Below are 144,179 nucleotides of genomic sequence, written 5' to 3' on the forward strand. Positions count from 1 at the left end.
GACTCTGTGCAAACTATATCTCATCTTGATATGGGATATACAGAGCCAGCTTCCTACAGTGCCAAATGCCATCATCTGCTTGCGTCTGACTAGGCCAAGGGTAAGTTTTAAGTTCTACCATGATAAAGCAGGGGTTGGATATAAAGACCAGGAAGTCCACAAAGATAGTATGCCTGTCTTTCTCCTCATCACAGCTGTGATCTGAGACACTTGGTAGGATTATTCCAAGGAAATTCCATACAGATATGAAGACAGTACTTATGCATTACTACAGAGATCTGCTGAATGTGTGAATATGCGCTGGTAAGATCAGTGTCAAAGATTTCCATTTGGGTACGAATTGGTGCAGAAGATGTTAACATTCTGTTGTAGACCACGGACTGGACTTCCGATGTTGCCCACAGAATCTCTTGGAACACTGGAAGCATGTTCCTGGCATCTTGTGCCTGCAAGCAGTTGGAGCAGCACTCGAGGTGTCTTACGGAGTGTAAGAAACTGGGGTATTAGTTGAGAGAGGTGAGTGCCCACCTCAAATATTAACAGCAATCCTTGCAAGAGTAATCCCTTAAAGTCACAAAGTTAACCCGAGCTCAACCCTCTGGTAGCAATGGCACAGAGCAGACAAGATTAACTTAAACGTAATAAGTAAAGTATTTATTCAGTACTCAAACAGTCATAAAGTCAAAACACAACACAAGAACATTCCCGGACCAATTTAGAAAAATAGAGACTATTTAAATAAATAAGATGACACAAAAATGACAAAACTCTAATAAGCAAAACCTGAATTATGATTTTTAATTTTTTTAATATAGAAATAGAGACAAAAAAGAGTAAGTGCCAAATACAGTCATCTGCTTGCATCTGACTGGGACAAGTCCATAATGGTGCACGGTTTGGGTAAAAAAGACCACCTTCTCCCGCTCAAAACGTTACCTTTACACTTTGAACTTTTAGAAAGTAAAAAATCTTTAGTGGGCAGGGCAGCAGGCTGTGGCCGAAGCTGGGATTGATGATAATGAACCGAAGTCTGAGGTTTGGTGAAATCGCCGATGAAGGTGAAGAAAGTTCAGAGTGGGGAAAATTCAAGTTTCATGCTGAAACAGCCCTCTATGTTGAACCAATACAGGCTGTGGATTGGTCCAATGAAGCTTTGAACATTCGATTTGGAAACTTTTCTGGAGCTGGGATTTACTCAGCAGGCCAAGACTGCAGGCTCTGGCCTAAGAGGGCTAGACATCATTGGATGCTTGTGGACGATGATCCTGCTGAATCAGATTTGCTGCTTTGGAGAATACTGTAGCGGGAGTTTCGGTGAACTCAATCCCAGTGGTGATGCACCCTTAGTGGACCTGCTTGACAGGGTTGCTCCACGCCAGTTTTCAGGGCAAAAGTTTAGCAAAACGTTTCTAAGTCCCAGGTTTCAGTAAACTTTAGAAGGGGTACACTTTGATACCAGGCAAGGGTTAGAGACCTTGGTAACAGCACTTGGGGTCAAGACTCACTCCAGCAGAGGCCAGAAGCAGGGTCCAGGAAAGATTCAGTTGCTACCAGTAAGCTAGGATTGCAGGAAAATGGCTCTGTGTCCCTGTAGCCCAAACAGAAACAGGAGGTCAGCCTTATAACCCATGGAGTCCAATTGCTAGTCTAGTTTGCTTCTGTTCTTCCACAGGTCCAGAAGTGATCAGAGGAGAGAACTGTGGGGCTACATTTATTCCTGGTACCAGCCTAAGGAGGTGATGTGGTAACCCCTGGCCATTCTGTAACCAATGAGGTATTAGATCCTAGGGGTGACCCTCCCCACTTTTGCAGCACTTTCTGTGTGCCCTACTGCAAACAATTCCACAGTGTCCCCCTCTCTCTAAATTCAACATGGCAGAACATATCTTCTCCTAGTTAGTGGCAATGGAAATGGTCAACCCCGTCCCCTGTGGTCACTCTAAACCGGTTGTGGGACAGTTCCTGAATAGATGGACAATAGAGGGGGCAGACCTAGGTGTAAACTACATCTGCCTGTGAAAGGATATGCCTCCTTTGAAGCCCACCAAATGGCTTGGAACAGGCCCTAGGCCATCATGTCAAAGGAAGGACAACACTTCCCCACAACCAAGGCCCCTCGTTCATCTCCTGGGAGCAACAGCTGCCGTATGACAGTTAGAATACTTACAGAGAGGCCTTATGGGCTTTAGGAAGGGAATGGTGATTTTTTTCTAAATTATCTTTTGCCCAATATTTAGATAAATCTCGACTATAAAATTGCATTGGATTCTGTCTACTAATAAAAAGAGTCCTTGAACTATTTTTCTCGCTGTTGACAAACCAAAATTAGCATGATAAGGTATTATAATGCAATATAGTGTTTTGCTATGGAAGCAGCCACTCTTGCCACAGTAAAAATAGCTTTTAGGAGTTTTCACTGTAAGGACATGTGAAACTTTAATCCTTTACATGTCCTACTTTTGAATACCATGATATTTGCCTTTATTGGCACTAGGCCTACTTTAGGGATGAATTATTCTAATTATTGAAAAGAAGGTTTAGGCTAGTCAACTATCTTAATTGGCACTTTTAAAACTGCTTTGCCAGGTTACTGTGGTTGGCCTTAAGTCTGCTTTGCTGTGTTACTGCAATGGGAGGGAAAATGTGTGTCACAGCCAACTGGCGACATTTAAGTTACAGGCCATTGGTACACTTTATACCATATAAGAGGGACTTATAGGTAAGTTACAGGTGCCAATCAGGTATTTACCAGTTTAATCATGTTTAAAGGAGGAGTACAGCACTTTACCACTAGTTGTCAGGGGTAAAGTGTACAGAAGTATGTGTCCAACAAAAACAATCAAGTCACAAAATCTGGGGGAATACCACACAAAGGATGGTCTTTTCCGACACAGGGATGTGTAAAAACACAAGAGCTAACCAAGCATCACAGCACAACAGCGTTTGTCCCACCTGACTGTAATTCAGTGTGGTACCGTCAGCTGAAGGAGGGCAGTCGAAAGCACATCTCATACACAAGGTTCTCTCCATATTTTGCATGGTCTGGTGACTGCTTGTGGTACTCATCACCAAACTGTGGTAAATGAACATGTAGACAGCAAAGCAGATTAAGAGGGTTTCATTTGCACAGGCCACAAAGGTGGAGGTTTGCCCAGCCAGCAGATAGTCAAATGACTAGGGGACCATAGAGGCAAAGGAAAATTGATGTTTGCCATCACATTCTAAGGTGAGAAGAACTACAACACAATGTGTATAAATACTAATACCATAACTGTCTCAGATGCTACAAAATTACTTTGCAAAGGATGGGGAAGGCATTGCAACACTGAAAGGAAGGGTGACTATAAAAAACAGAATTGGAAAAGCCACTAGTGTGCCAACTCACTTAAAAACAGGCATTCACAAATGCTGGTTATCAAATGAAGGCCTTCTATGTTGGCTTTGTCAATTCCTTGGGAAAAATGTAGTAAAGAATGATTGCTTTAGGTATACAACCCTTAGGGCCCGATTATGAGTGGTCCAGTTAATTCTGAACCATTCATAAATCCCTGTTTATGCACAGGTCAGAATTATGAGTTTGGTTTTATTTAACGCATCCAATAATTATCAGGTGCATTAAATAATTCAACATTTGTTATATTTTGGCAAGTCAAACCTGCCAAAATTTAACGAAGGAAAATCGTACAGTACTTACTAAATCATGCACATTTTGGTGCATTAAACACATAAAATCTGCATGTTATTCCCCACAATCTAGGAATAGGTTTCATTTATCACACCCGATAATTAACTTACCCCATGTTACCATTATTTATCAGGTGCATTAAATAACACCTAAACTAGTAATCAGGTCCATAGAAGAGAAAGAATAAAAAAAATTCTAGCTTACACGTCCAGAATTTTCAATTCTATTAAGGACACAGAGGCGAGGATTATGCCTGTCTCTCTTTACTGCAAGAAAAACAGCAGGCAATCAAAACTTCAATAACCAAAAAACTACATTTCCCATGAAACCAGGAAGTCCAATGTCCACCAATCACAGGGCTGACCCCTGTATATCAGTCTCCGATAACACAGTCCTTCCTCTTTCTTTGCAATAAAACCAAACAAGTACTTGACTCCTTGGAACTGGAATCTCCTCGAACGAACCGAAAACTCTGAAGATGTCATCGACTATTCTCCTGATGAATACCCATCCTCAACTCGACTTTCGTCTCCGTAACACCACTCAGGCACCTTTGTTTTCCGTACCTAGGAATAAAGAAATATGCAACTAATAGCCGTCTCTTGAAATAATATAACGGGTGGGTGCGTAAACATTTAATCATAATGCATAGCATAAATTCAACCAGATAATTAATACAAAACAATCTTTTTTCCCCGGGTGGGATAATCCTCGCCTCCGTGTCCTTAATAGAATTGAAAATTCTTGATGCGTAAGTTAGAAATTATTTTATTCTATGTCAGGACCGGAGGCTTTGGATTATGCTAGTTCAAAGCTGATCCACAACTGTTGTACCCACATCTGCAATCGGTTTATGATAGAATATTTTAAATGTGGAATCTGATGACCAATCAGCCGCTCTCATAATGTTCTCTAAACGAGAACCAACAGAGAACCCCTTAGAGGCCGTAGCTCTAAACATAGAAACATCTACGCCAGCTTCCTCTAAGATCCATTGAACCCAACGTGCCAAAGTAGCAACAGAGACAGGGCCAAAAGGTTTCTGTAGAGAAATTAACAATTTGTCCTTGCAATTCTCTACGAACCTCATGAGTACATTACTCATAGGCTTTTAAACATTTCACAATACACAATTTTTGATGGTGAGGAAAAGCTGGATTAGAAACATGTCTGGAAGCTGTCTTTGTACGATTAGAAATAGTAAAAGAAACTCCCGAAGTGGGAAATACTCTACCTGCTACATACAGTGCCCGCACATCTGACACTCTCCGACAGGACAAAAGACACAGTAAAATAGTTAATTTCGCTTAAAGCTGTTTGCGAGAAAGATCCTCATTGCACGGCAATTATTTCAAAAACCTTTAAACTATATCCACATCCCAAAGAGAAGAATACTTAGGTTGAGGTGGCTTAACCATTCGGCTCCCACGCAGGAGTTTAGAAACTAAGGGATGTTCCCCCACCGGTTTCCCTTCTATATGGGGGTGACCCGCCGAGATCGACGATCTGAAATTGCTGATGGTTTTGTAGGCTAAACCCTGAGCAGCTAAATCAGAAAGAAAATTGACAATCATAGTAAAGGAGGTCCCCATGGGATCAACACTTTGTTCACCACACCAACACTCCCATCTTTTCCAGTAAGACTGATATCGTTTGTGAGTGGAAGGAGTCCAAGATTGGGACAAGAAAAAACATTGCTTTGTCCGAAACTCCAGGCACTTGCCAAAGTCTCTGGAAATTCTCCATGCCATGAGGGACAACTGCCCCATCCATATCAGAGGATGTGGAGACCCCACTGGGTCCAATAGTAGTCGAGGGTTTGGCGGACTTGCAATTGGATAAGCACATGACATTGACATCGCCACTGGCAAACATGGTTGCACTTTCCAAATAGGAGTCACCAAAATTAATTCCGCTTTCTGTCTCCTCACCTGAGAGAGTACTCTCTGAATCATGACAAAGGGAGGGAACGCATAAAGCATCCCCTCTCCCAAGACTGCAGAAAATCGTCCGTCCCCGACGCCAAAGGATCTGGTCTCCAACTGAAAAACCAAGTCAATCGAGCATTGAGCCTCGAGGCAAAAAGGTCTATCACACAAGGATCCCACTGAAGGTTCAACTTGTTAAAGATGTGAGGATTCAGTTTCCAATTGCTGCCATCCCTGAGAAAACGGGGATTCCAGTCTCCAATCAGATTGGCTCAACCCGGATTATATTCTGCAGTCATTGAAATATGATGTTGTGGGCAAAATTGCCAAAACTCTTTCGCGATTTCCACTAGAACTCGGGACCTGGTCCCTCCCAGCCGGTTGATATATCGCACAGCTGGAATGTTGCCCATCCGAAGAAGGATGCAACATTTCGCTTGACGAGGTGATAGGGTGCGAATTGCAAATGCTCCCGCCAATAATTCCAGGCCGTTAATATGAATAATCAATGCCTCTTGAGACCAACGGCCACCTGTCTGGACTGGGCCACAACGAGCACCCCAACCCCAACGGCTGGCGTCCGACTCTATAATCACTTCCGGGCTTGATGCAAAGATGGCTCTGCTGCTCCATGCATCCATGTGTGCTAACCACCAATCGATCTCTGCTCTGGCTTTGTTCGACAGAACAATCTGTTCTGCTTAAGATAAGCCTTTGCAAAGATGCAAAATCTTTAGCCGTTGTAAGGCTCAATAATGAAGAGGTCCTGGAAAAATCGCTTGGATGGATGAAACCAAAAGACCCACTAAGCGCGCAAGGGTCCTCAATGATATATTCTGAGAGGCAAGGGCTCTCCTCAACTCTTTCTTTATGGAACTCCTCTTTGTCAGAGGCAACAACAATTGGGCTTTAATGGAATCTACCTGAAAGCCTAAGAATTCTATGACTCTGGTTGGAGTCATCACCGACGTGTCTGAATTGATAAGGAACCCTAGGTCCTGAAGAAGTTGAACTGCCCAAGAGAGATGAAGAAGGACCGACTCCTCCGATTGAGCCGTGATCAGGATATTGTCCAGATAAATAATGAGACGGACCCCTCTTTCTCTGAGAAGTTGAACCACTGGTCTTAAGAGTTTGGTAAAACACCATGGGGTAGATGAAAGACCGAAAGGAAGAATGGCAAATTCATACCAATGCTCTCGGCAACAGAATTGAAGATACCAGCAGTGTGGTTTGAATATAGGAACTGTCAGATAAGCATCCTTGAGATCTAATGGCACAAAGAAGTCCCCTTCTTGAAGAAGATCTCTCAAGAGATGGACGCCTTCCATCTTGAAATGACGGTAAACCACCCACAAATTGAAATCTCTGAGATTGAGAACAAGGCGAGCTCCACCTCCTTTTTTCTGAACCAGAAAAACAGAGCTGTCGAACCCTGTAGGATGTTGGCTCGAACGGAAGTTATCGCGTTTCTGCAGAAGAAGCGCTATCTCGTTGTCCATGAAAGAGCTCTCTGTTTGGGACAAAAAAAATGGGACGCGGACAAGACCTCTGATGAGGAGGGGCATAAAACTCTATTCTGTATCCCCACACTGTTTGGAGAACCCAAGGGTCCTGAGAGATACGTTCCCAGGCTACTACATGGTCTTTCAACCTTCCCTCCAGAAACACTTCAGAAAAAGGAATAATTCTCACCTGTGGAAGTTCCGTCGGAGTAGTTAAAGCCACCTCTGTTGTTGCAGAAACCATGACCTCTACCTCTACGGGCCCTCGTTGGGTAGAACCCCGATCTGGAGTAGTAATCTTGGCCCTGTTGGTTGTAGCCTGTGGAGGTCTGGTTGTATCCGCGGCCTGACACTCGACCTCTGTAGCGTCCGGCCCTGAGAAAAAGGCCTCTGTTAAACATCTTCCTCATTGAGGATTGAGCCTAGTCTAACGCAGAGAAAGTGGCAACATACTTCCATAAATCCTTGACAAATTTGTTGCCAAAAAGTAGACCATTCGCTAAGGAACCAGCATCATTGGGAGCCAATTCCGCTGGCTTAGGATCAATCCGCATCAAAAAAGAACGTCTGCATTCTGTAGACATAGCATAGTTTGCTTTGCCCAATAAACGTATAGCTCGTTGAGCCCATTCCAGAACTGTCTGAGGATCCAACGGAGAATTAGATTCTTTGGCTTGCACAGTCAATTCCAGGATCTTCGTGATTGGACCCGAGATATCCAATCATTTATCCTGCCAACCTTTCCATGCTCGGTCCAACCCTTTCTTAGGGTATTTGGAAAATCTCTTTATAAACGTCGCCATGTTTGGGTCTAAATCAGGAGTATCTGCCACTTTGCCTAGTAACGAAGGACAGGGACACTCCGAGTGTAAGGTGTTTCGCACATCCCGGTCAAAACCCTTTCTGATGTGATCTTGCACATAAAGTGTTACCTCTGCACATGGAATCCAGTTCGTGGAACGGGGGTGGATTATGCTCTCAGGATCAAAGGAAAGAGAGCGAGAAGAAGAACCACTCTCTTGAACATTATGCGATTTGCGTCTGCGTTTCCCGGTTGGGTTAGGTTCATCTTGCTCTTGTTCCGAACCAGAGAAATGAGAGGCAGAGAAAGGAAGAGCTTCCGTCAGGGTGGACGAATCCATACCCGTCTCAGGTATCTCCAAACTAGGAAAGGACCCATACCCATGATCTTTTATCACGCAACCATGTGTGCCAAAATATCCACAGAGGACGTGGGTCTGTGAGAAAGTAGCCTCTTTCTAGCCTTGTTACCCCCACTTTGGCCTGTTTGTGAGTATATGTCAGGGTGTTTTCACTGTCTCACTGGGATCCTGCTAGCCAGGGCCCAGTGCTCATAGTGAAAACCCTATGTTTTCAGTATGTTTGTTATGTGTCACTGGGACCCTGCTAGCCAGGACCCCAGTGCTCATAAGTTTGTGGCCTATATGTATGTGTTCCTTGTGTGATGCCTAACTGTCTCACTGAGGCTCTGCTAACCAGAACCTCAGTTGTTATGCTCTCTCTGCTTTCCAAATTGTCACTAACAGGCTAGTGACCAATTTCAACAATTCACATTGGCATACTGGAACACCCTTATAATTCCCTAGTATATGATACTAAGGTACCCAGGGTATTGGGGTTCCAGGAGATCCCTATGGGCTTCAGCATTTCTTTTGCCACCCATAGGGAGCTCTGACAATTCTTACACAGGCCTGCCACTGCAGCCTGAGTGAATTAACGTCCACGTTATTTCACAGCCATTTACCACTGCACTCAAGTAACTTATAAGTCACCTATATGTCTAACCTTCACCTGGAGAAGGTTGGGTGCTAAGTTACTTAGTGTGTGGGCACCCTGGCACTAGCCAAGGTGCCCTCACATCATTCAGGGCAAATTCCCCAGACTTTGTAAGTGCGGGGACACCATTTCACGCGTGCACTATACATAGGTCACTACCTATGTATAGCGTCACAATGGTAACTCCGAACATGGCCATGTAACATGTCTAAGATCATGGAATTGTCACCCCAATGCCATTCTGGCAATGGGGAGACAATTCCATGATCCCCTGAGTCTCTAGCACAGACCCGGGTACTGCCAAACTGCCTTTCCCGGGGTTTCACTGCAGCTGCTGCTGCTGCCAACCCCTCAGACATGTTTCTGCCCTCCTGGGATCCAGCCAGGCTTGGCCCAGGAAGGCAGAACAAAGGACTTCCTCAGAGAGAGGGTGTTACACCCTCTCCCTTTGGAAAAAGGTGTCAGGGCTGGGGAGGAGTAGCCTCCCCCAGCCTCTGGAAATGCTTTGATGGGCACAGATGCTTTGATTCTGCCAAAGGATCGACCGCTGACTGCTCAGGACGCCTGCAAAACCGCAACAAAGTAGCCAAAGACGACTACTGCAACCTTGTATCGCTTCTCCTACCGCTTTCTCGCCTGTTTCCTGGTGGTGCATGCTCTGGGGGTAGCCTGCCTCCTTCTAGCACCAGGAGCTCTGAAGAAATCTCCCGTGGGATGACGGAATCTTCCCCCTGCAACCGCAGGCAACAAAAGACTGCATCACCGGTCCTCTGGGTCCCCTCTCAGCACGACGAGCGTGGCCCCTGGAACTCAGCAACTCTGTCCAAGTGACTCCCACAGTCCAGTGACTCTTCAGTCCAAGTTTGATGGAGGTAAGTCCTTGCCTCCCCAAGCTAGACTGCATTGCTGGGTACCGCGTGATTTGCAGCTGCTCCGGCTCCTGTGCACTCTTCCAGGATTTCCTTTGTGCACAGCCAAGCATGGGTCCCCGACACTCTAACCTGCAGTGCACAACCTTCTGAATTGTCCTCCGGCGTCGTGGGATTCCCTTTTGTGTCTTTGGGTGAGCTCCGGTTCACTCCTCTTCCAAGTGCCTGTTCCAGTACTTCTGTGGGTGCTGCCTGCTTCTGTGAGGGCTCCCTGACTTGCTGGGCGCCCCCTCTGTCTTCTCATCCAAATGGCGACATCCAGGTCCCTCCTGGGCCGCAGCAGCATCCAAAAACCCTAACCGCGACCCTTGCACCTAGCAAGGCTTGTTTGCGGTCTTTCTGCGTGGGAACACATCTGCAACCTTCTTCACGACGTGGGACATCCATCCTCCAAAGGGGAAGTTCCTAGCCCTCTTCGTTCTTGCAGAATCCACAGCTTCTACCATCCAGTGGCAGCTTCTTTGCACCGTCAGCTGGCATTTCCTGGGCATCTGCCCAATCTCGACTTTGTCGCGACTCTTGGACTTGGTCCCCTTGTTCCACAGGTACTCTCGTCCGGAAATCCACTTTGGTTGCATTGCTGGTGTTGGCCTTCCTTGCAGAATTCCCCTATCACGACTTCTGTGCTCTCCGGGGAATATAGGTGCACTTTACACCTACTTTTCAGGGTCTTGGGGTGGGCTATTTTTCTAACCCTCACTGGTTCCTTACAGTCCCAGCGACCCTCTACAAGCTCACATAGGTTTGGGGTCCATTCGTGGTTCGCATTCCACTTTTGGAGTATATGGTTTGTGTTGCCCCTATACCTATGTGCTCCTATTGCAATCTACTGTAACTTTACATTGCTTGCATTACTTCCTTTTGCTATTACTGCATATTTTTGGTATTGTGTACATATATCTTGTGTATAATTGTCATCCTCATACTGAGGGTACTCACTGAGATACTTTTGGCATATTGTCATAAAAATAAAGTACCTTTATTTTTAGTATATCTGTGTATTGTGTTTTCTTATGATATTGTGCATATGACACCAGTGGTATAGTAGGAGCTTTGCATGTCTCCTAGTTCAGCCTAAGCTGCTCTGCTATAGCTACCTTCTATCAGCCTAAGCTGCTAGAAACACCTCTTCTACACTAATAAGGGATAACTGGACCTGGTACAGAGTGTAAGTACCCCTTGGTACCCACTACAAGCCAGGCCAGCCTCCTACAGGGTCTCTTTGAGGCTCCTCGGGCAAAGCCCGTTTCCGAAGGCTGCTCTTGCTGAGAATCAGGATCAATAAGAGAGCAACCTCTCCATTCACGCTGACCAAAACGCATAAGGGGCTGAGTAAGGGGTTTTAATGCATTAATAAGAGCCTGATTCATGGAGTCCTGTTCATGAAAGCCCAGTGCTTCCACTAATCTTTCCTCCATATGATGTTCATCATTTGCTTCAGGTTGATCCTGATAGTATTCATCCTTCTCAGCGTAGTACGCCATGATAAGTAGGGCATGTATGAAGGAGTTCAAATGGGGGGGTGAAGGCCCCAGCAGGGAGATTTTATACAAAATTTTATATAAATATCACAGCCAGCATTAAATGTGGAGGGAGCCCCTGCAAATTCCCTAAAGCAAAGCCTTGAAACGTTTAAGCGCCCAGTCGGGCGTTTGAGGGCTCAAGAAATCACTGAAGCGTGTGGAAAACGCTAAAAATAGACTTGTTTCTGCTGAGCGCACGCTGTGTTCACCTCGCTCCTAACAGAGAACGGGAGACCAAGGAGAGCGCGTGCGCCATGATCATAAAAAGAGGACTAGTTCTCTTGACATGGTTGTGGTCTAGGAGTCCGCTTGACTTCTAAACTGTAATGAGGGCAACGCCCGCCGTCTGTGGATAGAAAAAGGAACCGCCCAGGTTACAAGGGGTACAGTAAATAAAGGCCATGAAGACATGATCGCGAAGAAGCAATTGCGAACGCAGCTAATAAGAAAAGGAGCACTGCGACGCCTGTAGAACCCGTTCCCGCTCCACGCTTTGAATTGAAAGCATAGACTTTACAAATAGTGTTATTTAAGATCAGTAGAATTAAAATGACATCTGTGGGATGCAGCAGCAAAGAAAGAGGAAGGACTGTGTTATGGAGACTGATATACAGGGGCCAGCCCTGTGATTGGTCGACATTGGACTTCCTGGTTTCATGGGAAATGTAGTTTTTTGTTATTGAAGTTTTGATTGGCTGTTGTTTTTATTGCAGTAGAGAGAAGCATAATCCGAAGCCTCCGGTCCTGATGTAGAATAGAAAATGACACCCCATGATGAGTGGGTACACTTTTCAGATGTAAAATACATCTTAGTTGGTTCCAAGGGAGCAGATCATGGAAGGCAGAATGGCACTCCAAACAACCCATATCCTGAAGTGAGTGGGCAATACACCTCTGGATGTTGTCAATGCCCAATCTATGTACTTTGTATATAATTGATAACAATACGTCCAGAGATAGCTGTGATTTCACGCCGGACCTAAGAACAGACCAGATGGCATGCCAGTGCTTATTTTAATTACTATGAGTATGCCATCCAGGTGATTCTATCTAAAAGGAAATACACAGAAAAAGCAAGAGATGCGCCAGAATGAAAAAAGACAAAAATACATTCATCACTGAGAACAGGCATGAAAAAAGTGCTTTAGGTTGAAATAAATAAACTCCAAAAACGTCCTCGCACAGTATTTAAGAGTCAGCCACTCCCATTGTGTGTCTACTTATTAGAAAACAAAGGAGTCACCTTGCCTGGGAATGGGCGTGTTCTCATAAATTGCATGTTGGGATTGATTCATACTAAACCAGGCTGCTACAAAAGAGGAAGGTGGAATTCCTCAGTTCTGTGCATCTCTTGATCATCTTGACGTGTAACCCGGAGCGCGGGCTCATAACACAGACCACCGCCAACGGTAAGGAGCGCGCGCTCGCTATTTTGGCACACTCCTAATTCAATTTGCTTCTGTTTCGTTGCCTTTGTATGCAGCGGCTTGCACATCCGCTCCTACTTCCTTCAGGTAGCCGAGTTATGAATTGTGCAACTCAAGTTGTATGTATAAATGTGCTTTAGTTTAAGGTCACCGAGAACGCGATTTCAACCACATCGGATACCATCTTTTCCTTTTGAGGGTAAATGTCTTCTCTTCTGTCGCCATGGTGAAGCATGATGTGAACGTTCTGCGTATAATATTTTTCATTCCCGTGTGTTTATTTTTACTGTGAAATTTTCGATAACTCATTTTTCTTGAGAGAGAATTTGTATACTTGCATGCTAAGCAGATTAGTTTAGATTGCTAAACAAAAAAGACCACCTTAACTTCAGGCACATGTCTGGTCTTTCGACGCCTCGTCAGGGGTAGTAAGCGCTATATAAATACGATACGATTACATGTCTGGTCTCCAATTAAAAGTAACTAAATCAATTTGCATCATTCGTTTTTCTTATTTAGTACCTAAATCTTTAAGATAACACTACTTCTAGATAAAAGCACATGCACTTCATATACAAATATCACAGATACGGTGACCACCCGTCCGTAAATTTCACGGACTGGCCGTAATTTCGCCCTGCCGTTCGTTGTCCGTGATGAAAGGCTTAACAGACGGCATTTGTCCATAATTTTAGCCTTTCATAAAAGGACAACGGATGGCAGGGCGATATTACGGGCAGATTAGTTTCCCCAGCAGGTTTCAAAGGCAGGGAGTCTCCTGTGCTCTGAGGGAGGGAGGGCAGACAGATAAGAAACAGACCTTTTTGCCAGGGTGTCTCCTTCCCTAAAGAAATGCAAATGTGTGCAACTAGTAAATCTGCAAATGCCAAGGGGCTTGAAAACCTGCATTGACTTTAATCAAAGGAGTCACTTGAAGCTTTTGATGGCAAAGTTTTTTTCTTTTAGAGAGGTACTATGATGGTTGTTCCAAGGTGAGCTGTGGAGTGTGTGGTTTTAATGGAGTGTTATAAAAGTGGGAAGTACTAGGTATAAACTGTATATTATTCAAATCTCTATTTGAGAAGCACTTTTTTTATTTAACCAAAATGTATTTGCGCATTTTGTAGCAGCATATATTATGATGAAATTGTATTTATATAGCGCTTACTACCCCTGACAAGGCGTTGAATGCATGTTTAAATTAAGGACATATTCACAGTTCTTTCAAGGACCTCAGTACCTCATAGTACTAACAAACATTGGCAAAGCCAATAGGTCTCGTCTACGCAAGAGTTATTGGCTTTGCCAATGTGTTTTAGCCATGTTATACACCAGAGTGGCTGCTGTTCAGCATGGCTAAAAGTTAGTGGCATAGTGGTGTGGAGTAGAGTGGCATGGGAGCAGTGATGTAGAGCCCAGTGGTGCAAAGTACAGTGCAGTGGGGTACAGTGCAGTTGTTTAGAGTGCATTGGCGTAGAGTACAGTGGTTTAGAGTGGAGTGGCATGGGACAGAGTAGAGTGGCATAGAGTGCAGTGGAGTAGAGTGGCATACAATAGAGTGGAAGAGAGTGCAGTAGTGTAGATTGGTGCAGTGGCATAGAGTGCAGAGTAGTCTTGCATGGCAGAAAGTGCAGTGGCGTAGTGTAGAGTGGTGCAGTGCAGAATAGAGTAGAGTGCAGTCGCGTAGAGTGCAGTGATGCAGAGTAGAGTGGCATAGAGTGCAGTGGCGTATAATGCAGTAGTACACAGTAGATTGGTCTACAGTATAGTGGCGGAGAGTGCAGTGTTGCAGAGTAGAGTGTCAGTGCAGTGATGTAGAGTGGCACAGAGAGCAGTGGCGTAGAGTACCGTGGTGAAGAGTAGAGGGCAGTGGCGTACAGTGCAGTTGTTTAGAGTGCATTGGTGCGGAGTACAGTGGCATGGGGTAGAGTAGCATAGAGTGCAGTGGAGTAGAGCGGCATACAATAGAATGGCAGAGAGTGCAATAATGCAGAGTGGTGCAGTGTCATAGAGTGCAGAGTAAACTCATGTGGCATAGGGTGCAGTGGTGTAGAGTGGTGAAGAGTAGAGTATTGTAGAGTGGTGCAGTGCAGAATAGAGTAAAGTGCCTAGAGTGCAGTGGCATAAAGTGCAGTGATGCACAGTGCAGTGGCATAGAATGCAGTAGTACAGAATAGAGTGGTGTAGAGTGCAGTGTTGCAGAGTAGAGTGTCATTGCAGTGGTGTAGAGTGGTACAGAGAACAGTGGCATAGAGTACAGTGGTGCAGAGTAAAGGGCAGTGGCATACAGTGCAGTTGTTTAGAGTGCACTGGTGTAGAGTGCAGTGGCATGGAGTGCAGTGGAATAGTGTGTACTGGTGCAGAATGTTGTAGTACAGAGTATAGTGGTGTAGAGTATAGTGGCGGCCAGTGCAGTGTTGCAGAGTAGAGTGTCAGCGTGCAGTGGTGTAGAATGCTTTGAACTAGAGTGCAGTGATCCGAGTGGCCTAGAGTGCAGTGGCGTAGAATAGTTTGTTTCAGAGTAGAGTGCAGTTGCATAGAGTGGAGAGGTGCAGGGTAGAGTGCAGTGGCATAGAATGCAGTGGCACAGAGTGCAGTGGCATAAAGTAGATTGTTTCACAGTAGAGTGAAGTGGCTTAGAGTGGAGAGGTGCAGGGTAGAGTGGAGTTGCATAGAGTGGCATATAGAGTGTGATGGCATAGAATAAAGTGGTGTAGAGTGCCGTGGCACAGAGTGCAGAGTAGATTAGAGTGACGTACAGCGTATTGATGTAGAGTGCAGGGACATAGAGTTGAGTGTTACAGAGTAAAGTGCACCAGCATAGAGTGTATCAGCTTAGAGTGCAGTGGCATACAGTGCAGCGTTGCAGAGTGGATTAGAGTGGACTTGTGTGGACTAGATTGGTGTTGCCTAGACTGGAGTGGTATAGCGAGCAGAGGAGCAGAGAGCAGAGGTGTAGAGAGGTGTAAAGTGCATTGGCATAGAGTAGAGTGGTACAGAGTACAGTAGAGAGGCGTAGCGTGAAGTAGCATAGAGTGCATTGGCATAATGTGGAGTGGTTCAGAATGGAGAAGAATGCAGTGCAGTGGAATGGAGTGGCGTAAAGTGGAGTGATACAGAGTAGGGTGCAGTGGTGTGGAGTGGTGCAGAGTGGAGTATGCATGGTGTGGTAAAACACTGCCATTACAGACAACACATTAGTGATTGAAATTACCATTAGATTTGCACAGATATACAGTTTTTCAAATCAAACTATAATGTGCACACACGATGATGTGTGGAAATTGCATCACCTAATGAAATGATTTGTTTTAATCATATAAAGGTATTTGTTTCCAGCACAGTTCAGAACTTACAACAATGTCCTTCATTTGTACTCCTAATTCTGATATATTCTGAAGTGTATTTAAATGTTGTCATGTGATAGAAAAAAGTATTTCCTAACCCCAGTATCCAGCAAGATTGTCCCATAAATCCTCTCACTTTGAAGTCAGAGAAAGAAAAGACAGAGCCTGACATTTGACTTTGTTCTTTTAATGCACAGCAAATGTGATGAGACAAGAACAAGATTTACAGGCCTATTTACAGAAAGGGAGCACTCGGAAGGATACTGTAAATAAGCTTTTGGCAAGGGAAGTGATGAACTCAAGCTGCATTGCCTAAAACAAATAAAGCCTGCAAATTGAAAGCAACAAAATGTGAGTTACAAATCACAAGACCAATGGCAAGCAACGGGTGGAATGCATTCACAAGGAAGCATTATGAATGCACTTAAAGTGACATCCGTGGGACACTTTGTGGGAAAGGTCCAGTATTTTAGTCCAGTCCATATCTTGCAGAGGCTTGGCTGCATCAATCACCCAGGTAGTATGACGAGAAGACCTCAAGTGGTTTCCATGTTGCAGGAAAGGTCTGTACACCCATTCTATCAGTTTGCCACCAGTTCCTATGGTGTAGAGCTTCTGGCACACCTCTTGTAGGGTTAGTGCTAGGTGGCAGACATGAAATAGGGCATTTAATGATTATTTGAGGTGGTTGTAAATAAGGAGTTGACCGGGTTGAAGATGGTAGTCTGCCACAAGGGTTTGGAAATTTAGTAGCTCGCCGTCCAGAAAAAAATCCCCCAATTTTAAGATACCTGCAGCATGCCACTGATGGAGTTGCTCTGAGAACAGCCGTCCTGTGCGAGTGGGAAGACTTAGCAAAGGTTATGCAGGTGGATAGGGTTTCTTTGTGTCAGTGAGTTTACAGGTTCTAGCAAGGCAAGAGAAAGCTGTGCATGATAACCCCGGATGGTGATCCATAGAATGGTCAGTAGGAAACAATGAGCAGTGCATTAAGCCTTCCTTAAAAGTCTTTACTAGTAAACCCCATGTCATGCAGGGAGGTGGGCAGAAAGCCAGCGAGCCACCCATTGGACCTGTGCACCTGAATAATAGTATTCTAAGTCCAGAAGACCTAATCCACCCGCAGTCATGGATAGCTTTAGAGTGGAAAGAGCTACACGACGTCGCCGCAGCGACCACATCAGATATGTGGCATGCCTGAAGAAGAAATGAAGGATCAGCAGGGGATGGTTTGGAAAATAATACTATCATTGGAGTAGAACACCATCTTCACTAGTGTCATGTGGCCCACTACAGAAAGCAGAAGAGAAGACCAAAAAGCAAACTGGGCTTGGAGGGACAGTGACGCTCTGCAAGATTTCCATCCTGCAAATCAGTGGGAGAATGGTAGATATTAATCACTAGGTATCAAAAGGTAACTGGTTCCCAGTTCAATCTGAGATCTAATGTATATAAAGGGGAAAACAGTGCCATATGTTATTGAAACACTAATTACATTTTAAAATTCTTACATTTTGTACGTGCAATTTACATCCCAAATATTTTGAAGATTCTGTGTACTTGACACTTAGGGATAACCCAGATCACCAGTTTGGCTTTCGCTCAGTTTCAAAACCATTTAAAGACATGGACAGAGCAGGCAATTGCCTTGCACAACCTTGCAAGGGGTCTGGCCCCTGCTCACCCTTCACAAGCACGAACAGTGGACCATTGCACCAGAAGAGTTTGCCAAGGTGGATGGGTGTTGCTTGTTCAACCACTTGACAGTGCCTCTCCTGTGTGCAGAGACAACTCCCCAGGTACCCAATACCTTCCGTTAGTCTTGGTGGACCCATATTGTCTGATTTTAGGAATTGTCCCACCTTGTTCTTCTCTTCCTTGTTTATCCAGTTCTTAGCAACAAGCCTTTGAATCACTTGCCGTGGATCTCCCATTTGATCTCAATTTCATCCTCCTCCTTTATTATCTTTGATTGGTAGTCCGGGCTCCCATTTTGAGATAAATGTAGAGTCCCAGACATACACTCTAGTGCTGTGAGACTACAGACAAGTTGTCGGTACCTCACATTCTGACATTAGGTGTGAGACTGTCGCCCACACCATCTGCCCTGCCTCTTTAATTGTTTTTTAGGGTGAAAGTCCATGGGTGATTGGGGTAAGCCAGATGTTGTTTTTGTTCAATTTGTTTAAACTAGCATTAGGTTAATTACCTTAGGGTTTCCCAAACTGTTTGCCAGGTTTTTTAAAATGTTCAGAAACATAATCAAAATGTTGCTGTTATTTTCTCTTCCTGAAAGATTGGGTAGATTTGGGTAGGGGTGATGGCCTTGTCGCAGTACTGAAGAGCATTAATTTACAACTGAACAAGGACGTAATGTGACAGCTGAATGTAGCATACCAGGAGGCAATCACAAAAAGACTACAATGAATAAATAGTGCTATGTTAAAAAAGAGTAATGACAACATAGTGAGGCATGGCCTCTCTTGCGTGCGTCTGTAGAACTGATGTTTGTTCTTAAATTTTTGACCTGAATTTAGACCCTTTGTCCTGAATTTTTGACTTGAGTTTTGACCCTTTATCCTGAATTTTTTACAGTCCTGTCCAGAATTTGCCTCAATGCCAGGTGGTCACCCTACTTTAAGGTGTTCAGTTTATGTATGAAGAACAGGATGACCACTTGACATGGGGTGCATTCTGGGCAGACTGTAAAAATTAAGGACAAAGCATCAGATGCAGCACAACAATTTAGGAAATAAGCAGAGCTGCCATTCTAAGGGGAGTAAAGAGAAACGGTAGGGAGAGAAAGATCACAGTAATAAGTCGTGTGGATAAACACGGGGGTGAAACTCCCAGTAAAGAGGGAAAAAGTTGTTAGTGAGGTAGCTTAGAGTAAAAAAAACACCAGAATCGCGCAAAATGTGATACTAATATGACACTTGGCACAGTGTTAGGTAGTTCTATGAACATTGATTTTTTATATAAACCCCAAAAATCTGACTCCCCCATTTTAGGCATGTGATGTCATAATACAAAATGGCCTGTGCAAGGGTGGTAAATTATAAAAAATGTAATATTAGTACTCCGGCACATAATGGTAATGTTTTTTTTTTTTTATCCAAGGATTTCAAAAATGTACTCAAAGTACACTATGATAAGTATGTAGCTATATGGTGGATATACAGGGTGTTCCACATAACTTGCTCATCCCTCCTTAACTGTGGTACGGCTAAAGATAGAAATTTCAAACAAAAATCATGATTCATCAAAAAAATGTCTAGTTTGTTGTTACTATTTTAGGTGCCCCAGATACAGGGTTTACCAAAAGTCTATTGCACATTTTTTAATGACATCCTGCATATTTTTGCTATATTTTTTGTTATAATATACAAAATGGATCTTGTAACATATAAACATGAAAACATATTTTTTTTAAATTGAAGATACTGTTAATAATTTTTATTGTTATTTTAGTCAACAGTTTTTTTAAAGGTTACAGTTTGGCCAGTCATCTAAAAGATGTACTCCTTATCGCATTGTCCATCACAAATACAAAGACTAGTACAAGGAAGAAATAATTGTTTACATTTACAAGCATGGGTACACAATGTTTTACATCCACACTAAACAAGTTCTTTGCAGTAGTTTGAAGCATCAGGAAAAAGTGACCACAGAGGTTCATATCCAGAATCTTCCCTCTCCCATCCCCACTAAGCTGGTTCAGGTATATCAGAAACACATTCCACCACTGAGACAACACATAACCTGCTTGGAAAATAGCTCTCTTGCGGTGCTGTTTAAGAGCAGCCTCACTTGGTGGCACATTTTAGAGTGATTAAGTTTGGTCACCATCATGCTTCAAAACTTGTTAACAGAATCTGTTTTAATGTTCTTATTGTATAATCTAATTACAAATTGCTGAACCTGACTCAAACTGTTATTTGAAATATCTGGTGGGTAATGGGAGAGCTCAATAAATGTTTCTGTGACAGCCTGAAAAATGTGCTCAGTTTCCCAACCTGTTTTCTTGCCACAACCTGCAAATACAGATACAGTGTGGCAACCTGTGAATGCATGGAAAAATAAAATACCATCACAAACACTTTTGCTAAGTTTATTAGCATACTCGTGGATAGGCAGTAGCCTTTGATGTTTCCCAATACCAAAATCAATCCACAAATTTGAAAGATTTAAGCTTCTAAATGCACAAAGAGCAGTAGCGGCTACATCAAAATCAACAGTTCGTGTAGCATGTTTTGCATGTAATAGTATTCTGGTATCAGATTCTTCTTGATAACTTGGTCTGAGTTCAGATACATTCATATTTTTGAGAATATTCACCACATCATCATCTTTTTTGTCAGTACTAAGCTTTTACCCTCTGGTATCGCAAGACTCAAAAAGTTAGCAGCCAAAAATTGGAACAGATCATTTTTGTTATCTTTAAGGTTGCCTAGGTTTTTGGTATCTTTGTTTAACCTTTTACACAATAGCGTGGACCAAAATCTTGCCTTTTTCTTTCTTCCTTTTTCTGAGAACCCTCCATGTAACAGTCAAATACTACATCTACTCGTTTGGATTCGTTAAGTATGTTCATTCCATAAGGCTGAAATATATAGGTGCTGTAGTCTTTAAAAATTGGGTACATTGTCGGCTTATAAGAAATGGATTATTGCCGCTCCATCCATACTAACACAACTTGCAGTGTCTGGAATGTTATTCATTTTATCTACAGCACCATTAACCTTTTCCAAACAAGAGATGAATTCAGACTTTGTACCTTTTCTTAGCAATTCTCTCTCAGAAAGTGATGGGGATAATCAAGATTCTCATGGGCAAAAAAATCCTTTACATCTCCTTCTTTATCTTGGCAAGCAATATACAGTCTAGTGAAAAGTGAGCAGCTGCTTTTTAAGATGGATATTTTGTGGTTCACTGATTTTGGGACTACCTTATGAAATAAACATAGCTTGTTTCTAGGAATAGGTTCAAAAATAGATTTGTTCGCAGCGTACCAGGCATTCTTGAAATATTGTTCCATATTGAGTTCTACCTGCGTTGTCAGCAAAGCACACAGATTTATTTGCATTATCACTCATGATTAAGTTGGATGTAATATCATAAGATTTTTCCAATACCACAGGCACAAGGATTTCTGTTATCATGAGAAAAACCTTGTGCATGTTCCTTAGCATCATTTACAAGTCGAGCGTTGGAAGAGACATTGGTGGTCATTACAACCCTGGCGAACGGTGTTAAAGCGGTGGTAAAACCGCCAACAGGCCGGCGGTAAAAAAAATTGCAATTACGACCGTGACGGAAACCGCCAACAAAGACAGCCACTTTAACACTCCGACTGCCACAGCGGTACAAACAAACAGCGCGGCGGTCACCGCCAACAGACAGGCGGGAGACAATGTACCGCCCACACTATTATGACAGGCCAATCTGCCACCTTTTCCAGGGTGGATTCACTGCGGATAAAAACACGGTGGAAACAGGAATTTCGAAGGGAAAACGCTCACCTCTACACACCCCACGAGGACACCATGGACCCGGAACTCCAAATTCTCCCTGCGATAGTCTTCCTGCTCCTCTACCAGGAGCACGAACGCCGGCGGCGAAGACCACGGTGACTACTGCACCTACGACACAGGGGAGGGGGAAAAAACAGGGACAGGCCACACGCAACACCCCCACCCTCACCCACTACAACACACACAAATGCATATCAATACATCACAGTTACAACCCCCAAACCCCCTGGAAGAATGCAAAGACAATAGAAAATTAGTGTAACCATTGTAATATATTAAAAACAAGTAGGCAGAAATATATATATATATACACCATGTACAAAATAAATACCAAGCATAGTAGTCCAGGTAGTGCACTAAGATAGTCTGTGGAACACTGGGACCACACGGTATGGGCGAGGCCCACACAAGATCCCCGACCATGACGGAGAGAACACTGCAGGGGCATCAGATACCAAGAAAACAGGCACCTCAGGGGGAGGGAAGGGGGGGCACCTCAGCCGCTTGAGTGCACAACACCAAATCCACGAGGGGGCCACATGCCCACTGTTCCATCCTGGGGAGTGCAAAGCCACAGTCTCACAAGTCTCTACAGTGGGGGTGTCTGCCCACTGTTCAATCCTGGGAAGTGCAAAGCCACAGTCTCTCAAGTCTCTACAGTCGGTGGGTTGCCTACTGCTATATCCTGGGGAGTGCAAAGCCACAGTCTCACAAGTCTATACAGTGGGTGGTCTGCCCACTGTTCAAACCTGGGGAGTGCAAAGCCACAGTCTCACAAGTCTCTACAGTGGGTGGTCTGCCCACTGTTCAATCCTGGGGAGTGCAAAGCCACAGTCTCTCAAGTATATACAGTGGGTGGTCTGCCCACTGTTCAATCCTGGGGAGTGCAAAGCCACAGTCTCACAAGTGGATGACAGTCTCCACTGGTTCTGGAGGGGGCATGGTGCCCAGAGTGCTTCATCCTGTTAAGGACAGAGGTAATGGATGACAGTCTCCATTGGTTCTGGAGGGGGCATGGTGCCCAGAGTGCATCATTCACCCCGTGACGGACTCAGTTGCGTCAGTGCCCCTGCCACTGATGGGCTAGCGGTGCTTGAGATGGCGGTGCCCTGTTCAGCGGTGCTTGAGATGGCGGTGCCCTGTTCAAGCGGTGCTTGAGATGGCGGTCTCCATTGCAGGGTCTCCACAGCTGGCGGTCCTTCATGGCCCAGCGGGGCTGGCGCTGGCGGTTCTTCATGGCCCAACGGCCTTTTTGCTGGCGGTCCTTCATGGCCCAGCGGGCCTTTTGCTGGCGGTCCTTCATGGCCCAGCTGGGCTGGTGCTGGCGGTGGCTTCCTGAGCAGCTGTGCTGGTGCTGGCGGTGGCCTCCTGGGCAGCTGGGCTGGTACTGGCGGTGGCTGCTGGGCTCTTCCCAGACATGCCGGGTTTCTTGTGGCCCTTCCCCACCTTGGAAGGTGTCACAGCTGACTCCACACTCCCAACGGGACCCCTGGGAGCGGCTTTGGTGGCTGGAGTCTTCCCCCTCTCCCGTCGGGCACTGGCCAACTTCTGACGCTTCACAGGTGGGGGACTGTCTGTGATGTGGCTCCGTGCCACACTGGCGGCCCTGGTGGCCGGTGCACTCCACATTCCGGTAACTACAGGTACCACTGGTCCCGGAGATGTTGTGGCTGAGGTGCTAGTTCAGGACCTATGAGACGGACGGGGTGGGGAAGGTGTGGGAAAGAGGTCAAGGTTGGACAGGAAAAGTTTTTTGGACACACTGGGACGGGTAGCTGGAGGGGGTTTGGGAGTGGAGGAAGAGGTGGTGGCTGTAGGAGGTGTACGTTTGGTGACTTTGGGTGAAGGTGCATGCGCTGGAGGGTGTCGTGAGGTGGATGACTGTTGGGTGGGTGTGAGCCTGCATTTGTGTATCTTGGGAGGGGGCGTCACAGACACAGTGGGAGAGGACACAGGGGACGTGTGAATGGTAGTGGGGGTGGTGACTGCACGTGAGCGGGGTGTTGTGGTGGGTGTGCTGGAGAGGGACGTAGTGGCTGTAGAGGTAGTGCATGCAGGTATGAGTGTAGACAATACTGGGAGGGAGGAGGGAGACGAGGAGGAGGGGGACACAGTGGAGGCAGTGGATGTTGGTGTGTCTGCATGTGTGTGATGCTTGCGTGAGTGCCTGTGGGATGTGTGGTGCTTATGTTTGCCTCAGCTTCCCTTGGGTGTTGACGTGTGTGCATGTTGGTCTGTAGGTGTGCTTGGGATAGGGTGAGGTACATGGGATTGGGTCGGCGTTGAGGAAGTTGGAGGGGGGAGGCTAGAGACAGGGACAATGGCTGCCATCAGTGCTGAGGCCAGAGTCTGAAAAGCTCGGTGAAGGGCCGCCTGACCACAATGAATGCCCTCCAGGAATGCATTGGTTTGTTGCAACTGCCTCTCTACACCCTGGATGGCATTCAAAATGGTAGACTGCCCAACAGTGAGGGACCTGAGGAGGTCAATGGCCTCCTCACTGAGGGCAGCAGGGGTGACTGGGGCAGGGCCTGAGGTGCCTGGAGCGAAGGTAATGCCCACCCTCCTGGGTGAGCGGTCACGGGGCAAAGGCTGAGGGGCTGCTGGGAGGGCGGTGCTGGTAGGGGGGGTGGCGGCTGTACCTGTAGATGCGGGGGGCACAGATGTTGCCGCCACCACAAGGGAGCTCCCATCAGAGGACGAGTCCGTGTCGCTGGTGTCAGCTCCTGTCCCTGCCGTGGAGCTCCCCTCGCCCTCCGTCCCACTGGTGAATTCAGACTCCGTAGTGTCGCCCTCCAGGGCCATGTGGGATGCAGCTCCCTCGTGCTCCTGTGCCACTGCTCCTCTGCCTGATGATGCTAATGCACACAAGAACAGGGAGACCACAAAAAGAGGGGGACGACAGAAGGAAGACATGTTGAGTGCATGCATTATCGCTACCGTTGGCGGACACGGCAGACACAGAAGCCCCCTGCACTATGCCGCGCTCTTGGGCTCCACTGTTCAATTTCTGGGAAATGGCCTACAAGGCTATGGACGACATCTGCACACATAGATGACACAGGGGCATGACTAGCTGTACTTGGCACTCTACAGAGGTGGGCTGGGGTGCCACATGGCCTGCCTTACGGAGGGGCCTTGCCTACCGAACTCGCCCTGGCCTAGGGAAACCCACAGCCCACCTCCCCCACCCAGAAACCTCCACGGTGCGCAAAGTCAGAAGAATGAGAGTGTACTCACCCCCTTGTGGCTGCTGTGATGCCTTCAAGCGCCCATCCAACTCCGGGTAGGCCACCGCCAGGATCCTGAACATCAGGCGGGTCATGGTGCGACAGGCACCCCTCCCACATTGGGAGGCCATCCCCAGCTGAGCCTCCGCCGGCTTCTTGCTCCAGCGGCGAATGTCCTCCCATCTTTTCCGGCAGTGGGTGCTCCGTCTGTGGTAGACCCCCAGGGTCCGGACGTCCTTGGCGATGGCACGCCAAATATCTTTCTTCTGCTGGGCGCTGACCTACATGAAATTTACAGGGCAAAAAGAGAAGTTATTACCAACTGCACCGTCGAAGTGATTGGCCCCCATCCCTACCCTTGCCATGTGGCACATGCATTCACCGTCTTTCATGCACGCAGCATTCTCCCCCCTTCCTTCTTACATCCAGCCCCCTCCACACAGGCATAGCCCATACAACATGCTCCCTGTGTACTTACCTGTTTGTCTGGAGGACCGTAGAGTAGCGTGTACTGGGGAGGACCCCATCCACGAGTTTCTCCAACTCCTCCGATGCGAAGGCAGGGGCCCTTTCCCCAGACACTCGAGCCATTGTCTCTTCCAGACAGAGGTCACAGCAGCACTTGCAGTGTAGGTCCTCTCCTGTCGAAGATCAGGTATCGAGTGATTGAAGTGATAGAAAATGGCGGTCACATCCACGGCGGTGCATACCGTCACCGCCGGCGTACATCGCCCACACCATCTGCCCTGCCTCTTTAGTTGTTTGACTCTGTGCTCGCTGTTGTCCTTCATAGGCACCGTCCGCTGGGACATGTGAGGAGATGGCGGCATCCTCCGGTATACCGACCGTTGGTGGACCTGTCGACAATGGAGGAGCAACATTTGATTATCACATACAGACTTGACCGTGCCACAATCCAGGAATTGTGTACCCAGTTGGAGCCAGACCTGATGTCACCAATCCGCCATCCCACAGGAATCCCCCCCTCAAGTGCAGGTGCTGTCAGTGCTCCATTTCTTTGCAAGTGGGTCATTTCAAACAACAGTGGCCATGGCATCAGGGATGTCCCAGTCTATGTTTTCCAACGTATTGTCCAGAGTGTTGCCTGCCCTTCTGAAACACATGTGGAGCTACATCGTTTTCCCTCAGGTGGAGGATTTGCCTACAGTGAAAGGGGATTTCTATGCCCTGGGACACATCCCCAACGTCATAGGTGCCATTGATGGGACACAAGTGGCTTTGGTACCCCCCCACAGGAGTGAACAGGTGTACAGAAACCGGAAGAGTTATCATTCGATGAATGTACAGATGGTATGTTTGGCAGACCAGTACATCTCCCATGTGAATGCTAAGTTCCCTGGCTCAGTGCATGACGCCTACATCCTGCGGAATAGCAGCATCCCTTATGTGATGGGTCAACTCCAGAGGCACCGTGTGTGGCTATTAGGTGAGCTCCTGGAAGCAAGTCAGTGGGAATGGTTGTCTGGGGATATCCCTCCAGGTTAGTGCGTGTCTAACAGTTGTCCCTCACCATTTGCAGGTGACTCTGGTTACCCCAACCTGTCATGGCTACTGACCCCAGTGAGGAATCCCAGGACAAGGGCAGAGGAAGGCTACAATGAGGCCCATGGGCGAACTAGGAGGGTGATCAAGCGGACCTTCGGCCTCCTGAAGGCCAGGTTCAGGTGCCTCCATATGACAGGTGGATCCCTATTCTACTCACCAAAGAAGGTGTGCCAGATCATCGTGGCCTGCTGTATGCTTCATAACTTAGCTTTGCGACGACAGGTGCCTTTTCTGCAGGAGGATGGTCCAGATGGCGGTGTTGTTGCAGCTGTGGAGCCTGTGGACAGTGAAGACAAGGAAGCAGGGGAAGAAGACATGAACAACAGGGACTCAGTGATCCAGCAATATTTCCAGTGAGACACGGGAAAGAATACAAACCAGCCTACTACATGTACTTTAACACTACTACCTCTCTACTGTGTGTCGTTTTCACCCAGTGTATGGTCACAGAGTTGTCACTTTCCCTTACGATTTCACAGATGTGAGTCCCACTGTGTGACATCTGCTTAGATTCCTCATGGACTAGAGCTGTGTGACATAGGTATGTTGACATTAAACTTGAAAGAGCATTTTGTCACTGTAATTGCCAATACACTATTTCGAAATCAAAGACAGACTCCATATTTTTTTGTGCTTTAAGGGTGTTTATTTAAGTGCTCAATATTGGAGGGGGTAGTGAAATGGTGAGGGGTGATGGCGGAGAAATGTCCATGGCAGAGTCCAGTCTATTAGTCTCACAGGTGCATTGCCCATATGGGCATAGGAAGTGGAGCTGGGGCAGTTTCAGTATGGACAGGGTGACAAAGTGGGACAGTAGGATGACAATCAGGGTGGACTCATTTCTTGGCGGGGGTCTTGGCATCGTGCTCTGTCTTTGTCCTGGATCTCAGGGACCATTTGCAGGGTGGTTCTCCCTCTGCAGGGAGTGGGGTGCTGGTGTGGTGGTCCTGTGGCGGGGCATCCTGTCCACTAGCACCGGCGGAGGTGGTGACCAGTTCATCATCCATGCTAGTGTCAGGGGCCCTTGTAGTGCCACAGTGTCCCTCCTGGTGTTCACAAGTTCCTTCAGCACCCCTACGATGGTGCCCAGGGTGTAGCTGATGGTTCTGAGTTCCTCCCTGAAGCCCATATACTGTTCCTCCTGCAGGCGCTGGGTCTCCTGAAACTTGGCCAGTACTGTTGCCATCGTCTCCTGGGAGTGGTGGTATGCTCCCATGATGGAGGAGAAGTCCTCGTGGAGAGTGGGTTCCCTTGGCCTGTCCACCCCCTGTCGCACAGCAGCCCTCCCAGTTCCCCTGTGTTCCTGGGCCTCCGTCCCCTGGACCGTGTGCCCACTACCACTGCCCCAAGGTCCCTGTTGTTGTTGGGGTGGTGGGTTATCCTGGGTTCCCTGTAGTGGTGGACACATTCTGATTGACGTGTCCTGGGGATGGAGGTATGGGCCCGCTGGGTGGGTGCTGTGCTTGTGTTTGCAGAGGGTGGAAGGTCGGTAGTGGCCTGTGACTGTGTGATGGGAACCGACTGTCCCGAGGTCCCCGATGGGCCGGGCTAGTCATCTAGATCCAGTTGGACAGAGGTGCTGTCATCTCTGTGGGCCTCTTCTGTTGGTGGTGTGGACATGTGTGGACCCTCCTGTCCGGTGACGTTGGGTAGGGGTCCTGTAGGGGTATAAAAGGATGGTTATTACATCTGTGTGTGTCATGGTGTGCAATGGGTGGGTGACCGTGTACCCCAGTGTTTGCATTCCTGTGTGAGACCTTGTGTGAGGATGGTTTAGGGGGTTGAATGGGTATGTGCAGTGGGCATGCTTTAGTGATGGGTGTCCATGCTTTGTTGTTGCATGCAGGGCTTGGTGTTGGGATGGGTGGTTTGTGATGTTGGGACATATGTGAGGAGTTGGGGTGCTGGGGGTGAGGGTGGGGGTATGTGATTACATGCAGGTAGGGTGGGGGTTGTAATAGTTAAGATTTGACTTAGAGTCCATTCCTCCACCTACTCCTGCGAGGCCCTCAGGATGCATAATCTCCAAGATCTGCTCCTCCCATGTTGTTAGTTGTGGGGGAGGAGGTGGGGGTCCGCCGCCAGTCCGCTGAACCGCCAGGTAGTGTCTTGAGACAACGGAACGCACCTTCCCCCGTAGGTCGTTCCACCGCTTCCTTATGTCCTCCTGATTTCTTGGGTGCTGTCCCACTGCATTGACCCTGTCCACTATTCTTCGCCATAGCTCCATCTTCCTTGCAATGGAGGTGTGCTGCACCTGTGCTCCGAATAGCTGTGGCTCTACCCGGACGATTTCCTCCTCCATGACCCTGAGCTCCTCCTCCGAGAACCTGGGGTGTCTTTGCCGTGCCATGGGGTGGTGTAGGTGATGTGTGGGGTGGAGTGTATGGTGATATGTGTGCTGATATGTAGTGGTGTGTTGTGTGAGGTGCGTGGAAGTTCTGTGGGTGATGGTGTTGTGTGCCTGTGGATGCTGTTGTTCTTGCTGGTGCTCTCTCTCTGGCCACCTTTCGGATTTTTTTGTCGTGGGGGTTTGTGGGTGATGTGGGTGTGTGTTTTATATTGTATTGGGTGTGTGGGAGTGGTGTGTGTATGTGTATCAGGTGTGTGTATTTTGAATTGTCCAATGTGGTAGTGTTTTGTAAATGTGTGTGTATTTTGAGCGCGGCGGTGTGTACCGCCAATGGAATACAGCGGTTGAAAGACCGCCACGTGGATTCATGGGTCGTGATAGTGTGGGCGTATTTCTGTTGGCGTGACGGTGGAGATTTTGTTTTCGCCAGTTTATCACTGACCTTTGGTGTGGCGGACTTGTGTGGGTGTCTGAATTTTGGCGGATTACGAAATATGGGTCATAATAGCTGTGGCGGAATTCCGCGGCCACGTCGGTGTGTTGGCGGTCTTCTGCACGGCGGTAAGCGGCTTTTACCGCCAATGTTGTAATGACCGCCATTATCTTCATGGTGAACAGTTATTTTCGTTTTCACTGAATCCCATTTCTTCATGAAATTGTCCCAGTAAGTTGGCAATTATAGGTCCAGACACCATTCATTTCATCAATGCACATCGTTTATCAAGAATACCAACTGCCCCACCGTCTGATTTTATATAGTTTTTACACTGCTCATGCATCTGATCATGAGATATGCAGGAATACGTTCTACCACTTTTACAAGCAATAAAATATCAGTTTGAAATTTTTTCATAGACATCTGGAATTCTTGTTTTCAGCTTGACTAGCGTTTTAAAGAACACTGGCATCCACCTGGCGTAGTGGGTGTGGTCCATAGCAAACATCCAAGGACAGATCACTTGCAGGGTTACACTAAACTTCTCAAAATTTGCTGATCAAATGATATAAAGAAATTGGAATAGCAGTAATTCGAGCCCAGCCACTACCTTTAAGCCACACTCCTAAAACTGCAAAGAATAGCATTTCAATGTGTATTGCTCCCATCATGACTACCATTTTGTCTTTCCCTTACAATTCTGATAGTAACCACTGTAATTGCTTAGCTGTTGCATAAATTGGTTGATCACATGTCACCACAGAAGTCTGATTAGGATTAATTGTGGCCAGTGGACGCTTTAATATATCAAAGCATGGGTGTACCATAGAAGGAGAATTTATTGATTCCTTTAATAAAGGTAGCAATACACAATGGCTTTTTGTGGCCGAACCACTTCTGTTGGAGTGGAAAACAGCCCAACTGGTGTGGCTTATATTGGTTACATTATGGAGATAAAGAGTTTGAATTATCTGCAGCCATTCGTCTGACTAAGGTTCATTATGAGTAGGAGGAGCCTGGAAGGCATTGATATTGCTTACAGGTACATTTGGCTGTTTTTGTGTTGTTGTACATGGTTACGGCAAATACCACTCTGGTAGGGATGAAGTACATTTCTTGGTCCACTAATTTTCTTCAGTTTTTAAGAAGGATTATGTACCTTGTGCATCTGATTTTCTCTGTATCAGAGATATGGCTTTTCTGTGGAATGACTGAGTGGATGAAGATTACGAGCGATTGTGATCAATATTGTCTATTGCAGCACAAGTGAAAGTGGAGAGTTGAAGGCCTATTGAACACACAGCCTGTCATTGCACAATTGCTTACGTTGTTTGTTAGTTAGTGTTGTTGACACTTCTCGAACATGCTCATATGACACGCATAAGCCCAATTTGTGCCGTTTGTCAACGATTCCTGTTTTCGAGTTTTAGCATGCACCATTAAGCCAATATAAAGAGGCGGTGGAATTTTATCATCTATTTTTCTGGCGGACGTTTCCTTTAGTATTTGCCTTCTTACACTTACTTGAATGCTGTGAGACTGACAAAGTTGCACTCCTCTTATCATTTACTGTGCTTTCATTTGAAATGTTCCATAATCATTCATATTAGATTTAGCGAAGCAGTCCCTACTGATTTTTCTTGGCAATTTTGCTCAAACTGGCCACTAAATCCATTTACTTCAGGCTGAAACATTTCTTTTCAAATAATAGCAGCTGTATTGGCCAGGTGGGCACCATCCTGAAGAGCATTTTGTTTACAGATACTGAATATATTTTCTCGTATATAATTTTTGCGTCTTAGAAGAGCATCTCTACTCTTTAGTTCAGCTGTAAATTCTAGTATGAATGCAAGACTCTTCTTTTAATCGTGTGCTATGTACATATTTGTCTTCATTTTCTACACCTAATTCTGTCATACGACGAACTACGAGTGATTTGATGTTAGATACATTAATTAAATACTGGTGATAATTCTGAATTTTGAAGTGTATCTTCGAGATAGTTTACAATTTCACCTTACCCCATGCCATAGATTAATGTCTATTTGTTGTCTTCGCTTTTTTCTTTATTCTGTATTTGCCGAAGCCGGTGATAAAAACTAGCAAGTCACTTTTTGTGGTAATTCACTTCGGTCTCAACCATATCACCACCACTGAACTTGACGAGTACTTTTGAGTCACTTAATGCAACTGCAGCATCTCAATTTTGATTACTCAATTCAAGTGTACGCACATTTATAAGCTCTGCTTCTGACCCTTTGTCACAGAAGAAACGTGTATCTTTCAATTCACCAACTATAAACGAAGCATGTGTACACCTTAAAGTACTCTCCTGAATACTGTCTTGAACTAGTTTAGTTCTTTTTGATAACCGTGTAAGTTTGTGTTCGTCAAATTAGTTTCTACACGTTTTATGGCATTTTTCATAGTTTTCATTTAACATTTGTTGAACTAACTATGATTTTTTAACAATTTTGTCTTGATTGATGGAAGACCTTTTACTTCGTCAAAAGTTAGCAGAGCGTCAAGCAAACTGTTGTACCCAATTCTTTTTTCAGAACGTTTACCATTAGTTGGACACACCAAAACTTCTGGTAATTCTTGTTGACACAATACACAGATCAGTCACTAAGTTCCAACATTTTGTGTACTAGATATAAACTCTTTTTTAATATTTATAAATTCACATCTTCTTTCGGTAGACATTTTTACTCACTGACCGCGGATAATCTTTTCACAGTTTCAGAAACCTGCTAAAAAATAATTTGTTAGTTTACAAGGGCAGTACCACATACTTTTTTAATTACATCATAAGGTATTTACTTACTGAATCTGTTAAAAAATGTTCATACTTCATCAGGGGTCAACTAAAATGCAGAATTTGTAGCAGGTTTGGCATTCCCGACCATGTACATAATTCCCTCCAAGAATTTCTCTTATTGGTAATATCTTTACTGTATTATCAGTCTGCTGCACATTAGCATTTGAATTTGGAGACTCCCTTTTCTTCTGATCTCTTTTCTTTACCCATATGCCTTCCCATTTGTCTAATGCTCCCCATGTTTGAATATTCTGAATCAATTCCTTTAATATGATTTTTCATTCCCGGTATTCTCAAGTTCTCAATATCTTTTAAATCAAATTCTAATCTGTAACTTCTTCTCAATGGCTTTGATTTCTCAATTTCTATTTTCATATTTCTCTGCAAGATCTGCTAACTTCTGATGTAGCACTCGTGCTCTGTGTTAGAAATGGGGTCTTTGGTTGGCAGTCAGGTTACCCCCTGTCCAAGCAAGGACCCTTACTCTAGGCAGGGTAAAAGAGAATCGCCCTCAGCTAACCCCAGCTTACCCTCTTGGTAGCCTGGCACAAGCAGTAGGCTTAACTTCAGAGTGCTAGGTGTAAAGTATTTGTACCAACACATACAGTAACCTAATGAAAACACTACAAAATGACACAACCCAGGTTTAGGAAAATAGAGAATATTTATCTAAACATAACAAGACCAAAATGACAAACATCCACAATACACAAGTCAAGTTATCAATAAAAAAAGCAAAAAGAGTCTTTATGTAGTTTAACACACAGACTAACACTGTTAGCGTGAAAATGTACCTTGGGTGCATCAAAAATAACCCTGCACGGACGAGGGAGCGCCAAAAAGGGCTTGCGATGTGTCGATTTCACTCATGAGCAAGACCTTGCGTTGTTTCTCCTTTCGTCAGGTTGGGGCGCATCGTTTCTTCTCTCCACAGGAGAGCAATGCGTCGATCCGGTCGGCACTCTCAGGTCCAGGCAGGCCTTGCACTATTTTTACACGCCCAGCGGTGCTTGCGTTGGAAATCCAGCGTCACGATGATCCTAAAACCACGCAGCAGGGGTTGCGATCTCCTAGCCTCCGTCATCAATGCTGCACTTTGTTTCGCCAGCTCCTTGCGTCTCTTCTTCTGTCAGGTATCCAGCAAACGTCGATTTTCAGCCGCGGAGCCGGCGGCGCATCGTTTCTTCAGCTGCAGATCGGAGTTGCGTTGATCTTTTCCTCGCACAGCTCTCTGGATTTCTTGCTCTTAGGCGGCCAGCTTCTCCTTTCAGGGTCCCAGGAACTGGATGGGCACCACAGGGCAGAGTAGGAGTCTCTCCAGAGACTCCCGGTGCTGGCAGAGAGAAGTCTTTGCTGTCCCTGTGACTTCAAACAACAGGAGGCAAGCTCTAAATCAAGCCCTTGGAGATTTCTTCTCAGGATGGAAGGCACACAAAGTCCAGTCTTTGCCCTCTTACTCTGGCAGAAGCAGCAATTGCAGGATAGCTCCACAAAGCACAGTCACAGGCAGGGCAGCTCTTCTTCCTCAGCTCTTCAGCTCTTCTCCAGGCAGAGGTTCCTCTTGGTTTCCAGAGTGTTCTAAAGTCTGTGGTTTTGGGTGCCCTTCTTATACCCAATTTCTCATTTGAAGTAGGCCTACTTCAATCTAAAGTCTCTATAGAAGGTGAAATCCTGCCTTGCCCAGGCCAGGCCCCAGACACTCACCAGGGGGTTGGAGACTGCATTGTGTGAGGGCAGGCAGAGCCCTTTCAGGTGTGAGTGACCAATCCTCCCCTCCCTCCTAGCACAGATGGCTCATCAGGAAAGGCAGACTACACCCCAGCTCCCTTTTTGTCACTGTCTAGTGTGAGTTGCAACCAGCCTAACTGTCAAACTGACCTAGACAGGGGATCCACAAACAAGCAGAGTCGCAGAAATGGTATAAGCAAGAAAATGCTCTCTTTCTAAAAGTGGCATTTTCAAACACACAATCTTAAAATCAACTTTACTAAAATATGTATTTTTAAATTGTGAGCTCAGAGACCCCAAACTCCACATGTCCATCTTCTCCCAAAAGGAATCTACACTTTAATCAGATTTAAAGGTAGCCCCCATGTTAACCTATGAGAGGTACAGGCCTTGCAACAGTGAAAAACTAATTTAGCAATATTTCACTATCAGGACATATAAAACACATTACTGTATGTCCTACTTTAACCATACACTGCACCCTGCCCTTGGGACTACCTAGGGCCTACCTTATGGGTATCTGACATGTAAGAAAAGGGAAGGTTCAGGCCTGGCAAGTGGGTACACTTGCCAAGTCGAATTTACAGTTAAAACAGCCCACACAGACACTGCAGTGGCAGGTCTGAGACATTAATACAGAGCTACTTGGGTGGGTGGCACAACCAGTGCTGCAGTCCCACTAGTAGCATTTGATTTGCAGGCCCTGGCACCTCTAGTGCACTCTATTAGGGACTTACTAGTAAATCTAGTAAATCAAATATGCCAATCATGGATAAGCCAATTACATACACATTTTGTAAAGGAGTACTTGCACTTTAGCACTGGTTAGCAGTGGTTAAGTGCCCAGAGTAACAAAAACATCACAATCAGAGTCCAGCACACATCAACAACCCAAGGAACAGAGGCAAAAAAGTTAAGGGAGACCACGCCAAGGATGAAAAGTCTAACACTCTGTTAATAACATTTTTACATATGAAGTGCAACTCTTCTTCATTGTATCAATCAATCCTATTTAATTCACGTGTCCCTCAAACATTTCATTTATTTCTAATTTAAGTCTTCCCAGGTTCAATGAATTTCCCTCTTCATCATTTGTTTTTGCTCCACTCATTTTTTCTAACGAGTCTGTTAACTGCTGAGCTGTCAAACCTTGTAATGAAACAATTTTATTCAGTAACACATGGAGTCTCTGGAGTCATCAGAAATGAATTTGAATTCAAATCTGACTTTCCCAAATTCTGTGAAGTCCTGGAATAATTTAAGAAGTCAATCAGTGGACCTGTCTTATCAAAAGTCTAATTCATTGGAGATATACCTCCTGCAGTAACATTGAGTCTCTCCATCTCTGCATTTGAATTAAAAATATTCTGTACATTGCTCTCATTTTCCCCTGGGCAAACGACGATACAACAGGACCAATAGTAACAGTCATTGTTAATGCTTCTGGACTTGATTGAACATTCTGATTTCTCAAGTAAATTACTCCTGGATTCTGACCTGACAGCCTTGAAGAATTTGACTGTGACTTAGTTACAGGTGTGTACCATGGCAAATCTGTGATGATTGCACCACTGGTACTGTCATACCTGGTGCAGAACTTACAACAAGGATTGTAGGTTAGACTACAGATAGATCGACCTGAGTCATAGGTGCTGAGTAACTGTGATAGCAGCAGCAGTTACAACCTGTACTTGACTGTGTTACTACAACTGGTGCTGGAGCACTTGGACCAGTATGAGTACTTGGACTTGCCGCTTGTGCAGCATATGGTGGAGGACGACTTCTCAATAACTGCATTATAAATTCATCATCATCTGAGTCATCATAAGTCAAAGATTTCCTAGCCTCATCTGACTTCGACTCATCTTCTTCAGAAGAGTAAGGACCCTTCTTCTTGGACTTTGCCTGACACTGCTCTCCTCCTCTTGTGTAATTTCAGGAAATTTTCCAATTCCCTCTAAAGTTTCAGTTCTCCAAAATCTTTTCTCATTGTTCCATCTTGCCTCTTATAATGTCTTCTCAACTTTTCTCATTCTTCTTTCAAATTTTAATTTCTCTTGTTGTCTGGCCACTAACTCCCAAATGGCTAAAGCTTCAAATTGTGCTTGTCTCTGAGGAGGTTTTAATTCGTACAGCACTCTTCTCGTATTTTCTAAAATTCTCGTATTAAAAGTTCCATAGGCAGGAAACGCTAGGGCTCCCTTCGTGCGCTGTAGTTTTGCAGCATTGTTTCAACCAAATACATGCGGTGGTACCTTTCTCTTCAATTGCAATATATGCAGGTGTACCTACTGGTGGGGCAATTTCTCCTACTATAATTGGAATAAAATCATCTCCCTTAAGAGCACTCTTTAATGCTTTGAAAATTTAAATTTTTACTTAATCAGGCTTAAAACTACAATTTAAATTCAAAACAGGAAGTAATTCAACTTAAAAATCCTTTTCGCTTGCCTCTCTCAACCAGTAGCCCTCCACGGTTGTCCATCAATCTGTTCACGGCTCCCATTCTCCAATCGACCTATCCCAGGGCGGACCTAAGGGATGTCACACTTACACCCACAGCGGCTGACAAAGTCTTGTGGCTTGTCCTCCAAAACTCGAATCTCACAAAAACTAATGTGAAATATTGCGAGCACTAAAGAAAAATCAACAGACCACCCTGTTTGTTTACTACAAGAGGGCATACAATCACTTTGGAAGTCTCACAGAATTTTCGATTGTGGCTTTTAGCTCTGACAACTACTCGTTCAACTTCAGCTTTCTCTGACTCGCAAGTAAAATTTGACCAGCAAATTTTACCCCTGACTTACACTAGATCCTCCTTGTGCACTCAGGAATCACCAATATCGGTCAAACTAGCATTCCCTCTTAACACACACTTAGGAAAACTATTTGTCAACCACGCCTGATTGACCTACTAAACAGACAAGTTACAAAAACAACAACCAAGTGTTTCATACACTTGTACAATACTCCGGAGTCTTAGACCACACACGGTCCGTATACCAACAACCACGTTTGCAATTTTTTAACACAAAGAGCCACACACAATTGAAGTACGACGACTTCCCTACATACACCCTTAAGAGAATGCACACTCCCTAACCAACTACATTGGAGTACGCAAACTCCCTAATTCTCTCTAAAATCACAATTCACCTGCGATTTTCTAAAGCAGTGCAAGTGCAAATCCTAACTCAGTCACAAATCACACTATAAACAATGGAAACATCTCCAACAAGCACCAGCAAAACTACATTTCATCCAAACAAGCATTGGAAAAAACACATTTAAAATTTTCAACAAGCACTGGTAAAACCAAATCTCTCAATTCATTCTAAATGACATATAACCAACCCTCCTATTGAGACGTAACCATCCTCTGCTGCAAAATTTGTAGGTGTGTCTAGCCATATATTTCTTTTGATAATTTATTTATAAAGTTACACGTATAGGGTAACCATCAATTACCCTTAGAGGTCGACATGGATCTTTAGACTCAGATAGGACTGAAATGGTTAACAACAATGAAATCAAGTCAATAAACATCACGTTTCATATTGGAGTCAGTAACTGATACGCACCATGACCCATGTGGCCATGTATCACCCCACCAGTTTAGTTAAGTTCAAACATTTATTGCCCTTTACATTCACAACGCTAACATCATGTAAGCCAAACGCAAAACCAAATGATGAAAGTACATGAATGACACAGGCTGACCAAATCATTAAACCACTATGCAGAATAATAACAATAACAAATGAATGATTGTTACAGTATACATTTAGGTATTCACAGATGAAATGTTTACAATCAATTTATATAGAACAGTCACATTTAGAATGTGGCATCCTTACCTATTACTCTAATTTGATAAGCATGTTTGGGCTTCATGCAAAAAGAAAAGAAGACAAAAATTAACTAGGAAAACATCTGACTCTGGCACTACCCAAAAATAGCGGTTGGCTTTCTAAAAGAGAGAACATAAAAATCTGCAGGAAACATTTTGGTTATACATCTCCTGATTGGATCAGCAGGCAGCGATATCTTCATCAGTGGAGTGTCTTCTGGTCATCTTTATTGGACAGTAAAATAAAAGGGAACATTTCATTAATGTTTGACCTTAATGCATCTGAACTGTCACTGACAGAAATCTGAAACACAAGACATTATTAAACAAACAGAAATAAAAGCATATCTGAACACAGCCAGGAACAGAAAAGAACTTAACTTACATCACCTAATTCTGTTATATTAAACTCCTAAAAAGCAATTAGCTAAAACTCTATTGGTCAGTCTATGCAGTGTTTTAGGTCAAAACCAATTAACTCTTCTCCACGTTCTCAGCTGTAACCTTTCTTCATTTTCTGCATTCTCCATTTGTTCATCCTTTCTCAATGCTGTCACAAGTTTCCGCAGCAAAATACAAATGTTGCAGATTACACACAAGCCTATTCATAAAGTCAATAAGTCTTTGTTTCATGAGTACATATTATCTTCAGGAAGCCAGACAGGATGTTACAGCTCTGGAACATAACATTCTGCAGTGAGTTTCGAAAAATAATTTCACGTTAGCATTTTAAACACTGCAGCTGCATTTCTAACATGAGTCCTTTTTAAAATGAATGCTAAAACATAGCAAAATAAACATTACATAATTTTCAAACAATTAATTCTTTTAGTACATTTTAATTATTTTTCAGTACATTTAATTATGCACACACAAAATACATTTCATTAAACAGTTATTTTATTATTATGTCAAACTGGATTTATGGCAGCCACCAGAGTGCTCATGTTTTCCACAACTAAGTTTTTCCAACACACACATTGTCAGTATTTCACATTTTAAACATATGTTATTTCTTTTTGTTTTAGTAGTGAATTTTTATTAATCATGTTTACGCTTCAGCAGTAGCCATACGTCAATCAGTAGATATTAAGGGAATTGACACCCCAGGTGGTCCTGTGAAAATTATTCTGAATGATGACAATATTTTATAGGGATGAGGGAAGGCTGTCCTCTTTCCCCTCTCCTATTCCTCTTAGCACTGGAACCATTAGCAGCAGCCATTGTCAATCAGTAGATATTAAGGAAACTGACACCCCAGCAGGTCCTGTCACAATTATGCTATATGCCGTAATATTGAACACTCCCTTAAACAACCTGACATTTCTGTCCCAGAGGTCATACCTCATTATAATTCCTTTGCCAAGTTCTCTCACTGTAAAATCAATTGGGAAGAAAGTGAAATTATGCTCTTTAGTAATAGCACTACTGCAGTATATACTTAACTGTACTTTTTAATAGGAACCCCATGATTTCCCGTGTTGGTCCGCTTTGGAATATTCATAGTGGGGATGTGTAAAAATTGTAAAGATTGTGACAGCATCTAGTTACAGGGCGGCTGGTAACCTGAAAAAGTGGTGGGGCGAGCAAAGTGCTCCACCATTTCCCAAAAAAGAAACTAAAACACCCCCTCCCTCCAAAGCCCTTAATAAAACACCACCTCCCTCAAAAGCCCAAGATAAAATTCCCCCTCCCTCCAAAAGCCCATAATAAAACAACCCCTCCCTCCAAAACCCCATGTTAAATAAAAAGAAAATGTCCTTCTTGGTGTTCTGCAGTCTGCTGTGGTGCTCCCTTGACTAGTCCAGGCACTGCTCTCATGCTGTTAACCAGCATGAGAGAAGTGCCTTGATTGGATGGAGCAGGCTGGCTGGACACGTCTTTAGGCTCCTGAGGCCTGTGCTTGGTTTCTACCCAGCTGTCTTGAGAAAGCTGAGTGGAGAGCTTCAAAGTGTGCATGTCACTTTGGCTGGCCAAAGTGTCATCGCACTTTGGAGAATCCAGCCAGCCACTGCTCCAGTCCTCTGTGTCCAGTTGGCAACAAAGGTCATGCCCCCATGTCTTTTACCTCAGGTCCCAGGGCACTGCAGCGCTCAAATCGGGTGAAAAGACAAAATGGCAATGAACTGATTTCATTGCCATTTTATGTTTGTCACCTGCGACGGGCAGTGGGCAGGGGTGCGACGCTCCCCTGCCTTCACGGAGAAACCACTGCTGTCTTAATACCTTTATTTACTAAAAATGCTCCCCCTTCCTGTCTCTCCTAAAAATCCTTTGAAGTATGGGCAACGCTATTGAGGCCTTTGTTTGAACAGGTAAGAGACCTCGGAATAAAGCATCTAAATTATATGCAGCCACAGCAGAAGGGGGACATATATTACTCAATATGGTTTTAGATCACTTAGCTCATCAACTCTCTTAACTGGGCGGTCTGTTATCAATTAACTATCACCAAAAACTGGTGTTTCTTTTGAAGGAACGTACCTAGGAGATGCAGTGGTTTAGCTGTCTGTTTGGCCCCCAACTAAATCCTACCTTTGTTCTGCCTACCCTTTATTAGAGGCTTGGATCAGTTCTCACAAACTTCTGAAAGTTCATGCTGATGTACATGTTATAGCACCACTTTGGCATTATGCAGAGATGTTAATAAGGGAACACTCTTTCAAACAGCAAATATAGGAATTACGGAGTATACACACAATGAATGATCTTTTAATGATCTAATCCTTGACCATGATGTTCCAACTTCTCAGATGTAGAAATACACCAACTTATTCACTGTATTAGACAAGTAATAGGTTCAGCTCCAGGCTTTTTACCTGTTTCTCCTCTCCTTTACCAACTGAACCTGAATGATTGTAAGGGTCTGATTTCAGCACGATGTTCACTACTATTGACTCATGTACATTCAATGGAAGTTTTGAAGTAAACACCTTTATTCTGGTCTTATTTGATAGGACAGGAATACACAGAAAAGAACTGAACTGTCCTACTCTCCAGACATGACAGAGACTTATGTGAAACTTCACTACATTAGGATTTTACATAACTGGTATTGGTCTCCTGCTAAATTATATGGTGAAAAACTAGCAATTTCGGACACTTGTTGGAGATGGCAGACTCCACGTTGTTAAAGTCTGCACATTCTGTAGTTTTGTCCACTGCTATCCTTGTCCTGGCACGTGGTGTGTCGAATATTACTTACAGCAGTGATACACCCTCCATGTACTCAGCACAATTGGCCCTACTACATGATTTGAATAATGTAGAAGACTCATCTTGACATTGACATAAGGAAATTATACTAAGTAAGCAAGACCATCACCAAGACAATCAGATTTTAGGAAATGTGACAGAGACCCTGCATAAAAACTTTTTCTCCGATAAAGGCAGCAGAACTTTCAATTGAACCTGGTGGAAAAAATCACTCCGGATGGCGTCTTTGCATGTGTTTTTTTTTAATAGAGCAAAAAACTTGGAAAAAGAAATAACACATGCAAAAATGTAATTGTCCTGAGGATGGTCTTATGTAATTAGGACAATTGAGACCCAAACGTCGACGCCAAGTCTGACACTATCCAAATACAATTTTTGCATCTTCATTATCATATTGATTCATGGTCTGTGATGGATTACCATTATTTGGAGTGGACTTCTCAGACAATAAGCTCTGATTTATATAATTGTTTAACTGGGGTTCACAAAATTAATGTTGTTATGGAACTTTATGATCTGTACCCTTTGCAACTTCATTCAATGCAAATAATGTTTTTCTAAATTTGCTTTAATATGCGTCTGATTTCAGTGTTTTTTGCTCTTCCTTCTTTCTCATTTATCTGTGTCACAAATTGTGAATTCAACTAGGTTATGTTTAATTCTAGATTGGAATGCCACCTATTGGAACAAATAACCAAAAAGAGTATATAAAACATGTTTTTAAATGATTCCCTTGTTAGCTCATTACCTTCCACTTTACCTCATGGGGCACCCCCAAGGTTCACTGCTCAGGATGGCTGAAGACTTAAGGCTCAGGTTTGTGCAGTCTAACTTCCCAAAACCTTCCCCTCTGACTCTTTCTCTTGCGTCTCCTGTGTCTTGCCCGGAGGCATGTTGAGCTCCGCAGTGCACAAGAAGGCATGCAGCGGCAGACAACAAGCAATGGCCTCTCCTCTAGGGGGCCAATAGCCATTGGGCCCTAACACACATTGTGTTTTGAAATGAGTAAGCAGGCGTACATGCAGCAGGCGAGTTGTGGCTTCTCCTCCCTCCAATCCAGGAAAATCATCCAGGGTCATTTTTAATGTATTTAGAGTACTTATTATTTGCCCAGACAAAAAAAATTAAAAAGGAAGGCCAAAGCAAATCCTCATTAGTCATGACCCGAATGGGTGTCTCAGGAATATCTAAGTATTCTATTGGTTTCTGAATCACAGCTCTAAAATCATTGTTCAATGACTAATTGCTTTTAGGTGCAATCTCGACTTGTGATATGGGTCAGTCCATTGCATCAAACCTTTCATTGCTTTGATGGATGTGGTGGCCCAATTATTTACAAAGTTTGACCTGTATTTCCTGCCGATGTAGGTGGCGAATGAGGGGCTACCCCTCAGATACCAAACGTAGTTCACATCTGGCTGTGGGACAAACAATATTATCAGTATCTTGCAGATGAAAGCGCGTAACATGTTTTTTTTATACAAAAGCAACCACTCTACACCGTCTCATCTATTTTTCATTTGTCTTTGACTGGGTTGAACATTAGTTTTTCTTGTCTAAATGGATGAGGTGGAGACCGTAGGCACACTTCTGCATTCTAGATTACGATACCTGGATCAAAAAATAACTTGACAAATAAGATAATTCCTCTTCTTAATCAGTCAAAAGCAGGTCTAAAACAAAAGTGTGTCCTGCCCCAATTGTATTTTGTTTGAATACTGCCAGTATTGCTTTAACATTTCCTCCGAAAAACAATGGGGCACCGACTATTCAATTAATACAGTCTAGTGACAAAACTCTCAAATAATTAATAATTCTTCATTAAGCTTCCATAAGAAACATAACATGTCAAGGGTTTGAGCAGTAAATGGATATTACAACACCAATCCATAGCAAAGTCACTTTAACACATCCCTCATCGAGTTATCATAAGGTACGAAATTCAGCACAGGAAGAATCAATCACATGGTAAAAATTGAATAAATTATCATTTAATGTCATGAAATTGTCAGTACCCATCAGTTGCATCACAAATATTGTTTCCCTACAATCAAGCTCTGCTCAACCAGGGACCAACAAACCAAAGAGGGGCCACGTTGAAGGGGTCACAAGAGGAGAAATGGAGAAATAATGGGGGTGTAAATTAGTGCTGTGTTTTATAGAAGGGGGACCCAAGATACCTAAGAATTATATTAGATAGGAATTGTGCATACATTCCCCGGACAAGACAATTGGTTCCCTTCTGTAACACTTCATTTAGTGATGTATAGTCACAATTGGAATAGCTTATGTGCTGTGTCGTAGAGACCTTTCAGGGTTTAAGTTATGTCTATGCAAAGTAGCCATATTATTTCAAACACATTCATAGCACCTCAGACTCTGTATATAAATTTTTCATACAAAGTTGTATAGTATACTTCACATAGGCATTCTGCACAAGTGGGTGGAATTGTAGATTTCCATTGTGGAAGATACACATCTTTGCTACCAATAGTGAGGTGGACATCCACATCTGCCACAATGAGAAAGGTCATCAGTGTCAGAAGAGTCTATGGTATTGCTAGCTTATTGGATGGTTGAATGGTAAATAACTATGGGGGTGATTCTGACCGCGGCGGACTGCGGTCGCCGCCCGCCAAGCGGTTCCCGCCGAAAGACCGCGGCGGTCATTCTGGCTTTCCCACTGGGCTGGCGGGCGACCGCCGAAAGTCCTCCCGCCAGCCCAGCGGGAAACACCCTTCCCACGAGGACGCCGGCTCAGAATGGAGCCGGCGGAGTGGGAAGGTGCGACGGGTGCAGTTGCACCCGTCGCGAATTTCAGTGTCTGCAAAGCAGACACTGAAATTCTTTGTGGGGCCCTCTTACGGGGGCCCCTGCAGTGCCCATGCCATTGGCATGGGCACTGCAGGGGCCCCCAGGGGCCCCGCGGCACCCCCTACCGCCATCCTGTTCCTGGCGGGAGACCCGCCAGGAACAGGATGGCGGTAGGGGGTGTCAGAATCCCCATGGCGGCGGAATGGAGGATTCTCAAGGGCAGCGGGAAGTCGGCGGTACACCGACCTCCGCCATGGCGGTAATTACCGCCAGGGTCAGAATGACCCCCTATATGTGGTAAATGAGTTCCATATATCACCCACATATTTGGACATAATTGGGAATTCCTGGATAATCTGGCTAAGGGTGCGTACACCATTTTTACAGCTCCAACTATTGAGATCCTGCAGCCCAGCGGGTCCAGCCATCCATGGTGAGGTCAAAACCAATTATGGAGTGTTAGACCTGACAGCCTTAGGAGGGTCTTCGCTCAACTTTTTGCCTGCCTCCCTCCATTTTTCTGATCTCGTTTTTGCTGGTTTTAGGACTCAGAGCACTTTACCACTGCTGACCAGTACTAAAGTGCTTGTGCTCTCTCCCCTAAACTTGGTTACATTAACTCATACCCAACCGGCATATTTAATTTACTATTAAGTCCCTAGTAAAGTGCACTACATGTGTCCGGGGCATGTAAATTAAATACTACTAGTGGGCCTGCAGCACTGATTGTGCCACCCACATAAGTAGCCCCTTAACTATGTCTCAGGCCTGCCATTGCAAGGCCTGTGTGTGCAGTTTCACTGTCACTTCGACTAGACATTTAAAACTACTTGCCAAGCCTTACACTTCTCTTTTATTACATATAAGTCATCCCTAAGGTAGGCCCTAGGTAGCCCACAGGGCAGGGTACTATGTAAGTAAAAGGCAGGACATGTATGTGTAAATTTTACATGTCCTGGTAGTGAAAAACACCCAAAGTAATTTTTCGCTATTATGAAGCCTGCTCCTCTCATGGACCTGCATTGGGAATTCCCTTATATTCCTTTTAGTGGTAATTTCTGTACTGAGGGCGAGTGGCATTGTCATGTTTGGTATGGTTGAAATGGTAATGGGAAATCCTGCTTACTGGTGAAGTTGGATTTAACATTACTATTTTAGAAATACCACTATTAGAAAGTAGGCATTTCTCTGCACTTACTGCTCTCTGTACCTTACAGCCTGTCTCCAATCCACGTCCGGTCTGTGCTGTGGATGACCGCTCCCCTTGTTCATTCCACCCAGACAGCCATAAACACGGAACACTCAGCTGCATCTGCATTCATCTGCATACTGATGGGTCTTCCTGGGCAGGAAGAGTGGAGGGGCTTTCCATTACACTTCAAAGGCTAGTGGTCTGACCTCTCATAAAGGACTGATAACGCCCCACAGATCTTCTGGCAGACTGGACTGGGTTGAAAGCAGAAATGGTGCACCATTCTTAGAAGTTATCTTCCGCTTCAAAGGCACATTTGGGAATATATACTGGGTCTGTGACACCCTAAAATTAGACACTTCTGGACCTACAATTGGAATCCCTCAGAGGGAGTGCCGTTCTGCCAAAAGGTCTAATTTGGACTGCTTTTCTCGAAGATGTCTTGAAAAAATGGGGCAACCCAGTACCCTGGGCCCTGGGTAAGTCAATAATAAAACAAAGATTTTTGGTTCCTCCAGGGGAAGAATAGGAATAAACTTCCATGACAGTGGTTGTACCATAAAGAACTTTCTGTACCGCTGAAGTTCGTAAATAATAGTTCACATTTTTTGGAAACTTAAAATCCACAATTTAAAGTAAAGTAATTAAGATGCTCCTGTATAACGGCGCAGTGTAAGTGAATTATGTGTTAGTATAAGTGCTACAGCGCTATTTACATAAAACTAAAACCAAACTGTGGTTAAAAGCTAGATTAGATGGAGGGCAAAGTACTGATACATGCTTTCTGTATTGTATTTTAGGTGCTTCCAATTTCAGTATTCTGTCCTGATGATGAACCACCTGAATTAATATTGTTGTTTTGGGGTCAAAACGTAGACATTGAATTTGAAAATATGGATTGACTTTTGAAAAATTCAGTAGGCTCACAATACCTATTGTTATAGGTGTTTATCAGAGACCTCAAGCTTTGAACCACAGTTTGGTTTTAGTTATTATATAAATAGCACTGTAGCACTTATACTAACACATAATTCACTAACACTGCGCCGTTATAGGAAAGGATGATTTGCCATATATTCCAAGTCTCATGTAGGGAGCAGAGTGCAGTAATTACTTGATTATAAATGGCAGACACCACAGTGGAGTAGCTTCTCTTGGTGCAGGAAGTACAGTGGCACCAGGGCCCAGGCGCCCGAAGGAACTCACCAAACCCTGATAATTGTTGTAATTGATAATACAAACTACTGAGACGCTACTGAGAAACCACCCTCCTATTCGATTACCACCAAGTAAAGTAAAGGGGCAGTACTTCCTCAAAACCGGAGTCAAGCAGTAGAAAAGATGAATATATTGTCACTGATGGCCTTTATGAAGTACAAATTCCTTTTGGGCTGACAACCCTGTAATCTTGGATTGGAATGGTGCTGTGTATTATGTAAATTAAATTGACATATTCTCTGACATAGCCTTCTATAACTGTGTACATTGAGTCTTTAAATATCAAAGACAATCTTGCCGTGGCACATTAGAGAGGAACTGGGAGCTACTCAAGTATTCATTAAGAGTTCTCTGTGTCTTTTTAAAATATCTTTGTAGGATTCACATGATTCTATTTCTTTTTGCGGTGACCCAACTTTGATCTGGAGGGACTTATTAGCTCAGGACAAAGATCCAGTAATTGCTTTCCACACTTTTCTGTCAGATGCCCTTTCACCCAAGGGCGGCGCGCCTACGTTTAGGAGCCTTTAGGTTTTTAAAAACAATTAGCCCATGTATCTTTTCTAGGAGATATTTGCCACCCAGAAAGCAAAAAGGTGGTAAAATATTTTTTACCAACATACAAATATCCAAGTTTATGAATAAGGGTGGAAGCAATCCCGCAATGTATTTGTCCATTGCACCTTCAATTGATTTTGCCCTGTGCGACATTTTTTAGATTTGTTTTGTTTAAAAAGTGACAACACTTGAAGCCAGTGTTACGTGACAGCATCGTGACTAATGAGATTTTAATTTCCGTATCAAGGGCTGAAGTAGAGGAATTGACGGAGTAAATGTTAACATTGATGTTTTCTTTTTTTGTGTTATGATGTGTTGAAATGTAGGGGCACTGGTTTACCACAGATAAACACATAATAAACATTGCTCCTTGACTGTTCTTTGAAAAGGCTTATCTTCCGACATGTTGCGAGAGATCTGTTAATACATTTGTGAGTATAGTAAGGTTAGGAAAATTTAGTCCGACTGTGTCTGTGGTCCACCTTCAGATCTGAGGTTGTGATTAGGTTAAGTCCAATGTGTTGACAAGTACTGCCCAGCTGTCTGGCAGCCAAAATATCCTAGCTTTCTATAAGGTTTGAAACTTCTACTGAATTGGGCTAGTCGGCCCACAAGTTGAAGGCACCTTCTAGAATTACCAGGAAAGTTTCTGCAGCTCTGGGATCACATTATGGTTTTATCTAAGCAAGTGGGACTACCACTGTTTGCAAAATATAGCCTTCTCTAAAGGGCTGTTTGTATTTATTACACAATTACATCTCCTCGTCTGTGCAGGTCAGTCTGCAGTTCAACTGACTGTGCTGGATCTCTGAGGACGAGGCGCAGTCTCTGTTGTGCTCATGCTGGGTTGTCTGGCATGTTTGAGATGTGCCTCATCAAGTCTCTGGTACCGCTTGACAGCATGCTGCCATTTTGTCTGGGCTTGGGGTGCAGGTGGTAGGAGGCACTACGCCATGTTTGCGTGTCTGGAAGGATCCGGTATGCACCCTGTGTTGGGATAGATACTCTAAATGTAAATACAAATCTATCATGACTGACTGCCCATACATTCCTATGTTCATAGCCTAATTCATCACGGCTGCTTTTGTTTCTTTTAGGTTATCATGTTTGTATCCTGATGAAGAGTGCATCTTTGCATCAAAACACTTTCAGGTACTTTTGTCAATGTGTTCACTGTCACCTATTATTTTCTTTTCATCCCTGTAATTTTTGCTCAATTTTGAGTCCTTTTTTCCTTTGTTTTAGTATTTGAGCCAATTCTTCTCTGTTGGATACTTTTGCCTCTACTCTGGGACTAGAGTTTTCAAGCCTTAGTATGGACCAACCTATTCTACATCTTCTGTGCTACTGTTATTGGAGGTTTTTTATGCCGCAGGCTTTTACATCCAAATTGGGGCTTTATGTGGATAAACCCTCCCTCGCTTTGAGTGACTATCGCAGGCTGGCAAAGTGATTTCGGAAAGAAATCAACCTGTCTTCAAGACAAGGAATTACAAGCTTTCAGAAGGACCCTTGTGTCTTGCAGTTGAAACGTAGAGTGCTATCATGCACTTGAGCAAAGAGTGCAATGTCCCTAGTATTTTTGTAGAACTGAGCTAACTAGAGTTTTAGAATGCTACTTTGTCCTAACTCTCTTCTGATTCTCTAATCATCCATACAAGTTTGAAGCTTGACAAGAACACCTAATCAAATATGATAATGGAGTTGTCTTTGAAACGTGTTTCACTGAGGCTACCAGCTCAGATGATGTGTGTGGGTGTGTGTGTGTGTGTGTGTGATATCATTTTATGAAGGCAGTGACCCTATATATGGAAAATGTCACTTACCCACTGTACATCTGTTCGTGGCATTTTCCGCTGCAGATTCACATGCTGTGCATTATTCCTGCCATCTAGTGTTGGGCTCGGAGTGTTACAAGTTGTTTTTCTTCGAAGAAGTCACGATCGAGTGACTCCTCCTCTTTGGTTCCATTGCGCCTGGGCATCGACTCCATTGTTAGATTGTTTTCCCGCAGAGGGTAAGGAAGGAGTGATAGAGTATATAGGTGAAAGATGAGAGATGTCCATTCTAATGCAAAGATATATATACATATGTACAAATGTTTGTAACTTAAACGGCTACAGGCTCCCGGGGAGGTGGGAGAGTGCATGTGAATCTGCAGCGGAACATGCCACCAACAGATGTACACTGGGTAAGTGACATTTTCCGTTCAATGGCATGTATAGCTGCAGATACACATGCTGTGCATAGACTACAAAGCAGTTTGTCCCCCATACAAATAGCTGTGGTTAGCCTGTAGGAGTTGACGTTATTTGAAATAATGTTCTGAGTACTGCTTGGCCTACTGCGGCTTGTTGTCGTGATAAAACATCTACACAGTAGTGTTTAGTGAATGTATGTGGTGTTGACCAAGTGGCTGTTTTACATATTTCAGCCATTGGTATATTCCCTAAGAAAGCCATTGTAGCACCTTTTTTCCTTGCAGAATGTGCTTTAGGAGTAACTAAGAGTTGTCTTTTGGCTTTAATGTAGCATGTTTGGATGCATCTTACAATCCTTACTAAACCTTGTTTTGATATGGGATTGCCTGTATGAGGTTTTTGGAAGACTACAAAGAGTTGTTTCTTTTGATGTCTAATGTATGTAAATCTCTTTCTGCCACAGAATCTGGCTTTGGGAAGAAGACTGGCAGTTCTACTGTTTGATTTATATGAAATGGTGATATAACCTTTGAAAGAAATGGTGGGTTTGTTCTTAGTACCACTTTATGCTTGTGTACGTGGAAGAACAATTCTTCAATAGTAAAGGGTTGGAATTCACTTACTCTTCTTAAAAAAGTAATTGTTACTAGGAAGACAACTTTACATGTTAAGAATTGCATTTGGCAAGAGTGCATGGCCTCAAATGGTGATCCCATAAGTCGCGTAAGCACTATATTTAAATTCCAAGAAGGGACTGGTGGTATTCTGGGTGGAATGATACATTTCAAACCTTCTATGAAAGCTTTAATGATAGGAACTCTAAATAAAGAGCTGTGCTGTATATTTTGTAAATATGCTGAAATTGCAGTAAGATGAACTTTTATTGAAGAGAATGCTAAATGTGATTTTTGTAAATGAAGTAAGTAGCATACAATGTCTTGTATTGATGCTGTAAGAGGGTCAACATGTTTAGATTGACAGTAATATACAAATCTTTTCCATTTGTTTGCATAGCACTGTCTGGTAGTGGGTTTTCTTGCTTGTTTAATAACGTCCATACATTCTAATGGGAGTTGTAAATATCCAAACTCTATGACTTCAGGAGCCAGATTGCTAGATTGAGTGATTTGGGTGCCTGATTTGGCCTTTGTTTTGTGTCAACAGATTTGGTCTGGTTGGGAGTATGGAGTGTGGTACTACTGACAGGTCTAATATATTTGTGTACCACGGTTGGCGTGCCCATGTTGGTGCTATGAGTATTATGTTGAGTGCAGTTTGTCGCAACTTGTTGACTAGAAACGGAAGGAGTGGGAGAGGGGGAAAAGCGTAAGCAAATCTCCCTGACCAATTGATCCAAAGAGCATTGTCCTTGGATAGGGGATGTGGGTGTTTGGATGCGAAGTTTTGGCATTTTGTGTTTTCGCTTGTGGTGAGCAGATCTATGCTTGGTGTTCCACATTGTTGAAAGTATTTTTGAAGTACTTGAGGATGTATCTCCCATTTGTGTGTTTGTTGGTGATTTCTGCTGAGGATATCCGCTAATTGATTGTCTATCCCTGGAATGTATTGTGCTAACAGGTGAATTTGGTTGTGGATTGCCCATTTCCAAATTTTCTGGGCTAGCAGGGAGAATTGGGATGAATGTGTCCCTCCCTGTTTGTTTAGGTATTACATGGTTATCATGTTGTCTGTTTTGATAAGGACATTCTTCTGTGTGAGAAGAGGTTGAAAGGCTTTGAGTGCTAGGAAGACAACTCCAAGTGATTTATATATAGCTGTCTGTGTTTGGCATCCCCTTTCCCTTGAATGTTGTGATTGTTTAGGTGGGCTCCCCAACCAATAATTGATGCATCTGTTGTAATTATGGTCTGAGGAACAGGGTCTTGAAATGGCCGCCCTCTGCTTACATTTGTGGAATTCCACCACTGAAGGGACATGCATGTTTGGCGTTCTATCAACACTAGATCGTGAAGTTGACTGTGTGCCTGTGACCATTGTTGTGCAAGGCACTGTTGTAAGGGCCGCATGTTTAGTCTTGCGTGTGGAACAATTGCAATACATGATGCCATCATTCCTAAAATCTTCATGAGAAATCTGACAGTGTATCGTTGATTTGTTTTTATTTATGTTATTACATTTTGGAATGCTTGTATCCTTCGTGTAGTTGGACATGTTAGCGCTTGCTGAGTATTCAGTATTGCACCCAAATACTGTTGTATTAGTGTGGGTTGTAGATGTGATTTTTGGTAGTTTATGATTTTGGCATTGCGTATGACTGTTTGATTTTATTAGCCAATCGTCTAGATATGAAAAGACATGTATATGTTGTCTTCTTAGGTAGGCTGCGACTACCGCTAGGCACTTTGTGAATACCCTTGGGGCTGTTGTTATCCCAAAGGGCAACACTTTGAACTGATAGTGCTTTCCTTGAATGACAAACCTGAGATATTTTCTGTGTGCAAGATGGATGGGTATATGGAAATACGCATCTTTGAGTTCTAGTGCTGTCATGAAATCGTGATTTTGGAGTAGTGGGATAACATCCTGTACCATGTGAAAATGTTCTGACAGGATGTAAAGATTGAGGTTCCTGATATCTAATATTGGGAATTAGAAAATATAGTGAGTAAACTCCTTTCCCTATTTGAGATTGTGGTACCAATTACATTGCTTGTTTGAGTAGTAGAGATTGGACTTCTTCTTGTTACAGACTGATGTGTTCTGTGGATAGTTTGTGTGACCTTGGTGGTATATTTGGAGGAGTGTGTATCAATTCTAGGCAACAGCCATTGCGGATAATTGATAGTACCCAATTGTCTGTGGTAATGTTTTGCCAATTTGTGTGGTTGTAGTCTTCCCCCCACAGGAGATGTGTGGAGTGGAAGGGATTGAGAAAAGTCACTGTTTAGGGTGCTGTGGAGGTTGCTTAGAGGTTTGAAATTTCCCTCTATTTCTAGGGCACGTCCTCTAGACGTGCCTCTAAAACCACCTTGTTGGTATTGTGGTTGGTAGGTTGGTTTTGCCTGTGATGTGGATGCCTCTGTTGACAGTGGTCTGAACACACCTCGAAACTGAGGTTTCCGAAAGGATCTCCTGTATGGGGTGGAGTATAGTGCGCCCATTGCTTTTGTCGTATCTGAATCCTTTCTTAGTTTTTCTATGGCTGTGTCAACTTCTGTCTCAAAAAGATGCTTTTTGTTGGATGGCATGTTTAACACTACCTGCTGTATTTCTGGTTTAAAACCAGAGGATCTGAGCCATGCATGCCTGCGTATTGTGACTGCAGTATTGACACTTCTAGCAGCAGTGTCTGCTGAATCTAGGGCAGATCGAATTTGATTATTAGTAATGGCTTGCCCTTCTTCCACTACTTGTTGTGCCCTCATTTGGTGTTCTTTGGGGATATGCTGGATTATGTCTTGCATCTCTTCCCAATGGGCTCTGTCATAGCGAGCTAACAGTGCTTGTGAGTTGGCTATCCTCCACTGATTTGCTGCTTAGGATGCCACTCGTTTCCCAGCAGCATCAAATTTCCTGATTTCCTTATCAGGTGGGGGCGTATCTCCTAATGACTGAGTGTTTGCTCTTTTTCTGGCAGCGCTAACGACCACAGAATCTGGAGGTACCTGATGGGTAATGTAATCAGGATCAGAGGGTGGAGGTTTATATTTTTTCTCAATCCTGGGTGTTATTATACGTGCCTTAACAGGTTCACTAAATATTTGATCTGCGTGTTTTAACATGCCCGGGAGCATGGGAAGGCACTGATATTTAGAGTATGTTGAGGATAGGGTGTTAAACAAGAAATCCTCTTCTAGGGGTTCTGTATGCATGGTGACCCAATAGTATGCTGCAGCCCTAGCTATAACTTGATTGTAGACCTTGCTATCCTCAGGTGGTGAAGGTTTAAAGGAATAGCTGTCTGGGTCATTACTAGGAATGGGATCTGGATCGTAAAGGTCCCATGGATCCACATTGTCCTGTTGTGAGTCAAAAGAGTGAGTGGGTGTCTGCACTGGTGTAGGACTAGTAGGAGGAGAGGTAGGCAGGTGTGGAGAGTGAGGAGGAGAATGAGGAGGAGAAGATTGAGGAGGTGGTGGTTTCTCCTTCTGCTTTGGCACTTTTGCTGGAGGCTGCATAGTGTCCAGTTCCTCCTGAAAGGCTAGCTTTCTTTTTGGTTTCAGAGTAGGTGCTGTCTGAATTCTGCCTGTTTCTTTATGGATATGGATTCTGGACTGCCTTTCATCCTTAACTTCAAGTATTGGTTGTACTTGATACTCCTCTTCAGGGTTTTTGTGGCTTTCTTTAAGTCTTTTTGAAAGTCCATGCTCCTCTGTGTATGCTGGCCTTTTCGGCTCCGAAGCAGGCTTTTTCAGGATCGAAAAAGATGATGCTGTCGATGATCTTGGCTCCGAAAGTGATTTTCTAATTTTCGACTCCAAAAAATGGTGTTTGCTGGAGTCAGACACAGAGCTCTTTGTTGCCTCCGATGTTTTAGGAGGAGTGGCCTTTTTCTGTGCCGAACTGGTAAGTTGGTCACCTGTAGTTTTTTTTGGGGCCGAGCCATGGCCTTCCGTTAGTGGCGTAACCAAGGTCTTATGTTTTTGCTTTTGTGAGGGTACAGGGGCAGGTGTACTCACATGCTGTCCTGCTGTGACCGGTCTGTCTTCTTCTGATTCCTGTTCAGATTCGGAATCTCGGACCGAGACCACTGTTTGCATCATTTCTTCCTCCTCCACGTCAAGGTGTTTGCTGCTTCTCGACGCCATTTCAAGTCGTCGTGCCCTCCTGTCTCGAAGAGTCTTTTTCGATTGGAAGGATCGACAGGCCTCGCAATTTTCTTCCCGGTGACACGGGGAAAGGCAAAGATTGCAAACCAGCTGCTGTTCAGTATACGGGTATTTTGCGTGGCACTGAGGACAGAACCGGAATGGAGTCTGATACATGAGGGTTCCACGGGGTCATCCTAAATAGGCCAGAGTTGGGTGCACGTGCCCCTAGGGATGAGTAAAGTTGTTCTTCCCCGACAGTACCACTGTGTCGATGGAAGTTATAAACCCGATCGATACAATACCGATGAAAAGAGAGTTTTTCAAAGTTTTCCGAATCGAAATCTCTGAGCGAGAGGAAACACGTCCGAACCCGACGGTGGAAAGAAAACAATCTAACAATGGAGTCGATGCCCATGCGCAAAGGAACCGAAGAGAAGGAGTCACCCAATCTTGTGACTCGAAAACACTTCTTTGAAGAAAAACAACTTGTAACACTTCAAGCCCAACACTAGATGGCAGGAATAATGCACAACATGTGTATCTGCAGCTACACATGCCATCGAACATGTATATATACATATATTATGGTTTGTATTGTACTTCTTGTATTCCAAACTGTAAGGAAGTGCCTTCCTTGGCATGGTTACCCCCTGACTTTTTGCCTTTTGTTGATGGCAGTTATGATAGGAAGTGTGCAGGGACCCTGCTAACCAGGCCCCAGCACCAGTGTTCTTTCCCTAAACTGTACCTTTGTTCCCACAATTGGCACATCCCTGGCACACAGATAAGTCCCTTGTCAATGGTACTCCTGGTACCAAGGGCCCTGATGCCAGGGAAGGTCTCTAAGGGCTGCAGCATGACTTATGCCACCCTGGGGACCCCTCACTCAGCACATGTACACTGCCTCACAGCTTGTGTGTGCTGGTGGGGAGTAAATGACCAAGTCAACATGGCACTCCCCTCAGAGTGCAATGCCCATCTCACACTGCCTGTGGCATAGGTAAGTCACCCCTCTAGCAGGCCTTACAGCCCTAAGGCAGGGTGCACTATACAACAGGTGAGGGCATATGTGCATGAGCACTATGCCCCTACAGTTTCTAAGCAAAACCTTAGACATTGTAAGTGCAGGGTAGCTGTAAAGTATATGGTCTGGGAGTTTGTCAAACACTAACTCCACAGTTCCATAATGGCTACACTGAAATCTGGGAAGTTTGATATCCAACTTCTCAGCACAATAAATGCACACTGATGCCAGTGTGGGATTTATTGTAAAATTCACCCAGAGGAGATCTTAGAGATGCCCCCTGAATACCAGTCCGATTTCTAGTGCTAGGCTGACCAGTTTCTGCCAGCCTGCCACAACCAGACGAGTTTCAGGCCAATGGGGAGAATGCCTTTGTCACTTTCTGGCCAGGAACAAAACCTGTACTGGGTGGAGGTGCTTCTCACCTCCACTTGCAGGAACTGTAACACCTGGCAGTGAGCCTCAAAGGCTCATGCCTTTTGTTACAGCACCCCAGAGCATCCCAGCTAGTGGAGATGCCCGCCCCTCCAGCCACTTCCCCCACTTTTGGCAGCAAGCCAGGAGAGGATAATGAGAAAAACAAGGAGGAGTCACCCACCAGTCAGGACAGCCCCTAAGGTGTCCTGAGCTGAGGTGACCCCTGCCTTTAGAAATCCTCCATCTTGAGTTTGGAGGATTCCCCCAATAGGGAGGAGGCACAAAGAGGGTGTAGCTACCCTCCAGGACAGTAGCCATTGGCTACTGCCCTCCTGACCTAAACACACCCCTACATTTAGGATTTAGAGGTGACCCAGAACCCAGAAAATCAGATTCCTGCAACCTACACAAAGAAGAAGGACTGCTGACCTGAAAGTCCTGCAGAGACTACAGAGACGACAACTGATTTGGCCCCAGCCCTACCGGCCTGTCTCCAGTCTCGAAGAACCTGCACAGTGACGCATCCCACAAGGACCAGGGACCTCTGAAGCCTCAGTGGACTGCCCGGAACCCAAAGGACCAAGAAACACCCAAGAAAAGAGGCACTGTTCAACAACAGCAACATCTTTGCAACAAAGAAGTAACCTTTAAAGAACTCACTTTTCCTGCCGGAAGCGTGAGACTTCACACTCTGCATCCAACGCCCCGGCTCGAGCTCCAGAGAAAAAACACTGCAGAGAGGACTCCCAGGTGACTGCGATTACGTGAGTAACCTGAGACGACCCCCCTGCACCTCCACAGCAACACCTGCAGAGAGGATCCAGAGGCTCCCCCTGACCGCGACTGCCTGGTAACAAGGAACCCGATGCCTGGACCAAGCTCTGCAACCGCAGCCCTCAGGACCGAGAGGAACCAACCTCCAGTGCAGGCGTGACCAGCAGGCGGCCCTCTTCCTAGCCCAGTCAGTGGCTGGCCCGAGAAGCCCCCCTGTGCCCTGCCTGCATCGCCTAAGTGACCCCTTGGCCCCTCCATTGATTGCTTTCTATAGCAAACCCGACCCCAACTTTGCACACTGCACCCGCCCGTGCCTGTGCCGCCGAGGGTGTGTTTTGTGTGCCTGTTTGTGTGTCCCCCAGTGCTCTACAAAACCCCCCTGGTCTGCTGTGCGTGTACTACTGCTTTAATTCAAAGTTCCTTACTTACCTGTGTGGAGTACCTTGCATTTTATGTATGTACTTCAAATCTTGAATCTTGTGGTCCTAAAATAAATTAAGAAAATATATTTTTCTATATAAAAACTATTGGCCTGGAGTTAGGTTTTTGAGTGTGTGTTCTTCATTTATTGCCTGTGTGTGTACAACAAATGCTTAACACTACCCTCTGATAAGCCTACTGCTCCACCACACTACCACAAAATAGAGCATTAGAAATTATCTAATTTTCCCACTATCAACCTGTAAGGGGAACCCTTGGACTCTGTGCACACTACCTCTCACTTTGAGATAGTATATACAGAGCCAACTTCCTACACAAACAATAAAGAAAGGGTAAAGCGAGGGTTTTTTAACTTATCGCTTCATACTGTCAGACAATTGCAGCTGGCATGGGGGCAAAGTAGAGGGGTGGGGGGCAGGAACAAAGAAAATAAATAATTAAAAAAAACTTACCTCTATCCCCGCCGCATCTCCGCACCACCTCACTGCCCCTCTTCAGGTCTCTACTGCAGGCAGCCACAGGGTCCCAGCCTGCCCTGAGGCCACTCCTAACACTGCTCTCATGCTGCTGGCAGCATGAGAGCAGCGTCAAGATTGGCCTTAGCCCACTGGCTTTGTGCTCCCAGGCAGACTGGGAGCCCGTGCTTCTGTTTCCAACCTGGCAAGAGCTCCGGTTGGGACAGCTCAGTGAGTATGTGTGTTTGACCGCCCTTAGAAGGCCTGCCAAACACGCATGCGCACTGAGGGGACTGCACACCAGTCCCCCTCCCTGCATGTCATCTACCATGGTTCCACCCCCATAAAAATAAAATGATAATAAACATTCTTTATTATTGTTTTATTTTTAAAGTTTTGTAGCTGCTGCTGCTGGCAGGGTGTGACGCTCCTCCGCCCTAGCGGAGGAGCCACCACTACTCTGAGACCCCATTCGGCGGGCCATGGGTCAAGAAGAGGCCACTGAACCTTAACTGTAAGGGTTGAGGTAGTTTGCCCCTCATGTCTTGAGGTACATCCTACAATGGTTGTGCAAACTGGGCCAAGTACAACTGTTAGTTGGTAGCTGTGGTGAGCTTTCACATGCTTCTCAGGGTGGTATTGTGGGGGTGCTCCAGCTCAGCACTCAACATATAGACTTTAGTGTAATAAATGATTGTACTGCCCAGTGCTTTACTTTCATGAAGAAAATAATTTTAATGCATTCTAGAACTAAATATTACACATATGACATGAACACATTGAGAGCTTGCCTTTGACATACTCTATCAGATGCCTCCATCAGCATTTCCATTTTTCCGGCTACGCAGCAGCCTAGACAGTCTTTTCTCAAGGCCATGTTCAGTCGCACAGCATTCTGTGGCGTGTTCCAGCATTTCCCAGCTTTATGTACACAGCGTCTCTGAATACAAAATTGCCTTTGGAATTCTCTAGCTCATACCTTAGTTAAATCTATTAATTTTGCATCCCAGTGTAGTATGGTAGAATTAATTTCCAGGTTCATTGCCTGATTACTTCCTGTCACTACCATATATAAATGAGAACCAGTTTGGGCTTAATGCGTCACAACTTCGACTTGGTCACGCTTGCTGCCATGCTGCTACTCCGATCTGATATTTTTTCAGCTCTGCAGTTATTCCTGTTGGATTTCCCATCTGAATTCTATGTCAGGACCGGAGGCTCCGATTATGCTTTCTCTTTCTTTACTGAATCAAACAGCAGCCAATCAAATACAAGTAACAGAAAAAACTACACATCCCAAGATGCCTAACATCCTATCACATGGTCCAATCACTATCCATGTCCCCTGCTATAAGTCCTTTGACCTTTGATTTCACTTCCTCTTTCTTTGCTGCTTCGCAGCAGATAAGTACATGATTTGATTCTCTTGTGCATTTGCATGTTTATTTAATTGTTTAGACTGTTATTTCACTGTTTTTTAGCGTCGCGATTCAGCGCGCTTCATATATATTGCTTTGAGCGCTCTTACGCTCTGTTTTATTGGCTTTTTGCCAATTTTCAGTGGCCCGTAACAAAGTGGAGCGGGAGCGGAACTGCTCTTGCAGTCTCCTTTTCATTTCTACTTGCGCGCGCGTTCGTCTCGACGAGCCGATTTCTTTCTGATTTTGGAATCGATCGGCTCGTGAGGAGTGCGGCGAGGGCGTTCAAGTGCCCTTTTTGTCTAATTCAGTGCTCCCTGATGCCCAGCAGAGTGACTGCTTAGGGTTGTAAAATATAATTAGGCTTCAGCCGAGAGTGCCTTTCAGGCAGCTCCCTCCACATTTTAATAAGGGCTCATATTTGTCTTTTGCCTGAATTGGGGTTTTTGCACTCCCCCTTCCTTGATTCCAAATCTCCTACTCTTTTATCTCAACCCTTAAAAGTATTTTACCTTATCAATCTGACCATGGCTCAGTGGGAGGATCAAGGACCAGAATATTATACAGATGATTTGAGCAATCAACTAGAAGTTGATATAGTAGAAGTCCTTGATTCCAGGGTTCAACAATCGGTAAATGATGCCCTGGTGAGAGCTTTGGGTCCCTTTTCAGGGCAATTATTTGACTATGCTCGCTCACAGGGCTGGACGCAAGAACACCAACCTCCTCCTGAGTCCACAAAAGTGAAGGACAAAGCAAAAAACTTAGACTCTAGAGCCAAGATTAGTAGTCTGCACGCAGACGCCTTTGAAAAACTACGTAAGAAACGTAGTGGCGAACATAATTACAGTTCAAAAAAGGAAGTCTTCCTTTCATCCTCGTCTTCTGATAAAAATTCCTCCTCTCATGACTCAGATGATTCCGACGCTCCTAGGCCTAGTAAAAAAGCTAAAAAAGCGCCTCCTCCCTGTCAGGTTCTAGACTTCGATCCCACGAAATAATTCACCCCAGAGCGTCTAATTGGGTTCCTCCACTCGAAGTGGCTAAATATGTCCAATCTAATTTACGAAAAAGCTTCAAAAAGGAAGTCAGATCATGCTTAAAAGCAGAATGCCCTAGACCTGACCTAGAGGGCAAGGTTTCTGAGACCCCAGAAATAGATCCCACAATGGTCACCTTTATGCGAAAATTTTCTAAGGACCCCAAAAAAGGTTTGGATCGCTCCTGGTGTAATTGCCAAGACAAGTTGTTGGACCTTTCAGGACCCTTGACCAAGATTCTTGAGATGGCGTATGTTGCTAAGGAATCTGGATCCCCGGTTGACACTGATGTCCTTATAGGATGGGCACAAAGTTCCATTTGCCTGCTTGGGAACTCTAATTGTGCTATTTCTGCAGAGCGCAGAAAATCCCTGTTAATGCGCTTTGACCCTAAGTTGTCAGACCTTGCGACTTTGGAAGCAGGCCCTTCGCTGAAGGACTGCTTATTGGATCTTCTTTTATCAAAGACTTGTCCAAGTTCTGCTCCACCTTTTCTACACTTGATAAGGCTCAAATGTCCCTCAAGAAGGTCTTTAAACGAGGCCTTTTTCTCCGGGCCGGTCGTTACGGGGGACGTATGCCCGGCCGAGGAACATACAATAGTCCCCAGAACTACTACCTGAGAGGCAGAGGTGGCTGGTACGGAGATCAAGACCCCACGCGCCCTAGGGGAAGACATCCCCGTTTCCGTAGAGGCCAGCGCAGAGGGCAGCAAGGAGCCATACAGGACTCAAGTTTCACAGGTGAGCATTATTCATTTTTCTCAGGTCAAACTAGGGGGCAGAGTAGCATTATGCTTGGCAAATTGGAAACGGATATCTGGAGATCCTTGGATTCTCCAAACAGTAGAGGGATTTCGCCTGGAGTTTATCAGTACTCCCCAACAGCTCTACCCTCCTTTACAAATGTGTTTTTCCCTAGCAAATCAAACTTTTATAGACAAAGAAGTGCAAGCCCCTTTAGACGAAGGAGCCGTCCAGTTTGCCTCCCCTCACCCTTACGGTTTCATCAGTCCTATTTTCGTAGTAGACAAGAAAGAAGGAGGTCACCGTTTAGTCTTGAACCTGAAGGATTTCAATCATTGGATCCTATACAGACACTTCAAGATGGAAGGCATCCACATGTTAAGAGATATCCTTTTAGAAGGGAATTGGATGGGTCGTCTGGATCTAAAGGATGGATACCTGTCAATCCCAATTTTTCCTCCTCACAGGAGATTTCTGCAGTTCCAGTGGAAGGGACAGTACTTGGAGTTTCTGGCCCTTCCATTCGCTCTGTCGTCAGCCCCGTGGTGCTTCACGAAGCTTCTGAGACCTGTGATGGAATGGCTCAGAGCCAAAGGAGTTATATATCTGGACGACATTCTGCTGATGGCTCAATCCCCTCAAGTCCTCCTATCTCACTTGGATTAGACCATCAATATTCTGCAAGATTTAGGTTTCCTTATCAATGTGCAGAAGTCATTATTGAAACCCTCTCAGGTGATAGAGTTCCTGGGGTTCCAGATAAACTCCATATCTTGTCAACTCATCCTTCCCTCTCAGAAGATCCGCAACATCAAGAGGGAATTGAGATTGGTTCTATCCAGCCAGACCGTCTCGTTGAGGAATATTGTCAGATTAGTGGGCTTACTAGCTTCGTCTATTCAGGCAATCTTCCCTGCACCCCTACATTACCGGGCACTACAAAGACTCAAGATCAGACATCTGCAACAGGGTCTGAGTTACTCGGAACAAATCCCCTTGACTGCCGAAGTACGATCAGAGATTCAGTGGTGGCTCCATCATATGGAGGCTTGGGGAGCACGCTGCAACTCCCTAGTGACGGGGGGCAGATGGTCAGAATGGGAGCAAACTCTACATATCAATTGCCTGGAACTTCTAGCGGGATCTTTTGCCATAAAGAGCCTCTCCCCTCAGAAAACAGATTGTTGCATACTCTTACGGATGGACAATGTCTCAGCAGTAAGATATGTCAACAAACTAGGAGGCACGAAGTCCAGAATTCTGGCAGAGATTGCCAAGGATTTCTGGCATTATTGCCTAACTCAACGTCTAGTGGTCATAGCGGAATACCTTCCTGGGGACCAGAACATCATAGCAGACTGGAACTCCAGATACCTGTCGGATTCCAGCGACTGGAAATTGGACCCTCTGATATTTTCCCAGATAATCAGGGAGTGGGGCAGTTGCGAAGTGGATCTCTTTGCCTTGCGGCTCAATTGCCAAATTCCAAAATGTTACAGTTGGCGTCCAGACCCTTGTGCGCTAAAGACAGATGCCTTTCTTCAGGATTGGTCCCAGTTTCAAGGTTATGCCTTTCCTCCATTCCTGATGATTGCCAGGGTCTTGTCTCAGGTGAGGAGACAGAAGACAGAAATTGTTCTAGTGACCCCATTTTGGAGAGCACAGCCTTGGTTCCCTATAGCTCTTCATTTAGCTTGTGCCTCTCCTCTTCTGATTCCGCCTCGTCTGAATCTTCAGTTGAGCCCGGAGGGCCTTCAACATCCACTGGTCTTGTCAGGGAAGTTGACTCTACTAGCCTGGTTAATTTCAGGTCTAGATGAAGTACCTCAGACGTTTCGAAGCAAGCTGCGGAATACATTAAGCAGGCCTGGGCCGGTAGTACCCATAAAAGATATGACTCAGCTTGGCGCAGATGGTCTAGTTGTTGTGATGGAAGGGGTGCCACTCCAGTGGAAGCACACCTTGGTATGATTTTTTACTTTTTAGCAGAGCTTGCAAGTTCTGGTTTGGCTTATCGGATAATTAATAACTTTCGATCAGCTATATCAGCAGGACACTCTCATCTTGAGGGTAAACCCATTGGAGAACATCCATTAATTTGCAAACTTTTGAGGGGTATACGTCTTTCCAAACCTCCTTAAGCTAAATATTCTGTATTATGGGATGTTAGCATTATTTAAAAAAAATTGGATTCTTGGCCTACCAACAGGTATTTATCTCACAAACAGCTTTCTGCTAAACTGACCATGCTTTTATGTCTTATCTCTTGCAAGAGGGTTTCAGACGTCAGAGCTCTGGATTTAGCTGGTAGAGTTTTTTCTCCAGAAGGGGTCACCTTTTCAGTGACAAGAAGGACTAAAACAAATTACAGGTCAGTATCCTACCCTATATACACTGAAAATTCGAAATTGTGCGTAGTCCAATGTTTAAAGGATTATGAAGTGGTCACAGAAGAATTTCGACAAGATACCAAAGGTCAATTATTAATTTCTTTGCAAAAACCTTTTAAACCAGTGACTTCAGCCACTCTGGCCAGATGGTTGAGATGGTTGATGAGTGAAGCAGGTATTGATACTTCTATATTTGGGGCTCATTCTGTTAGAGGAGCTATGGCTTCCAAATCTTTTGCCTTGGGTTCCCGGTTAGAAGACATTATGAAGGCAGCAGACTGGTCTTCAGAAAACACTTTTCGTAAGTTTTATCACAAACCAGTATTGGACGTAGCTACTGTAGTAATGGAACAGCTTTAAACTAGCATAATCGGAGCCTCTGGTCCTGACATAGAATAAAAAAAATTCTAGCTATCGCGTCAAGAATTTTCAATTCTATTAAGGACACGGAGGCGAGGATTATCCCTCCCTTTAAAATATAATGAATATTGAATGCCAATTATTGTGAATATTTATGATTATTTTAATTTCTCCCTCCCATTTGATTGTCTATTATAGAAACATCAGTTTATTGAGACATTTTCAATTTGTTGGGATATTACCTGCCTGTTTTATTTTTACAGGTTCTGATCAGAAAAATTCCTGAAATTCTTATCATCATGAATAAGTTTGGTTATTATGTTCTACCTTGACTGATTCCTGGTATTGAGTTGTCCAGGAGAAGGTTATCCTGGAGGAGAAGATGTTAATGTCATCAGAGTTCGAGATGGCGTAAGAAGTTTTGTTTTCAAGTTGATCTTATCTGTTCTGACCAAAGAAAGAGGAAGTGACATCAAAGGTCAAAGGACTCATAGCAGAGGACATGGATATTGATTGGACCATGTGATAGGATGTTAGGCATCTTGGGATGTGTAGTTTTTTCTGTTACTTGTATTTGATTGGCTGCTGTTTGATTCAGTAAAGAAAGAGAAAGCATAATCCTCGCCTCCGTGTCCTTAATAGAATTGAAAATTCTTGACGCAATAGCTAGAATTTTTTTTATCCCACTCCTCATTCATGCATGTTACCTGCAATTCCAGGAGGCTTTTTTTTGCTTTTTTTGTAGTTTCCTGGCTTCCTGGAGTCAGAATCCAATACTGGAAGCAGAAGACCTTATCTTTGAGACACGAAGACAGTCAAACTATCACCAAAAAGACCTGTCCTTGACAGAACAAGATGCAACCAGTGCCCTGGGTGCTTGAAGTTATGTGCGCTGTTCCACATTTTCTCTCTGGGTCAGTGTCAAGCCCAATAAGTCTGAGGTGCAGATTACCCCCATACTCTCTTGGTGCACAAAGTCTCTCTCACAACTCATTTTATCTCACTAAGAGGATTTACTGAGTTCTTGTTTGGGTTGATGCATTTGGGGGACTAACTGGCTTCTCCTTCACCAGCTTCTGAGGGAAGACAAGCTGGCAGTTCTTTTCAGGGCCTGTTCAGAGGGTGGCATTGCTGACAAGGCTGTGTTCTCCGGTGATTAGGGCGGTCCTTGCAGGCTCAGATAGCTGTTTGGGGAGACTCTGAACCACACCTGCGTAAGCAGGTGATTGAAGATTGGCGCAGTCCCACTGGGACTGATAAAGTCAGGGATGCTCCAGTCATGCATAGGCCCAGCACAGTCCTCACGCTATGATGAATGCTTCTCCGGTTACACCACAGTTTTGTCTTTGAGTTCAATAGGTCAACTCATGCCATGACTTCTTTGTTGGAACAGCAGCTCAGGGTATGCCTCGTTTTCGTCTTTAGGTGCAGCGTCCCAATTCACACCGCAACTCCCGTTCTGGCACAGGGCTCATGTCACGTCGCTGAGGATCAAAGCCCCAACTGGGCTCAGGCGATCATCAGTCCTGCTGCAAAGATACCTTTAGGAGCCACAGGGGGAGTGATTGGTGGACGCTGCCACAAGGGCACACAGATTGCTGCCTGAAGTCTCCCTTTTTTTTTAGACCCCACCAAGCCAGGGTCATGCTCCATATTGTTCTGCCAGGAAGTCGTTCCTCCTGCAGTGTTGGCATGTTCCTTCCCTTTCTCAGCTGACAGGCTGGTTTCAAGAACTTTAGGGCAGTTGAACAGCATCTATAGCAAGGGGTAGACTCGGGTTATGCCCTCACACCTTTGGGAAGATGGATAGCTGGGTCTCACCTCAAGGGCCTCTTTTACCTTGCACATTAGAGTCTGCAGTCCCACCCTTCACCCCACCATCTACCAAAAAGCAGTGATTCAAGGAGACTTATCAGTAGCTTCTTGCTCAGCAAAAGGCCTTAATGAATTTGTAAAGGAGCCTTTTCTTCTCTTACCTCATTTAATCATTTAGGTCTCCTCCTTCCAGCTATATATATACACACACACACACACACACACACACACCACATATTCAGAACACTCACATATACACTTGGGATGTTGGTGCTTTGGTAGGGGTAAGTACACAGAAGCTGGACTTTACACGAGTTGGGCCAGTAGGATTCAACTATTACACACCTGCAACATATAAAAAGTTCCAGTCACAATTAGGGATTCACAAAACCCAGTACACTGCCAAAACTGCTCTGCTCTGTGTGCTAACCTATAATAGGGAGAATAGTACTATGTTGATTCAATAAGACTCTCCGTACACACTAGATCAGTGTGCGGCTATGGCCAAAGTCAAGAAACAAGGATACCACGTACATGCAGTTGATCACTCATGGCAGAGAAACTGGAATGTATACCCTGCAGGGTACTTTTCCATCCCAGCACATACTTTCTGGTTGAGTTACGGTTTTCTTTTACCATTCCAGCTTGCAGTACTGATAACTTCACTTATGTTTAGAAATTGATGCAATCCCCTTTCAATCCTCTTTCTATCTCTTGAAAGTTCCAAGTCCATTGGAGGTCCTTGTGCACTATAACCTTATGGTCTTCCGAACTAGACTTTATGAATTTGTCTTCTGAGCTACAGCAAGATCTACTGCAAACATTGTGGACCCAGTGTTTTATGAAAAGCTTATGGATGGCAAGCATGCAAACAAGCTACCTCCCATTTCCTGTTTTTTGAGGGTGATAGGTTTGTTTATGGATTTTGTTATAAGTTGGTTTGTGATTTGTTTCATGGACATTGTACTGGAGTGCTTCAAGTTATCAAAGCGTACTAGCACTCCACGTTTCTAGCTATGGTCACGTGCCACATGTTTTTTTTTTCCAGCAACACTGGGTCCTGGTAGTATGCCACTGAGTATGTCCGGCTACAATTTTCCTTTCAGTTACTGTAGAACATACATCCAAGCATAAGTGGACTATTCTTATTTATTCCATCTATTTTTTTTGTCTAGCTTATACCCGACCTGTAATACAGTGATTTGTCCATCATGTGGCCCTTTTGGTTGGTCATTCTTTCAGCTGTCTAGCCCTGTGCAGGTCCAGTGAACTATTAGTTTCTTTGGAACCAGTGCTAAATCAGTGTAACTCATTGACAAGCTGTCCTATTGCCCTAGACTCCTCCGTTCTGCAAGGCTCAGAATTACATTTGGCAGGTGCAGGGCTTCCCTATCAGGTGCAGGACCTGTCAGTCCAAGATAATTCAGAATTCTGTTATGGTTTTACTTCAAAGGACGCAATGGCATTTTACAGCATGTCACCCTGCCTACAGCCCTCATCCGCTTTATGCAGCTGTCGGTGTCAGTTTGTTTTGAAAAATACCTAGAAGATTGTTAGCGATAATAATAATGATTTGTTTTATATACTGCTTCATACTGCACTTCTGTTATGTCTAAGCGCTGTAAACAGCAAGTATTATTGGCCATATTAGTGGTACTCAAGAAACTACCTTTAGAAGAATGGAAGGCTCAGTTGGTCTTGCTGAAAACTCAAATTCTCAGCAGCAACTGCTATTTTACAGACCAGGTCACCCATGTTGGCCATTCCAGTGTGGTCCCACCTGTCTAATCCACGTGGCTTCAGGGGGTTGAATTTGTGCAGCCTGGTGGAAGCTCAAGACCTCGGAATGTTGTAGGTGTGTGTGTGTCTGATAGTCTGGAAGTCCTCATTCTGCCCATCAAAAATGCAAAGTTTGTCCTGCATTGAATGTTTGCTATATGAACGTTTTTGGCATGTACTTTATCCACATGGTATTTGGTAACTACAGTTACATTGATTAAAATACAACATGTACAGTGAAAACAGAAACCACCTCCTATTTTATGTTGGGTACAGAGTGTGCTTGTAAAGTCAATACATCAGTGGGTGAATGCAGGTACTAAGGTTATCGAATTGGGAATACCAGCAATACAATTCCACTGTTTGGGAAAACAACCTAACCCCCATCCTGTGCTTCAAAATGTAACCCACAGGCCTCCAGAACTTTGCATCATTTATACATACAATCAATGTGCCGCATAGGTCACATACAAGGCCATATACAAAAACATGGCCAACATACACTTGGGATGTTAGCACTAGGTTACCTTTTATATCTATGGTTGCTCTTCTGTACCGCAGGAATTAACTAGAGTCGGGTTTGGTAACAAAACAAAGTATACACCTGACTGTGCTTTAGTGAGATGCTCTCAGCCAGTGCCAAATAACTAATTTTTAGTAGTGAGTGAGTGAAACAATTTTTGATGCAGAATAATGAGGGAAGATCATTAAATAAGACTTTTTTTTTTTTACACGTCAAATCCCCTTATACGCCATACAGACCCTGCACCAAGGTTGGAATACTTTATGATTAGAAGGGCTGTCCTAGGCTTGGCACACAGCAGGCTCAGATTGTTAATAATCTGTACACTCAGACTTGCATGTTAAGCTGTATGTCCCAGATAGGCAGCACTATAATGTTTCTTTCTACAGTGTACTTTCTCAGATTGCTTGCTATCTCAGAAAGTCTTCTCCTAAATCCTTGCATGAAAAATTGACCTTGACTTATTTACAATTAATTCCTCTTCTTCCATTTTCTTAGTAATTATCTCCTTACCATCCCTATTCTTCATTTGTTCCATTTTTAGGTCGAGCGCGCAAGCACTCTGGCCCCTGTTGTAATCTCTCTATGGGCTTATAATCACGCCCACTCCACACCCATCAGTTTCGTTGGCTCATGGGCTTGCCTTTTAAAAATCGCTTGATTTCTTTTGGTGAAGGTCATGCATACGTCATGCCTTTTCTGGTGTTTAGCCCTCCTCAAGTGTACCGGTAAACTACTGAAAACATATGAGGCTCCATGTTTTTTGCATGGCTTCTGGACTACTTTTTCTTTTTATTCCCTACGCAATGCCATCTCGCTGGGCAGCAGTTGAGCGCTTTGCATGACATCGACCCTGTTACATGGATAATTGCATAACCGCTGATACGTTTGACTGCGAGCAAACTTATGTTTCCTTTTGGGTGCTCCTTCACGCTCATGCTCATGGTGTGGCACTTTAAATCAGCTTGCTTATGCAAAACTGTATTACTTTTATTTTCAAATTTATGTGCTCATAGCTCTAAGTCGAACAAATGCGAGACCCATTTCAATGCAAATGCTTGTTGAGTTTTCCTCCTCTTGTACCCATGTCTGTCTGCCTTAATGTTCCTTATTATAATTCTGCAAATGGCTCACACCACATTCCATAGATCACAACCTTTCATTCTTTAAAACCCTATAGCTGCAGGATAACAAAACCTAACCTCTGCCACCCTATGTATTTCCCCAAATACTTCCCTGAACCCAAATTTCCCCCACTAATGATCACACCTATTTTGTATAAATTGTAATCTACTTCTACCAAACTGGAGTAAATACATAGAATGTTTTTTTCTTCTTGAGAACACATGCGTAATCCCAAAAACCAACAATACCACTGGTTTAACTACTAACCTGGGTTCTGGTGTAGCATGCAACTTATCATAAAGTGATGCTATAGGTTTTGGAATGCTGGTGTTCAGTGCTCAGCGAGAGAGCCTGCAGCCTGTAGGCTAAGACCTGCACCACTATTCTCTGATAAAACACCATAGAACTCAAGCTTTAAACAACATGCATGAGGGATCGTGTGTAGTCTGCTGGTCTGTCACTAATATGTACATTTTGCGCCGATCTTCCTGGTTGCCTTTGAAGCTCAGTTTCTTCCCAAGTCCTTTATGAGGAGGCACGCATGACAGATGTTGCTAAGATGCAGGTGATTGGAGAGTCCAGAGGTTGTTATAGGGATCGGAAAGGGAAAGTTTCTTTTGTATTGAAAGAAATGGGACACATATTTTAATATGGTACAATTTTGTTGTTCCTCTCAAGGCTGAGCTCTTATCTCCATAACCAAGGGCCAGGGGTGTAACACAGACACCTGCTGCTCAGGGAGGCACACTACTGGTGCCGCCAGTTCATACAACCTGTAAATATCTGTGAGATATGGGAGCTTTATGGGACCCTGAAAACATTCTGCAGGGGGCCTCCATCTATCTTCATTGGCCACTTGTAAGGGTTGCAAAGAGGGAATCCTATCCTCAGTGAAATGGAGATTAATGGTTAGGAACCTAAGGGCTATTTGAGGAGGAAAAGATAAGGAGGGCAAGAAAGCAGATCCTCTGCACAAGCAGATCTGTCTAGTGTGGCCATCAATGATGTACTAGTGTGATATATGTAAGATAAACAATTGAAATGCCTTACGTTTTACATATAAAGTAATAATAGAAGCATTTTGCAAAAAATAATTTCAGCTGTCTCTGGAAATGTGGTGTAATATTTGTTGTAGATAGTTGTGTATTCACTGCAGCGAATCAGTGAATACAAATCTATTTATACAGCACCCACAGATGCTTCTAACAGAAGCATCCCAGCACTAGAGTTAGTAGAGTAACTTTTCATTACTACACGTCATAAAAGACAAAGATCTTCAGGCCAGATTTAAATAATGATTCTGAGTCAGTATCTTGCAACTTTTCAGCAGCAAGTTTCACAGCTTGGCCACCAGTAGAGAGAAGGATCACCCTCCCGATGAAGCTTTGTGGACCATGGGAACACAGAGAAAATCCAGATTGGAGGCGTGGAGTTCCCTACATAGGACACAGGCCCTCATTACAGCCCGCCAAGGTTTAACCGCTGAGCGGCCGCCAATGCAGCCGCAATCCCGCCGGCCGCATAATGAGATCCCCGCTGGGCTGGTTCCGCCCGCCGGCCCAACGGGGATGTCAGCCGTAACATGGGAGCCGGCTCCTAATGGAGCCGGCGGTGTTGCGGCCGTGCGACGGGTGCAGCTGCACCCGTCGCACTTTTCACTGTCTGCTGTGCAGACAGAGAAAAGCAGGGTGGGGCTGTGCCTGGGGGCCCCACGACTCCCCTTCCCGCCAGCCTTTCCATGGCAGTCTCTACCGCCATGGACAGGCTGGCGGGAAGGGGACTTGTAATCCCCTGGGCAGCGCTGCAAGCCCTGGCGGTCTTTGACCGCCAGGGTTGTAATGAGGCCCATAATCTCTAAATCTTCTCTGCAGATAAAATTTGCTTTTTCTATGCAGAACTCTAAAGGTGATCACCAAAGACTTTAATTTAACTTTTTGATTGATAGGAAGCCAGTGCAGTTTCTTTAGGCCACATCGTATGGACTGGGGTAGTTTAGGATTAGGCAAGCCATGTTCTGCACTAGCTATAACTTTTTAATATTACTGATCGGGCCACTATACATAGAGCATTTGCATAATCCAGTCTAAACTGCACAATTATTTCTGCTTGTGGGAAGGTAGAAATTTCAAAGTCTTTTTTAGTGACTTGAGAACAGCAAAGCATGTTTCTGTGATAAACATCACAGTTTTGTCAAATTCGATCTTCAAAGTTTTTGAAACCAATGTAGGAATCAGGGGCTTGTCGAGGTCTCTAGGCCAGTCTTGCATGGCCCAGAGGCATGAAGTTACCAAAAACCAGAACCTCAGACTTGTCTGAGTTCAGTTTGAGGTACCTGCGATGCATCTTGCTAGCTACCGCCTGAAGGTAGCCATAGAATTTCTCCACAATGTTGTCCTCAGCTTGTGTGTAGGTGTAAGTGAAAAGCACAGGTGCCAAGGAGGTGCCAAAGGCAAGGCCGTCTGCGCTCATCCGTGCCTGGACCATGGCCAGCGACAGGAATCCTGGCCTTCCAATCACACAAAGGTGCACACATCAACAATGGGTGCCTCACTTCGCTTTGTGCAACGCTAGGGCTGTTCACCTGCCACTGCTGTCTATTCACCTGCAACTCAGGACCTCCTGCCTTCACACATACCAAGGCTACTCCCACCTCGCCCACTGCAATCCCTCCCTATTCCCCCCAGAACCTCACCAGTGCCTCCTGCTCAACACTTGAAGCCTCTGCAAAGACACCACGAAAGTCTGGGACACCATCACTACCCTGGCCCCTGAGGCTATGCTCATCACAGACACCTGGCTCAACCACTCCTCTTCCCCTGACAATGCCAGTGAAACACCCAGCGGCTACAAGATGGCATACTGAAATGACACCAACAAACATGGCAGAGGTATCGCCATCTTCCACAAGGAGACAATCTGATGTACTACAACCGAGGACATCACCACACCATTCATGGAACACCTCAGTTTCCAAATCCACACTGACAACAGAACGACCATCAGAGAAACCTTCGCCTACAGACCCCAAGACCATGCATCAGTTTCTCCGACTCCATCACCAACTTCATCTCCCCACAACCCATCAAGTGCAAGCATTACATCTTCCTCAGAGACCTCGACTTCCATATGGAGGACCCCAGTGACACCAACTCTGCCAAACTCCTGGAACGCACGAGCAGCAGTGACCTGGCCCAGCTGTTCATCGACCTCAAACACAGAGCAGGACACACACTGGACCCGAATTTCACTCCCAGCGACAGGGTCAAGAACAGCCATGCCACAGTACTCACATGGACCGACCACACCATCATCCACTTCACCATCTCAGGATCACCATGCACCACCACCAGCAAACCCCTCCCCCACCCACCACCCACCACCAATGCCCCATTCGGCAGCTGGAACGATGTAACACAGAACGAATGGATGGATACCCACAAAAACACCCAGCCCGACACCGTAACCAATCTGGAATAAGCAGTACAGTACTTCACCACCTGGATCACCAACTCCGCTAACCAAGTCGCCCCAGTCCAACAAGCAAGGACCCACTGAGCCATCCAAACAAGCCAGTTGGTACATGCCAGTGCTCAGGATAATGAAACAGCTGCATGCAGCTGGATTGAAGATAGCGCACCCGCAGAGACACCACAGATCAAGCCACTTTCAAGTCCGCCCTAAACAAATACCACCAGCGACTCATAGATGCATAAAAAGATGCCCTAATAAACCACATTGAAGCAAGCACATAACACACTACGGTACTCTTCGGCAGCATTAGATTTGATATAGGATACAGCTTTGCTCGCTGATTGGGTTTTTTAAATGACTAAGGGTGTATGACGGAACCAGGCATGCCATTATCACACAAGTCTACAAGTCTTAACAACGGAATTGTGAGGTTTTTAACAAGTAAGTATGAACCATATATATATATATATATATATATATACAGGGTTTATACTACTTAACCTGTACAATATTTACATTATCATAGTTTTCTGTTGTAAATGCATGCATGATTAAGGCATATGTGTGGTAAAAACAATTGACAGGTAAATATGATCTCTTTATTTATATATATATTCTTAATATTAATATATGTATATAAATATTTTTCCCCACCCAAAAACACATACCGACCAAAAACATTTACATACCCTTGCCAACAAATATCCTGCACCTACCCTAAACCCTAAAAACACCCTTGCCCTGATATATAACATATATTTTCTTTACACTTACCTGTGAAGTTCTTATCCCTATCCTCCTTGTCAAGATGGCCAAAGCAGCTATTAGGAATGATCCTGATGCATTTGCAGGGCATTTATAATTTTTGCATATTGTAACCACTTAATTTGATTCAATGGTAATTGCTTTTCCTAAATGCCCAATTCACATTTAGGAAATGCTCTGCACAGGTGGTTAGGAAATCCTTATTTGCGATTTCATATTTTGCGAATCGCAAATTGTAATTTCTTTTGGGTAGAAATCACAGTTTGCGATGCCAAAGAGCCCTTTTGTACATTTGAAAGGGGAGTTTTGCATTTCTTATTGGACTAAATTGAGATTTGGCCCATTATGAAATACAAAATTCTTTTGTATACATGGGCCTTTTGTCTTGAGCTCAAGACTCTCGCTAAAACTGTCACATGAAAGCAGATGTGAGGCGATAATATAAGCTGAAAATATAAAAAGGTGGGTCTCCCCTGCCTAAAAAATTCATAGACTACTCAATGGGTCTTATAAATTTGTAGTAGAGAGAATTAAATCTAGGGCAGATGAGAAATATATGCGTGGTATCACAAACGAGAATTGTTATCACACACACATACCGATAAATCTGACTTGTTATACCAAACAACATTAGCAAACATCAGCTGTTAAAATATACCCAACCTGATAAGTCAACAATCTGGTGTGGTGATTAGACATCACCAATTGAAAGTAGGGTTTCACACCACACACTGACTTCACCATTATATACTGACGTTTCGACTGCTTGGTTAAAGCAGAGGTCTCACGCTCAGGTGCCACTCTGAGAGAAAAATCTCCTTCAACCAAGCAAGATCTTCTTTGACAATGAGGCCAGGATGCCAAAACATTTCGGTCGTCCTAAATCCTTGAGATTGGATTTACTATAGGGCAACCATGGAATATGCAGCATGTTATCCAGGCACAAGCAATCCTGATAATTAACCTTTTAAGCTTTAGTTCCTCCTTCAGCTAAATTGAGGACCAAAATAAATGGGTCCGGAGACATGTAAAATCTGATACATAGCCCATCGCCAGCTCTTCATGAAGAATCTTTAAGGGGGTGCCCAACGCTAAGATTAAAAGTCCCTACATAAAAGTATTTTCTACAACCTGAAGTGGGACAATTGAGGCATTGCCCCAGATTTCACAACCAAAACTAGCTATAGTGATGCACTTAGCTTTGAATACATCTAACAAGATCTTATTTGGCTTTTGTCCCAATAGTGCGACAAGTCTTTTAAGCTATATATGACTCTTTTGAAGCTAACCATATTACTCTTTATCAGGGGATGCCAGCTAAGACCAGAATCAAGTAGGATGCTACTTATATTCTGGCCACTGTCCTGGAATCTGGGGGTTTAGTATTCTTAAGACCCACCACCATATTATTGGGATTTATTGAAATTTGTTGGTAAATCCATACTGTCCAAAAAAATCAATAAATGGCGCTGCAGACTCCTTGCCATTTGTGCAATCAGGACTGCGTCGTCAGCATATGATAGGGTGGGGAGCAGTATTTCTCCCACCTTTGGGACATCAAGCCCTTGGTCGCATAATATCTGCTCTAGGCGAATGATATGCAAAATAAAAGGAAAAGGAGCCAGGATGCACCCCTGGGAAACTCCTCCCTTCAACTTAAAATGCTGTGTGCATTTGCTATTGCGACCATATATTTCTGATACTGTAAGGCCATTGTGAGGATCTCTCAAAAACGCAAGGAGAGTAGAATCAACCCTCAGGGATCCCAACGCGGCCCAAAACGTAGATCTATTCACCCTATCAAAGGCCGAGCTGAGATCCCTAAAAGCCAAATGCACTGCACCGCACTTCGCTCTTGTGTATTTGGTTATTAGTAAATGTTTCAGATTCTGCTCCACTGTATCCAGGCCCGACTTAACCCGTACGGGATACCTGACAAGATATCATGCTCATTGGCCCAGTCAGGCACTCCAAGTTCACCAACCTAAAATTTTAACCTCTGCCTCAAATAACGAATTGTCAGAAGCATGCAGGGATTGCTCTATCCCCGTTAAACATTGGCACTGTCACAGAGAGGCGTCAGCTCAACACCATATGCCACAAGTAGCAGCATTTATATGTTGGGTAAGGATAGTTGCCCAAAGATCAACTAAGACAAGTCCTGGGGACCCTGTTAGGGTTCCGGAGTACTGTCTGTTGGTAAGGAGAGGATAGTATTTGTGTCTTCTTCCCAGTATATCACTATCCTTGCGTCCACCTACCTGCCTGGAGTAGGTGGCTCAATATAATCACATTCATATAGGGCTGAAAAATGATCAACCCAAACCTGAGCTGGGTGGAACTTTTAAGGCCAGATCTGAAACCTGCTCCAAACCAATAAAAAGGATGATTCACCAGCCTTCAAAAAACAGCACTGTCCTCAAAGTCGCTAACAGCCTGCAAATTCTCCCACATCTCTTTTTTTAAGTCACTGTTTCTGCCCCTTAATGCCAGCTGGTATAATAGACTAGAATTTTTCACCTCCTTTCTATCCAGAGTTTTTTTTTTTAGGGCCACCAGCAGCTCTTTACGTGCCCCCTAACAGTTCCTATCAAACCACCTAAAGAGAGGTGGAGGTTAAATCCCGCCTGGCTTAGTGAGGGCGGGTTTGATGTATTACACAATGATGATTCTTAAGCACTCAAAATGCAGTCATCTGAGGCATCCTCATCCAAACAAGTCTGAAATTCAGACTGACAGATTGATAGCAACTCAGAATTGAATGCCTCTGGTACATGTCTTTGCCCAGCTTAATCTACGATCTTTGAGAATGGCAGACTGCTTAAAAGAGGAACATACTCCCACTGGCTTAATACCCCACCGGAAAGTGGCAAAAATGGGGTTGTGCTCACTAAGGATATTCCATTCCACAGTAAAATTTACAATGAAGAAAATAAACTGGCTGAGACAAAGATATAATCAATAACAGACCGTGTCCCTGCTCTTTTAAAAGTAGGTACTCCCTCTACAGAATTAGCATCTTTTTTATTCATTGAGTTGACTAGGTTATAATCTAAAAACAAATTGTTTAGCATGTCACCCTACTCAGTATGCTTAAGGTGTACTTGGTCACTAAATGCACACTCATTGTCAAGCATGCCATGTAGATAACTTTCAAGGCAAAATCCCCCATGATCATTAAGGTAGTATGTGGTTAGGGCAGACAGAAAATAAATCATTTAAATACTTACAAAGATCCCTGATCACCTCATTTGTCTCCAGCGTCTGCATTTTAAACATTAATAAATTTGGGACCTGATTAGATGTTGGCAGATGGGTTATTCGGCCACAACGGGGATGGATATCCCGTTCGCTGAAATCTATATCCCATTATTTCCTATGGGATTTAGATTTTGGCGGACAGGATATCCATCACTGTTGTGATGGAGGAACTCATTTGCCAACATCTAAATCAGGCCCAAAGTCCTGAGCAAGTTTTCAAAAGACAAGAGGACGCCGAGTATGAAGGGCAAATTAGTTGCAATCACCTCCGTATTGAAATTCAAGTCCAATTTTACTATCATTGCTCTCTCCCGAGTAGAAGGAATAGCTTTTGACCTGTAGGTAACATTCCCATCTAAGTAAATAATACCCTCCATTTCCCCATCTCCTTGAGACTAATAGCATCATAACAGTTGAATATCTTAACACACTCCTCATCACGGATTTTACTGTGGGCCACTGCAGTATTCCAACTTAACACCTTCAGATCTCTTCAGGTGCTAGTGACTCTTGCATGGTCTGGATTGACTACTTAATGGCCCAATCAACCTTGAACATTAAGACCCCTCAGGGGTTTGAAACGATTATACAAAGCTGTATTCAATGGCTGTCCCGGGAGTTCAACCAACCAGGTCCCCTTCCAGCCTGAATTTCCCTCCCTCCCCCACCCTTCCCCGGGTTCACAGGATTATTAAAAGAACCCCAATGGTATCACTGTGATACTGCTGATAGTGGCTAAGTTGAATATAAGATTATTCAAAATAAAGCCTGCCCCACCGTTACAAAAATTTACAACAATGCAATCCCCTCCACAGTTTGAGAAGGGGAAGCCTTAAATGAATTATCATTAACAGGAGGGAGGGTAGTTAGCAAAGACACTTTTGCTTAGAATATTTGCAGAGTAATCATGAATGGAACCATCTGTTTGCCCCATTTTATTCACAACTTCCTCGAGCTTGGCAGTTCACTCACTGAGGACTTCAAAGGCAGTTAAGATTATTAAATACAATTTAGAGAAGAGATCCTGGTTCAAACCATCCTCCGAAGACACCACAAAGGACCCCCCTTGTTGCAGTCTGCAGGATTTGTTACTTGGTTGGGTTTAACAAGGCAATCACCAATATAGGAGATTCAACTAGAGGTGGGTGGAATTTTTAATTCCACCGACAGAATTGGAGGAATTTAGTAACGTGGAATTGCTAATAAATTCTGCCGATCTACTGGTGGAAATACTCAGCACTACAGAAGCAAGCATGGAGTCCCTTCTGAGCGATCAGGAATTAAGGCGGGGCTTACAAAATCAGGACAAGGCGCTAGAAATCAGTGAGATTAGCATCTAAGCTTCCATTGTCATTGGTAACTCGGGGATGCAGAAATAGTCTGCAAAGAGATGCAAACAGTCCCTCCTGGGGTGTCATTAAGGTGTTGATTTAGTCTGAAGTGAATGCTACCATAGTACTATTTTTATATGCCAAGGAAACTTTTTTTAAAAGATTGACTTTGTTAAGGACACCGTAGTTTATTTATATTTCATTTTTTATAAAGGCGGTTTAATTATGTGTTCTATTTTACATGTATGTATCTTTTTTTAAATAGTTTTAGAAAAGTTACAATTTTTTCACTTTTTAAAAGCTAGCAAGTGCTTCAGCGCTTGGCTCTTTCTCATGATAAGTGTGTATACCATCCATTCTAAAATGGCGGTCCCGATGTCGGCCTGATGCCTGGAAGAGGGCACTGCAGCTGCAAGGGGTACTTCTGCTGTTACTCTTTAGTATGTGGGCTCTGCTGTGCCTGGCTCAGAAGATAATACAAAACTACAATGGTCCAAACGGAAAAGGATTCTATTTCAAAGCCAAACAATCAGCTCTATGAATTATTATTATATGATATACATGCAGCACAAACAACATTATATAAAAAATGTCCATACATTGATTAGTACATAAATATGAAATGTAATTATTATATCACCATACAGTATTATAAATCACTGGTTAAAATATAGTTTGTCCCATGACAGAAAATTGCCAAAAGGATAAACACGTGTTCAAGAAAAGTGCTTGTGAACAAAGAAAACGAAAGAAAAAATACAAAAGAAATCTATCTTGAATACTATATAAGGATTATGTACATTGAAGCCTGTAGATTGGCCATTTTACAATCAACAGAATATACATCACATTCCCTTAGGGTAAAATGTCCTAATCAAAATTGCCCTTTTATAATCTCTGTAAACCAATCCAGGCTCAATATAATCATTGAAGTTTCGACCCGGCGAAAGGAACAGAGCCAATTCTAGCCTCAAATGCGCGTCTTCATCAGGACTCACTTAGTCTGGTTTCCACACTTGTTAGCAGCAGTGCTCATCCTGCTGCCCCTAGCCAGGTTGCTTCTAGCTCCTACAGTCAGTCAAGTCTCCAAGTGCTTTGCACTCATTATTGTTACCACAAACCAAGGCAGAGAGCATCTATGACTTCAGCAGTGGGCTTCGGCCCCGACTGGTGGTGCTTGGGGTCTCCTTTTGCAAGGCTTTCATAAACAAAATACATGTTACCAAACCCTACTATTTGTGCAAAAAATCTTTGAGGTATAAAATCTATATTTTAAAAAAAAAGTAGGATGTTGGATCACATATTGTGGAAGGGCTTTGTGATCCAATTACTGTCAAACATTTACCTGTAATTTTGTGTTCCTTACAACTTTACTTACTGATCTGTATTTGCGAAGACCTTTGTGACTCAGTCAATGTCAAACCTTACTGTTAAGTTTAGGGTTCCTTTGGGTTTACCTGCCCTTCAGTATTTGGCACCTTTAACTGCTATCCCGCAGTTTTCATCTAGTCATATTTGGAACTTTTGTTTCTCATTTAGCTGCTGAAAGATATCCCTGCACTCTCTAGCCCTGCCTGCTACTGTGGCCCACCCTGCTTTCCCTAATCCATCTTTCCTCTAATAAACCTGTTACTCTTCGGCTAGTCACTAGGAATGTGCTTGCTCTACTTGGGCTACCTAACAAACAGTGATGTGCAAAGGAAATGGACTGGATTGACATAGTCCATTACCAGAACCCTCTCACTGGGATCCTGTCCTACCGGTAGGCCTACCATCAAACCATCACCTAGAGGCGGATTGCCCAGCAGCAGACTGAATCAAATTAAGTAAAGAAGACACTGACAAGCCTGCAGAGATTTATTTTATGAGAACTACTGAATGGGTGGATTAATATCTGTCTTCTGTACATGGTCTCGAATAGGGAGAGGGCCTCAAGAAATAAGGAGTAGTTTGAATTTATCATGTTTGTTGAGATTTGTCTAAGGGCAACTCTTGATCCCATAAATTCTACACACAGATGTTTGGCTAGGTACCAGGTATAGGGGTTGTGAGGGTAGGATTAAACACAACAGCCAAGCACTGTTTCACGTAATAAACCAAAGGTTTCAGGGATAATATAGTTAGGCTCACATTTTAAATGTACCAAACCATAGTAATTCACCTGTTATAGAGTTACTATAACGTGTGCCGTAGGGTAGCTATAACTAACGCCCCTGTCAAGTGGTGGGAGCAAACAGCTATGTCTCTGGGGTTGGAACCCTGGGACATAGCAGGAGCTGGCCCTGGGGGGTGTTAGCGAGTCTGACCTTAATAAACTTACAAGGGTACACGAATAGGTCGACGAACCTTTTACCTAGTTTAAGATGTTCTCGCCATAGCTCCAGTACATGAACAATAATCAAGAATCATTACACAATATTCAATAATCATTAGTCAAAATCTATAATCAATGGAGTCCGTAAATATCACGCGCCATGACCTTTTTAGCCATGAAAAACCATACCTCTACTAAGGTTTGGTGATTTTATTTCCCTTATATTAACAATGCTATGGTCATGTAGATTAATCTCAATATCAAATGAAACACATATATGAAAATACTGGTTGACCAAAGCGGCGAAAGAAACGAAATCTAAACAAGGCTTGAATCACAACACATTCTAAGGCAATGGTGCAAATCAATAGCAGAGTCAGCTGCAAAAAGGATATAACATACATAGAACTCTGCAAGATAATTTGTCAAAACATTAGTCCCTGTAATTCGTCAGTCCTCATGTGAACACACTCATCTAACCCAGATTAGCATCAGCATGTTGGGCTTCATTGAAAACAATTTAGAACACAAATTTAGAAAACATCTAGCTATGGATCAAAACAGCGCAGTTGGTACCTAGAAAGAAATGCAAAAATGCATTTCAGTTACATTGTCATATTTACCTATCCACAGTATGGGTCAGTAAGCAGAATCAGTCTTTGTCCTCAGGTCATCAATCGATCAGCAAAGCATCAGGCTTTCAGTCAGTGAGTATGAGCCCAATGACAGAATCTTGAATCTCTTCTTCTCGCTAAGTCACTCTAGATTTCTGGTCTCATCGTCTCAAATTCTCAAATCTGAATCTTTTTTCTCTATCGCGTTGTTATATCAAAGTCACCTAAACTATCCCCTAATTCCCCATTGGACAGTCAATCGTACATTTATGCTTTATCCAATAATATTTCTCTCTTCACACAAAGTTTATTAGCTCACTTTAAGATGTACTCATCATCTGGCTCATCAGGTAACAAATTTGTTGCATCTTCATCTCCAGTCAGTGTCTTCATTGTTCGTGTCCTGGGAAAGTACATCTCACATATATTACACACAAGTAGATACATTATTAGAGACATCATCTCCTGTCCTTTGATTCCCACAGAAAGCTTCGGTTAAGCACTTTTAATAAGACAATGGACTTTTCACAGTTTAATTCACTCCATCAGCATTTTGCTAAACTGCTAAGAAACACAGCTTCTGCATGAGGCCTGGGTAAACTAGGCCAAGACACTCGCTAAGTTAAGGCCTACAATTAATAAACTAAAGCATAATTTCATAACCCTAAATACAACATATTACTACATTAATCTAATACATTAATTAGTACATTTCGTGAACACTGGTGGCCATTCTCTGAGGTCATATTTTCAAACGTGTGCATTATTGCTCTACGTTATTTCATTTTCTACAAAATTCATTATTCAAAATACACAGATACTCATTAATAATCTCTAATTAAGACACTTGCTTCAGCAGGGGTGGTGGTCCCCATGCCATGAGTGGCGCGGCCCCCTCCAACTTAATTGCCCAGGGGAGGTTGTGGTCCCCGGGACATCGGATTCAGCAACAGACCCCCTATGTGTTCCAAAATTAGGCCAGGGGAGGTGGTGGTCCCTGGGGTTGCAGGGGGGGCACGTGGCCCCTGCATTGTTAACAATAAGAGCCCCGGGGGGTCCCCTGGGCTTGGGGGCTGTCTGGCAGCCCTCCCACATTGCAAATGTGAATGCCTCCGGTACCTGGCCCGTCCAGGGGCTACAGTGAAAGAAGCGCTGGAGCCTGCACTTGTTTTTTTTTATATTCAGCAGATCAGCCGTGTATCCCGCCAAAAATTCAAAAAAATGCTTTTTTGCTCTGAAGGGGTCCCTCTGCTAAGGGGTCAGGGTGTCCCTGCCCTGGCCCCTTTTCTTATTTTTTGTTTTTTTCATTTCTGTCTGGGACTCAGCTGAAGCAAAATGGTTGCCAAATATTCCTTGTTGAAGTGTTGGCAGAAAATCAGATATCAGCACAAGATTGAGAGGGTTCACAGAGCCTTCTCGTCCCTATATATACACATTTGTTTTTTCTTTAATTACAAAAAAACTACTACCTTTCTGCCAAATCGGATGTAGTTATGTCCAGCAGTTCGGCACTATTGCTGTTCAAAATCCCTATGGAATAATGAATGGGGAAAAAGGGTTTTAGGACCCCCCCTTCTTCTCATCCCTGCTTGACGGATCACCCCAAAACTTTTCAGACAGCAGCTGACGTGAGCATCAAATTTTTTTTTGCAAAATTTCAAGATTTGTTGAAGATTGGTCAACTGGTGCCAAAGATATAGGAAAGTAAAAAAAAAAAAAACTTTTTCTATAGAAACTTGGTCCTAACTATAACTACCTAGTGTTGTTGAAGCTGCACAAAATTATGCCAAACAAGTTTATCTGCTTTGGAATCTTCATGGAAAGTTATGCCAAGAAAAAGGAAGGTGCTCAAAATGTGATTCCCTATTTTTATTTCCATAGCAAAATGTGTTCTTCAGTATAGAAAAAGCAGCTGAATAGAATCACACCAAATTTGGCAGAAAGTTAGAACTTAGAAAGTGTGATTTGTGTGATATGGTCTAAATCTGTTCAGCGGTTTTCAAGAAAATAGCATTTAGGGGGATGTGGCTTGTCAGCAGCCAAGATGGCTGCAATGTAAAGGGGCTCCGGTAACCGCACCTAATTAAACCTGACATCTGCCTACAATCCGAAAACATCAGCACAGTAGAACTGCCCCATAGAAGAAGGAATGTCACCCTGGCAGACCGCACTGGTGCGGAATTTCGGTGACCCACGGGCGGCTTGGTGTGGTGACTGCAGCAAAGGAGCGGGCCTGCGGTGCTCCATAGAGCAGCGGCTGAAGGTGCCAAAAGGAGAGGAGTGCTGGTGAGCCGACCGAGCTGCAGGAGAGAGACTGTGAAGCATCTGGTCGGCTTTGGCCCGGTACTTGCTGTTGAGTGAGAAGCGTGGGCCTGGGGGCACGTAGCTCGGCCCATGAGGCACGATGACGGAGGCCCGGGAGATGCGTGGGGCCCTCGCGGTCAGGGAGAGGGTTCGGTAGCCGGCGGGGGAAGCGGGGCCTGTCCCGGAGCACTCTGGAAGGGGGGCATAGGACCTCAGGCCCCAGACATCCCCCCTTTGAAGAACGTTGGTGGGGGGAGGTGTGTGTGTAGCGCTGAGGCCAGGACGGGACGGCTGGCCCAGCTGAGCCCCCCCAAAAATGGGCCACTGAGACCCGGACACCTTGGGAGCAGTGAGGACAGTGAGGAGAGCGGACGAGCCTGGAAAGGATGAAGGCTCGGCTCGCCAAGGCAGGCTGTGTGTGCCTACCTGGATAACACACGACTGCCGATATATAGGCCCATGAGGCAGAGGCGGCCAGAGCAGTGAGAGAGAGCACACAGCAGGGAGTGGAGGGACGTGGCTGAGACAGACCGCTGAGGGCACGGACCGGCAGAGGAGCAGCAGGGCGCAAGGTTGAAAGGTGACAACAGTAGGGGCCAGAGGGGCCCAGTCCGGACTGGCAGGGCCCGCGGGCAGGTGCGTGTGGGGCACATTGAATGAGTGTGGGCAAGCTGCGGCCTGGGAGAATTTGCGGCGAAAGGGGGTTTCTCCCACTCCTACCCCCCAGAGCCCACGTGGGGGGAGGGTAGAAATAATGGTGAAACCAAAGAGTCACCCACATGCACAGTTAAATAAAATGGACAAGTACACAGTGGCGAAGCAACCTGCAGTGAGTGCTGCAGATGGGGAGCGGCCGGAAGAAGCAGAGCCCTCTCTGGGGCCCATAATGGAGGCAATATGAGAAGGTGGATGGTGTGACGCTAGATGTCAATCTCCTACGAGCGGATTTTCACAAGATATCTGAAAAAGTTAAATCTACAGAATCGCACATCTACCTATTGCAATCCACAACAAAAAAGCTGGAAGACCAGGTCTAGTTCCTAACAAAACAGCAGGCTTAGCTGGCGGCCCGGCTAGAAGAGCAAGAAGGCAGTGCGAGGAGAAACAATATCAGGGTGGTGGGGGTCCAGAGGGGGCTGAGGGGGTCCTCTGTAGACCTCTTCCTGGAAGTCTTGATAACCAACCACCTCCATCCAAAAACGCTCTCCAAATTCTTCTCCATCGAGTGGGCGCATAGGGCGCATAGGGCGCTGGTGCCGGTGCCGCCACCTAGGCTGGGGGCCCCGCCAAGGACTATCATAGCTATGGTGTTCAACCACTGAGACTGAGATGCCATTCTGCAAGCAGCTTTGTCACAGGGAGACCTCCCTTATGAGAACACCACAGTGTGGCTCTTTCCAGACTTTACACTACAAGTTCAACGTCAGCGACGGAGTTTTGATGAGGTCAAGAAGGCCCAGAGAGCAAAATACATCAAATACATGATGCTCTTCCCAGCCAGAGTGGTAGCGGAGGGTAAATCTTGGTTCTTCGCTACACCGGCAGATGTGTGGGACTGGATCGAGGGCTGGTGCTCGGGGGGAAAGCATACCCAAATAAGCAAGAAGTCAACCAGGACTTCGGACCAACACATTAGGGTTGCAAAGGTACAATCGGTACCGTCAACATCAGACCAGAACCACGCCGAGGACTGGGGGAAACGTTGAGATGGACACCGGGAAGGAGAGAGTGTTCCGGCAGACACTGAGTAGCGACAGTCGGGACCAATGAACGAGTGAACGCAAACATACGAAAGGCAGATGGTTCAGAAATATACTTGACTCAGGGTGTTGATGTGTAACGAGGGAGGATTGCCAGGAGGCAGTCACCCTACTACGAACAAAACAACGCTTAATTGGCAGTTAGGTAGAGCCGATGCACGGTTAATTGAGCTAGACAAAGGGTGTAGGGCTCACACATATTCTTTCCAAAAGCTGATTGATGATGCCAGCCAGTCCTTTACTACTTAGATTGTTTTAGGGCAACAGGCGCTCTGCAAGTTGGGGAGGTGGGCAGGTTCAGGTCTACAATGCAGGGTTGCAGGAAGAGGGGGAGTTCTGGGGAAGGTTATCTAGGGATAGTTCCCGTGCTTCTAGAAATTTCTTGTTTCAGATCAGCAACACAATGCTCACAGGGTGGGGACACGGCTTCAAAACGGGAAGGGTTGGCATACATAGATAGGACAGCATAAAAGAGAGGTCAAGATTATGACCTGGATTGTCAATGGCCTTGGAAACAAAATTAAGCGTACTGTAGTCTCACAATACATCCGGCGACACACACTAGACATTATCCTGCTTAAGGAAACTCATTTGAAAGGGAACAGATATAAGGCACTAGATCGAATGGGCTACTCCATGGTTGCACATGCGGGCTATACAACTAGTTCGAGGGGGGGCGGAATACTGGTCAACACAAAGGTGGCATATGCCATGGGGGACATGCGCGCAGACCCCTTGGGCAGATTCGTAATGCAGATGGGTACCTGGAAGGGTCAAACGATAAACATTTTCTCACTCTACGTGCCTCCCAGGCTTCAGGGGGACATGTTCTGAGAGCTGGGGGGAGCTTTTGGGACTGCCCAAGGGCAGCTTGATCCTGGGTGGCGATATGAATGATATTATGGATGCCAGGAGGGATAGATTGTCAGGGCCCAAAGAGGTGGTGGGGGGGTGAGAGTCCCCTCAGGGTGTTCGTAGAGGCATTTGGTCTGGTGGACCTCTTAAGGGAACACAATCCGGGGGGGGACTAATATACCTACTTCTCAACAGCGCACAACAATTTTCATGAATAGACTACATGTTCGTGCTCTACCCCAGGCGGGACAGTTATATAGGGGCAACTCATCTTGTGAGGGGGATCTCAGATCACTGCCCCGTGATGGTGGTGCTCAGCGGTCTGAATGGGGAACGGGAGCTGCCCTCGAGGCTAGTCCCTTGGCACTTTACAGATCCTGAATTCAGGGACAGGGTAAGAGAACAGACCACTCTGTACTTCCAAGAAAATGACGGGTCGGTGTCATCGCCAATTATCCAGTGGGAGGCGTACAAGGCAGTAATCTGAGGCCAGGTGCAAGCACTGATAGGTGGGCTAAAAAAGGAGCAATTGATCAAAGTAGAGGGTCTGGAAACAGAAATCAGGGCGCTCGAGATGGCAGCTGTGCAGAGCAGCCGGCCGTGTCATGAGCGATGTCATCGACCTAGGCTTCGCCAGCAAGAGTTGAGGAATTTGGCAGATAACAGGGCGAGGGCATAGGCACCTGCAACTCAGTGACAATTTTACAATGTAGGGGACAAGGCCAACAAACTAATAGCCTGGCTTGCAATGAGAGGAAGGGGGAGAATTGGGTGTTGACAGTTCGCGATGCGGCAGGAAAGGCGTGCAAGACCGGTGGGGACATTGCCAAACCATTTGCGGAGTACTACGAGAGGCTGTATGAGTCCAGAGTCGAATTGTACAGGGTGGAATGTGCAGACCTCCTGAAAGATGTTTCTCTGTGGACCCTCACGCCAGAGGACCGCAATGAGTTGGAGGAGGAACTGTCAGAGGAAGAGGTTGGACAGGCCCTTCAGGAGCTACAGTCCAGAAAGGCTGCCGGGCCAAATGGCATCCCAGTCGAGTTGTACAAGTGTGTAGTCAAGGATGCGGCAAAGTATATGCTACAAATGTTTAGGACAGCAAGGGCAGAGGGGATCTACCAAGGGATCAGAGAATAGCCACTATAGTAGTAATTCCAAAGAAAGGTAAAGACCCAGAGACCTGCAGTTTATACAGGCCCATCTCATTGTTGAACGTGGAGGGTAAGGTCTTGGCAAAGATCTTAGGCAGCAGGCTGAGGAAGGTAATTACAAAACTGATTCACCCAGACCAAGCAGGGTTTGTGCTCCAGAGGGGCACTAGACTTAACCTCCAGTGCCTGTCTGGGGTCCTGCACATGACGAACCATGCTTATCATGAAGAGGTGGTAGTACTATCACTAGGTGCCAGGATGGCATTTGATAGTATAAAATGGCCATATTTGTTTGCGGCACTGGGTAGGCTGGGATTTGGTCCTGCATTCTGCGGATGGATACAGCTCCTCTACCGATCCTACCTGGCGAGGGTGTGGATGAATGGGACAATATCTTGCCCGTTTGCACTATACAGAGGTACGAGACAGGGATGCCCCCTGTCCCCCATGATTTTTGCACTGGCGCTGGAACCGCTGGCTGCTTGGGTAAGACAAGGCCCTTTGGTGTAGGGGATAGTTGGAAGTGTGGGATGGGAGGAACGTATCTTTTTGTATGCAGATGATATTCTACTATACGCTGCGTGACCGTGAGTCACTGTGAATAGGCTGCTTCATATCTTCCAAAGATTTGGCAGTTACTTGGGGTACAAAATTAACTGGGACAAATCGTTGGTCTGCCCGCTGACAGTGGGTGCCCTGGAGCTGCCTATGCAGTGTGTTGCCCCAGTGGCAATAGAAGGGTTCCGTTATCTAGGTATTAATGTCACACAAAACGTGCCCAGATTCCTGGAAGAAAACCTGTTATTACAGCTGAGACGTCTTCAGGCGGATGTCTCCCAGTGGCGGGGACTCCCAGTTTCTCTGATGGGACGCGCTGTACTATTCAAGATGATGGCCCTGCCACGGCTGCTGTATTGCCTTCAAAATACCCCCTACAGGGGGCTGCCCGGGGTGTTTCAATATCAATAGTGAACTGAGGAAGCTCCTATGGGACGCTGGTAGCTCACGCATCTCCCTGACTAAACTCCAGAGGGGAGTGTTTGAGGGAGGACTGGCGGTCCCAGACATATGTAAATATATTTTGGGCAGCACAACTGTGCATAATCAATGACTGGGTGTTTGCGGCAGGAGAGAACCTGGCATTTCAGGTGGACTGAGAGGCAATGGGATCTGGGGGCTTACTCGAGCTCTTATATGGGGGCGGGCAGTTACATAGACTGCTGTTCCATACACAGTCGGCGGTAAGACCCTGGAGGGCGGCCAAACAGATTTTTGGGTTGGGAAGGGAAATTCACGAATAGAACTCCATTATTAGTCCAGTTCACTGCTGCAGGAGGTTGGGAAACTCCAGGGGTTTAGGAAATGGGAGCTTATTGGGATAGAGTACCTGGCGGATGTATGGGGGGAAGCTCTATTGACATTTGAGGACTTCGAGCAGCAGAATGAGATGGGACAGTCAGAATGCTATAGACAGTTACAGCTTGGACACACACTACACAAACACATAGTGGAAGGAGAACAACTACCAGAGTCATCACCCCTAGAAGATAGATTACTGACAGAGCCCTTGGTGAGTAATGACCCATAAGAAAATTATGAATAACTCTCCTGACTCTCTGAAAGCCTTGCAGGCCACCTGGGAAAAGGATCTGGGAACACTCGAGGATGAGGATTGGGTGGAGGCAGTTTAGATCCCCAGGGAGGTAGCTATAAGGGCCCGCTTCGTCTCATACAGTTGAGGGTTCTACATAGAGCATATTACTTTATAACACTATTGCATTGAATGGGTTTTACTGACTCCGACCTGTGTGCCAGAGGATGTGACGCAGTGGGATCTTTTTCCATACCTTGTGGGGATGTCCTGTGATCCAGGGGTTCTGGAGACAGGTGACACAGATAATGGGTACAGTAACTGGGCTACACATAACACTAGAGGTGAAATGGCTGTTCCTGGGCATTACCGGTGACGAAGGGTGGCCTAGACACTCGAATATCTGGCTACAATTAGCGGCCGGCGTTGCCAAATGAAATATTGCACGGGGATGGGGAGCGGGGACCCTCCACGACCTGCAGACTGGGAGAGGGATCTGGATTGGTGCCAAAGGGCGGAACAAGTGATATACAAAAGCGGGGGACATGTGAAAAAATACGAAAAAATATGGTCAAAATGGGTGGCATACAGAGACACAGGTGAATAACCAAGAAGGAGCTGGCTATAATCCTCGACTCTCGTTAGGGGAGGGGGACAGGAGTTACAGGGCTAGGCACAAGAGATGGTTTAGGTACGGTGATCGTGTAATGCTGGCTAGTGGCTGGATAATATTGTGTACCTTGTATGAGCTGTTATTAATGTGTAACTGATATGGGTTCCAATTGTATGCTGCTTTGTTTGCAATAAAAAGACTTGTAAAAAAAATAGCATTTAAAGAGAGGCTCAAATTGGGCAAGAAGGGGTTAACCTTCTGAAACAAATTGAGATAGCTGGATGGTTGGGTGCAGGGGAGTACTGAGGCACTCCCTTGGTACTCAAAAATTGGAAATATAACCACTGATTGATCGAGGGAGGTTTTCCCTCCTCAGTCGGCAACTTTTATACTGCAGTATGAGTCCTGCAATACCAAAACAAATCTGATTGGCTGGCTGCAACATCGTAAAAGACGTTGCTGCTGCCATTACAGGACTTGGGCACTTGGTCCCAGAGTCCTGAAAAAGATGTGAAAAGGTCTCAGAAGTTGACAGGATACACACTCAGAACAGTAATCATGCGCTACCCCAGTACTTCAAATAATAATTAAAACATTGTGTGCACAACGGTGACTAGCTGCACCCCTCTGTTTGGGAGCACAGCCTGGACACAGACCAAGCCCTTGTTGTGAAGCCATTTTAGGAATGTCCGTGGGCATGTTATTTTAGCAACTAGGCCTGCTGCTTGTGTCCTTTGGCCTAGTAATGTTTCATTTTTATTCTTTTAGAAACAATCACATTTGTGGTGATGTTTCATTTTCCTTTATCTTGCTGTCCTTTCGCTTAGGAAAGCATTTACATTTCTTACCATAACATTCTTTCATTCTGTACTTTCTTCTAGCTTGCAATGAGATAGGATTGCCAGCCTAAGTGGTACACCTCGTCTCTAACATTTCACAGAAACATACATATTTTTATGTGGAGACACTTTTCCCAGAACACTAGCTGTTTTATTATAAAAACATCTCTCTGTCCTCTGCACGTTAGAGGGAGGTTTCAGCCAGATGACCACAACTGCATGCTGTCTGACTTTATTACGGCTGCTCGATGACACTACCGGTTCTCTGGCCTATATGGGGATGGTGTCTCTAGAGATGACAGGCTCCTTCACTACTGTCATAATCAGGTAGGTGGGATGATGTCTTCCAGTGGAGTACTGAAGGAAGGATTATGGCTTATTCTGCTGTGCTCTCACATAGAACATTAGTGGCATAGGTAGGAATCATACATCTTGCATAGTGACAGTATGGTTGGACTTTTCCTGTGTTTTACTTTTCTTGTCACCATTCTGCTTCTAGTATGGTTCATTATCCTAATTATGGCAGTCCATGTTATTTTATCTAAGGTGCAGCTGATTCAATAAATCTTATTGAACCATTCCCTGCTTCTGTTTGTCTTTGCATGTGTGAGACAAATGTAACTGAGAGAAAAGAATGAGATCTGATCCACCTCGATTTCCTTGAGAAGTCACAATGTCATGCGCCCGGTTGCCAAAAATCATCCCTGCTCTTGGGCAGAGATGAAGCGCTGCTAGCTGGCTGGAAACATATTAGGCTGACAGTTGTCACATGTAGTGGGGTTGGACTCATTTCCCCACAATTCAGATGAGGATGCTGCAGCCCAAATCCAGCAGTCTCTTTGGTACAGTGAAAGCAAACGCGACACCCTTTGACCAACCCTTGTTGTACACAGCCAATGTCTGTGCATACTTGGGGTTTGCAGCTCCCAGTGCTTTGGGATTGTATAATGTCATGAGTGCAATGATGTCATCAGTGATACAAATTGAAATGTAACCAATAATGTCATTTAACCTATAGTTTGTGATGCAGTTATATGGGGTCATAAGCAATGCATGACGGGGGCACACACTATATTCAGATCAGTAAACTATAAATGGGTCTTTCCAGTGTTTTTTCATTTTTTTAAACTTTATTTATTATCGCAGTACATCACCTCACCATAAAGTCATTTTAACCTTTGTTTTTTTCAGTGAATACATATGTATATCGCCAATAGTTATCAGGTCTCCCTCCAGAATAAACTGAAATTTCTCACAAGTCCCTCTCTCTCTTTTCAGTTGGGCTTTCTTTCCACCACAGAGTCCCGCGAGAAAAAGAACCAGGTAAGTATTAGAACAAGGAAAAACCATATAAAAAAATTATAGAGCAATCCCTCTGCTGTCTTTTGGTTTTCTTAGCACTATTCTGCTTTCTGTTTCTGTTTGTTATATTCTTCTTTCTTTTTATCCTGTTCTTTTTTACCTCTTTTATAACCTGGCTTGTCTTGCACTGGCTTCATAGCTTTTACTTTTGGTCTTTTCCTTGTCCCTTCCCCTTTCCTTGTCCTCTAGACATCTTTTGGTTGACAACATAATTCTCTTTCCTGAAACATAAAGAGGAACACAAAGCAACTATGTTTCTCTTGTGCCTACACCTTACTTTCTTGGCATGCATATGGCCATAGTATTAGGTACAGATATATAATTGAAAATGGAAATATTCCTGGCAAAGAGTCTTTCTTCCCAGCTGTGCTTAACAAATAAAACACACTAACCTAGCCACCGCCATCTTGGACAGTGGTGGTTCCATGTGCTTTATTCATTGTGTGTGGGTGAAGGCTATCAGTTGTCCAATTACGCATCCTGCCATTGGACTCTTTCCCATTCTTCCTCATTCGCACACCTCCTTCCACTGTTCCTTCTGGCATTGTCGCAGCAGACTGTTTGGTTGGACTCCTGGCATCACTTTTTCTTGTGCCAAAAATCCATTTGTTGTTTCTCCTTTTTTATATCTTTTGAATCTGTCTTCTTTCCTCCCCTCAGATGTTAATCTCTATCTCTAGGTCTTTTCCCTCGTCTTTCTTTCTTTTTTATAATTTCCTGATTCTGTGGTCTTTGTTCTTTTTCAGGCCAGATGGAACATGAAGCCAGAAATGGAAAGTCGTGATCAGGGTCTTTGCATCCAGGCGAGTTCACGCTCTTACCAGGGCATGCTCAGGCCTGCTTACATCTGGCTCTGAGGCTCAGCTAAGGTTATCACTAGCAAAGTAAACAGTATACATAGATAGGGGCTTGAAGTTCAAATTAAGCATCATGCTACTATTTCGTCGGGTATTAATCTGCATACTGAGTGCTTCCATTGCAGTGGAGAAACAGGTTTCTAATTTATACTTGTGCCAGAAGCTGCTGCAATTCTTCTGCAGTTGAGCATTGGATGATCACTACTCGCCGCACAATTGGGTGGATCCAGACTAAGCTCTGAGCCATACTCCCCTCAAAGCTCAGAAGGAATACAGCCAGGCAGAAGGCTTAATTAATTCTCCTATTTGCTGCCATCTTTATGAGGGGCACGCTAAAAAAAAAGGCTTGATTAATTGAAAAACATGAACAACAAGAAAACCCTGTGCTTTGGAGTATTTTCAAGCATGAAAAGACCACAAAACTGGCCAAAGCGGTACCATCCACGCTGAGCAGATAACTATGTGTTTTTCGATAATAATTGTATTGCTTCTTTTTGCAATTTCTTTTATTGTTGACCTTGTATTGGGTGCAAACAATTATCACCAAGATGGCTGCCATATAAAACTATTCAACTACATTATATTTAAGACCTCAATAATTTTTCCCCTCTACCTGCTTAGGGATCTGGTAGCATGTTCTCTGGCAGGGCTTTCATTAGTGCCAGCCACTATATCGGAGGTTGTCTTAACCAGCCCTGTATCACCAACTCCAGGCTTGGTGCTGAGAGAGCAAGAAAAAGGAGGGACAAACAGCCAACGCCACGACATGGAGCTACACAAACCTCGCAACACAACAGGCCAAATAATGTGGCTCCTACTTTGAGTCTGTGAGATTGCTATTACAAGGGAACATAGCCTCCATCTCTTATTGCAACAGCAGCTCCTGCAGGCCCTGCACTGCCTTTGCCAACAGCATGATCTAAAGACTCTACCCAGGGCACACTATCTCTGCTCATAGCAAGAGCTCCAGCACTCACAGTAACACTCACTGTACTGTATCTGCCTGCTTAAGGAGCCCAGTATGTACTGGAGCCTTGACACCTACATTTGGGTAGAATCCCAAAGTAAACAGTATAGTCTGCACATAAAAATCTTTGATAAATTTAAGTTGGAGGCTGCAAAACAGAGTTTGAAGCACCCCCACCCCTCTCAACAAAGTCGGGTAATTCCTTTTTCTGTGATCTAGATCAAGCGGCTGATGCATTCAAGATTAAGCTTGAGTGTGCACCCCGGAATCATCTCCCTATAAAGCCCCAGAATGCAAGAATCGTCTACCAGTTAAATTATTTGTTCAGTGACACCCTGAGGTAGGCTGTTATTAAAGGCAGTAAAATCCTGAAAGCTGCAACATTTGAGTATGATCTGCAAGCAAACTGATAAACTAGATTCCTGAGTAACAACATAATGGCTTTACCATGCATGTCAAAGAAGCTGTTCTCCGTAATAAAAACATTTCTCAAAGTTACCAGTGTCATTAATGCTGTTCAGCCCTCACAGACTCTGTGCAATACGTTGGTGGTGTTTTTTTGTTGCGAATATTAAAAACATCTACTCTGACATTCAGTCTATGCAGAACGAGGTTGAACATATTCAATACTGAACCCCACTGAAACCTGTCTCTACTTTTGGTGTATCTTTTTCAGCTGTCTCTAGAGAAGCAGTGGATGGCCTCTAATGAACACAGAAGATCCCTGCCCATGTCGATTTGGAACCGGTTGGTCTCAGTAGTTGCTGATATGATTATAAACATATTTATTATCTCCCTTATAGATGGGCATGTTCCAGCAGTTTGGAAAATGGGATGATGCCCCCTCCCGTCCAGCTAAAGAAAACATTTCTGTATCCTAAGGAGGATGGAAATTTGGAAGTTATCAAATGTGCAAATTACACTCAAGGCAAAGCTTCAAATAGGATAGCAGCTACGCTGCTGACCACCTATTCAAGATACAGGATTCATGGCAGCTGGGATTTCATCCAAGACAATGAACGGAGGCCGCTTTGAATCTGAAGCCTAGAAAGCAGGACACTGCCATTCTTCTCCACCAATTGAAGGAATTGGGGCTAAAAGGGACTGTGTGACAATGATTCTCTTCAGTTTTTTTAGATGTCCACCAAACTCATCCATATTTAATACAACTGACATATGTCACCTCGTGTGTGTCACAAGGGTCCTTTCTTTCATCAGTTCTCTTTGACATCTATGTTTGTTCCCTCTCAGATCATTCATTCCATTGGCTGTACAAAGATACCATAAGTTGATATTCGGTTTATCCTAAGCCTTGACAGTATGGTTCTGGGATCTCTTGCCAGTCTCCACGTCCGTCTTGCTGTTGTAAAGCAATGAATAGGACACAGCGTCCTTAAACTGAAACACATGATGACCAAGGTTATGCTGGTTTAGAATCACAAACAGCGCTGGGATAATTCCATCTAGTCATCTTGCTTGGGCTCCGCCCTATCCTGCAACCAAACATGAAATCCCTGGGCATTCGGCTAGATCAAAATTGTACTTCAAATGTCCAGATCAGTGCAGTCTGAAAGGAAAGTATTTTTTTTTTATGTCCTTCCTTTACGTACTTTTACATATCTGCCATACGATCTTCAGGTGCTGTGGTAGATGTTTCGGTGCCTTTTAGGCTGGACTACTGTTGGAGTCAGTACATTAGCCTTCTAGATTATGCCTGGCTAAATTTGAGGGAATAAAGAATACAGGAGTTTGTCAGATTCATCATATGATCAAAATGTGCTTTCCCGTAGAGAGCATCACTGCCTGGCAGCGACGCAGAGAATCCAATTTTAAATGTGTTTGCCTGATGCTCAAAGCCTGTTGCACCCTGCTCAGCCTTGCCTCGTCCATCTTTTCTGGACTGCCACTCTGGGGCGCTTACTCTGCGCTCTATCTACTCATGATATTCCATAGGTGTCTTTAATCTTTCATCTTTTCTGACCTGTCACTCTGGGGAGCTCTCTTTGTCTGAGCTCTACCTACTCTTGACAGTCTGTAAGGTCCAGCATTGCTCGATGGCTGGCAGATCACTCAGACTGCAAGATCCATCTTTTGGAACAAATTGACCTGGCAACTAAGATTGCCTCTCATATTGATTGTGAAAGGCTTTAAAGTTCTAACCTTTGAGTTTATATTTTAGCCATAATCCCAGTCTCAAGATGCTTGTTAGGCATGTTTTGTCTTTTATAAAAAACAATCACTCACTATAGTGCCTCTACCAGCATTATCAGCCTGTCATTGCCCCACATAGTTCTTGCGTCCTACATAGTGCCCTTGTCCTTTCATCAGTATATGTGCAGGGTCATTTGTCTAGCCATTCATCCATGTACCCACCCAACTATTCACACACTCAGTCACTCACTCTTTCTCTGGCCCTACCCCATATAGAGCCCCTTTCCCACACTGCTGACTCACTGCCCGGCCTCTCCACACTGCCTTTGCCCCACACACTATCTGTGCCCATTCACAGACACATTGTGGCCCCTTCTTCCAGCCACACACACATACACACACACAATCATTTAGCTATCTGTTCATGCGCTTGTTCACTCGTTTCTTCATCCAGCCATGCTCTCACCACTCATCCATTCACCCATCTATTAAATCAATCTCATATTTCTCCACTCATGCACACAATACACACACACACACACACACACAGAGTCAATGAAGAAGAACTTTGCCTAATATGCCAGAGCAATTAGTTTTGCTAGTGCTTGCTTTAAATTGGTACCTGCTTTGAGCCACCCAATTGAGCCAGTGACAATATTGCAAAGGAACCTGAAAGAAGATCCATGTGAATGTCCAACTCCTGAGACAACAATTTTTCTCCTTAATTCCTGTCCTTTTGGGTGTGGAAACAAAGCATCCCTTTAATCCCTGATTATAGCCTGCATTTTTTTCTTTATGTTAAATCCTTACGCCTTCTTCGAAACATGTATCAACCTTGTTGCCCCACATTGCAAGATCAAGGGGTGAGATGTCTCTTGCAACATGTTTTTTTTTTCTTCCAAATATGAATTGATGCTTCCAAGAAACTGCCCTAGTAATGTTGCCTTTCACAAGCTAATCCAGAGCTCGATTGAAACTAAGGGCCAGTGGTGTCTCATGATCCTCCAAATTGGTCCTGGTGGATAATTTGGTGACCATCAACAGGATCGTCTTATGTGCTGCCCCTCAACGAACGTACCTGAGTTTGCTCCCCTTTTCTGCTCTCACACCTCCCATTTGCTTGAAGGGCTGATATAGGGAAATAAGGTCTCCTGCTCTGGTTCACACAGTGGTTCTTCCAATGTCTTCCGAAACTACGCGCATGGAGGAAAATGTTTTCAGCGGACCAAAACAGCGATCCCACAGCAATATTGCAGAACAGTGTTGTGCATCATATTGAGTGCCTGGGACGCTTGCTGACTAAATCATTTCTGCGTGGTGTGCACACATATCTGTAGACTGGGAACCAGCTCTTCCTCCCTGTCTGCATGGGAGGTTGCACTAGTATAACCTCCCATGAGTAGAGACCCCATACAGGCCTCTCTAGGTGGCACCACTCTTGTGGTCTACCTCCATGTTAAATGTCCCCTGCCTGCATCACATTGTTTTCCACCCTGATCATCTGCGCCCCTGTAGTCCGCAGGGGCAGATTTAGGACTTTTGAGACATTGCATAACATAAAGAACTCTTTCGGTGTTGTCAACTACAAACCACAAGTTGCGAACGTAAGGGGCAATGAACTGTCACAACAAATTCAAGCCACACTCTTCTCGCTGTTGGAGTCAATGACAGGTGGGAACTTATCTAAACATCAACAGGCGAAGAAAAGCGGAGGAGTCTATAGCAGGATATGACCCCAATGACTACAGAAGGCTGGAACTGAATATGGTCCTGTTAGTTTGTAGTATGCTGCAGCCTGCCAAGACCTTTCTACTGAGAGTTGTACTATTTGAATGATTTTAAGTTATTATTGGGCTGCTATTGATAAGTAGTAAAGAAGGTGAATCATAATAGAGCAGCACTATTGAATTTCAAACACAGAAGGTATCTATTCCAAGCAGCAGTGACATGCGTTAGTGCGCCATCTATAGTCCAATAACAAATAGCTCAAGGAGTGTTAAACGTATTAGTACACATTCAACAATTATTTAAAAATATTCATAACAGTCCTGCCATTGAACTTGCTGACCTAATGAAGGAGTAAAAGCCGTATTTGAAGTCGGCATTCAAGCCTGAATTTTCCAACATATCCCCTCGTTACAGTTGCTTGTAAATCATGATTCGGCCATAGGCAAGAGTATTTGGACAAACCAAGTTTGGTTGCGTGGCACGCACATCTGATATTTACCCTTCCACATTTTGGGCTAGATGTATTAAAGTATTTTGCATTCGGAAACAGTGCGAATAGCAAAATTCCACCGTTTACGATAGCAAAATAGCCTTTCGCAATGCATGAAAGGAATTTGCAGGGCAATTATAAGGAATCACTAAAATAGCAATTCCCTTAAATTGTGACTTCATTTTGCGAATCACAGTTCGTGATTCCTTAAATTGGAAATTGCAATGGGAATGCCTATCTGCGATTCCATATGCACATGTAACAAGCATTTCCTAAATAAAGGCGAACCGGGCATTTAGGAAATGCTATTACCACCAACTCCTTTGAGGTAATCGCTATTTAGTTACATAACATTGTGCATTCCCTAAATAGCGATTTCTTAAAATTCGCTATTTAGGGAATGCAAAATATGAGTTTGATACATCTGGCCCTTTGCTAGGAAAAACCTGGTGAAATGTGAAGGAGGAAATATGGCTGGAATGAGGGATAAAACCATGTGAAACAGTGCTCAAACATCAATGTATATAGTTATTCTTCATTCTGAGGGCACAAACTAATAATGGTGTGGTTTTACCACACCTTTTTTTGGGCATCTCATAATGAAGCTCACATTAGACTAGGTGTATTGCTACACTTACAAATATCCAGACCAGCTTTCCTTGTTTTTGTCTAAGATCATTGCCAGAGTGTTTTTTTTTTGCTGTCTGTAACACTAACTGCTAACACACTCTGCCAATCAATATTTAGATTAGAGCGTCAAATATAAAACTCAGATTGTTAATTTGATTAATATTCACATTTTCCTTTCTTGTAGAACAATGTGCTATTACAGAATGCCGTCCTAGCATGAGGAACTTATGGTCTGCCGCACATGTAGTCTCCAGATGTGGAAGCAGTGAAGATCATGGCATCCAAACATTTAATACGTTGGAAATTCTGCTTTTTTACCATAGCTGGAATCACTGCAACAGTACTGATGTGGCTTATCAGCCAGCAACCACACACTTTGGTTCAGAAAATGAACTGGATGTATTTCTACGAATATGACCCTATCTACAAGAACAATTTCACTTTCACACTACATGAACATGTAAAATGTAAAGACAGAAACCCATTCTTGGTCATCTTGGTGACTTCAAGACCGAAAGATGCTCTAGCCCGGCACACCATCAGACTAACATGGGGTTCGGTGAACATGTGGTTGGGACATCACGTTAAAACCTTGTTCTTACTTGGCCAAGCACCAACTGGAGATACCAAGACGGAAACATTGATAGAGGAAGAAAGTAAGCTCAATGGGGACATTATTCAACAAAATTTTCTGGATACTTATCGTAACCTTACCTTAAAGACAATAATGGCTTTCCAATGGGTTTCAGAATTTTGTTCAAATGCCACATACATCATGAAAGCCGATTCAGATGTGTTCATCAATACTCCCAATTTACTAAACTTTCTTCAGAAGTTTAATTCTTCTGATAGTTTGTTTACTGGCCATACTTTCATTGAAAACTATTCAGAGAGAAACATTTTTTTAAAAAATTATATTTCGTATGAAGAATATCCTTTCAGGTTGTTCCCACCATATTGCAGTGGCCTGGGATATGTTCTGTCTGGAAAGCTGGCCCTGGAGATTTATAAAATTATGAGCCACATAAAACCTATCTGGATTGAAGATGCCTATGTTGGAATGTGTTTAAAAGTACTTAACGTGAATGTGCATATTCCAGAAAAAACAGATCTTTTCTTTTTAAGTAAACTTGAAAGTTCCCTGTGTAAATATAGGAGTGTATGTGCTGTACATGGTCTATCCTCGGATGAAATGGTAACAGTTTGGAAGGTAGTACAAAACAAGACTTTGGGTATTTGTTCGTGAGCAACCGAAGTGCTACACAAAAATACAAAACCAGAAAGACCTTATGGCTCTGCTCTTCATTTTTTCTTTTTAATATTAGGATCAATCCCCATCAACTGTGAAACAGAGAGCTGTTTAACACATCACATCACGTCTCTTCTGAGGACGTTATTCAGATATTAACAGGTTTATTCATACATAGCTGTAAATGGATGATGCAAAAATACTTTGGCACAAATAACATTTAATAGAGGGTGCAGGCATTATTTGCTTTTGGTTTACATCTTGGTGTAAAAAAATCGGGAATAAAGTGCACAAACTGTACTTGGTTCCCATTTAGGTATGGTACCAGAATATTAGGCACTAAGGGGCACATGTACGTGCCATTTTCCTGTTGCAAACAGCCCGTTTCTCAGAATCGGGCCGTTTGCAACAGGGAAAAAACCTGTTGGCATGTGCAGAGCGTATTTTGCGATTCGGTAATCTATTTACCGAATCGCAAAATAGGTTTGTGAGTCGCAATTAGGAAGGGGCGTTGCCTTCCTAATTGCGAGTCGCAGCACGATGTAGCAATGTTTTGTGACCGTGTATGCGGTCACAGAACAATTGCAGTTAGCACCAGTTTCAAACTAGTGCTAACCCATTCGCAAATGGGAAGGGGTCCCCATGGTACCCCTTCCCCTTTGTGAATGTCAGCGAAAATATTTTGCTCTGAAAAAATGAAAAGAAAACTTCTCATTTTTGTTTTTGAAATGCATCTCGTTTTCCTTTAAGGAAAACGAGCTGCATTAAAAGAAAAACTGCTTTATTTAAAAGCACTCACAGACATGGTGGTCTGCTATCTCCACCAGGCCACCATCCCGATGAGGGTAGCCATTCCCAATGGGCTCGCAAATTGCGACCTACCTCATGAATATCCATGAGGTAGGTCATTTGCAACCCCATCGGGAATTGCAAACAGTGTAAAGTACACTGTTGTACATCTGGTTTTGCGACTCACAAATTGCGAGTCCCTAAGACTTGCAGTTTGTGAGTCGCAAAACCGGATCTTTGTATATGTGGCCCTAAATATAATTTACCAAAAATATTGGGTCCTAAATCTCAATAACAAAAAAATCGCTCTATTGGAATTGATAATGATAATAATATTTTCCATGCATTGTTTCATCAGCTCATATTGAGTTCAGTTTGCACCCAGAATCTCATAAGAAAATCAGTGCAAATATCACTCGTGTTCGCTTTTATAGTAGTGTGTCATCATTAATGACCCTGTAAGTGTTCAAATTCTCGTTTTGTTGGTAAAAATCTGTTTTTCAAAGGAATATTAGTGTGCAACGAGGCAGAGGGACAAACTTTCAATTATATGTGCTCACTTGAGGGACAAAATGCTTGTTTTTTTTTAGGTGTGCACCAGAATTACTTGCTCTGGTGTCACTCGTGATTCAGGTTGAATAAAAAAAAATTGTAGTACTGCTGTTTGGCTGCCACTTAATTGATGTATCATTCTAAATGTGTATGCTTTACTGATTTGTGTCACTTTTGTACAGTGATAGGCTGTGGCACCAAGTGAGCACTGAAACAGGTGTTTTTTAAAAAACTTATTTATATAACACACTTCTGACACTGCTTTTAACCGATTATGTTACTCCATGGCATGTTTCTGGGGGTTCCCTTCCAAAAAGAAGTTTTAAAACACGGGGCAAAATGATGCCGCTCACAACACAAATTTCCAAACAAATTAGCTAAAAATTGATAGGTTTTACAGACAGCTCTCTAGAGATACTCTTGAAATACTCCAATAGGTATGCTGAGTAAGCTCGGCCTCAAAAGGGGGGCAAAGCTCACCACTTTTGCGCATAGGTCTCCTGGCGAGCGTCTGCTGCCACTTTGCCTGTGGTGGGATACATCACATAGAAGCTGATCTTCTAGGTGTATCTTTTTATGGAGAGCAAGAAGTTAGAAGGTAGCAGAGTGAATTAACATCTCCCTCCTTTTAACCGCTTTTGCACCTCCCAAAGCATTGCATGGTTTACCTTCCTTATTATTTTCAACCAAGGGCCTATCAATTCTCTAATTGTTTTGTACAGTACTGGGTTGTGTAAAGCAATTTCATTCACTAGCCCACAAATACAAATTTTACATCTCAAGGATCAAATCAGGCCACATAGAAGTATTTGCAAAAAGTCAATTTTGAAGAATCAAGGATGACCAGGTCATGAAAAACTATTGTTCCTTTTTTTAGTCCTTGTCCCAGGTCAGCAGGCGCATCTCCTTCATCTGTAGTTGAGGCAGTATGCTTTTTCTGCATGTGGTCTCCCGTCAATGGCATCCAGGTGAGATTTTACAGGTTCTTGACACTTAGAAGCCACTGATAGACCTAAATACAGGGGCCTCACATACCTACTTCACTGTGTGCTTTTTTCCATTCTTTGTAAAAAAAAAAAAAAAAAAGAGGTGGAAAGAGTAGCCTCATCTAAATGGAATCTTGTCTTTTTGTAAATGGGAAGTTGTTTTTCTGAATTCTCTGCATTGTGATGGCGTGAGAGATGAGACATTCTAAAACAGCATAATAGTGTCGCCTCAGAAAGATCCAAGGGCCACATGAAGCAAACTCCGAGATTGCGACTCGGAAATTGCGAGTCTGTCCGACTCGCAATTTCCGAGTCGCAATCTCGGATGCAGAACGGTGTCTCAGACACCGTCTGCGACTCGCTATGGGGTCGCGAAGACCCACCTCATCAATATTCATGGTTTCGTTGCTGCATAGACAGCGGTGAGGCCCGCTGGTACAATGTATGTTTTGGCTCTACTCCTGCCAACTCCCCCCCTAGGGGCATCGTAAAGACCGGCAGGAACCTTAGACTCATCAATAATGCTTACAATTCTTAAACATACCTATGCGACAGGGGGTCCACTTGCAGATGCGTTGTCACCCCTCCATGGTTGATACCATATTGCATGTTGTAATGGGGTTGTTTTGTTTTTGTATCACTAAAGGGGCCACTTGGCAACTTCTGCCAGGTGTGGGACATAGGACAGTTGGGATATAGGTAATGTTGCTATTTTAAGCCTGGACACCACATCCTTTCATCCTGCGAATAAACCCCAATCTTTTAAAGTTTTACGTGATATATGCCATATCCACTCCTTGCGGGTCCCCTGGCAGATGTCGCCCTCTGCCACGCTAACCTATAATTCTATTCTGCCCCTCATAGATATCTGGTCCTGCATTGATTTCTGGCTTATGTCACCACAGACTTTGCCCTGGCTTTGCTCTGTCTCCCATCTCCCTCTTTCAGACGACTCTCCAGTTTGATTCGACCTATGCATTCCCTGCCTGGACTATTTTGAGCAACCGTGGCACTTCCCTGCTTTTGCCCTACTAGATGAGGTGTTCCGCCCGGATCTCCGTACCGCTAATATAGAATATTTTGCCATTAACATGGCCTCGGTTACATCTAAAGCTACATTGTGGAAGGCCTACCTTAGAGGGATCACTATAGCTAAGAACCCAGGTGTTCTGCGAACTATCCGCCGGGTTATTAGCTGTATTGAAGTTGCAGTAGCAGAGGCAGACAGCAGGGTGCCCTCATGACATGCAGGTGTAGATCTGCTTGCCAGAGCGAAATTCCTGGATACATTTCGGGACTTGGCAGAACATGAGGCCAACTTCTTGGGTAAATTGCTAGGGCACATGGGTATGGCGAGGGCGAAAGGCCCAGCTGCACTTTGGCATGCCTTTTGCGCCCCCCAGGTTGAACTCTTATATTCCTGAATTGCAAGGGCCCTGTGGCTCAAAGACCTCAACGCCATCTGAGGTACAGACACTACTATTTAATTATTATAAGCAACTTTACACCACCAGCGTATAGAATCACTCCCCTGAGATGCTGCGGCTTCATGAAGAGGTAGTGTGATGCTATTATTTGTGTTTGACCAATGACTTTGTGTTTCACCACTGCGCATATTAGTTGCTCAATATTCACCAGTAGCACATTACATGTTGTGTTTAGTTTAGCTGCCTATTGGCTTTAACATGGAGTTAGCCATTACATTCTGTATTCAGTTTAGCTGCCTATTGGCTTTGACATGGCATTAGACATTACATTTGGTATTTAGGTTAGTTGTCTATTGGCTTTAACGTGAAGTTAGACATTGCAGTTGAGACATTGCAGATGAGCTGTGTTTTTCTAAGCTGTGTTTTTCCACATGATAGACCAAGCTGTGTTTTTCACACCATACCATAGCTGATAAGAGCACGTAGATTTTGTGTTTACCTCTCAATCCAGTCTGAGAACGAGTGAGGCTCGGAGAATTGGCCATTCTCCAAGTTTCTTCTTTTCTCATACTGAGTTTGCTTTTAAGGATGGCTCTGGACTACAGCTGAGTTAGATTGAAACTATCTTGACTTCAGACAGGAACCAGACTTCAGTTGCCTGTCTCCCGTTTGGGTAGAAAATCTCTTTCTCGCAGTTGAACCAGAGTCATCAACTTGCAGACCTCAGAAAGATGAAGCGGAGTGATAGACCCTACGGTGATGCAATTTTGACTTTTATGCTTTGCTTTGAAGTTATGCTATACAGGGAGTGCAGAATTATTAGGCAAGTTGTATTTTTGAGGATTAATTTTATTATTGAACAACAACCATGTTCTCAATGAACCCAAAAAACTCATTAATATCAAAGCTGAATATTTTTGGAAGTAGTTTTTAGTTTGTTTTTAGTTTTAGCTATGTTAGGGGGATATCTGTGTGTGCAGGTGACTATCACTGTGCATAATTATTAGGCAACTTAACAAAACAAAATATATACCCATTTCAATTATTTATTATTACCAGTGAAACCAATATAACATCTCAACATTCACAAATATACATTTCTGACATTCAAAAACAAAACAAAAACAAATCAGTGACCAATATAGCCACCTTTCTTTGCAAGGACACTCAAAAGCCTGCCATCCATGGATTCTGTCAGTGTTTTGATCTGTTCACCATCAACATTGCGTGCAGCAGCAACCACAGCCTCCCAGACACTGTTCAGAGAGGTGTACTGTTTTCCCTCCTTGTAAATCTCACATTTGATGATGGACCACAGGTTCTCAATGGGGTTCAGATCAGGTGAACAAGGAGGCCATGTCATTAGATTTCCTTCTTTTATACCCTTTCTTGCCAGCCACGCTGTGGAGTACTTGGACGCGTGTGATGGAGCATTGTCCTGCATGAGAATCATGTTTTTCTTGAAGGATGCAGACTTCTTCCTGTACCACTGCTTGAAGAAGGTGTCTTCCAGGAACTGGCAGTAGGACTGGGAGTTGAGCTTGACTCCATCCTCAACCCGAAAAGGCCCCACAAGCTCATCTTTGATGATACCAGCCCAAACCAGTACTCCACCTCCACCTTGCTGGCGTCTGAGTCAGACTGGAGCTCTCTGCCCTTTACCAATCCAGCCACGGGCCCATCCATTTGGCCCATCAAGACTCACTCTCATTTCATCAGTCCATAAAACCTTAGAAAAATCAGTCTTGAGATATTTCTTGGCCCAGTCTTGACGTTTCTGCTTGTGTGTCTTGTTCAGTGGTGGTCGTCTTTCAGCCTTTCTTACCTTGGCCATGTCTCTGAGTATTGCACACCTTGTGCTTTTGGGCACTCCAGTGATGTTGCAGCTCTGAAATATGGCCAAACTGGTGGCAAGTGGCATCGTGGCAGCTGCACGCTTGACTTTTCTCAGTTCATGGGCAGTTATTTTGCGCCTTGGTTTTTCCACACGCTTCTTGCGACCCTGTTGACTATTTTGAATGAAACGCTTGATTGTTCGATGATCACGCTTCAGAAGCTTTGCAATTTTAAGAGTGCTGCATCCCTCTGCAAGATATCTCACTATTTTGGACTTTTCTGAGCCTGTTAAGTCCTTCTTTTGACCCATTTTGCCAAAGGAAAGGAAGTTGCCTAATAATTATGCACACCTGATATAGGGTGTTGATGTCATTAGACCACACCCCTTCTCATTACAGAGATGCACATCACCTAATATGCTTAATTGGTAGTAGGCTTTCGAGCCTATACAGCTTGGAGTAAGACAACATGCATAAAGAGGATGATGTGGTCAAAATACTCATTTGCCTAATAATTCTGCACTCCCTGTAATATAATCACATGTATTTGCTGTGTACATTGCAACTGAGAAGTACTTTGATATATTTTGCTTTAATTGCTGTGACTACTTTTGAATGTGCGCTTCCAACCTACTAATTTAATCTCTCAGGAACCTCGTGGTGAAGTAATAATAACAATAAATGTCTTCTTTAAACTCAGAAGTGCATTCCAGAGAGGTTCTGTAAGCTTGATCATGAGATAGTGGAGAAGTGTGGCACAAGGGTTAGAGCGGCAGACCCTGAAGCAGAGATCTGGCTCAAGACCAGGGTTCAAGTCCCACTTCGGCAGGTCTTGGGCTCAATTCCCTTGGACCAGATCATTCTCCCCTCGGTGCCTAATCTAATTAATGGGTCCCACTCTGCAACTCTGGGCAATAGCTTGCTTAATCTCCACAACGGCCCCAACAGCGCTTGGATGCCTGGGGGTGCCCAGGAGTGGGCACCTCACAGGGAAAATCCAGGAGGGGTTCTATAGCGGTATGAGTACAGCACCTTGAGACCCTAACGGGTGAGTAGTGCGCTATACAAGTGCAAAGTTTACAGTTTTTTACAGATAAGAGAAGGAAAGCAGAACAGGTGGCCATAGTGTGGCTGAGCTCACCACAATAGCAGTATCTAAGCGAACCCTTCACATCCGAGGAGGTTATGCTGGCTATTGATTCATTAAATAGCTCTGAGGTGCCAGGCACGGACGGATATACGGGTGTCTTTTAAAAGGCATACAATCACATCCTAAAACACCACCTTCTGGACATGTACCAGGAGGCCATGGATGAGGGAGTGCTCCAGCCCATGCTCCAGGAGGCTGTGGTCACTTTGCTGTTAAAACTGGACAAAGACCCCCACCCTCTGTGGCTCACACCGACCACTGTCACACCTGAATTTTGATGATAGAATTCTGGAAAAGATGGTGGCTAACCGGCTGTCCCGCTCGCTGGACCAGATAATCTCATCAGCTTAATCAGGATTTGTGCCACACAGATCCAAGTCACTAAACTTGCGTACAGTGTTCGCGTACCTTCATAGAGTCTTCCCAAAGATACCGGCAGCGGTTGCCTTATTAGATTAGGAGAAGGCTTATGATTCTTTAGAGTGGCCCTTTCTAGATACCGCTCTCCGTTAGCTTGGTATGCCCCGCGGCTTCGTCTCATTGATAATGCTACTGTATTCCTCTTTTACTGCCCGTATCCGATTAAATGGCACACTGTCACAGGCCTTTCCCATCACCAAGGGAACTCGGCAAGGGTGCCCTCTGTCGCTCCTCCTTTTCATAATTGTGATGGACCCTTTGGTAGGTCACTTCCAGGAAAAATACATACAGAGAGCAATGCAATTCAAGACCAGACCTTTATTGGTCTCCTTATATGCGGATCACTTCCTCTTGTTTCTCCGCCACCCCGTCACCAATTTAAGCCCGGTGATGGTGGAGATAGCTCGGTTTGGTGATTTCTCTGGCTTGCGAATTAACTGGCATAAGTATGAACTGTTTCCCCTCATGGAGGTGACTACCCCAGTGAACTGCGGGTTCCCTCTCTCCCGGCGTGAAGACCAGGTTAAGTATCTGGGTATCCATATACATCGGGAGAAGGAGCACATACTCAGACTAAATTATGGACCAGCAGTGGAAAGACTAAGGCACTCATTATGACATTGGCAGTAAGTGCCGCTTACCACCATGCTGACTGCAGCCAACATACTGCGACACTGCGCTATACCGCTACGGGTATTATGACCCACACATAGCAATCCGCCACTATACAGACACACACATAAGTCCGCCAGCCCAAAGGCCAGTGATAAACAGGCGGTACCAAAACCCACACTGTTACGGCAACAGAAATATGCCCACAGCATCATGACCCACGAATCACAGCGGCGGACATTCAACCACAGTAAACCACTGGAGATACAGACCGTCGCGCTCAAAATACATACACACTAACAAAACTACACTACATTGGACAATTCAAACTACACACACCTGACATACATAAACACACAACACCCACACCAATTTAAAACATACACACACACACACTACCCACAACCCCTTATGACCCAAAGAATTTGACAACTGAGCGAGAGACAAGTCACGAGCACACACTGAATCAGAGCCACAAAACACCATCACCCATACACCATCCACGCACCTCACAGCACACACCCCCACACACACCACTCATACTACACCCATGGCATCACAAAGACACCCCAGGATCTCAGAGGAGAAGCAAAGGGTCATGGTGGAGGAAATCATCCGGGTAGAGCCACAGCTATTCGGATCACAAATGCAGCAGACGTCCATTGCTAGGAAGATGGAGCTATGGCGGAGAGTCGTGGACAGGGTCAACGCCGCGGGACAGCACCCCAGAACAAGGGATGGCATCAGGAAGAGGTGGAACGACCTACGGGGGAAGGTGCGTTCCGTGGTTGCAAGACACCAGAAAGCTGTACAGAGGACTGGCGGTGGATCCCCACCTCCTCCCCCACAACTAACAACATGGGAGGAGCAAGTCTTGGCGATCATGCATCCTGAGGGCCTGGGAGGAGTAGCAGGAGGACTAGACTCTCGTAAGTCAAATATTTACTACTTTCACCCCTTTACCTGCATGCCATCACAAACTCCTACCCCTACCCTCACCACATCACTCTACCACCTCACCTCACATATACCCCACCATCACGACTCACCCATCCCAATACCAAGCCCTGCTACACCAATGCATGGACCCCATCACAGACCTGCATGGACACACATCACACAGCATGCACACTATTGACAATCACTTAGCCAACCAAATCACAACTCACACAAGCCAAAGCTGCCTTGGTAATAACAGCCATAGAGTGGAACATACCCATGCACAAGATGTCACACACAGAAACAATAACACTGCATTTACATCCACACAGGACCCCCACACAATGTCACCGGAGAGGAGGTACCAGTAACATCCAGTCCCCCCCAGAAGAGGCCCACTGTGATGACAGCAGCTCTGCACACCTGGATCAGGATGACCAACCTGGCCCATAAGGGACCTCTGGACAGTCGGTGACCCAGCCACATTCCCAAACCACCACAGAGCCTCCCCCCTCAGGAAACACCGCTACAGCACCCACCAAGCAGGCCCCTCCCTCTGCCCCCAGGACATGTCAATCAGCAGTGTGTCCACCACTACAGGGACCCCAGTCAACCCCACAAACACAGGACGATCAGGGGTCAGTGGCAGTGGGCACACAGTTCAGGGGACAGAGGCACAGGACAACTGGGAAGCTGGGATGACTGCTGTGCAACAGGGGGATGACAGGCCCAGGGAACCGACTCTCCACGAGGCACTCACCAACATCCTGGGAGCATACCACCATTCCCAGGAGACCATGGCCAGATACAGGCCAAGCTGCGGGAGACCTAGCAGCTGCAGGAGGGACAGTACCTGGGGATCAGGGAGGACCTGAGAGACATCCACACCACCCTGGTCACCATTGCAGGGGTGCTGGCAGACATGGCCAACTTCAAGAGGGAGGCAGTGGCACACCAAAGGGCCCCTGACACTAGCCACACCGAAGAACAGCCCTCCACCTCCACTGACGCTAGTGGACAGGAGGCCCTGCCACAGGAACAATAGGCCACCAGCACCCCACCCCCTGCAGAAGGCGAACCACCACACAAAAGGTCCCTGCCATCCAGGCAGAAGCCAGAGAACATTGCCAAGACCCCCGCCAGGACGTAAGACTCTTGATTGCCATTCTTGTGTCCCACTCTGTCACCCTGTCTACCTTGAACTGACATTGCTCCACTTCCCATGCCCCCTTGGACAATGCATCTGTGATACCAATAGACTGGACTCTATCCTGTACATTTCTCCACCATCAACCCAGCCCATTGCAATACCCCCTACACTTATAATCACAGAAATAAACACCCTTGGAACTAATACAAGTATGGAGGCTGTCAATTGATTGAAATATGTATTAGTGTAACAAGGTGTAAACATTGCAATTCAAATGTACAGTTATACTTACATAGGTATGACCTGTAGTGGGCAGCAGTAAACACAACAGGAGCCAGAGTGGGGCACAGATATCTGAAAATAAAGATGCCAAAGGGTACATTAGGTGGCCTTAGAAATAGGGAAATCAGGCTGCCATGTACAATGTCCAACACAAAACTGCAATGGAAGGTGAAGTTACAGTGTCTTACCTGTGTGTCACTGGAAGTACTGTTGAATTATAGTATTTCTGTTGTCCAAATGCTTTTCCTCTGCCTCCTCTTCGTCACTGTCCACGGGGTCCACCGCTGCCACATGACCACCTCCAGGCTCATCCTCCTGCAGAAAAGGCACCTGGCGTCTCAAGGCCAGGTTGTGCAACATGCAACACTGATCTGGCACACCTTCTTCGGTGAGTAGTACAGGGATCCACCTGTCAGACGGAGGCACCGGAATCTGGCCTTCAGGAGGCCAAAGGAGCGCTCAATGATCCTCCTCGTTCGCCCATGTGCTTCATCATAACGTTCCTATGCCCTTGTCCTGGCATTCCTCGCTGGGGTCAGTAGCCATGAGACGTTGGGGTAACCAGAGTCACCTGTAAATATCGAGGGATACCTGTTAGCCACACACTCACCCTTAGGGCCAACCCCTATACCTACATCAACTGGGTGGGGACCATGGGCTCACCTATTAGCCACATCCGGTGCCTCTGGAGTTGAGAGATCACATATGGGATGCTGCTATTCCTCAAGATAAAGGCATCATGCACAGAGCCAAGATACTTTGCATGTACATGGGAGATGTACTGGTCTGCCAAACACACCATCTGCACATTCAGAAAGTGAAAGCTCTTTCGATTTCTGAACACCTGTTCATTTCTCTGGGGTGGGACAAAGGCAATATGTGTACCATCAATGGCACCAAATGATGTTGGGGATATGTCCCATTGCATAGAAGTCAGCCTTCACTGTGGCCAAATCATCCAACTGGGGGAATACGATGTAGCTGTGCATGTGTTTCATCAGGGCAGACAACACTCTGGTCAGCACGTTTGAGAACATAGGCTGCGACAGTCCTGATGCCATGGCCACTGTCACTTGGAAGGAACCACTTGCCAAGAATGGAGCACTGACAGGACCTGCACTAGAGGGGGGATACCTGTGGGTTGGCGGATAGCTGAAATCAGGTCTGGCTCCAATTGGGCACACAGCTCTTGGATTGTGGCCCTATTGAGTCTGTAGGTTAGCCTAATGTGCCTGTCCTCCATTGTCGCCAGGTCCGCCAGGGGTCTGTACATGGGGGTATGTCTCCATCTCCTATTCATCCTCAGCGGTTGAAAAACGGTGAGCAGAAGGTCATATTCATAAATATACTCATATTAATATGCTATTTTTGTTTTACATAAACACTATGTGAACTTGTAAGTCAGTTGATGTGCCTATGTCTGGAGTGACGCAGTTAGGTGCCATGGCCTGTGACCCCCTGAAATGGCAGCCGCCTGACCTGTGATGAGGGACAAGTGGAAATGAGGTAATTCCGCTGGCGTTGTGCGCCTTTGCTTGGTTATCATTGGGGCCTACGGATTCCAGGAGCCAATGGCGATGTACGCCAGCAGTGACGGTACGCACCGCCGTGGACGTGACCGCCATTTTCTATCTGTTTACTCACTTGCTACCTGACCTTCAACAGGAGAGGACCTACACTGCAAGTGTTGCTGTGACCTGTGTCTGGAAGCAACCATGGCTCAAGTGTCTGGAAAAGGCCCTCTGCCTTCACGAAGGAGTTGGAGAGACTGGTGGATGGGGTCCTACCCCAGTACCCTTTTCTTTAATGGTCCTTCAGACCAACAGGTGAGTACACTGTGAGCATGATGCATGGGGCATGAATGTATGGAGTGCTGTGTGTGTAAGCCTCGTGTAGTGGGGGCTGAGGGGTCCTGGGCAGAGTGCTGCATGTATGGTGGTCAATGTATGTGCGCAAGGCGATGGTAGGGATATGGTGGGCCATGAGTATGACAGTCCGGACGGTGTGAATAATACCTTTTCTGCTGTATTTGTTTCTGCAGGTCAGCGCCCATCAGAAAAAGGGTATTTGATGTGCTATCGCCAAGGATGTGCGGACCCTGGGGGTCTTTGACAGGCAGAGCACCCAGTGCCGCAAACGGTGGGAGGACCTGCGCTGCTGGGCAAGGAAGACGGGGAAGGCCCAGCTGGGGCTTACCTCCCAACGAGGAAGGGGTGCCCGTCTTACCCTGACCCCCCTGATGTTCTGCATCCTGGCAGTGGCCCTATCAGGAGTTGAATGGGTGCTTGAAGGCATCACAACAGCCACAAGGGGGTGAGTAGAGATTCTGATACATGACTTTGCGCATGTTAAGGTGTTACCTGGGTGGTGGATGTGGGCTGTGGGTGCCCATAGGCCAGGGCGAACATGGCAGGGTAGGTTCCATGATTGGCAAGCTCAGATACACTCCAACCCCAATAATGTTAGTGGGCATCTCCTACTGGGTAGGGTCCTGTGGGTTTCAGGTGTGCAGCTAATGGCGTTAGGCATTGTACCCCATTGACTGGTGACTAGCATTGTAACTGGTAGTGCATGGCCTAGTGCATAGGGCTGTTCCCTCTGAGTTGTGTATGCCAAAAGTAGTGTTGTTGCTGGCATTGACCAAGTGTATCCTCTGTCTCTTCCCCCCTACTTTTTGTTTTGTCACCCTGTCCCTGTGTGCATCAGCATCATCTGGCAGAGGAGCAGAGGCACCGGCACCGGAGGGAGCTGCATCCCACATGGGCCTGGAGGCCGAATCCACCGACGGTGAGGGCACCAGTGGGATGGAGGGCGAGGGGAGCACCACGATGGAGACATGAGAGGACTGTACTGACAGCGACTACTCCGATGGAAGCTGCCTGGCGGTGGCGGACACCTCTGTGCCCACCCCAACTACAGTTACAGCCGCCACCCCTGTACCAGCTCCGTCCTCCCAGCAGCCCCTCAGCGTGTTTCCCGTGCCCGCTCATCCAGGAGGGTGGACATCTCCTTCGCCCCAGGACCTCAGGCCCTGCCCCAGTCAGCCCTGCTGCCCTCAGTGAGGAGGCTATTGACCTCCTGAGATCCCTCTCTGTTGGGCAGTCAGCCATACTGAATGCCATCCAGGGTCTAGCAGGGCATTTGCAACAAACAAATGCATACCTGGAGGGCAGCCCAACATAGAGCATTCCAGGCTCTGGCCAACTCACTTATGGCAGCCATTGTCCCTGTCTCCAGCCTCCCCCCTCCAACTTCCTCTACCCAGTCCCAATCCCCTCAACCCCAGCCTATCCCACCACACCTTCAAACCTGCATTCACCCAATCAAAACACAGAAGTGGCTCAGGCAAACACAAGCACCACACTTCATCCCACAGGCACTCACACAACAACCATCCAGATGCAGACACACCAACATCCACTGCCTCCACTGTGTTCCCCCCTCCTCCTCGTCGTCCACCTCCCTCCTGTAGCGTCTCCACTGCATGTACTACATCCTAATCCACTACCTCCATCACCAGCACACCTATCACTAGACGCCCTTCACTGGCAGTCACCACCCCCACATCCATGCACACATCCCCTGTGTCCTCGCCCACTGTGTCTGTGACCCCTCCTCCCAAAGTACACAAATGCAAGCACTCAGACACTCAACAGCCATTTACCTCACAACAGCATCCACCCCATGCACCTGCACCCAAACACAGCAGACACACACCTCCTACAACCACTCCCTCTTTCTCCGCTCCCAAACCTTCACCCTCTTCCCGCTCCAGTGTCCCTAAGAAGCTTTTCCTCATCACCCTTGACCTATTTCCTACCATCCCCCCCGTCCTTCACTTCAAGCCAGGGTGGCCAGAACCCAGCCCAGCACCTCAGCCACCCAGTCCATGGCCACTGTGTTTTCTGCAGCTACTGCAGGTGTGAGAGGCTCCAAGGAGGCACCCGTCAGCACAGCCAGTGTGCCTGCAGCACCTGCCAAGGGCAAGAAGGGGTTGCCACCTGGCAAGAGCAAGAAGGGGACACCGGCCAGCAAGGGAAAGGAGGCACCACCAGCCAGCAAGGGCAGGAAAGGAACACCAGCTGGCAGAAGCAAGGAGGCACCACCATCTGCCAAGGGCAGGAAGGGACACACAACACCAGCCATGGCACTACAGCCGTCCGAGGTTGCAGGGGAAGGGCTGGAGCCTCCCCCCACCGCGGCCAGCACCGCCACCTGCATTGCAGCCAGTACCGCCACCTGCGCCGCAGCCAGCACCACTGCCAGCAGCAGCAGCCACAGTGGGCAGCCGTCTGAGGCTGCAAGGGAATGGCTGGAGCCTCCCCCCACCACTGACAGCACCGCCACCTGCACCGCAACTGCCATCCACTGAGCAGCCGTCACCGCCAGCAAGCAGTGTGCAGTCGTGACTACATGGGCTGCAGTGCGTCCTGGCCCCTGCAACACCTGTAGGTGTGACACCCAGGTGAGAGACTGTGACCTTGCACCAACCAGGATAAAGCCCACTAGGCACAAAGCCTCCTCCAGAACCAGTGGAAGAAGGCATCCACTCACCCCCCTCCTTGGCAGGATGAAGCAACTGGTCACAAAGCCTCCTCCAGACCCAGTGGAAGAAGGCATCTACTCACCCCCTCCTTGGCAGGATGAAGCACACTGAGCACAAAGCCCCCTCCAGAACCAGTGGAAGAAGGCATCACCTCACCCCCTCCTTCTCAGGTTGAAGCACACTGGGCACAAAGTCCCCTCCAGAACCAGTGGAAGAAGGCATCCACTTGAGAGACTGTGGCCTTGCACTCCCCAGGACCAAGCAGTGGGCAACCCACCCACTAGAGGGACTGTGACTTTGCACTCTCCAGGACCAAGCAGTGGGCAACCCACCCACTAGAGAGACTGTGGCTTTGCACTCCCCTGGACCAAGCAGTGGGCAACCCACCCACTATAGAGACTGTGGCTTTGCACTCCCCAGGACCAAGTAGTGGGCAACCCACCCACTAAAGAGACTGTGGCTTTGCACTGTGTGTTTTCGACCTGATGCCCCTGCAGTGTTCTCTCCGTATTGAGGCAGGAGTCATGTTTGGCCTTGGCCTAGGTGTTATGGCCCCGTGGGCCACGGACATTTTGGAGTAGGCATTGTCCCTCCTTTTGTATATATTGTATATACTGTTTATTGCATTAAGGACGTATTTATCTAAAATTGTACTATTACATTACACTCATTTTAATCCATTCCTTTTGTCCTTGCGTTATTCCTGAGGGTTACGGGGTGTATATGTAATGTTGTTGCATCTGTTTGTGTGTATGGTGTTGGGGTTGAGGGTGGGGGTGGGGGTGTTGTGTGTGTGTGTCACTCTCTTTTTCCTCCCTCCCCTCCCTTGTGTGCTAGGTGCAGTACTCTGGTGTATGAGGAGGTACTCCGGCATTGGAAAAATGTGCAGCTCGGGCTCCATGGCGTTGTGGTTCTTCCTTGAGTGTCGAGAGGTGAGTCTTTTCCCTTCAGTGTACTGTTTCTGCGGTGCTTTTGATGGCGTTGGTACCGCCCTGGAAAAGCTGGCGGATTGGCCTGTTGTAAAAGGGTCGGCGGTACAGTGTCTTCCGCCTGGATGTTGCCAGTTACCGCCACGGTGCTTGTTGCTATCGCTGTGGCGGTCGGAGTGTTAAAGTGGCTGTCTGTGTTGGCGGTTTCCGCCATGGTCCTAATTCCATTTTTTTTTACTGCTGGCCTGTTGGCGGTATTACTGCCGCTTTATCACCAACCGCCAGGGTTGTAATGAGGGCCTCAATATGCAGATAGACCACTGGATCCGCCTCCCCTTATCAATGGATGGCCGCATTGCATTAATTAAAATGATGGTACTTCCACAGTTTATATTTATATATGTTAACATACCAATTCCCCTCACCAACACAGTTTTCACTACGCCACAGAGTTCTTTGACGCGGTTAATATGGGCTGGGAAGCGTCCCCTTGGTGATGGGAGTTACTGACTCTACTGTATGAGCTTGGGGGTTTTGGGGTCCCCCATTTTCAGTAATACTATCCAGCTGCCCAATGCCACTACTCGTACAATTGGTATTACTCGGATGCCCAGCTACCATATACAATACCAGAACGCGACTCTGTGTTCCCTATGAGATTACAATCGCTGTTGCCACTTGGGCATCGATTGGATCCTGCAGACGTCCAGCCGTTGGCCACGACGTGCTTGGCTTGAATCGATTGGCTTAACTTCTGTCTTGTAACTTTCTATACCCAGCGGCGCTCCCTCTAGGCAACAATCCATGGCCCCCCTTACGGCAGAGAAGCTGGTGCAACATACCCTTTGTTCTCTCCAGCTTTCCACTATGGGTGACCTCTTCCCGCAAGATCATATGTTCTGGCAAACAGAGAACAGTTGTTTTGAATCTGCCACATACATGGATCATTTTGTCCTCCGACGTTTGCAGAGCACACTGCGGGTGCTTTTGCCTACTTACCCAGTGGCACCCTCTTACTCCTCACCTCTTACATTAATTATAACAGCAGACTCTAGCGCTAGCTTGGTTTCCAAGCTGTACCGTGCATCCCTTGATCTTCTCCTCGTTCAGGACAGGAGGGTGCGGGAGGCCTGGGAGGTGGACCTGGGGCATCAGCTGTCCTATAAGAAATGGTATGATTGTTGTTCTCAAACACACGCAGTATCTTTAAATCATAGACACAAACTTGTACATTATAAAGTTCTTCGTAGAATCTATGTGACGCCTAGTGCCGTGGCAAAAATAGACCCCTCCGATCCTCTGCATGCCTGAAGTGTAAAGCAGAAAAGGCAGACTTTGCTCATTTAACAATGACATGAAGCGGGGTGGCGGAATATTGGAGAAATGTTTTTTATACATTGTCGTCTATGGTGGGTACCACTGTTACCCCTATCCCGCTGATACCATTGATGGGATATGTTGAGAATATTGCTAAACCTCTCCGACTCTTTGCAGCCGTAGCTCTGCAGGAGACAGCTCTACACTGGGGTTCCGGGACTCTGCCTACGGTGCAGGCGTGGCTCCAGAGCCTCATATACTGTGACACAACTAGCGAGATATAAGCCTCTCTGCAGCCACCCGCTTCGCGCCCAAAGGACATTTGGCAGCCTTTGAGGGACCACTTGTTGACCCTGGATGACTCTGAGATGCTGGGCTATTCTGCCCATGAGCACCCTGCCACCAATAGTGTGAGGATATCTGGAACAGAGACATCGCCGATGATTGACTGTTTGACCTCTCAGTAAAAATGGTGCATAATATATGTCATCATCTTATAACCCACATGTTACTGCCCTTTATGTATTACGCTTCTTTATATACGCGGTTATTATGTGTACATGTTCCAAAGTGCAATTGTATAGTGACACAGATGGTGCATGGCTCTGTCCCTGCTGGGTGCACAGTCTGTTATTCTTTATATTCTTCTAGTTTCAAATTTAGTAAAAAATGATTTTTTTAAAATTAATTTTGTGGTAAAAGTTACCCTCGCAGCATGGAGTAAATACTTATAAAGAATATTCACTCCCACTTTCACTTAACCTGCTCAGAAGGAACACAGTTGTTATCTAGGGAATTGCTAAGAATAAAAAAAATGCTATACTTGACTTTTTCCAAAAAAAGGGACAATTGCTACATACTTAGTTCCCTCTTTCGAAGTTAGCATTTTCTCAAATGAGAATAGCCCAAGTTTAAAGAATGTCCGAGAATCCCAAGAATCATTGTATGCCACAAATAAATGTCAAGATTCTGCTGCTATTCTTAAAAATAATTCTTTGCAGAGGTCATAACTTATCGCCAGATGTACGTACTATTTTTCTTGTTGCAAACGGCAACAATAAAAAAACATTTTGGTATGTACAGACCCTATTTTGCGATTCGATAATCTATTTATGGAATCACAAAATAGATTTGCATGTCACAAATAGGAAGGTGCGTTCCCTTCCTAATTGCGAGTCACAGTGTGATGTAGGATTGTTTTGTGACCGTGAATGCGGTCCCAAAACAATTGCAGTTAGCACCAGTTTCAAATTGGTGCTCACCCATTCGCAAATAGGAAAGAGTCCCCTTTGTGAATGGTAGCAAAAATATTTTTTCAGAGCAGGCAGTGATCCCATGGACCACTGCCTGCCCTGAAAAAATGAAAAGAAAACTTATAATTTTTGTTTCTAAAATGCATCGCGATTTTTTTAAGGAAAACAGGATGCATTTTGAAAAAAAATAACAGCTTTATTTAAAAGCAGTCACAGACGGGGCGTGGCTGAATCGGGATCGAAGATGGACGCTTAACCCCGGAGCTCGGCGCCGGGTCAGACACGAGGGGGTGGCGGGGGCTGAGTGGCGGCAGCGGAGAATGCCCATTGCCCTTCGGAGGCTTCCCGAGACACTGGAGCCTCGAATGTCTCCATGATAAGATCCGGAGAGTCAGAGAGAGAGACCGTAGTGTGCCCGGAGCAGCGAGGCCTGCGCAGGGGGAGGAGCCGCGTCCTTAAGACCAACGCGGACCAGTGAGTATCGGCCCAGCGGGGGGACTCCCCGCTTCGCCGAGACCATACCGAGGATCCGGCTAGGAGGTACGAGGTGGGGAGGCAGTGGGGAGGCCTGCCCTGCCCCTGGACAGGAGACGCTTCTCTTGGGGCCGGGGAACGCGGCCCGACGACGTGGGGGCGGCGGCTTCCCCCCACCCACTTACAACTGGATGGCCTTTGCAACTTTACGCTACACGACTCCCCTGGACACCGTGCTTTCCCCCCCCTTTCTTCTCTCTTCTGCGGCTTGTCCTCTCCTCCCAGCGCTGCCCCCCCCGGGAGCTTGCCAACCAGCACCGGACGGAGAGCAGAAGATGGACAGGAAGCAGTCAACATACACGACAGGGCAACACCCCTGGAGCTCCCCTCACACACATAAGTCTATAAATGGAAAATCCTGTGGGAAGGGGGGAAAACAAAACAAACAAAAATAACTAAAAACACTTTTAAAAAAAAGGGGGGGAGAAAAAAGACTCCAACTACCCACGCCCCAGGGAGTCCTGACCTCAAGTGAGGGGATACAGAACCTAGCCAGAAGGAGCCACAACACCCTGGGAAGACGGGCTGAGACAGAGGAAAATGCCACAACCCCAGAGGCTGGAACAAACTTGCTCCCCAAGAATGAGGACCATTGCCCTCTCCCAACACCAGTAAACATCCCAGCAGCGCTGCATATTCCAGTACAATAATCTGAGACCCCCCCCTCTTATCAGTGAATCGGTACAGGCTAATAGGTGGGAAAGGAGTTGGACCAACGCTGACCTTCCCTCACAGCACCTCAACCTACCGTGCAATTATAAGGGCACGAACACCAACCCCACAGCCGGAGCCCCCCCCCCCTCCTTGTTGTTATTGTCACGGCTCTCACGAGGTGAACAAAGCACCATGGTTAATGAAGGGCAAGGCAAGACGTGGACCTCGCCGAACAGCCCTGTGTAGCTGCACAAATTAAGACGAAAAAGTACAGACCCAGTATGGAGAATATGATTCTGTAACGCCAACAGGGGGACTGAACACGGGTCAGATCACGCTTCCTCACCCCCACCAGTCATTCGGAGAGATAGGACAGAGGGGACAAGGGCCTCGGAATCCATAAGGCGTACCCCACAGACTAATATTGAGATGCCCGGAGGCAAACCAGGTCAAAAACCCGCAGGCAAACCGTCACGTCAACTGTTATTCTCAGAAGCGCTCCAACACAAACATATCGTGTCCACAACGGCAGGACCGGCTACGGCACCAAAGCCAAATCCACCTTCAATGATGGCAGACGAAGACCAACCTGCAACCATGGAACGGATACTGCAGGAAATTACCGCTGTCAGCCGCAGGATAGAGGGGATGGACGCTTCCATCTCCTCTCTGACGCTGGAAATCAAATCCATACGGGCCGACATTGCAGGCTTTCACTCACGGGTGATGTGGTTGGAACACCGTGTGGGGACTCTGGAAACTCACATGTCCACAGCCCAGGATAGAGACCAAGATCTTTCTTATCTATGAAGCAAAGTGACTGACCTGGAAGACAGAAGCAAGAGGGACAATATTCGCCTTCTCGGAATCCCAGAAAATGAAGAGGGCACAGACGTGCAGCCCTTCCTCAGCTCAGCTATACCCAAACTAACATCATTGGCCTTTGAACCACCGCTGGAATTTCAACGAGCACACAGAGTGGGCCCGAAGCGCCAGGACGGGGCCTTGAGACCTCGACAGATCATTGCCTGCTTGCTACGTCACTCCCAGACCCGCCAGATCCTTCAAGTAGCACACACTCACAGGCCCTTCTGGATGGACAAACTCGAGATCCGCATAACGGCCGACTACTCCAAAGATAACACCGAGCGCAGGAAGGCCTTCTTATCCTTACGACCTCGACTCTGTGAACTGGAGATAAAATACGGTCTTTTCAACCCCGCGAGAATGTGGATCACCAAAAATGGGGTCTCCAAAGACTTCTACAACCCAGAGGACCTAAAACTCTTTCTGGACTTCTTCCAAACCCAGACCAAACAACCAGCTTCCCCGAACTGGTCACAGGACACTATGGAAGAAGACCGACGCACACCCTCCTCTGGGCCTGAGAAGGGAAACACGGAGCGGCATGATCCAAACACTTGTCCCAGAGGCAGAGATTTGGAAAGACTAACTAGGGCCCATGATGACAGAGGACAAGTCCTGCTTGCCGTGGTGGCACACACCCAGCTCTCCAAATGAGACAAATCCTGCTCGTCATTGAAACCGACTCTTGCACCCCCGTTAACGGACTATCGCCTTATCCCAGGGGCAACAGAGGGGTCCCATCGACACAACGAGAAGGGCCATGAAGCAAGATGGCCACCTACTCAGCGGACAGATGAGTATTTGTTCGGACCCTATATCGCTATTCAGCATATTCTTTACAGCCTTTCATACAAATGACATCATGCTGCTAATAAGTTCTCCCTGTTTTATGGTATAGGAGGCCTCGCAGGGCAATGTTAGAATGTTAGTATGTTAATGTATCCACCCACGGTCTGACCTAGTAAGTCACCATTAGTAGACAGACTAAGCTCTACTACTACCTGTTATTCAAACATAGACTGAGCATTTGTCAGGCACTGAAACGCTGAACGTGTAATCAATTTGTTTATGTATACCCCCTCCTGTTAAGAAATAAGAAATAGGATGCAGCGTCAGTGTAGTAGAAACCCCCATGACCCTAAGCTTGATCCCTACTGTCTATATTAAACTCACGAAATAGGGACCCTCAAAGCCTATATGTAGATTAGAGACTATCATTAAAATACACAATAAAAGGTTCTTTAGATATTTCTACGGGGCTAACCCAGAGAGACACTACAAGTACAGGATGAGGCAAGGGGGCACGATCGGGCCACAAAAGAAAGCACATTTCTCCAATACCCAAGCCAGGTCGTAGAGGTAACCGCTACCCACATACAGCACAGGCTTACGGATTATACTCAGAGCAGATTCCGAGATACTATTGCTTGTTAACCTCTAATTTTTCTCTACAATATAGTATGAAATAATACTGTATTAGAATTTATTTATGCCCCGTGGTGGAGTTAACGTTGTTTAGATTGTTTATATTGTCTATATTAAGACCTAGAATTGACGTGCCCTCCACTGTTCATTTCTCTATTTATGGACCTTGAATAGACTCCGAAACTCAACCCAATATTATGCACACAAGGCTATGATAATAAGAAACGAAAGTCAAATGCTATTGGTATGGGGTGTACTGTAATGCGTATATATGTGACAGTTTGAATATCCTATAACCCCTCCCTTGTCCCACTGCTAGTCTGATTTGCTCTCCCCACCCTGACCCTCTCCCCCCCTCCTTTCTCCCCTACTCCCTCCCCCCCATCTGCCATACTTACCCCACAACATAGAATCTTACATAATAACAATATACTGATAAGAAGAAGATCTTCCATTACACTATCAGGCCAAGGTACATGTACTTACATAGAAAATGTCTTCCCTCGTCATTAGAATGGCTCCCCTATCTCATCTTTGATCACGCCTAGCTGCTCCCCCCCCTTCGCCATTGATACCGAGAGGCTCTAATTAGATAGTGTCCAGAAACACACATACCCCTCCCCTTCACTGATCCCTCTCCCCCTTCTTTCTTCCCCTCCCCCTCCCACCACCCCTATCAAAAAAACAAAAAAAAAACAGCGACTCCAGTGTGGCCATCCCTCCACATGCTCCATTCGCACTTTATTTATCACATTCCATTCTCCTCCCCCACGTGCCAGATAGAAAGCCTCCCAATAAAAGACGAAAGCGCCGCGCCTTGGCCCCCCTCGCACTCACCCTGGCAGTTGCCCGACCGACAGCATCAGGAGCCCCTATAGGAAAAGGACCCATAGCCTATAGATCAATCTCCCTAGGGGAATTCTTCTATCTTTTCCCCAAACCCCTTTTTCTTTAGTTGTTCATTTAGATCTCTGATCTTATTTCCTCCTACCCCTTTCCCCCACCTTCTTTCCCACTCCCTCTTTTCCTTGCACCTCCTTTCCTGGGATATCTTTCCCCCACACCCCTCCACCCTCTTTCTCCCCCCCCCAACATATTTCTAACCCCACAGTCCCCTTAACCTTTTCTATCCTTCCCTTTCCCTTCCCCTCACCTCCCGAGAGATTTTCCGGCATCCATCGGCTGCTCCCTTCCTCCCCCCCCAAAAAAAAATACAATAAAAAATATCAATACCACAGCCTTCCGCCCCCCCTGCACCAGCACGACCTAAACGCCCCCAGCACTCCGTGCTGCATTGGTGAGCCTCAACAGCCATATCTAAATATGGCGGGAGCAGCTTCCGGTGCAACCCCCTCACTGCGAGTCATCTCATGGAATGTGCATGGTATGACGAACTACATAAAGAGGAAAAAAGTACTGTCCTTTCTTCAATCAAAAAAACATGGACATAGCCCTGATACAGGAGACCCATTTGGACAACGAGGAAGCCAGCAAGCTCCGCCGAGATTGGGTGGGAAGGGTCTTTTATAGTTGCTATTCAGCAGAACGAGAGCCCGGAGGCAGCACCCCCCGTAAATGCGGAGTAGCGATTTTGATACGCAAAGCCCTCCCAATTACAATTATTAAAACATGGAATGATCCGGAGGTGAGGTATGCATTTGCAAAACTGAAGGTGGGAGGCTCAGTCTATGCCCCGACTGGTTCTAAACTATCCTTTTTTCTACGGCTCAACTGCCTCCTGACGGAGATAGGGACCACCCATTACATTATAGGAGAGGACTGGAACTTAGCCCAGGACACCATTTTGGATAGAACGGGAACTATTGACACGGGCAATAATCATGACAGAGCACTGCTGACAGACCTCATTGCAGATGCAGGCTTAACGGACTACTGGAGACTGTTGCACCCAAAAGACAAGGAATATACATACTTGTCCTCAGTTCACGGCACCCAATGGACTATTTTTTGGTGTCACGAAACATAGTCCCCCAACTTCACGATTCTAGTACACTGGAAAGCGGACTCTCCGATCAGTCTCCTGTCCTCCTTCAGATTCAGACGGGTTTCGTCTTCCCTGGTCGTAAACCATGGCGTTTCGCGGTACATAGGTACCGCTTCCCACATGGAAAAGAACACCTTAGGACCCACATATCCACCTACATGCCACGACAATGCCGGCACAGTGTCCTCTAAACGGCTCCTATGGGCCGCGGCAAAAGCAACCCTAAGAGGTAACATGATGCACGATGCAGCATTAGCTAATAAAGAGAAACAATTGCGCCAACAAACCCTCGAAGAAGACATCCGGAGACTCACCAGACAATACACCGCACAACCATCCCTAGCACTTCGCCGTTCTCTTGAACAAGCCCGCATGACCCACAATGAGCTATATACCTTGCAGGCAGAGTATGCACTGCAAAGATTGAGCAGCCGTCATTATGAACAGGGTGAGAAAGCGGGCCGACTCTTGGCGGCACAACTTCGACAGCTAGAAGCTGCCTCCAGCATCCCGGCGATTACGTCCCCATATGGAACAGTGATAACTCGACCACAAGTCATAGCAAACAAATTTGCGGCCTTTTACCGTCATCTCTATACCTCCGAAACAGCAACCACTACGGAGCAAACAGAGGCCTTCCTCGCTGCGGCTAATCTACCTTACCTTTAAGAGGCAGGCCGGGCTCTTTTGGAGGGTGATATAAGCAAAGAAAAAATACAACAAGTTATCAAAACTCTCCCTTACCACAAATCCCCAGGCGAGGATGGTTTCCCGGCCTAATTCTACAGATGGGCGGGAGAGGAGGCGACCACCGCAGTGCATGAAGCTCTCAAGGAAGCATGTAAGGAGGGCTCTCTTGGCGCCCTCTCCAATAAGGCCACCATTGTTGTCCTGCCTAAACCAGGCAAGGACCCTTACTATGTGGTAGCTACCGTCCTATCTCTCTCCTAAACGGGGACGTCAAACTCTTAGCCAGTGTGCTGGCAGCCCGTCTACGGAAAGTAATACCATCCCTGATCCACAACACACAAGTGGGATTCGTACCAGGCCGCACCTCCAGAAACCATATGCGCACTCTCTGCCACACTCTCCACGAATCTCTCAACATGCCGATTGAAGCCCTGGCCCTTGACGCAGAGAAGGCGTTCGACCGCATCAAATGGCCTTATCTCTTTGCTACAAGGAGGAGCCAAGATGGCGGCCGGGACGGTCGCTTGATCCGAGCGCTCCGTTCCCGGCCACTTCGGGATATCCTGGCAGGCGCCCCCCCAGCGGCCTGACAGGGACGGCCGGGACGGCGGCGCGGCTGGGGGAGACCGGGGCATTCAGCTCGCGCTGCGAGCGCGCTCCGGACCCCGCGGGGCGAGTCTGGGACTCGTCGGCCCGCGCCGAGAGAGGTGAGAGGCGGGGGGAGCTGCGGCTGCGGCCCCGGTCGCGATTTCACCGGGCGCGGCCGCTGCCTGCCTCCCCGCCTGCTTGAGACTGGGAGAGCAGGGGAGGCGCGTCCGGCGGAGGATTGTGCAGTCTTGCACTGCCGGGCGCCCTGGGACTCCGTCTTCAGGAGCTTGGGCGCCATCTTTGATCTCGGCGTCCGGCGCGGAGAAGGGCGGCAGAGGAACAGTGAGGAGGCCCGGCGGGGCAGACGCGGAGCGGCGGCGGCTCAGCAGGCAGCGGGGAGTCCAGGACCAGAAACTTGGTGCATCTGAATTAAAAAAAAAAAAAAGAATTAAAATATTAATAAGGCGAGGAGGGCGCCCACGAGTAGGGGAACACCAAACTTCGCGGAGGGGGTAAACCTAGGGGGCGGCAAGCGCCCCCCCCCCCTCACTCCACCGCTCCACCCACGCAACTGGGCAAGACAGAAGCGCACTGCGTGCTCCTGGGAGCACAGCTTATCCACCACAGGCAGAATGGACGGCTGGGCTGGACTGTAGATGCGTGGACTGTTCTGGACTTTCTAGCAGTGGGTCCCTGCCACAAGGGTTCCTAGCTGCACAAGGCATATTCGCAGCACCCCGCGAGCGCCCCAACCCGGGACCTTTCCCGTGCCTCGGCACCTCACCCAGCCGTCCAGCAATTCTCCCCTCTATCTGAGGGAAACCTCTGACACCAAGCCCCGCCGCCACACAAGAAGAAACAAGCGCTCTTCCCCAAGGACAGTATCCCCTACACATTTCGACACGCCTGGCGGACAGCCCCATGGGAACGCTGAGTTAGACCTTTGAACTTATCAATGACTGCAGTATTTGTCACTGAACACACAGGCCAAAATTAGCCGAATCAGGACTGGATGCTTCTTTGCTCTACTGTCTAATCGCAAGCCCATCAGTGCGAAATCCCTGCGGATTGGGAGGCACCCCCCTGACAGCCAAAATGGCCGGGAGAGCCAAGTCAATCAAGAACCCAGATCGAACAACCCAAGCGATAACGCCAACAGATCAACAACTTGGCCCATCCTTACAATCTCTGGAAAACACACTTCTAGCGCATTCAGCCCAGTTCGAGAAAGTATTGCAGGCAATACTGGACACTAAGTCATCACTGGAGGGCAGAATTGATGCAGTCGTGCAAGACCTGAACCTCCTGCGAGTGGATCATCGCAGCCTAGCCGAAAAAGCAAAAACAACTGAAGCTGAGATAGCGGAACTAACCCCAATAGTGCAAGGGAATCAAAAACAAAGTCAGCGCATGGATGAAGAGCTGAAGATACTCTGGAGAAGATCCGAGGAAATGGAGAGCAGGGCGCGCCGAAATAACGTGAGATTTCTGGGATTCCCGGAAAGTATGCGTCAACCGGAATCAGAAATTTCCCTAGAGCAGTGGCTAATTAAAGAGGTGTTAAGTGGGGCTCCATCCAAGTTTTTCTCAGTTGAAAGGGCTTACAGAGTTCCGGGCAGGTCTCCGGCCCCTGGCCAGCCCCCCAGACCATTGATTGCCAGGTTCTTAAACTACAGAGATCGAGATGCAATATTGCAACAATTCCGCAATAAGGGCCCGTTCAAGTATGAAGACTCGAACATCAATGCTTACCCTGACTTCACGCAAGAGGTGCAGAATCGGCGTAATTCTTTTGTTAAAATCAAGCAACGCTTACGAGAACAGAACATAAAATATGCCCTGCTCTTCCCAGCCAAGTTGAGAGTAGTGATGGAGGACCGTACCCATATATTCACCAGTACCGAGGACGCCTGGACATGGCTCCATGCCAAGGGCCTTGCACACCCCCGAGAAGACGCAGATGAGGACGAGAAATGGGGGAGATCCACTGCAGGGACGAGATCCAAACGGCGTACCAGAGGCCAGCCCAATGTCCGGCAAGCAGCAGAGGAAAGAGCAAAAGTGCTTAAAGAGACGCCATTACACATGCAAAGCAGCAATATAACTCCCGGTGGGCTTGTGGAGCTGGAACTGGATTCAGACACAGCCAGCTCCGTACCCACGGTAACTGGAGAACTAGGTGGGCCGAAGGTCACTCCGAGATCTGCGGATGATCTATAAACTAGTCGCTCAGATCCAGAGTGAACACTAGGGATGGCGCTCGTACCAGGAAAACCTGCAGAGACTCCACGACACTGCCGAGTTGCGGGGACAGAACGCTTCCAACAATATACATCTTTGATATAAACACTAAGCTAAGTGACTTGGGGCACTAACAGGTGGCAAGAGGCGGGCGGGTGGGGCCAGAAGGAACGGAAACATGCCAAGGGGGGGCGCCTGAGTATATTGGCAGACTTGGGGCCTGGTTGCGGCTTTGGGGGACGGTGTTGGACCGTCCCGGGGGTGGTGGGTGTGCCGCCTGCCGTGTTGCGGGTCCATTATATCCTGTGGAACTCGTGGTGCGGTGGGTGGTGTGTCCGTCACTTTTGGGGCGGTTTGGCGCCGTCCTCCGGGGTTGTGGTCGGGCCCTTAGTCTGCGGCATGATGTGAGCCCCTTACAAGAGCCACATCTGTAAGATATGAGAATCCCACTAAGTAAATCCAACTGGATAAAAGTTATGTTACGCATTTTTAAGTTTTGTAGTTTCATTGTAGTTGTAAGTAGCATAGGGGGTTTAACCAGGGGGGTGGGGGTTAGTAGTTTAGTAGAAATGCAGCGATCGGAATCACTTAATGCACTAAAGATGGACCTGCACCCGTTATATCTAAATGTTAGCAGCAGAAAGGCAGAGACCAGATGGGCCAACATTAAAACCCAGGCTCATGTCACAGCAACATATCCCCTGCACCCTATAAGATGTCTTCTAGAAGCAACATGGGGAACCAGTATATTATACTAACATGGAATGTCAGGGGCCTAGGGACCCCGAACAAACGGGCTAGAGTGCATGCTCGACTTAAGAGACTAGGAGTGCATATTGCTATTTTGCAAGAGACACATATGCTGGAGGGGGATCTACGAGACATGCGAGTGAAGTGGGGGGGCCAGCTGATTGGCACAACATATTCGACCTTCGCGAGAGGGGTGCTGATCTGGATAGCAGCGGGAGCTCCATTCCTCTTGTCAACACACAAGATAGACCAGGGAGGGAGGTACGTAGTAATGGAGGGCAGATTAGATGGTAGACAAATGGCTGTGGTCGGGGTATACGCCCCAAACAGCGGCACCATAGGCTTTTTCACCACTCTCACCCCAACGTTGCTGACCCACCCCATACCCCTTGCCATCTGGGGTGGGGATTTTAACAGTACCCCAGTGGCAGCATTAGATAGAACTAGCGCCCACCAGAGCGCATCACCTAATAGGAAGCTCGTAAGTCCCCTGCAAGAATGGGCAAATGTTATGGGCCTATATGATGTATGGCGGTTAGGCCATCCAGAGCAAAAAGAATATTCATTTTATTCGGTCCCACACAATACCCACACTAGAATTGACATAATATGGGGCACTCGCGAAATAGGGGCGCTGATAACTGAATCCGAATATTTGGCAAAGACAGTCTCGGACCATGCGCCACTGCGGGTAACCCTGAATTGGGGCAGGGCACGTCAGGTAATACCCACTTGGAGATTCCAGGCGGAAGCTCTACAAGACCAAGCATTCGCTACATCACTGGGGGAAACTATAGGCCAATATTGGGAAATAAACGCTATGTCTGCAACAACCCGGGCGATAGAATGGGATGCCCACAAAGTAGTGGCCCGCGGAGTATGTATGTCCACTACGTGGGGAGTGAGACGCTCCTTACAGGCGGAAATTAGCAAACTTGAGAAGGAGCTGCGGGATGTGGAAAAAGCGGTAGCACGGGGGGAAATTACCAGTATTGCCCTGAAAGAAAAGCGCTTAAAATATAATGAGGCAGATAGCAGGCTCCGCTGCCACAACTATAAATATTACTTAACCAGGTTGCAAACGGAAGGAGATAGATCAAGCAGAATGCTAGCGTGGCTACTACGTGAGGATAGACAGCAGGCCCCGATAGGGGCCATCCGGGCGGGCGCGCAAGAAATGGCTACTACACAAGCAGAAATAAACGAGGTGTTTAGGAATTATTACTCTAACCTATACACTAAACGTACTGCGTGCACGGCTACACAACTAGAGGCCTTTCTGGCGGACTCCTTCCTACCCCAGCTACCACAACCAGATAGAGATGGAATTGAAACCCCTATAACAATAGCAGAAATAGAACTAGCCCTTGCACAGCTACCCAGGAACAAAGCGCCTGGCACTGACGGTCTCCCTTCGGAGTATTATAAAGCCTATTTACCCAGTTTGAAATCTCATCTGCTAGGAGTGTTCCAAGAGGCGTGGACTACAGAAAGCTTGCCCACATCTCAAAGGGAGGCTCTGATAGTAGTACTCCCTAAACAGGGTCGAGACCACACAGATGTGAAATCTTATAGACCACTATCGCTGCTGAACACAGACTGCAAAATATTAGGCAAAATATTGGCCAACAGGTTGGCCCCCCTCATGCACTTACTGATACATGCAGATCAGAGTGGCTTCATTCCCAAACGTAACACCTTCCTGAATATTCGAAGATTGCTGGGCATAATAGGAGACACCCCCAAGAATGCACAGGAGGAAATGGTGCTCTCATTAGACATAGAAAAGGCCTTTGATACGCTCGAGTGGGACTTTCTGTTGGCCACGATGGCCCGTATGGGAATAGGCCCTAACTATATCCGCTGGGTTCGGACATTGTACTCTAGCCCGAACGCGAGGGTGAAATCAGGCGGGGTGATTTCTGATAGTTTCCCGATCTCTAGGGGGACACGGCAGGGATGCCCCTTATCCCCGCTACTGTTTGCCATAGCAATGGAACCATTAGCGGCAAAAGTTCGCCTCATGGAGCATGAATGGGGAATTATTAGGAACGGGGTACATCACACGATTTCACTATATGCAGATGATGCGTTGATATATATCAGGAACGGCTGTGCAGTTATCCTATCTGTAATATCTTTACTGGCTGAATTCGGAGGCCTATCTGGCCTTGTGGTAAACTGGGAGAAGTCGTGTGTCTTTCCCCTGGTAAAAAGGGCTCCTAATAATCATGATCCCCCAGAGACAGGACATCTTAAGTGGTGCCCTACAACATTCAAATACTTAGGGATAAACATATATCATGCCACGGAAGACTTAAGAGATGGGAACCTGGGGAAGGCGCTAACATCTATAAAAGGCTCCCTACAATTCTGGAACAAGCTCCCTCTCTCGCCACCCGGCAAGGTGGCGATTGCTAATATGTTGATTCTACCTAGGCTTTTATATTACTTTGCGGCCCTACCGATAATTATTCCCAAAAGATTCTTCAGCAATCTAAACACAGCATTGCTGCAGCTCATTTGGGGAGGTGGCAGAGCGCGAGTGGCGCTACCCACACTACAATGTCCGCTGGACAATGGTGGCCTAGGAACCCCGAATTTTGAAAAATACTATGCAGCCGCACAACTTCAATGGGTCCAATATTGGATCCACAGACCAGAGCAAGCGGAACCTATGAGCCTAGAGCCTCGGCGGAACGGGACCCCCCTTTTAAATTGGCTGTCGACGAAGCCCCCCAAAGTGGCACTGGTCAACCCACTGCTTGCAGCTGCGTACGCGTGCTGGGCCAGATACGTGCAAAAAAGAGCGGATAAGCTCCCATACTCTCCACACGTACCGCTGAATTACCTGTTAGTGGGGAACGCAGCCAGAATGCAAGCTGCAAAGCAGTGGAACGAAGCAGGAATACTGACCGTAGGGGATTGCTACGAAGACGGTAAACTAATGACGTTCGAGGCCCTTCAGGCCCTCACGGAGATAAATCCGGGACAGTTCCTGACATATCATGCCATATGTCACGAAATCAGGAAAATTTGGGGAATGGGCACCTCGGAACCAGAGATCTCCCCTGTGCTTCACCAGCTTCTACAACACAGCGATCAAACTAAAACAATATCCAATCTATATAGAATCCTCAACAAGACCCCTGTTACACAGACAGGGAAAACATGGGATAGATGGAACGCAGTACTCCCCACCCCGATCCCACTGGAAGACTGGCCTAAGGCCCTATCCCACATCAGAGGTGTGTCAAGGAATCCCAGATTTAGATATACCCAATTCAATTACACGCATCAAACATATCTTTCCCCAGCCAGAATAAAGCGCATGTTCCCTGATGCAGCATCAATGTGCCCCAGATGCAGATTGCCGTCAGCATCCTTTTTCCACATGGTATGGGATTGCCCGAATATACAAACGGCCTGGGCGGAGGTGGTAGAGGAGGTATCTGGGCTTACGGGACTGGCACTGGTAGCAGACCCCGGGTCCTGCCTGTTGGGACTTAGGAAGAGACCCAAAAAACAAAGACATTTACATAAATTTATAGACCTGGCCTTTTTAATGTATAAAAGGTTAATAGCAATGCATTGGAAAGCCTCTATGGCTCCAGATCTGAAATCCTGGCACTCTCTAATAACACGCTGGGCGCGTACTGAATATCAGGTACTAAAAAGAATGGTGCGTGAAGGGTGGCAACACACAGGTTGCTCTACATGGGAGGATATGGTAACAAAGCTGGAGGCCAAAAACGATGAAAAGCCTCCTTAAATTGGGGCGCGCGTATTCGCAACAACCACAGCATAAATTCACCTGCACCCCTCATCACGGGAACAGAATTCATAAGACACCCAGACAACACAGTGCACATGCATCACACCCGCCCATCTCTCTAGCAATAAATGCCCACTAAGACTATGTCACCACAGTGGTGGCGCGGCGCGGGGAGCAGAAAACCAGGGGAGCCACTCGCATACACTAACCTAGTTGATGCCCCTTCCCTCAGACACTCAGGGAACCCATGCACGTAAAGCAAGGTCCACACTGGTCTCCAACGAATGCCTATATAAAATAAACAGTGAAGGATAAACCTAGGGAGGGTGCAGCCAGGAATGATATTGCAAGACCAGAAGCGTTCCGTGAAGTGCATAGAGGGGTTGTGTGTATTTGTTTCAAGACTTAGATAATTAATCATCGTTTTGGTTTATCCTGTGGTTGCAAACTGAACAATTTGTATCATATTTCGAAATATAAAACCAATAAATATATTTAAAAAAATAAAAATAAAAAAAAAATAAAAAAATCTCTTTGCTACAATGAAGCACTTCCACCTCGGAGAACAGTTCATTTCCAAAGTCCACCTATTATACGACCACCCCACAGCACAAGTTAATTGCAGGGGTTTCATGTCGGACCCATTTCCTATTAGTAGAGGCACGAGGCAGGGCTGTCCCCTATCACCGCTATTGTTCTTGCTAGCAATGGAACCCCTAGTGGTCGCCATACGAAATTCCCAACAGATACAAGGTATCCCCCTAACAGGAGGAACCTCCAAAATCTACCTCTATGCGGATGATATCTTGCTCACCCTATCTGATTTGGACAGCTCTCTCCCAGCGCTACTTTCAATCATAGGGGATTTCGCATCCTTGTCAGGATATCGAGTGAACTGGGACAAGAGCGACTCACTACCCCTCTCCCGAATGACAACGAGGGCCGCAATCCATGGGCTACCATTTAAATGGACACCGTCACACCTCAAATACTTGGGGACACTTGTCAACCGAGGTTTGGAACATATGATCAAGGACAACCTAGACCCCCTTATATACAGAATGAAACTGGACTTTGCTAAGTGGTCGCAGGTAGGACTCTCCAAATGGGGCAGGACACAGGTGGTCAGGATGGTCACCCTTCCACGCTTCACGTACATACTAGGCATGCTCCCTTTACATGTCCCTCTGACCCTGATCCGGGGAATAGACGCCTCAATAATAACCTTCGTATGGGGCTCTATATGCCCGAGGTTGACACCAGCAAAAATACTTGCAAGGAGGTCCCACGGAGGTTTGGGCCTCCCCTATGTGGAGAATTATTTGCTGGCCCTACAGCTGTCACAATTGGCGTACTTACTCCCCGGAACTATCGACCCCCTACAATGGGTGACCATAGAGAACCTCCTACGAGGAAATTGCGAGGGACTGGGAGGAGTGTATGCAGATCGCCTCAGACTACCAAATCCGCTCCTCACGGCAACAAATGCGGCGTGGCGCAGGGCTCACCGCCTTTTGGGAATACACCCCTTTTTACACTCACAATCCCCTATAGAAGGGAACAAAACCATTAAAATTGGGGGTAACACCCTAAAATGGCCCCAATGGAGTAATGCTGGCATTAACAATATAGCCCAAATTGTAGATGTGATCAACTCCGACCCTTTGCCACTTTAAGAACCGAGTTTGACATACACAAGAGTCAGGAATGGCGATACCTACAGCTTAAACATTGTCTACACAAAATACTGGGAACCCCCTCATGGGAAGTCAAAACCTCACCAATTGTCGCCTACCTGCAGAAGAGGGGCCGTCATAAAGGCGCAATGGCAGGCTTGTACGGAGTACTAGTCAATCATCTGTATTCGCAACCCCTTCTTGACGGCCTGCGCCGCAGGTGGCAAGACCGGCTGGGAATGACATACACCGAGGAAGATTGGTCAGATATCCTGGAAGCACTCGATAGAGGGGCACGGGAAGCTTGGCTGAAGTTATGCCTATTCAAAATCCTCCAGGATTGTTATTGGACCCCTGTGAGGCTATTTAGGGCGGGTCTAATGCCGCATGCAAACTGCTGGAGATGCACGGACCTTCACTGCGACCTAGTGCACATCTTATGTCTCTGCCCCTCGATACAACCCCTGTGGGATACTGTGCATCATGCTCTAAAGGATACCCTCCAGATACCATACCCGTTTCCATCGTCGCTCATCCTCCTCCACGACATGTGCCCTTATCTTCCCATATCGTGCCCACGACAAAGATTACGGCACACTGCGCTGGCCACAGCCAAGATCTGTGTACTTCGACATTGGAGATCAAGCGTTGCACCCACACCGGCAGAATGGATGACGGCTATGATACAAACAGCCATGCATGAACGAGTAATCTACAATCTGCAAGATCAAGTGGCTCTATTCATGGAAGTCTGGAACCCCTTCCTGTCAGGACCGTAGGGGTCCCCACTGTCTGCACTGCCTCCTCCCTCTCCCCCATCCCATCCAGGAACACCGAGGAGCGGTGGACAGCTGATGGAGGCCAACATATCCTATACCCCTCACCCTCATCCCCTCCCCCCTCCTGCTTCCTTCTCCCCCCCCTCTCTCTCTCTCTCTCTCTCTCTATATATATATATATATATATATATAGTACAGCATACAGCTCGACCTGTTGATCTAACTTTCTCTCCCTCTCTTTCTCTGAGATATTTTTCCCATCCCCCCCTTCTTTTTTCAGATATCTGACTCTCACATATTGGGCGATTTTTCCCCGTTTCGGAGATGCCTCAAGTTGTAACCAATAACCCCACTACCCCCACTTCTCCCTTTGAATCGCAGAGTACCTGCTCCCTTCCTTCCCCCCCCAATCCCCTCCCTCTTCCATACTTAATTTATCTACAGATATATATGTTTTATCTCTGCTAAAATAATGGGCATGTCAACTGAGAACTTAACCAATGTCAAATTTATATGGGAGTTGCCCTGTACTGCGTACAGCATCTTATATTATTTTGTATCCTTTCTTAATTCCCAATTTAAAAAAATAATAAAAAAATAAAAGCAGTCACACACATGTTGTTCTGCTGTCCCCAGCAGACCACCATCCCTGTGAGGGTGGCCATTCCGAATGGAGTCGCAAATTGCGACCTACCTACCTCATAAATATTTATGAGGTAGGTCATTTGCAACCCCATAGGGAATCGCAAACAGTGTCATTGACACTGTTGCACATCAGGTTTTGCGACTTGCAAATTGCAAGTTGCTAAGAGTTGCAAAACCTAATATTTGTACATGTGGCCCTTAGTGACTTGTGAACTTGCATTTGATGACTTTTTCTCAACCTTAGCCCTTGCTGATCTTAGGATGTGGCTGATGAGACCCATCTCCAAAATGTTAATCTAAACCAAATACATTTATTACTGATGAAATAATCTCCATCTCCAACCCAATTGAGACCACCACAGTTCACAAGGAGAATCCCTACAGCCACAATACCTGGGCCACTCATGTCAGCTTTTAGGTTATCTACTCAAAATATCTTGGTGTCAGTGTTAAAGCTGCTAACTTTTCAACTTGTTCAGCACCATTTATTAACCACACTAACTTCCATATTGAAAGTATCAGTACAGAATCCTCGATGCCATGTTTTTATAGATTGTGGATTTCAAACTGCAACTCCCACCCTCTCAGCATGGAATAAATACGTATAAAGAATATTCACTCCCATTTTCAATTAACAACTGTGTTCCTTCTGAACAGGTTATCTAGGGAAGCGCTAAGAATAAAAAAACGGCATACTTGACTTTTTCCAAAATAAAAGGGACAATTGCTACATACTCAGTTCCCCCTTTCGAAGTTAGCACTTTCTCAAATGAGACTAGTCCAAGTTTAAAGAATTTTCAAGAATCCCAAGAATCATAGTATGTCACCAATAAATGTCAAGATTCTGCTGCTATTCTTAAAAATAATCCTTTGCAGAGGTCATAACTGAGGGCCAGATGTACATACCAGTTTTCTTGTTGCAAACGGCAACAAGAAAAAAGCATTTTGGTATGTACAGACCCTATTTTGAGATCGGTAATCTATTTACCTAATCGCAAAATAGGTTTGCGAGTCGCAATTAGGAATTGGAGTTTCCCTCCTGATTGCGAGTCGCGGTGCGATGTAGGATTGTTTTGTGACCGTGAAAGCGGTCACAAAACAATTGCAGTTAGCACCAGTTTCAAATTGGTGCTAACCCATTCGCAAAAGGGAAGGGGTCCCCATGGGACCCTCTTTGTGAATGGTAGCGAAAATATTTTTTCAGAGCAGGCAGTGATCCCACGGACCACTGCCTGCTCTGAAAAAATGAAAAAACTTTTTATTTTTGTTTTTGAATAAAACAGACTGCATTAAAAAAAAAAAACTGCTTTATTTAAAAGCAGTCACAGACATGGTGGTCTGCTGTCCCGAGCAGGCCACCATCCCTGTGAGGGTGGCCATTCCCAATGGGGTTGCAAATTGCGACCTACCTTATGAATATTCATGAGGTAGGTCATTTGCGACCCTATCGGGAATCGCAAACAGTGTCATTGACACTGCTGTACATCAGGTTTTGAGACTCACAAATTGTGACTCGCTAAGACTAGCAAGTTGCGAGTCGCAAAACCTAATATTCGTACATGTGGCCCTTAGTGCTTAGTGACTCGTAAACTAACATTTGATGACACTTTCTCAACCTTAGCCCTTAAGAGTCTTGCTGATCTTAGGATGTGGCTGAAAGACCCATCTCCAAAATTCTAATCTAAACCTAATAAATTTACATTCAAAGAATGATTTATTACTGATGAAATAATCTCTATCTCCAACCCAATTGAGACCACCACAGTTCACAAGGAGAATCCCCTCAGCCACAATACATGAGCCACTCATGTCAGCTTTTAGGTTATCTGTTCAAAATATCTTGGTGTCAGTGTTAAAGCTGCTAACTTGTCAACTTGTTCAACACCATTTATTGACCACATTAACTTCCATATTGAAAGTATCAATACAGAATCCTCCTTGCCATGTTCTTATAGATTGTGGTGTTCAAACTGCCACTCCCAGATCAGGTAGGACATTCAGACTACTACATCAGTCAGTACCTACAGGAGCAGTCTTTCACAAAATGTAATGCATTGATATAATGAATTGTACTTTAAATGTTTTAAAGATGTCCGGTTGGATCATATCAAGTTAGGTGTTTGTCTTTGCCCTCATGAGGAACCTAATGTGAAAGTAATAGTAGTCCTTGAATATGTGCCCAATGTTCTACATCTACAAACTAAAAGGAAAGAAACCAACAACAATTAGGTGACATGCTTAAAGGTCAATATAACACAAGGAAGGGAAGACGTCAGAAACCATTCCGTGATGACATCAAAACACTGAAATCAGTGATCCTACAGTAGCAAGTATAGCTAGCTCTGATGGAATAAGTTATCATTATTAAATGAATTCTGAAGAATGTCAGATTTCCCCTCTTGCATTTTCACATGATTGTGCAGGAAGTTCATTACTCTAGGGTTTGCCTCAATCTATATGTGGCAGTCTTCTCTCCAGTGAAATGTGTAGAATCTGAACCTCATCCGTTGTCCAATAATATAGTTTATTACATTTGGAGTTTGATCAGTTCTCTACTTTGATTCTTATTACAGAGTGAAAACTCAATTGAACAAAACCCGAATTGTCATATGAAACCAATAGTATTGATTCAGCTCACCTCTTGTTTAATGGAGGATTGATTCCATCCTCATGAATCAACAACAAGTCTTGAATATAATGGAACTGTGTACCTTGGGTGCTTGGCACATCAATGTAGTTGAGTTAACAAAAGAGGTTAATTTGAATGTAGGTTATTCAAGTATAGGTGTTCCATCTGTGTCTAAGTGTAGTTCTTTTAAACATTTGGAGTCATACAGTTTAAGATTGAGGATTGATATTGCCATGTGGTAAGTACCCAGATTTGAGGTTTAAAATCAATTTGTGTACAATTAATAGTATAAACTTTTCCAAGGTGTCCTTCGAACACAAAATTCTTTGCTCTACTAACCATTATACGCTCTCATGTAAAACTAGGGGCCTCATTATGACCCTGGCGGCGGGCGGTAAGCTGGCGGTAACACCGCCTTCAGGCTAGCAGTGTTCCGCCAGATATTATGACCGTGGCGCAATAGCCACGGCCATACCGCCAGCCCCTCCACTATACCGCCAGGCTTGCGCCTGCCGGTCATAATCCCTGACTGCCAGCCTGGCCACGGCAGTAAACACTGCCACGGAAATGCTGGCGGTAAGGGGGACTTGGGGTGCCCCTGGGGGCCCCTGCACTGCCCATGCACTTAGCATGGGCAGTGCAGGGGCCCCCAGGCATAGCCTCATTGCGCATTTCACTGTCCGAATTTCAGGCAGTGAAATGTGTGACGGGTGCTACTGCACCCGCTGCACATCAGCATTGCCGCTGGCTCTATTACGAGCCGGCAGCAATGTTGATGTGACTTTTCCGCTGGGCCAGCGGACGGTAACACTGTTACCATCCGCTGGCTCAGCAGAAAAGTCGAAATAGGGAGCCAGAAATACTGCCAGCACTGGCGGTATTCTGGCGCCCGTTGCCTCGGCGGTCTTCTGAGAAGACCTCTGAGGTTGTAATGAGGGCCTAAATGTGGTGAATGACTTAAGGAACTGTGCTGAAACATTAAACTTGAGACTGAGTCACCAAGCCTTAAGTAGGGACACCTAAGGAACGTTATAGTTTTCTATCCAGGAATATTTCAGGACTCTCATGGTTTTTTAACTAGAGACACCTGGGAATATTTGACAAATGTAAAATAGTCTACCTTCAGGAAATATCGATCGCAAAAAACATTTGGCACAACTAATGTTATGGTATTTTCTAGTCCAGCAGGTCCTGATTCTAGATGCTATAAAAAGGGTGCCTTACTATACTCCTGAGTTCTGACATATTGAGTCTACTAAATCAAAATCAGACCATCCGCCAGCAATTAAATTGTCCTATTTTAAATTGAAGATGCTCCACTGGACACTGTATTATGGCCCCCTCGCCGCTCTCTGGAAAGGGGAGGGGCACAAGGACTGCTTTCAGAAAGTGATGCAAGGCCTTTAGTTTATGTACAGTAATGCATTTGCTGTATTGTCGTGCCATCAACATCCAACTTAATGGTAAACTTTCATTAAGTGGAAAGTTTGCTAGTTTGAAAACTTTACGAAATGGATATACCTTAACTCTCTAACCAATGTTCTTATGATTTACTGTTTAGGTGACAGACTTGGTAAAATGCATGTTTAATTTGGTTGGTTAAGAGTAGGAGGTCGAATGGTTGCAGGTCAAAGTGTTAGTGTAGAAGTAATTGTATTCAAAGCAATGACAGATAACTGTTTTACATGTAATAAAAAAACAAGCCATAATCACGATTCTCCTGCACACCCTCAAACCACTATAGTCTGAGGTTCAGCCTTTGAAGCTTGTTCTCAGGTGAGTCTTGCTAAATACTAAATAAGCCAATGCTCACCATTCCGAAATCTCCAAACTCATTCTGGCCCTACCTTAGTTAAGAGATGTTGGAGTTGTTTCCTTACACAGGGTCATCCCAAGTCTTTTTGCCTCCTTCCTCCTATTTTTTCTGACCTCTCCCTGTTGGCTCTAGTACTCTGAGCACTTTATCACTGCTGACCAGTGCTAAAGTGCAGGTGCTCTCCCATCTAAAGTTGGTATGATTGTCTTATACCTAATTGGCATATTTAATTTACCTAGAAGTCCCTTGAACAGTGGTATCTCTATAACCAGGGCCTGTAAATTAAATACTACTAGTGGGCCTGCAGCGCTGCTTGCGCCACCCACTGAAGTAGACTTTCAAACCTGTCTCAGGCCTGCTAGCGCATGGCCTGTGTGCGCAGTTTTCTGCCACAGGGACCTGGCATCTAAATTTACTTGCCAGGCCCAGAACTCCCCTTTTACTATATGTTAGTCACCCCTAAGGTACGCCCTACCTAGCCCTATGGGCAGGGTGCCATGTATGTAGAAGGCAGGACATGTGCCAGGTTGCGTGGCCTGTCCTGGTAGTGACAAACAGCCTAACTTGGGCGGTCATTCTGACCGCGGCGGGCGGCGGTCACCGCCAAATGGCCGCTCCGCGGTCAGGAGACCGCGGATGCCATTCTGGCTTTCCCGCTGGGCCGGCGGGCGACCACCAAAAGGCCGCCCGCCGGCCCAGCGGGAAAGACCCTGCAACATAGAAGCCGGCTCCGAATGGAGCCGGCGGTGTTGCAGGGGTGCGACGGGTGCAGTAGCACCCGTCGCGATTTTCACTGTCTGCAAAGCAGACAGTGAAAATCTTCATGGGGCCCTGTTAGGGGGCCCCTGCACTGCCCATGCCAGTGGCATGGGCAGTGCAGGGGCCCCCAGGGGCCCCACGACACCTGTTCCCGCCATCCTGGTTCTGGCGGTGTAAACCGCCAGAAACAGGCTGGCGGGAAGGGGGTCGGAATCCCCATGGCGGCGCTGCAAGCAGCGCCGCCATGGAGATTCCCTGTGCCAGGGGAAAACCGCCGGAAAACCGCCGGAAAACCGCCGGAAAACCACCGGTTCCCCTTTTCTGACCGCGGCTTTACCGCTGCGGTCAGAATGGCCCTGGAAGCACAGCCAGCCTGTTGGCGGTGCTTCCGTTGCCCTCCACCCTGGCGGTCATAGACCGCCAGGGTTGGAATGAGGGCCTTGGTGTCTCACTGCTGTGAATGCTGCCTTCTCATAGGATTGCATTAGAAATGCCCTACCTTATGTGTAAGGGGTATTGTCTGATTTATGAGGGGTAGCGTAGGCGTGTTTGGTATGGTTGTGATGGTGATAATAAATGCTGCTTACTGGTGTAGGTCTAATTTTTATTATTATCACAGAAATGCCACTTCTAGAAAGTGCGCATTTATCTGTGCTTATGACTCTGTTTTGCAGCTTGACTCCAATCCACGTCTGGGCTTTGTGATAGTTGGGGCTTTGTGCATACTTTTCAGACACCCGGTACAAAGGGAGGGTGGAGATGTCACAGAGGTGCATCTGCATACTGAATAGTCTTCCTGGGCTGAGAGAAGGGAGATGAGGGGCACACCTACATTTGTAAAGGCTGTGCCCTGGCCTCACACAATAGGGTTGTTTACCCCCCCCCCACTGATGTTTGGAGCCTGTGCTGAAGGAGAGAGGGGGCACTCCCAGAACCAGTTGTAACTGGCTGGGACCTCCTCTCCCTACCATTGCAAAATATTGTAAGTACTGAGTATAAGTACAGGGGAATTTTCTCCACAATTTGGAGATTCTTTGAATCATCTTGGAACTGGACACAGAAATGCTGGAAGGACTCACCAGGAACCGCCATGGACTGCTGCTGCTGAGCTGACCTGTGACCTGCTTGGTCGCTGAAAAGGACTTGCCACTTGCTGCATCCTCTTTGTGCTGGCCTATTGTTGGCCTGCCCCTCCATCTGTGGGCTTTTTCTTGGAACTCTGCTCCCCAGGGGCAGTATGCTGTGGCCCCTGACCCCTGCATCCACTTTGAAGCATGAAGGGTGCTTCACCTTTTTTCTGCATTAAGTGCTTGGGAAAGTGCTCCTTGGGGGATTTCTTCATTGCTTGAAAGCGCTTCCCCTTTATGGTGTTTGGCGCTCTACAAAACGCTTATTCATTGTGGCACAACAAAATCACTGCTGTGACCCGGGCTTTATTGGTGGTTCAAGCGCTTTTGTAAAAGCGCGTCCTGATGCCCGAAATCACCACCGCAGCCCGGGGGTGCTGCCTTAACTAAGCGCGAGCGCGCTGCCTGGTGGCCCCGGGGCACAAGAAAATCCAACTAACACCCAAATTGAAGAAAGAGCGCTCCTGTCGTGCCTCCAGGGTGAACCGCGCTCCGTGGTGCCTGCCCTTTCCGATGGCCGGACGGGCCGCTGAGTGCTGCTGGAGCCGGTGGGCAGGGAAGGAAGTCTCATCCGAGGCTCCCTCGCCCCACCAAGCCCCTTGTTGTCTCTTCTGCCCGGCAGGGGGAAGGGAAGCCTCACTGAAGGCTCCCCCTGCTCCCCCGACACTCCGGACTTGGTTGTGGAGGCCGCGGTTGGGGCGGGAACCCCGCTGGAGGTCCCCCCGCACGTCCGGCTTCCCCGTGTGGCCCCCTCGTGGGCCAGTGTGAACTGTCGAGGTCTCCCCCGACTGTGGAGGGCCAGGGCGGGCCTGGGGGAGACTCCAGGAGATCGCAGGCCCCTGGAGGGACCCATTACACAGTCGGAGGGGGTGCGTGGCACCCCTCTTCCCCCTACATTATCCTGAGGATGTTGGCCCCCCCATTATGAGGACTGGTTGAGGCCCGGGGGCCCAGTGATCATGGGCCCCCGAAGGGGCCCGTCCACAGTAGAGAGGAGGTGGGTGCCACCCTCCTTTGGCCAAAGGATAAGAGAGGCCCCCGTTTTGCGCAGAGGAGCGCCGAGGGCCCCATTTTTCATCTTTTAGGCACTAGAGGTGCCTGCACCATGTAAGTCAGGTATTTCCAAAATAAATAATATTTCTATTAAAAGTTCTTTCTACATACTTGAATATATCTATTGCCTACCTGTGTTTTGATATAAGTATGAACATGTTCCTGTTATGGACATAACATACTAATATGTTTTGATGACTTGCCATATGTTTTCTAATGTTCCTACTATGGAGGTTCACGATAATCTTATGACAAGTGCTTTGGTGTATTACCGTGTTTCCTGACTACTGCTTATGTTGCAGAATACTGAGTAACCTGAATGGTATACGTGACTACTGCTAGTTTGCAGAGTAACTAATGTGTAACATTCTGACAACTGCTAAGGTAGCAGGATAGTACTGATATGTGATGTTTGGTCTAATAATTGCATTGTGTACAATACAGTATATTTTCATATAATCTGGTGTTATGTTTCCTTTGTGGTGGGGATATTGAGTCATGTGTGTTGTGTGTGTTGTGCAAACGCTTTACACATTGCCTCTAGGATAGGCCTGACTGCTCGTCCCAAGCTACCAAGGGGGTGAGCAGGGGTTATCTTGGACGTGTAACTCCCTTGCCCTGTCTAGAGTGGGTAAGTTCTGCCTGGCTGAGGTGCATACCCTAGCCAACCAGAAACCCCATTTCTAACATTGGTTGTCAGCGGTGAGGATAGGACTTGCACTTGCACAATACCATTGTGACTCATTATTTCACTACAAGGATTGCGTTTAGACCATCACATGTTTTGCTTCTCTTAACTTTCTCTCTTTGGTCATTTTTCCTGTTTTCAGTTCTCACGCTTGGGTATTGTGGTTGTCACACTTGTTTTTTTTTTTTTACCTTTTCAAGATGGGGCTTCCCTTTGATTTAGAGGACCTGCTGTTTTACACGCAGGAGGAATTAGAGGGGTTCTGTAGAGAGAGAGGGCTGCCTGTAGAAGGGGACCTCATGAGATCTCTGAATTTCTTTCAAACGCTTGTGACATATAACCAGGGGGGAGTGTGCTTAGGGGGTACCCAAAGGATTCTGAGTGTAGCGAGGGTTCCCAATGGGAGGGCTCCCAGACCTCATCCCTAGAGAGTGGTGGAGAGACTGATCAGGAGGGTGAGAATGACCGGGCAGGGATGCCAGTTGACAGGGAAGGCCCCAGTGATAGAGTCCCTTGCTGGGTCCAGTGTAAGAAGCAGGGCTACCCCTCATTCCTTGACGCCTGATGAGCTAAGAGATAGGGCGTAAGAGAGGGACCTGAAGTTTCAGTTAGCGCGCCTAACTGTTGAGGAGAGAAGGGCTGAGGTGGAGAAGGCCTTAGTACAGGAGAGAGGGCCTTTGCCAGAGAAAGACTCGCTCTAGAGCGCAGTCTGAAGGTTCTGGACTCACCACTGCTGCAGGTGGAGTCCAGTGGTGGTAGCAATGTAGAGTACTGTAGCAAAGATGTTCCTCACATACCCATAGATCTGGTACCTAGGTTCCAAGAGAGGGGTGACATACGTCAATGGTTAAAGGAATATGAGAGGGCTCTGGTTGAGCGCAGGATCCCTGAGAAAGATTAGGAGACCGGCCTAGGGAGCTATATTCCTGAGGAGGGGATGGATGTCCTACTGACTCTAGAAGCGAGTGACAGGGAGGGGTACTCCACTGTGAAGAATGCACTGATTATGAAGTATGGTTTTTCCCCTGAGGAATACAGAAAGAGGTTTAGGGGCGGTAAGAAACTGTCCCACCAGTCTTGGGAGGAGTTTGTGGAGGATTGCTGCATTGCACTAGATGGATGGGTGAAGGGTAGCACAGTAAACAATTTTGAAGGGCTGTTTAGTCTGATTGTCAGAGAGCACCTGCTTCATTGTTGTTTTTCAGGGTTACGCCAACACTTGTCAGCGTGTGAGCTCTCTGACCCCAAGGAGATTGCAAAGGAGGCAGACTTCTGGTTGCATACCAGAGGGTCTGGTGTGGCATTAGGGGGTGTTCCTAATGAGAGTGGTCTAGGTGTTTCCCAACCAGGTGTGGTGGGAAAGGCTTGTGTCCCAGGTAGGTCCCCGTGTAATGAGAGGGGTTTGGGTTCCCATGTCTTGGCTGTGCCCCAGGATGTCCGAGACCCGGTCTCATAGCTTGGTTGGTTCCATGAATGGACGCCAGGATGGGAGCCTAGCCTGCACCGTAGGGCCAGGTGCTCAGAGGGATCCCACTTTGCCAGTAGAACTTGGGTGGGTGGCTGGTGATAGCGTTCCGCCGGTTCTGTTGTCTGGTAGTCTCACTCAAGAGTGGAGGAGGTGGAAATCCAGGTGTAGGGTTGAGAGGGGGCTGTGGGCCCGAGTGGATAACCTGGAGGGTCTGGGGTTAGCTCTGCGAAGAAAGCCCCCCAGGAATGACCAAGGTGAGACCATTTCTGGGCTTGGGGAATCCAGACTCTGCCAGAGGGGCAGAGGTCAGGGGACCTGCACCAGCCAGACTCTTGTGTGGCCCTTGGGGAAGGTGTTTCCCTGGTGGGGGGTCGGTGTGCCCCCCAGGAAGTCCTTGTGCACCAGACAATGGTTCAACCGCAGGGTGGTGACTCTGGGTTGGATGGTCAGGTTCAGTGGGTAAACTCTGACCTGATGGGGAGTAGGTGTGCTCCAGAGGAAGTCCTGATGCGCCAGGCAGTGGTTCAACCTCTGGGTGGTGACTCTGGGTTGGATGGTCAGATTCAGGGGGTAAGCTCTGATCTGGTATAGGGTAGGTGTGCTCCCAAGGAAGTCCTGGTTCGCTGGGCAATGGTCCAGTCTAAGGGTGTCGTACCCAGGCTGGATAGACAGGTTCAGGGGGTAAACTCTGACCTGGTTGGGGGGACGGTTAGTGTGCTCACCCCTTGTGAAACTTCTGGTTGCTTTTCCTGAGGTGGGAAGACGCATGACTCTGGAAGTGGGGTCCAGGGAGGGAGAAGCTCACCCTGGACCCAGGTTCAACCCAAGGGTGTCGTCCCTAGGTTAGGTGGTCAGTTGCCAGGTGGTGATCCTGGGTTGGCGAGAGAATTGTGCAGGACTGCTGTACCCATCACCCTGGCAGTTGTGGATTCTGGTGATAGCCCTCCTAGGAGAGGAGGGCGGGATCCTGTGGAACCTATGGGTGCGGACCCTAGGTTGATGGATCAGTGGCAGGGTAGAGTCCCTGAACTGGTTGGAAATGGAGTGGAGACAGGTTTCTTTGCACCTGGGGCTACTGCCCCCTCTCATTATGATTTCAGAGACCAGAGGCTCCTAGATGGCCTAGGGTCAGGATGGGAGCCTGGTTCTGGCCATTGGCAGCTAGGGAGCCCCCGTGGGTTGGTCTAGGTTGCCTGGGAAGCATTGACAGAGAGATCCAAGTGGAATCAGGAAGGCGTGGAACTGGAACATGCCCCTGCTGTTGAGGGCCTGGGTCCTTCTTCTATCGCCCCAATCAGGGAAGTACATCAAGGTATTGATTGTTCTCCCCTGGCTTTAGGCTGGTAGGGAGTCGTGTTGGACTTTTTTCCTTACGCAGGGTCATCCCCGTCTTTTTGTTTCCTTCCTCCTATTTTTTCTGACCTCTCGCTATTGGCTCTGGACTCTGAGCACTTTATCACTGCTGACCAGTACTAAAGTGCAGGTGCTCTCCCATCTAAAGTTGGTATGATTGGCTTATACCTAATTGGTATATTTAATTTACCTATAAGTCCCTTGTACAGTGGTATCTCTATACC

General features: G+C 45.9%; 1 protein-coding gene across 7 annotated transcripts; it reads left to right on the forward strand.

Moving 5' to 3' along the window:
• Nucleotides 1-12,653: 12,653 nt before the first annotated feature.
• LOC138265485 (UDP-GalNAc:beta-1,3-N-acetylgalactosaminyltransferase 1-like) lies at nt 12,654-98,283 on the forward strand. 7 transcript variants are annotated; one of them, XM_069213241.1, is made up of 6 exons: nt 12,654-12,776; nt 47,758-47,812; nt 49,325-49,402; nt 90,091-90,135; nt 90,921-90,977; nt 97,182-98,283. In XM_069213241.1, the coding sequence occupies exon 6, from the start codon at nt 97,272-97,274 to the stop codon at nt 98,241-98,243; it is 972 nt and encodes a 323-aa protein (XP_069069342.1). In that variant the 5' UTR covers nt 12,654-12,776; nt 47,758-47,812; nt 49,325-49,402; nt 90,091-90,135; nt 90,921-90,977; nt 97,182-97,271; the 3' UTR covers nt 98,244-98,283. The 7 variants fall into 7 exon arrangements, with proteins under 7 accessions (XP_069069342.1, XP_069069344.1, XP_069069341.1 ...); XM_069213243.1 differs by lacking the exon at nt 90,921-90,977; XM_069213240.1 differs by lacking the exon at nt 49,325-49,402 and having other exon boundaries at nt 92,802-98,283.
• Nucleotides 98,284-144,179: the final 45,896 nt, after the last annotated feature.

This window comes from Pleurodeles waltl, chromosome 11 (genome assembly GCF_031143425.1).
Source record: "Pleurodeles waltl isolate 20211129_DDA chromosome 11, aPleWal1.hap1.20221129, whole genome shotgun sequence".
Lineage (NCBI taxonomy): Eukaryota > Metazoa > Chordata > Amphibia > Caudata > Salamandridae > Pleurodeles > Pleurodeles waltl.

What these genes read in the sequence shown, in the direction of transcription:
- LOC138265485 (XM_069213241.1), top strand. Translation starts at nt 97,272, where the DNA reads ATGGCATCCAAACATTTAATACGTTGGAAATTCTGCTTTTTTACCATA.